The 144,179-nt window shown below is 36.7% G+C and overlaps 2 protein-coding genes and 1 non-coding gene across 7 annotated transcripts; all 3 read left to right on the forward strand.

Moving 5' to 3' along the window:
• The first annotated feature begins 2,835 nt into the window (after nucleotides 1-2,835).
• On the forward strand, nucleotides 2,836-18,846 carry NDUFA5 (NADH:ubiquinone oxidoreductase subunit A5). Of its 2 annotated transcripts, XM_002752061.6 has the most exons (5): nucleotides 2,836-2,879; nucleotides 3,204-3,248; nucleotides 8,555-8,671; nucleotides 13,406-13,471; nucleotides 16,893-18,061. In XM_002752061.6, exons 1-5 carry the CDS (start codon nucleotides 2,859-2,861, stop codon nucleotides 16,992-16,994), a joined length of 351 nt encoding a protein of 116 aa, XP_002752107.1. In that variant the 5' UTR covers nucleotides 2,836-2,858; the 3' UTR covers nucleotides 16,995-18,061. The 2 variants fall into 2 exon arrangements, with proteins under 2 accessions (XP_002752107.1, XP_078200007.1); XM_078343881.1 differs by lacking the exon at nucleotides 8,555-8,671 and having other exon boundaries at nucleotides 16,893-18,846.
• Nucleotides 18,847-24,700: 5,854 nt separating this feature from the next.
• IQUB (IQ motif and ubiquitin domain containing) lies at nucleotides 24,701-89,109 on the forward strand. 4 transcript variants are annotated; one of them, XM_009003157.5, is made up of 13 exons: nucleotides 24,701-24,802; nucleotides 38,534-39,051; nucleotides 40,957-41,091; nucleotides 47,872-48,033; nucleotides 48,118-48,290; nucleotides 48,480-48,635; nucleotides 54,237-54,447; nucleotides 63,349-63,524; nucleotides 71,696-71,866; nucleotides 75,885-76,061; nucleotides 79,409-79,657; nucleotides 83,722-83,907; nucleotides 88,382-89,109. In XM_009003157.5, exons 2-13 carry the CDS (start codon nucleotides 38,538-38,540, stop codon nucleotides 88,562-88,564), a joined length of 2,493 nt encoding a protein of 830 aa, XP_009001405.4. In that variant the 5' UTR covers nucleotides 24,701-24,802; nucleotides 38,534-38,537; the 3' UTR covers nucleotides 88,565-89,109. The 4 variants fall into 4 exon arrangements, with proteins under 4 accessions (XP_009001405.4, XP_078200005.1, XP_035110752.3 ...); XM_078343879.1 differs by lacking the exon at nucleotides 71,696-71,866; XM_035254861.3 differs by lacking the exon at nucleotides 47,872-48,033.
• Nucleotides 83,170-83,276, forward strand: LOC118143925 (U6 spliceosomal RNA). Its single transcript, XR_004728410.1, has one exon. It is a non-coding gene; the product is annotated as a U6 spliceosomal RNA (small nuclear RNA).
• Nucleotides 89,110-144,179: the final 55,070 nt, after the last annotated feature.

Genomic DNA, 144,179 nt, shown 5'->3' on the forward strand with positions numbered 1-144,179 from the left:
TAACATATGGAATGGAATGTAGAAATGCAGTAAGTTCTTGTAGGGGGAACATAGCTCTGCTCTTTCCTCTGAGGTCCTGCTCTTTCATCTTTAGCCTGTCTCCTAAATGACACAGTAGAATAAAAGGCCTTGGCATCTTTCCTTTGCTAACCCCCATGTGGTATGAAGGGGATTAAATTTGCAGAGTTTCCTGAGGCTCTTCCTCATGTTACCTGTTCAGTATTCTCTCCAAATTAGAAGGCATTAATGAGACATCTCAGCATTTCATTAACTCACTCTTTCTTCAGTGCTAGGTGCTCAGTCTTCCCTCCAAATTAGAAGGCATTAATGAGATATCTCAGCATTTTACCCAGGCTTGAGTGCAGTGGTGCAATAATAGCTTATTGCAACTATGATCTCATAGGCTCAAACTATCCTCCTGCCTCAGCCTCCTGAGTAACTAGAACTATAGGCACATGCCATTACACCTAGCTACTTTTTTAAATTTTGTAGTAGACATGAAATCTTGCTGTGTGGCCCACTTCAGCCTCCCAAGTAGCTGGAAACAGGTACAAGCCACCACACCTGGCTAATTGTTTAATTTTTATGTTTTGTAGAGATGGTGTGTTGCTAGCTTGTCCAGGCTGGTCTCAAACTCCTGAGCTCTAGCAAGCCTCCTACCTCTGCTTCTCAAAGTTCTGAGATTACAGGAATGAGCCATTGTTCCAGGTGAGTGGATTTCTACAAGGGGAGTTACTGGGTCAAAAGGTATGAACTTCTGTTTTTCAAGATTCTTGATACGAATGCCAATTTGCTTTTCATATTTGTTATATTTCAAAATATTCTTCTGAAAGTTCATGTCAGAATTCCCAAACTGAATTTATTGCAGTGGGTTTCAGAAGAAATGGAAACAAATCGGTCCAAGAAACACAGAATCGTTCATCTGAATATGTAAGCTACCAAGAATGGGAAGGATTTGGTGCCAAAATGGTATGAAGGTTGCACTCAGTGAGGTCTGAAGAGATCAGTTCTGAAACCTGATGAGAATAAGATGGGTCCTGAGACAGTTATGTGGTCTTCAGGAGCAGTCACCAAGAAGGAAATGTGAGGTATCACAAAGCATTCCAAGCTGACAACATGTTAACTGGGTCTATAAAAAGTGCTTCAAGATAGCACTCTTCATTTTTTTAAAATTCTTGTAAACTCTGTAAGAAGCAAGTCTATTAGCACCCTTTTTCCAACAGCCTGACTCACTTCATGCTTCTGTGTCCCCATTTTGCTAAATTCTCTCAATATTTCAAACTTCTTCCTTACCTACTATGGTGATCTGTAATTACCAATCTTTAATGTTAGTGTTGTGTCTTAGAGTTCAAAAAACCACACCCATATATGACTTAAATGTGTGTGTTTTTTGGTTGCTCCATCGAGTAGCTGTTCTGTCTCTCTCCCTCTCCTCTGGCCTCCCTATTTCCTGAGATACAACAATGTTGAAATTAGGCCAATTAATAATGCTACAAGGCCCTTTTGAGTGTTCATGTGAAAGGAAGAGTTGCAAACCTCTCACTTTAAAACAAAAGTTCACTAAAGGTTTGCCAATTTGTTGATCTTTTCAGAGAAACAACTCTTGGTTTCATTGATTTTCTTTATTGATATTCTGTCTACCTCTTTCCTAATCTTTATTATTTCTTTTCTTCTGTTTGCTTTTGGTTTAGTTTTCTTTTTTCTAGCTTCACACCTCTAATGAAAGACCTCACCTCTTCCAACTCATTCTCTTCAACTGTTGCTAAAGTTGTCTGTGTATCTGAAACACAAATTTGATGTTGTCATTTGGCAGCTTAAAAGTCTTATCATTGTTCCCATTCCTTACAAAGTAAAATTCAAATTTGTAGAATGGCAGACGACACCTTTCATGATCTTAACTAGTTTACCTTAACAATCAAATCCAACTTTCCACTCACATAAATTCACCTGGAATTTATAGATATATTTTTAACCTCTTTTCCTTTGTACTTGTGTTTTTCTCAATTTGTTCTTTTCTCCTACTGACTTCTTAGAAAATGCCTTCTTTAACTCCAGGCACTCACACTTTTTAGTTTTCCTTTTCCCTGCTACCATCACACTTTGCACCAACTTCTTTTAGAACAGTTACCAAATTAGTAATTAATACACACCTTCTTCGTTATTATGTGAATTGCAGGATGTGAAATCCCATTTTAGAAATTATGTCCCAGTAACTGACACATAGTGAGTGCTCAGTGTTTGTGGAGGTAGGAAAAAGTGGTAAGGTCTGATATTACTACAATTGGAAAAATGAGAAAATGGATGCTGTACTTCAGCCAGTGAAATCGAAAACAGCGATGGAAAATGACCTCACACTGCATACAGCTTTGGTTCGTAAGACACAGAGAATACTGATATCCCTGTGCGAAGAACTAACTTTTGCTGTTGAGAGATCAGTTCAGAGGATGCTCAAGCTCCGTTACCATCTTCGTTTTACTAAACTGAGAAAGGAAGATTGAGAAATAGATCCGCGGTTAAACAGAGTGCAGGTTCCTACGGCGACTGGAGTTTTTTTGTAGTTGGGGATGTTTCCCTCGATCTTTGGGCAAGCCGTAAGCATTGGCAGGGACAGGAGCAGACACCTGAAAACCCTTTCCCCAGTGGTCTTCAAGCTTAGCTTTTGGCTTGTGGGCCCATCGCGCGAGCGTCGATTGTTGTCTTTTAGGATGGGCGGAGCAGAGTCTTTGCTCCTTTGGAGATCCTGAGTGGGTAGAGCTAAGCTGTTTCCAGGGTGACAGAGCGGAGACCTCGGTAGTCGACTGAGCACGTCTGATCTTTGTTCCCAGAGGGCTGTGCGTCATCGACTCGTCGGCGCTGTCATGGCGGGTGTGCTGAAGAAGGTGAGCCGCATGGGGGTCACGGTGGGAATTTAGTTTGTGGGGGTAGACAGCACGGTAGCCCCACTTCCCGCGGGTGTTGACCCTCACTGTCGCAGGCTTGGCGGTCCTTTAAAGAGACATGTTCTGTATGCCCTACCCGATAGGACAGGTTAGTGGCTCCGCTCGGAGAGTCAGAGAAAAAGCTCCCAACAAGCGAGACTGAGAGACTAGTGGCTGGCTTTAGACCAGCTTTAGCCAGGGAATTCGTGGTTTTGTATTTCCTTAGCGTGCGGAACGTATGGAACCCGTAGTAAACAGCATGAATCGTGTTTTGTCTTTGAACAGACCACTGGCCTCGTGGGATTGGCTGTGTGCAACACTCCACACGAGGTATGTACCTTGGTTCTTTCTTCGTTCCCGAGTTCCCAAGGAAAACCAAATCCCCGTCACTTTGCTTATTGCAAGATTAATGGGATTCAGATATTTTAAGCCTTAAGTTACAACCCGCGTGAGCTCTTGAGACACAGATGCTATCCACCTACTTCGTTCATCCGATGCCACATTTTTGTTTATTTTTGCCATGACCTCTTTATTAAGCGAGTTTTCTTGTTGGCTTTTTCCTTGACATTCTCGTCGCTTCACTTATACGTGCTTTTATCAGCGACACCTTAAATTTTTGTTTCCATTTTCCACCTTTTCTCTCCGCCTCGCTGTTTCTTGCTTAGGTAAGTGGGATTACGTGTATTTGAGCTTAATGAAGGTACTGCTCCCCTTTTTCTTCTGTTAGGTCTTTTCCATCTGTATTCACAAATGCTTTTGTCAAAAAAAAAAAAAAAAAAAGAAACCAAAAACAACAAAAAAAAAACCCACAAAATTTTTTGATCCTTCTTGTTCCTTCTATAATCGCACCATTTCTCTCACTTCATAGATAAAGGAGTTATCTCTCTTTTCTCGAGTTTCTTATTCATCCTTGAATGCACTCAGTCCCTTTTGGCGAGAACTGCTCTTTTCAAGGTCACCAGTGATCTTCATGCTGCCAAATCTAATGGTCAGCTCATATTTCTCACCTTCATTGACCTAATAGCAGTGTTTTTTTGTTTTTTGTTTTTGACACATTTGACACTTTTTCCATCATGGGATTTTTTTTACTGGGCTTCAGGACACTCCCAGTCTTCTGGTTATTTCCCCTACTCTTTGGCTTTCTCTTTTACTGGTTATTTCTATTATGCCCACTTTAAAATTTGAGTCATTTGGGATTTAATTATTGGACCTTTTCTTTTGGACCTGTACTCAGTCACCAAGAGAGAGCAAATCCAGATAGAAAATGGTTTTAAATACCACCTATACACTGATAACAGATTTCCATGTTTAATATTTTCTGACTGAGGTTGACTATTAGTAACTGAAACCTTGAAAAATGAAACCACAGACGGGCAAGGGGGAGCTACTGTATTCTAACCAAATGCTGTCCAGTAAAAATCGAGCCTTAAATGTAAGCCATGTTTGTATGTAATTTAAAGTTATCTTGGACTAATTTTTTAACGAGGAAAAAGGTAAAATTTAATTATTTACCCTAATACATCTAAAATACTGCCATTTCGGTATATAATCAAAAAAATTAATGATATTTTATCGTGTTTTCTTCATACTAAATTTTCAAAGTCTGGTATCAGTTTGGACTAACCACATATCAAGTGCTCAATAGACATAATTAACTAGTAGCTAGTGTTTTGGACAGCACAGTTCAAGAAAATAGAACTATATGCCACTTCCCTTTATTTTCTGCCATTCAATTCTATGTATTCTGTATGTAATTGCCTTTTCCAACATGTTTAACTTTCTGTGATCTACCATCCCTCTGGTTCTATCTTAAATGCTACCTTTTTGAAATGTGAACCTTCTCTGGTCTCGGCTGAAGTGAATTCTTCTGTTACAGAAAAGTAATGCCAATACTTAGTGACACAATGTGTACCCGGTACTGTTCTAAGTTATATATACCCTATGAGGCAGTATTATTATTATTCCTGTCCTACAAATGAGGAATGAAGGTACAGAGAGGGAAGTAACTTGTCCAGTGCACTTAAGGAGTGGGGCCAGTATACACTCAAGCAGTTAGATTCCGGTTAGCACACCCTTAATTGCTGCTAAGTATTATAATATCTCTTTGCTCTCTGTATTTCCTCATCCCTGCCAAACGCAAACTTATTTTTTCTTTTTATCATTTTTATTATTTTTCTTCTTCTATATATTATCCTTTGATATGGTTTGGCTCTGTCCCCATCCAAATCTCATTTTGAATTGTAACTTCCATAATCTCCACATGTCATGGGAGGTAATTGAATTATGGGGAGGGTTTTTCTTGTGCTATTCTTGTGATAGTGATGAAATCTCATGAGATCTGGTGATTTTATAAAGGGCAGTTCCCCTGCACATGCTGTCTTGCTTGCTGCCATGTAAGATGTTCTTTTGCCTCTCTTTCACCTTCTGCCATGATTGTGAGGCCTCTTCAGCCATGTGGAACTGTGAGTTCATTAAACTTCTTTTTCTTTATAAATCACCCTGTCTTGGGTATGTCTCTGTTAGCAGCATGAGAACAGACAAATATACCCTATAGTACCTTAAATGTATTGGAGTGTGATCCATGTCCAGCCTATCTTTATATGCAAACAGTGTAGTATTGTGCATGGGAGTACTAAGTACATTTTGCCACTGGTAGTGACTGTCTGGGGCTGGTTGAGTGGTGGTAAAAATAATTTACCGAGATAGTTGAGGTAAGTAAAGGCAGATTTGTTAGAGAAAGTATGAAAATACGTTGCAAAAAAGCTACTGGCAAATCAGCAAAAGAGGAGCTGACTGCAAGTGACAAAGGTTTGCTGGGGTTCTTAAAAGATGGTGCTTGTGCTGTGTGCTGAAGAAGTCTTCATGCAGTACTGATAACACCTTGGTTGCAATGAGCTAACTTGCATTTTTCTATCAGGCGAGGGTCTGGTGATAGCTGGGCACAGGAAGATTGTGAGTTATTTGTGCAGGAGGACTGTGTCCTGGACCATGAAGAAAGGCAGACTTATACCTTATCTGCTTTTAATTTTTGCTTTCCCCTATTCTTTTATTAAGCCCGCACACATTTTTTTATTGAAAAAAAAAAAAAAGATTGCTCTTTAGGAGAAGCGTTTGTATACTTATAATTATTGAAAGACTTATACCTTGAAGGGATCTTGTCTTGTTGTTTTGACTGTTCTGGTTTATACCTGTATTTTAGCATAATGATTAATAGGTATTGTTTTAGTGACATAAGTGTCCAAGTTTGGATGATAAACTAAATGTTTACCCTGTTCATAACATTTTTTCTTTTATTTGTTCTATATTAAGCATTCCCTGTTTTCATCTGTATTTCTCTAGAAACTGATATATTTTTGTTAGGAAAAATGAATACGAAAATTAAAAACCTGAATTTTAGATCAGATTAAAACTTAATTAAAATGCTATATTAAAACCTAGTATATGCATTATATATTTAAATTGGAGAGGATAGAAAGTATTTATAAATTAACAGTTTAAATCAGAGTAAAACTTTTGCATTAAGATACTTTAAAAAAATTGTAATGCATTGTATATTTATAGTAGGAAGAAAGAATAAAATATATACTTACCAAACTTGAATTTGTAAATCCACTTTTTTTTTTTTGCTAAAATATTTTTTTCTTTTTCTTTTCTCTCTCTCTCCCCCCCCTTTTTTTTTTTTTTTGAGATCGGGTCTCATTCTATTGCTTAGGCCGGAGTGCAGTGTCGCAGTCTCTGCTCACTGTAACCTCTACCTCCCGACCTCAGGTGATCCTCCTGCCTTGGTTTCCTGTAAAACATTTTGTTAAAAATAGGATATTAAAAAGGTGTTTTAGGGAGTTGGGATTATGTGTGATGTACTTTCTTCTTTTTATCTGTGTGTACTGACTGCAGGGAACACATGATAAATGTGATGACCTGATGTTTATTATAGAACATAGTGAAAACAACATGCTGTAAAATAGAATGCACAAATGACTGTTAATAGGCTCCAGTAGTTATATCTGCACACAATGGTTGCAGAAATAGAAAAGGAATAAATACTTAGAACCCATGTCTTTTCACCAGGGCTTTCTACTGTTATATCCTTTCTAAAATTAAGAAGAAATGAGGTTAAAGGAACCCCACGTCAGTGGATAAAATGTTACGAGGAATAAGTTCTGGTGTTCTATTGCACAGTAGGATGACTGTAGTTAACAGAAATATGCTGTATTTCAAAATAGCTGGAAGAGAGGATTTCGAATGGTCACACCACAAAGAAAAACGTTTAAGGTGATGGATTTGCTTATTATACAACACATGCATATATTGAATCACTACATTGAAACCCATAAATACGTATCATTATTTTGTGTCAGTCAAAAATAAAACTTAAAAACCCATACAATTTTGATTATATGTTATCTGACAAGCTTTACATTAGTATAGTAAAGTACTCTATTATGGAACATCATATTAAATATATAAATAAATAATGGTTAAATATTCAGATTGCTTTTTAAGAAAAACAGTTCTTTGCCCCTTAAAAAGTGTGTGTGTGTATAAGTAAATTAAACTAGGTCTTAGCTTCTGTGACTGTCATACAATTTAAAATTAAATATTAAGAAAAAATAAAAATTCATTATATAGGTATTTACTACTTATGGGCTGTTGTAAGGGTCTGTCAAAACAATTTCTTACTAAGGGATTAACTTCTATACTGAAGTTAAAGTTCATTGTGCTTCAATACATTCTATGCATTAACTCAATTCTCTTGCCACTTTTCTGTTGAACCTTTTATGCGGACTTTATGTTGTAACACATTCATAATCAGAAGCAAGAACACTGAAGTATTATGACTATATTTACTTAAATTCGGTCATACTGATGTAATGCTTATATGTAAATGTTTATTTGTACAGAAATTTAAATAAGAAAAATTGAAAAAAAAAGAGAATTTTCAGTACTTAGGGCCTCACTTTGAAAAATACTGGTTCGGGCTGGGTGTAGTGTCTCACACCTGTAATCCCAGCATTTTGAGAGGCTGAGGTGGGCGGATCACCTGACGTCGAGAGTTTGAGACCAGCCTGGCCAATATGGTGAAACCCCATCTCTACTAAAAATACAAAAATTAGCCAGGCATGGTGGTGGGCGCCTATAGCCTATAATCGCAGCTACTTGGGAGGCTGAGGCAGGGGAATTGCTTGAACCCGGGAGGTGGAGGTTGCAGTGAGCTGAGATCACACCATTGTGCTCCAGCCTGGGTGACAAGAGTGAAACTCTGTCTCAAAAAAAAAAAAAAAAAAAAGGAAAGAAAGAAAGAGAAAGAAAGATAGATACTGATTTACTAAATGATTTGATTTCCAACAAGGTCATTAGCAATGAGTTCGTTTTGTTTATACTTGTTATCATACACTTGACTTATCTAGAACTTGTTATACATAGAAAATACAGAAAGTTCCCATATTTATATACAGGTTTTTCCTAAGTTGTAAAGGATGTAGATAGGGCACAGACATAAAGAAGTCACAGCAAAGACGAGTTAATTAAAAAAAAAAAACAGAAGAAAGTTTTATTTGTTTTGCCTATGAGTCTTATTCCATTAAATCTTTGGTAATATTTTAGCCTATGGATATTTGTATGGTTTGTCTTTTCAGAGGCTGAGAATATTGTACACAAAGATTCTTGATGTTCTTGAGGATATCCCTAAAAATGCAGCTTATAGAAAATATACAGAACAGATTATAAATGAGAAGCTGGCTATGGTTAAAACGGTAAGTAGCTAAATCAGTTTTCTTGGATTTGTGGTATCCAGTGTAACATTTAACCAAAAAATTTGGTTCCTAATTTTTTGAATATTCAACACACTTTTCTTCTACTCTTCTTCCTTCAGTGCTCTTTTCCCATCTTTGCTCCCTTTTATTCAGCAAACTCTTGTTTAGTGAGTGTTTTCTATATGCAGGGCTGTAGAATATATTGTAGTTTGACACTAGGATAGGGCCCTTCCTTGAAGTAACATTGTAGCTGTTGCTTTTACCTTTCTTCTCTATTTAGTCCTTTTGCTACTTATCTGTGGTTATATCAATCTTGATCTCCTTTTTCTAATCTTAGAGAACAATAAAAACAAAAAAAGGGCATTTTTTTTCAATGAAAACTGTCCAAAGACTAGACTGTTACTAAGTAGCAGTTAATAAAAGACTAGACTGTGATTCATACCAAACTATATTGCACTATTGTTAAAATTTCACACAAGCAATCATTTCATGGACTTTTAGTAATTATCTAAAATAGCGTTAAGAAATCCTGAAGGTGTAAGTGACTCTAGTCACATATATTTCTTTTTATTAGATTACCAGACTATATAGTTCAAAGAGAATTCCTGTCTCCTCTTAGATACACAACAAAACAATGCCGTTTGTATTATATTGTATTTTGTATTGTGTTATATGATGGATCTCTGTCTGTTACCCAGCCTAGAGTGCAGTGGCATGATCACAGCCAGTCTCAAGCAGTCCTCCTACCTCAGCCTCCCAAGTAGCTGGGACCGCAGGCACTCATCACCATGCCCAGCTAATATTTAAAATTTTTTGTAGAGGCAGAGTTTTCACTGATCTCGAACTCCTGGCTTCAGTGATCTTCTTACCTTAGCCTTCCAAAGTGCTGGGATCACAGGCATGAGCTACCTGCACCGGGTGCCTCTCCCATTTTATCATCATCTTTCAAATAGCCTCAAATGTTTTTAGCTTGTTGCTATCTTAAAAGAAAAAACTATATGCTTATATTTTCCTTTACTTATTCCCCTATTTTTCTGTTTTCTCCCATAGCCAGTTTCAACCAAAGAAGAGTTTACCCTCTTACTTCTTTACTTACTGGTTCTAAAATGCTTTTCTCTGTTGTTTATACCGCCTTATAACTAATTGTTCTGTTTGTAATTTAATTATACTTCATTACATGCTCCACCACACAGACAATAATCAAGTGATTTTTTTCAATATGTAAATCTTATGATGGTACAGTTGTCACTTGGTATCTATGAGGGATTAGTTCTAGGACTCCCATGGATATCAAAATACAGGGATGCTCAACTTCTTTATATAAAATGGCATGGTATTTGCATATAACCTGTGCACATCCTCTTGTATACTTTAAATCATCTCTATGTTACTTATAATACGTACAATGTAATGCTTTGTAAGTAGTTATGGTGTATTTTAAAAATTGCTGTATTGTTGTTTTTATTGTGTTTTTAAAAAATATTTTCCACCTGGAGTTGGTTGAATCCATTCTTGGTTGAATACACAGATGCAGATCTTGAGGGCCAGCTGTACTGTCTAGCATAAAATCTTAATGTGATTTTCTGTTCAGTATTTCTCAAAGGCTGAGTTTAAGGATTTTTGTTGAGCTGCTTGTATGAAACTTACTTAGCTACCTTTATGTGTATGATTTTGATGTAGGATGGCCATGTTTGGGAACCATTGTCTTAAAGGGATAACGTCCTTAGCATGGTATAGAAAGCCCTCCAAGTTCTGGCTCTTAGTTATTTTCTCAATCCTATCCTGTTGCTTCCTGTATACTAACTGTATACTGTATACTTAAGCAGTACTAAACTGCTGGCAGTTCTGTGGTTTCCATGCATATTTTTTCTGTTCATTTGTATTTTCTCATTTCCAGGAATGCCTTTATCTTGTCTGGTAGTTCTTGTTTTTTCCTCATAAGCCATCACTTCCTCTGTGAAATCTTTTCTTACTTTCTTAAGTAGAGTTCTACAACTTCCTTACTCCTTTCCATTGTACCTATCATACTGTATTATGCCTCCACCAACCATAAGCTACTTGTGAATGATGCTGGATTCAACTTTGTACCCTAAGAATCTAGCATAGTATCTGGCACGTAAGATTCCTTAGAAATGTTTCTTTATCCAAAAGGCTAGATACAACCCCAAACACTTGATAATAGTTGTATCGCTGATTCCTGTTTTTGGTAAAATTGTCACAGACTTTTAACCCTGCATAGAGTCACACACAAAATCTTCAGTGAATATTGCCATGATTATAAAATATCTATTTACTAAGCCTAAAGTGGAAATAAAAGTACCTTTTTTTTTTTTTTCAGATTATGACTAGGGAGATCAGTAATATCATTTTTGGTGAAAATATTGGTTTGCGTCCCTGTCCAAGATTTTCATCTTAGTTCTAATACTTAATTTGTGGAGTGACTTGGCATATTGCTCATTTTCTCTGTCTCAATTTCATCATCTAATACTTGGATATAATATTACCCACCTTCAACACTTTTTGTTAGAACTGAATGACGTAATGTATGTAAAAAGCTTAGTATAGTCACAAATATATAGTGAGCATTCAGTACATGGTACCATCTCAATCTTAATGGCATATGCCATTGGTGACTAAAAATCACATTATTCACTATCAGTAAGACAAATTTTGAATTGTTCGCCTAACACAGGCTTTTTCTAAATTGAAAGTGTTGTTGATACCTTCTTTACTTTCACTCTCCTGAGTCTTTTGTTTTTGATTTTTGGTCTTATATCTGAGTTAATTCCCTGTTAAATAATCTGTCTTAAACATGCTCATTTACTTTTTCCCCTCTTTTCCCTCTTTGAACTGTGTTTTAGTTATTCACTTATTTAGCCAAGAAACATTTATTGAATGACTGTTAAATGCCACGTGTGGTTCTAGGCATGGAGGCTTGTGCCTAGTTGGCAGTGAACAAAACAGATAAAAATCCTTGCCTTCTTGGAGATTACATGTTAATGATGGGAGACCGAAAGAAAAAAAAAAAGTAAAAATTGAGTAAAGAAGTACCTAGTGTGTTACAAAATAGTAAGTGCAGTGAAGAAAAATGAAACAAGGAAAATATGTGCCATGGGGGGGGATGGGGGATGTTATAATATGTACTAATTTCCTATGGCTGCTGTAATATTTCCACAAACTTGGTGGCTTAAAAAAATATAAGTTTATTCTATTAGATTTCTGGAGGCCAGAAGTTGGAAATCAATATCAGGGACCCAAATCAAGGTGGTGGTGTTAGGGCTGTGCTTCCTTTGGAGGATATGGGGTAGAATCTGTTCTTGCCTCTTTCAGCTTCTGGTGGCTTTTGACATTCATTGGCTTGTGGTCTCATCACTGCAATTTCTGCCTTTGTGGTTACATTACCTTTCCTTTTCCGTATGTAATATCCCTCTGCCTCTCTCTTATAAGGACACTTAAAATTGCAGTTAGGGACTATATGGATAATTCAGGAAAATTGCCCCATATCAGCATCCTTAACTTGATCATATTTGTGAAGTCTTTGCTGTATAAAGTTAACAACCACAGTTTCCAGAAATTAATACATGTATATCTTTTGTGGTATTATTTATCCTATCACAATATAAATTAGTAGTTATTAATAAGAAGGTGTTATTTGAGCAAAGATTTGAAAGGTAGTGAAGGAACCAGCTATGCAAATACCCTGGGCCATCCAGCAGATACTCTGAGGCAGTAACATATCAATCTTGTGTTGAAAAACAAAATGTATTTATTTTTCTCCCTCTTTATTCCACTTATGGGCCAGAAAAATGGCCTGAAATGGCAAAGATTTATTTATGTACGTGGGTTTATTTACAGAGCATAATTTCTGGCTCAAAAAGCTCAGTTAGAAAATAATTCAATATCTTCGAATGTTCTAGGTGCTATACTTACTAAAATTTTGTTTTTAAAAACTTTTATTAAAGAATGATGTACATTAAAAATGTGTAGAAAAAAATGACTTTTCCAGAACAATAAAACTCTTGCTTCTTCCCCTTCAATTTACTACGTGTAAAGTTAATCACTATGTGGACTTCTTTTTGAATTTTATAGAAATGGAATCATTAGTATGTACTGTCTTGTATGTACTGTATTCTGGCTTTTGCTTAATACCGTGGTTAAGAGAATCATCTATGTTATTGCATACAGTTTATTTATTTTTATTACTATATAGTATTATATCCAAATATTATAATTAATCCATTATATTACAGATGGTCATTTCGGTTGTTTCTAGTTTGGGGCAGTAATTTGTGCTGCCATGAATATTCTCAAACATGTTTTTTAAAAAATATATTATGCATTTCTGTTCGATGTTATGCCTAGGAGTCTACTTTCTAGGTCATAGGATAGCATTTATTTTTAATTCTAATGCTCTCAGAGGAAATACAGGAAACAGTAAGAAAGCAAAGTGGTATTTTAACATTTGTTTTAGAAAAGACTGAATTTGACATCGTATTTCTGTCCCTTGATCAGCATGTCAATAAACATTTAGCACTTTTCAATATTAAGACAAAAAAAGCAATAAAATAGCAGAGATGAAATGAATTTTCACCAAATATTTAGTAAAAAGTAAGAATATGATGAAAGAAAAATTAAATTTTTTAAGCATATTTTTATATGGAATTTTAAAATATAGGATATCAAAACATTCAGATAGTATGTTTGTTTAATTTTTTTTTCCCCTTGAAATTATAGGAACCAGATGTTCAAAAATTAGAAGACCAGCTTCAAGGTGGTCAATTAGAAGAGGTGATTCTTCAGGTAAAGAAATAATTGACTATTTTGGTGTTTGGTTTCAGATTTTCATTTTTAGAAAGAGGCATATAACTGACATTCTCAGAATGAAAGGAAAACTAAATTTCCTTATTTATATCAAATCATCAAATATGTAAGACTAATCACATATAGAAAATGTGTTGTTTTTAATGTGTATGTTGATTAAGTATTGTTGATGATAGCACGAATTTATGAGCCTTCTGTTAGAAGCCTGGAGTTTGACACTGCTTTTTTGTTTTTGTTTTTTTGAGATGGAGTCTTGCTGTGTATCCCAGGCTGGAGTGCAGTGGCGCGATCTTGGCTCACTGCAACCTCTGCCTCCCAGGTCCCGGTTCAAGCAATTCTCCTGTCTCAGCCTCCCAAGTAGCTGGGATTACAGGCATGAGCCACCATGCGCAGCTAATTTTTGTATTTTTTAGTAGAGACGGGGTTTCACCATGTTGGCCAGTCTGATGATCTTGAACTCCTGACCTCATGATCCGCCTGCCTTGGCTTCCCAAAGTGCTGGGATTACAGGCATGAGCCACCGTGCCCGGGCTGACACTCCTTTAATTTAATCATCATGTTCTCCTTGGCCTACCCTTAGTTTAAATTGGTAGCACAAGATTATTGTTGTTTTAATGAAAGAAAAACTGTATTTTTGTATCTTAGTTTAAAATTATATAGTTGTATCTTATTTTAAGAGTGTGGCATATTTTTAGTAGGGTAAAATACAGACATTTTGAATTGTAAAATTAAAATGTACTTTTATTTTTAGTTTTGGTTTTTGGAGCATTTGACCAAGTTAAAAAACAATTGCATAGTATATTTGAGAGCTTAATTCTATATTATTTCCCAAACACTAACCCTGACAAAAAATATTGAGTAGTAAAATATAAGCATGATTATGAAGAGACTGAGATTAGAAAAATTATTAACATTATTAATTACATTTAGAATAGTTAAATCTTAAATTACTCTGTTGGGAAATTTTCTTCACCTCTCACTGTACCTGCTACTTATACAAGAGAACAAACCCTGCAGCTTAGTTTTGTTTAACCTGAATTTCAGTTCTTTTCCTTTGATCATAGGTAGCTTATAGAAACAGGTAGGTTACTGATGTAAACAAGCTGGATATATACTATTTTGAGTATTCCATAGTTGATTTTTAAAGCATCTATGGGAAAATAATGATGCCTTTTTAATTAAGTTTTGTGTCTTTTTCCAATTGCTAGTAAGGTTAAACTTTATATTTTATAAATTATATCATTAATATTTTTACTCTGTCATTTAGTCTTTGTGTTATTTATATATATGTTCTTTATATAAGATATTAGCCTTTAACTTTTATGACACTAGCCTGTTTTTGCCTCTCAAATGGGTTTCTTTTTTCCCCCCGTATGTAGAGGTTTTCAGATTTTTTTTATTTGGTGAAATTTTGTTGTTCCACATCCCCACCACCCCCATATTTTAGGTTTAGAATGTCTTTGTCTTATAAGCAACTGATAAATATTCAATTGTTTTATTTAGTTTTTATTTCTTGTATCTTTTTTCAAATATAACCCTTTCTAATGTTTTCTTACTGTTGATTGAAGGACAGATAAAAGGAAATATTGGGTAATATTGAAGATTAGGGAGGTATATCAACAACAGACATGATACACCAAATCAAAAGAATTGTTAGATGGCTCTGGAAAAAGAGGAATATAGTATTCAGACAGCTTTTTATCAATGCAGACTGTTTCAGTTATTCAAAGGCCTGTTTACCTAGCCTTTATATTCATTTATCAGGTTGACTATGGTACTAGATACAGTATTATGGGAACTTGCTGCAAACCTTATACTGTTGTCCTATACCTACCTATTTCTCTTTTCTGTACCCCTGATTTCACTTTGATCATGACTTTTATTTAGTTGACATATTAATTTATTATGGAATTAAGTTTTAAGGCATATAAAGTATTTTTAAGTCAGCTGCGCAGTTCCCCACATTCTCATGGCCACTATTAAGGGTAAATTAATTTTAGTAATTTTTTTTAACCCACTGTATCTATGTTATTTAAAAATATAATCATAAAAATATTGAGATATTATACATTTTTTAATGTGAAGTCATCAAAATCTGGTATGTATTTTACACTTTGCAGCACATCTGAATTTGGACTAGCTGCATTTCAAGTCCTCAGTAGCCATTTATGGGTAGTGGCTAACATACTAGACAGTCCCATTTCTAGATGGATAGTATGACATTGTGTCAGAAGCCAGAGAATAAGGAGGAAATAGGCATCAGGGGCCAGGTGCAGCTGGGTCCAGTTTCCTGAAATATAGCTGATTCTCAATGATGAATGAGGGCTAGATCCCCTCCTCAAGCCCCCCAATCCCTGAAGGAGATTGAGAAAGCACTGGATGTTCAAGAGACCCAGGGCCGAAGGTGGTCAGGGAAGCAGCCATCCTTAGGAAATATTTTATCAGTATTTAAATTATTTTCTCCTTTTGACATTAGTAATATTTCTACCCTGATTTCCAGTCATCTCCCCTTTAACTGATTGTTTTTCTTATAGTTGCTCGTAAACAGATTAACTTTTGGGACCGCTGGCATAAATGGGACATTATCTTTTAACCGTAGAATAATAATAACCTCTAATATAATCTGAGCACCTATTCTGTGTTTGAATTTCTTCTCTAACATCTTAACAGGTGTTTAATAATTCATCTTATAGGTTGGCTAGAGTTGGCATAGGTCTTTATTGTTGTAGAAAAAATATGAAATAAAAAGGTATTTAAAATGTGTTTGTTTATAAGTTGTGTTTGAAAGGAAAAATTAAATGAAATATAATTTGATTAAGGATTTTATTCAGTTAGTAAATATTTATTATACATTTATTGTGTTCTGCGTTCCACAGATCACTGTTTTATAAACTCTGGATCTCAAGTGACTGTGAGTCATGGAATCAATTAGATGGATAGTGATTAGCATTAAAAATATACAATAGAAAAAAAAAGAGTATATCGTTGCTTGTAAAGATAATGATTTAAAAAATTTTAGTTATATATTTGTATTGTGGAATCCATAATAAAACATGTTTTCCTTACTGTGGGTAAAGTTTGAAAGCCAGTAACATAGATGAAGAGACGTATTTCTGATTCTCAAAAACCTTGTGAAACATTAAGAAAAAAACTCACCAACTAAACTTTTAAACACTGTAGCTGATTTCAAATAGAAGACATCAAAAGATATCCTTTCTTACTCCTGATTGTGTAGCTGTGAGAATGAAGGTAATTTAACTACTTAACATTCAACTTATGATGATGGAATAGATTGAGGTATTAATATGAAATAGTAACTGATAATTAAGATGCGGTTGTTCTGATAAATACCTGTTGAAGAGTAAAATCCAGTGATCTTTTAAAAAATTTGTATTAACAGGCTGAACATGAACTAAGTCTGGCAAGAAAAATGGTGCAGTGGAAAACATGGGAGCCATTAGTGGAAGAACCTCCTGCCGATCAGTGGAAATGGCCAATATAATTATTAAGTGATTTTGGTGGGTTGATGGGAAACTGATGTAATTAAATATTCTGTTCTATTAAGAGCATGTTCATTGACATAATCAAGAAAACTGATATAGAAAATATCTAGGAAACTTAAAATTAGTGATTATGGTAATTCGGTCATGTGAATCCATTTTTGATTTGTAAAGTAGTCACACAAATTATTTCAAAGATATTTCTATGAACAGAGACGTCATGGGAAGATTTGAGAATTAATCAGAAAAATTCCTACAGATCTTCAGTATAGAGGCCATAATCAAAAAGTAAAGTTTCTTTAGTAGTATGTTCAATATATCATTCATTTTAAAAAATTATCCTGAAGAAGAAAAGAAAAGGTCCTTAATTATTATGGTCTAAACAAATTTATAGATCACTGTTTGAGGTAAAAAATGAGTGATATTTTCAAATGTGATAAAATGGCACAAATGACTTAATAAAATTTGAAATTATGGTTAACCTTAACTGTGATCTTACGGACGTAAAGTAAAATTTAAATATATAGTTATATATTGATTACAAAATCCATAATGCCATTTTGTTTTAGTCATTATTTGAATTATACCATTTACTCTGTTTTCTTAGTCTTAATTTTATTACATTTTGTTGTTACTATATTTGAAAACCATCAAATTAGAATACGTTGTACAGTTGAAGAAATTGACTTGGTACTTGAAAGAAATATTTTCCACTGCATAGAGGTACTTGGAAAAACTTTTCCTTTTGTTGTATTTGTGTAAGTTAGCTTTCTGGCCCATAGCCTTTTAATTTTTTAATCAACCTAATTACATCAGGATAGAGGTAGAATTTCTGTAAAAGAAGAGACATTAAGAGTTCCTGAAATTTATATCTGGCATATGGGTAGGCTTATATTCAAAACATCTTAGTCATATGACTATAAATTCAAAGTGGAATCACTAAGTAGTTTGCAGTGCGTTTCTAATATAAGTGTAGGTGGGTATCAAAACAAGACAAATGCTGTTCAGGGAAAGAAGTTGGCAAGGTTAAATTTAAACAAAAATAAAATTACATGTGTTTTTGCCTTTTCTTCCTAGCTCTTTGTCATTTCTAAATACTTGGTTAAATTTAAATTGATATCTCTTTCCTTCATAGATAATATACTTTTGTGTGTGTGTTTAACCACATTTGCTTAGAATGAGGAAAAAATGGTATTTTTCTTCTTTCCAGTATACTTCTCCCCTCATAGAGCTGTAACATGAATACTAAATAAATATTAAATAAGGTAGATTCTTAAGAGGTTAGAGTGCAAGAAGTCTCCTTCTGGTGGGGAAATGTTAGAGTGGGAGTTAGAAGCCCGGGGGTTCTCATTCTCATGGTTCTAGTATCGTTAACTCAGTGACTAAATTGAGACAAGTTTCTCAGAATGGCCTATATCTAATGCTGTAAAAGAAGTAGAATATGATTTATAACAACATTTTCATTTCTAAACATTTCTTGAATATGTATTTATTAAAACATGATCCTAAAGTGTGTTTGCATAGATACTTTCAAGGTAATTTTCTAGCCAACCATTTATTTTCAGATCCTTTGGGAAACACAGAAACAAAGAGGGCTTGCTGTGTTTTTGTCATACTGTCAGTCCCATTTCTGCCATGATTCTTGGGCATCTTTTATGTTTCACCAACAGTGTTACTAAACTTTGTTGCAAAATGGGATCTTACTGGTGTTTGCATTAGAAATGAATAAGTCATTGTAAAAATAATACTATAAAAATAATAGCTAATGTTTGTTGAGACTATAATATGAATGCCAGGCACCATTATATGAATGCCAGACAAATTTCACTCATTAAATGTGCACTGCAACTCTAAGAGTGATACTGCAAATTATCTTCATTTTCCAGATAAGAAACCAGAACCCCATGTAGTGTTCCCCTGCAGTTATGCAAGTTGGGGCTTTAGGGATGCTGAAACCAAGAGATGATTTAATAACAAATCCAAGGTCACATATCTAGTAAGATGTGAAGCTAGAGTTTGAACCCAGGCAGCCTGGTTCTAGAACTGATACTCCTGTTATGTTATTATTTATGACTGTGCTTGGGATGTTACTCCTGCCGGTGCTGTATGGACGGAACCAAATGAACCTAGATTCTGCTTGACTTTTTCCATCAAATATCTGTAAAGAACAAATACGAGCAGACGTAGTGAACTGGATTTCATTTTGTGCAAAGAGCTGCATATTGGTAATAGGCAGATTATATTAATGGGATAGGTATCTAAAAGGTATTATTGCAATTTGGTCCTTGATTCTTCCTCCTGTCTCAGTTGCTCACACGACCTTATACCTGATCGTTTTTCCTCCTTCAGTGTTTTCCCAGTTGCTTCCTATAAATGTCCAGGTTAAGTCTCTAGCAAATGAATCTTTTAATCAGGGATCTTCAGTGTTTTGAGTGGCTACTAAACTAATTTTAATAATTATCAGAATGGTCTACTTCAGTTCTCCTCATGGGTTTCATTTTAGTTAGTCACCATACTCCAGATACTTCAGAAGAAAGAGAAGCTAATCAGTCTTGAGCTTTGCTAAGAAAGAAGAAATGGCAACAAAGTTGATGTCCCCTCTCTCCCACCCTGGGACTTAGTGCCGACAATTCCAATTTCTTGACATTCTTTCCCGTGGGATGAAAATGACTTATATTTAGGATAACTAAATATAGCATAATTTATCATTCCACTTGGAATGATTTTGAGTGAAAATAGTTACATAAGGATAACAGATATACACCATGACTGTCCTGGGCTAATAGGATATGGCACCCTACTGGAGTAAGACTCAGGTCTCAAGGTTGCCCTCTTTCTTACACCAGTAGGATCAAGTAGTCTGTCATTGGAATAGAATGAATTGATGCCAGCAGTAGCAGTTATGTGCAGTCAGACCTCAAGTTTCATTGTGTTCTTTCACTCTCCCTCATTCTCCCCTCTCCTTCCCTTTCCCTCAGAATTGGGGGATGGAAAAAAAGGGAGCTTATATTTTACTGTCGATTTTCTAATCCCAGTCAGAGGAAGGAAGCTAATTAAACCAGTAACAATATTTATTAATGTATCTTTTTAAAGAAGGAGGTAACTATATAGGAAAATTCCTACACCTAGGCTGTCAGCTTTTTCTTCCCATCCTCTATGATTACATAAACCAACAGAAGTTGACACCCTATGCAAGTATGTTGTGGGGTATAGGATTAAATGCCAAATTGCTAAACGTAACGCGAGTATTTTGGATTTGCTGAATGCTGTCTTCCCATTAAAGCTAAGTGTTCAAGGGCAGGCGCAGTCACTCATGCCTGTAATCCCAGCACTTTGGGAGGCTGAGATGAGCAGATCACTTGAGGTCAGAAGTTCGAGACCAGCTTGGCCAATATGGTGAAAGCCAGTCTCTACTAAAAGCAAAAACAAAAAACGAAAAACTTAAGTGTACAATGAGATTGTAGCCTATGCTTCATCAATAGTTTAGTAGTGCCAATTATTTTAGAGAAAAGTAAACGAGAGGCTACCAGTTGGGTTTAGAGGAGATTGATGTTTTGTTTTAGACAAAATTCACAGGAAATCACAGTGGGAATATGATAAGGGGTTTGAATGATTGATGGGGACAGGAAGAATTTATTTGAGAGATCCTAGAGATGAACCAGTATTCTAGACAGTGAAGTAAAGTAGTGAGGAATGTAGTGATTTAGCATGGGTTATCATTAAATCCCAGTGTCTTGACATAAGTGTATTTTGTATTCATACTGCATGTCTAAGAACGTTTGGCAAGGAGTGCTCATGGATATACAAGGAATCCAGGCTGAGCATGGGACCATCAACACATATTTCCATGAACATCATGGTGCTGGGGAAATGGAACATGACAAATTACAAGTAGAAACGAAAGAAAACCAAGGTTAAAAAAATTTTTTGATTGCCACAAAATTTATGAATTGAACTTGCCAGTCATAGCTAATAATTTTCAAATTAATCTTCAGGTTTACATTAGCTATTTTTTTGTGGTACAATTAAATGTAATTTATGATAGATTGCCTTCTGAATTTGATTAAATGAAAAGCATTGCAGAGATTTCTATTTTGGTATTTCTCATGATCCTCAAGTGCTTTTATTTAGGTGAATCTTTTAGTTTTTCTAAAGAGTATTTTTTATTACAAAATATTGGCATTTTAATCTCTCTGTAACTAGAGGGTGAATTATTTTTCACCAGAGTAAAACAGGTCCACAATCCCTCATCTAAATTCCTAACTTCATAAATCTCTGAAAATAAAGCTTTTTCATAACTCACTTGGCAACCAACCTCATCTGAATTACGTGAGGTTATTTGTGGTATTTATCCCACTTTAATGTGAATATGAATATATTTTACCACAGATGTATCAATGTATTTGATTCTAAATTGCTTCCTCAGACCCTCTGAATGTGTTACATAATGTAAAATATACGCCCATATTTCCTTTCAGAAATCTGAAAAATTCTGAATATCAAACACATCTGTCCCAAAGGTTTCAGAAAAGGGAGTATGGACTTATATTTCCAGACTCTTAACAAGTTCACAAGGCAGTATTATGATCCAAATTTAATCCACATAGGCAGTTTTCAAAACGAAAATGTTCAGGTCCTTAGTTTTCTAAATTTTAATATTTAAAATTTCATTATTCATTTTAGCTTGGAGTAACAACGGGAAATATTTTGACATGCTTGATTTTATCAAGCCACTAGGTGGCATCTTTGTAAAAATAAAAGCACATCAAAAGAAATGTTTATAACATAAATAAATGCTGAAATGAATGAAAGTTGATGTTTCATGAGAAATACAAAGGCATTTGGTGCAATAAATCCTGAGAAAATGCATAATTTTATCGTGAAAAGGAAAATGGTATTGTAAAATTACTCTTCCACTTTTGGAGCTGAGAAGGTTTTTCCTATTGGTTGTTGTCATTCAGTTTAAACATACATTTATTATGTAACCAAACTGCATTTGTGTGTATGTGTGTGTATGTGCGTGTGGGCAGGAGTTTGATATGCTAGTAACCTTCCCATGTTCCACAGACTACCCAAGGAAGAATAACTATTAAGTTAGGTTCCTATTTAAGATTGAATTGTATAAAGTCATGCTCACAGCAAACTACAAACAAAAACAAAAACGAATAGTGAATATCAAGTCACATTTAACACTGCGAGACACTGGAAGTGGAAACACTGCTACCAGTTTTTCTTTCCCCATCTCCTGACTGGAATAAACTTACTGTTTGCATACAGTCTCTAACATGGAGAACAGTGAATGATAAATTTTAAAGAGGAGACCCAGAAAAGCGAATGTTTAAAATAAGTGGAATTTTAATTAGTAGCAGAATGTAAGATAAATTATGATTTTGGAGGTGGGAGTGGATGCCTGTTCATAAAATCTTACCTGCACACCTTTACACCTGACCTAGCCAACCAAGAAAGGCTAATGCTAGTGGTTACCTCAATGCGCAACTTTCCCCTTTCCTTTTCATGAATGTGTGGAAATGATTAAAATGCACTTACTTTTACTTAACATCATTATTAAAACAAAGCCAATTTTATCAGAAAATATGTATTTCACTATTCTAGTAAAAATATATTTTAAAACGAGATGACTAAAAAAATGGACACGACAAAGCTACTGGAGAGATGAGAGTGCAATTTCAGCAGAACAGTATAAATAAATAGAGGAAGACAATGAACATTTATGAATAAGGGAATGGACCTGTACTAATTTTATTAATCCTTTAAAAATATCAAAGCATATTAAACAGTAGCGTAATAGTGGTTAAAAATCTCGGACCTGGAGTTAAATTGCTTGGGCTTAATCCTGGTTCCTTCGTTAAACTTTGTATGCCTTAGTTTTCTCATTTACAAAATGTATCTAAAAGCAGTTTCTCCCTAATAAAATCGTTGTAAGGATTAAATTAGCAATCTATGTAAGGTGCTTCGTGACAATACCTAATAAATGTTAGGTGCTATTATGACATAGCAACGTGTAGTTTGTTACTAAATTTCCAAAAGAAACATAGTTGACCTGATCTTCAGTACTATCCTGTGCTTCTTTAAACATTTTCTTAAAGAATTTATTGATAGGCTGTGCGCGGTGGCTCACTCCTGTAATCTCCAACACTTTTCGAGGTGGATTGCTTGAGACTACGAGTTTCAGATCACCCTGGCCAACATGGTGAAACCCCGTCTCTATAAAAAATACAAAAAATTAGCCTGGGGTGGTGGCGGGCGCCTGTAATCTCAGCTACTCAGGAGATTGAGGCAGGAGGTTGAAGCTGGAATTCGGGAGGTGGAGGTTGTAGTGAGCCAAGATCACACCACTGCGCTCCAGCCTGGGCGACAGCGAGACTTTGTCCAAAAACAAAAAAACAAAACGACAACAACAAAAACAATTTATTGATGTATTGATGTACAAAATTTAGTTTATTAATTAATTTAGCGATTAACAAAAGTTCTGCTTCTAAGGAGAATTATTTGATAGCTACTGTCTCCCATGTCTCTGGCTGACGGGATGCTGAGATCCAAATTGTTAATTTAACAAAAGCAAGTAGGCACCTGCTGTTATACACTTGAGTTCTCCTTTTGACAGTTTTTCGCCTCTGACTTCATACTGATGTTTTCTCTCTGATTTTTTATATGTGTAAAATTAAATTGCTGTCTGTTTGGTTTAGAAAGCTGTGCGCTTTCACAAGTGTTAAAGATCTTGGGGAGAGGTTACTGTCCTGATTCACTTTGGCATCTAGGTAACACGTTGGTAACCGCCTCCGCCTCTGGCTCCTCTCCTTCCCCCATCGCATCTCTACTTCCCGCCCGCTTAGCCTTTGGCTCCCCGCCCCCTCGCCTCTGGCCCCGCCCCTTCTCCTTGCCGGGTCCCTCCTCTCCCCACCCGCCTCTGGTCCCTCCCCTTCTCCCTGCCGAGTCCATTCTCCCTGCGAGTCCATTCTCCCGCCCCCTCGCCTTTAGCCCCGCCCCTTCCCCTGCGGCGGCCTTCCTCCCTCCCTTTGCCTGTGGCTCCTCCTCTTCTCCCTGTCGCGTCCCTCTTCCCCGTCCCTTTACCTCCGGCTCCTCCCCAAATCCTGGCTTCTGGGTCCTCCCCTTTGTTCTGCCGCGTTCCTCCTCCCCATACCGTCACCCTCAGTTCTTCCCCTTTTCCCTTCTGCGTCTCCATCAGTCTCCTTTACTTCTGACTCCTTATCCTTGCCTCTAGCTCCTCCTCGCCCTGCCCCCTCACCTCTGGCCCCACTCCCTTTCCTCTGCCGCGTTCCTCCGTTACAGGCCCCCCACCTGCCTCTTCTGGCTCCTCCTCTTCTTCCCTACCGCGAGCCTCCTTCCCGATCCCGCCCCCTCATCTGGCTCCTCCCCTTCTTTCCTGCCACACTCCTTCTTCCCGATCCCGCCCCCTCATCTGGCTCCTCCCCTTCTTTCCTGCCACACTCCTCCTTCCGACCCGCCCCCCTCCTCTTGCTCCTCCCCTTCCCCCAAGCCGCGCTCCTCCTTCCCGATCCCGCCCCCTCATCTGGCTCCTCCCCTTCTTTCCTGCCACACTCCTCCTTCCGACCCGCCCCCCTCATCTGGCTCCTCCCCTTCCCCCAAGCCGCGCTCCTCCTTCCCGACCCCGCCCCCCGGCCGCCCCTGTCGTGCCCTGGCCGGAAGAGGTGGTGCTAGGGCCGTTGCTATGATAACAACCAACAACTGAGAAAGCGGCGAGTTTGGAAGCTGCTTCTTAGGAGGCTGGCCAAGCACTTCAGCGAGAAGAGTTACGTTTCTTACGCAGGTAGGAGGACAGGTTCTGATTGCGGCCTCCTGGCCGGACGCTTAGACCCAGCCTAGAGCCGGTGATAGCCGCGCTGGACTCTGGGTTCTGTGTGCCGGGCAGCGATTCCCGCCTGGGCTCCTGGAGCTGCCTGGTCGGTGAGGAATGTTCCGCTTTTACTTTTAAAAACTGTGCGAAGCAATCGAGCGCGGTGTCTCACGCCTGTAGTCCCAGCACTTTGGGAGGCCGACGCGGGCAGATCACGAGGTTAGGAGCTCGAGACCAGCCTGGCCAACATAGTGAAACCCCGTCTCTACTAAAAAATAAAAATACAAAAAATTAGCCTGGTGTAGTGGCGGGCGCCTGTAATCCCAGCTACTCGGGAGGCAGAAGAAGAGAAATGTTTGAACCCGGGAGGCGGAGGTTGCAGTGAGCCGAGATTCGTGCCATTTCACTCCAGCCTGGGCTACAGTGGGAGACTGTGTCTCAAACACACACACACACACACACACACACACTCGGTGTGAAGCATCTCATCTTTCTCTGCTCCTATTCTGGCCCCGCCCATCTGATTTGGGACTGGAAGCAGCAGCATCAAGCTAGAAGGTACACCTCATCCTACACCCCGAGTGCTTATCACAGTAATTGAATAGAAGATGTGTGTATAACCCAAATCTGGCACTAGAAGACTTTTAGCCTTCCGTGGCGACCATTCTCATAATAAGTCGAGAGATTTTAGAGTTTCCTCACCTGGCACTCTCACTCCTTCCTCTCCACCCATGGTCTTTGCCTCTTAACAAACTTAAAAATTCAACAGACCTATTTGGTAGAAGGCAAGACGGGATCCCCGCCTTACTAATTATACTAACACTCTAAATATATTAAGCTGTAAATGGTAGGGCACGAAATGTATTGTAGGTGAAAGAGGGACTTTTTTGGTGGGGGGACGGAGTCTCGCTCTGTCGCCCAGGCTGGATGCAGTGGCACGATCTCAGCTCACTGCAACCTCCGCGCCCCCGGGTTCAAGCAATTCTCCTGCCTCAGCCTCCTGAGTAGCTGGGATTACAGGTACGCGCCGCCACGCCTAATTTTTGTATTTTTAATAGAGACGGGGTTTCACCATGTCGGTCAGGCTGGTCTCAAACTCCTGACCTTGCGATTCGCCCACCTCAGCCTCCCAAAGTTCTGAAATAACAGGCGTGAGCCACTGTGCCCTGGCCAAAGGGGACTTTTTGTATGCAAACATGACAGAGGTTGCTCTTTTATTTTTAAACAGTAAGACTAAAACATTTACATTTGAATAGATAATACCTTTTTAAAAGTTCAAATAGTAAAAAGAATGAAGAATAATCTGCCATCTACTCACCCCATCTCCAGGCCACCTTCCAGGGGTGTTCTAGACATAACGCAAATATGTAGATGTACCTACAGCATTGTGCATACTCATCTGTGATTGGCTTTTACACTTAGGACTGTGTGTCCAATTGTTTCCTATCAACAGTTACAGATCTGTCTCATTTATGCATTTATGGATGAATTTATGTATTGCTGTTTCATGTGAGAGGTGTTTCGAAGCATATCAGGAAAGTTGGAAACTCCCATAGACAAAAAGATCGATAAATGTCACTACCTAACAATCTAAAACCTCTATATAGTAAAAGAAAACATAAACAATATCAAACCTATAATGAGAAATATAAGTAAAACACACAACAAAGGGATATTTAATAATTAAGAGTCATAAAACAATATGAGGATGTAAGGAAACAGTCAAGGGACAGTTCTTGGGGCTGTAATAGAAAGCAGTTTGATGGAATTTAACAAAATTAAGATCTGTATGCCCTTTGACTTATCCATTCTAATTCTGGGAACTCATTTTCAGTATATTTGCACATATATACGGAGATAGATATATAAGATATTTGTTGTAGCACTATTTTTAACAGTAAAAAACTGAGACAGCTTAAATGTCCATTAATAGAGCAACAGTTGCCCACAATGTGGCTTAGCCTTGCAAAGAAATTGCTGTGAAGTTGTTGAAAAGAATGTGGCAGAATCATATTTTACATCAAAATAAATGTTAAGCACATATATAGAAACAAGTCATAATATAGTATTAAAGTTTAAAAATAAGCAGAAATATAGTTTATGAAAGACATCAATATAATCGTAGACAAATTTAAATGTATGTATATTATATAATTGTAGCTTTATAGACAATTCCTGGAAAGGTAAACTGCCTAACAATGAGAAATAAAATTAGAGTGTCTGGAATATTTTACTTCTTATTTTATCCCCTTCTGTTCTGTTAGATTTTTTTTCTAGTAAGCACATATTACTCTCTTAAAAACAACAACAAAATGAACAATAACAATAATGAAAAAACAATTTTGAAAAGTCTTTTCAAACTGTAGCTTTCCAAACTGGGTTGGAATTTTACATTTTACATTTCACACTTTAATATGTGTGCTTTGTTTTTTACATTTAATATTTATTGCAATGAGAGTTTATACATATTTATGTATGCAAGTAGAGCGTATTAATATATACATATGAGAGGATATTAGGAAATGACAAAATTAGCTCCTTATTCTAGGTGGGTGAAGAAAAAAAATTGCTGAATATTTTCTACTCTATTTTAAATCATAGTCATGTTTCTCACTTAAGAACAATAGACATTCTCTGTTAATGTATCTGAGGACAAAGTTGTTAAATTCTGGATTTGACCACCACTAACTTACCATGAGGCATTCCTGGGTATGCTTTCTCATCTGCAGGGAGATCAGTTTCTAGACTTTGTCTTAAACACCAGGACCCCTTTTCTTTTCTCACCCCAAATCCCCGTGGACTCCTACACTAAGATATAGCACAAGTTAGTGGTTAAGGGCATGGGTTCTGGATCCAGACTGCCTGGATTTGGATCCCAGATCTACTGCTTACTAGCTCTGTGTTCTTGAAAATATTACTTAACCTCTCTGTGCTATTTTCTTTATTTGTAAAAGGGGCATAACAATACCATCTGTGAAGATTAAATACTTTAGTATAAGTATTTGCTAATATCATGCTTTATTTTAAAAGTATTTTTTCTCCTACTATGTAAAAAATGAGTAATTATGTAATACCTAGGAGACATCATTAATACGTAATTATCACTAGCTATTTGGAAATTTTAGAAATAGTCCATTACTAATTAGCTAACATTTATTTTGTGCTTATTATATGCCAGGCACTGTTTGCTGAGTACTTTATATACACTATTTTATTTAATTCTTGCAAGAACCTTTAATGTTGAAACTACTAATATCCTATTTCCCAAGTGAGGAAAGTGAAACTTAGGTTAAGAAACCTCTGTGTCTCAAAGTCATACAGTTGCTAAGCATCAGGAACTGTGAGGAGTCTGGTAATTTACTTTACGCACAAACTAATAAGTTAGTCACTGTTTCTTGGATGCTGGGTCAAAGGACACATAGCAAAAGAAGTAGCCAGTGCTTCACGTTTGTGCCAGTTTCCCAAGCCCCCCATTTCATGCAGGCGAAACACAAGTGAGTCTACATGGATGCCTGGACATGGGGAATTTACTGCTTCTATAGTAAACCAAAGAAAGCCTGCTCTTTGTTTCAGTGAGAAGACATTATCTCAACCTTTGCAGTTTCTTGGTGCAAACACAACCCTGAGAAATGGCCTGGATAAACAGTGATTCTGGCCTTGAATTTTTGTCACACTCCACAAGAACATGTAGGGACACTCAGGATCCATGGCTGATTGCTTCTCTCAACATGAAGTTGTTAAGTCTGGATTCAAACTCAGGTGGGCTGGCTCCACAGTCAACCCTCCTGAAATGCCACTTCAGGAAACCAAAGCTGAGAATCACTGTACTGTATGACATTGAAGTCATGACTTAGAAACCTTGAACTTTCTTATTTTTAATAAGAAAATAAATGCCTGTTGAATTTGTTTGAATAAATGCTTATGACTCCTAACCATTATAAACACAGTTGCTAATTACCCTTTATAAACAACTAACAGCATGAAAACATCTAAGTATTTGGGTTATATATCCATATCATTATTTACCTTCATATGTACTACTGTACATACAATTGACAGGTTACAGAGAACTATGATCTGTGTGTGTGTGTGTGTGTGTAATTTAGACAGGGTCTCAGTCTGTTGCTCAGGCTGGAGTGCGATGGTGAGATCTTGGCTCACTACAACCTCCTCCTCCCTGGCTGAAGCGATCCTCCCACCTCAGCCTTCCAAGTAATTGGGACTACAGGTGCATGCAACAATACAATGCCCAGCTAAGTTTTGTATTTTTTTGTTGAGATTGGGTCTCACTATGTTGCCCAGCCTGGTATTGAACTCCTGAGCTCAAGGGATCTGACTACCTCAGCCTCCCAAAGTGCTGGGATTACAGGTGTGAGTTACTGCCCCTGGCCCTCATCTTGTTTATAAGGAGGTAGATTGCTTGGAGGAGAACAATCTAGGATACCTCACATACCAAAACTAGAGTGAGATGAATATAAGCATTAGAAACCATAGCAACAAGGAAATGGAGGCAGGTGCATTGAGGAGGAAGGTGGAAGGTATGGATTTATCCAGTACCTATCAAAGGAACTTTAAGATATGTGGCTTTAAATACCATAGACTTCTGACTCTCCCGATTTCCAGGCCAACATCTCAAACCTTCAAACTACCAACCCAGTGTCCAATGGGCACTTCAAACTCAGCATACCCCAAACCAGACTGATCTAACTTCCATGTATACCTCCATGCATACCTCAGGCCTCCTTTAGTTGAAGTTTTCCTTATTTCTGCAAATGTAGCTCTATCCTTCTGGTTACTCAGGCTAAAAATATTAGCAGCATCCTTGATTCCTCTCTTTATCTCACAGCCCACATCTAGTTCATCACTAAATCTTTTCAGCTCTATTTTAAAAATATATCCAGAATCCAGTCAGCACTTCTCACCATCTCTTCTACTATCAGCCAGGTCCATCTCACCTCATGTCAATGTTACTACTATGGATTCCGTAGACCCCTGATGTCCTACCAGCTTCCCACTCCTCTGCCTTCCACAATCTAATGCTGTCTCCCCACAACTTCCTCTCTGGCTTCATCTTCTACTGTTCTTAACTCACTGCTCTCTAGCCACATGAGGTGACTAACTAGTTGTTCTTCAGATATGTGATGCTTCTCATGTCTGCATTTGTCCTCATGCCTTGCTTATTTTCTCAGTTCAGCCTCCTGCTCAAATGTCATCTTAACCAGAGAGGCGTTCCTTCCCCACTGTATATATTTAGTAAAACTTGCCGCTCTAGTCTGTCATACTCTCTCCTGATAATCTCATATTTCCTAGCCATCTTCTTTGCTTTATTATTTTGCTAGCTCTTATCTTTATCTGATCCAATGTAAATTTTACTAATTTAGTTATTACTTGTCCATTTTTCTCACTAGAATGTGAGCTTTTTTTACTGCAAATCAAAATCCCTGCAGTAAAACCTTCAAACTACCAACCAGATCAAAAGCCCTGCAGTAGGTGGGGCGTGGTGGCTCACGCCTGTAATCTCAGTACTTTGGGACGCTGACGTAGGCGGATCATGAAGTCAGGAGTTCAAGAACAGTCTGGCCAAATAGTGAAACCCTGTCTCTATTAAAAATACAAAAAATTAGCCGGGTGTGGTGGTGTGTTCCTGTAATCCCAGCTACTCAGGAGGCTGAGGCAGGAGAATTGCATGAACCCGCGAGGCAGAGGTTTTAGTGAATCCAGGGGGCAAAGGTTTCAGTGAGCCGAGGTCACGCCATTGCACTCCAGTCCAGGCCACAGTGCGAGACTCTATCTAAAAAAAAAATCCCTGCAGTAAAAAAAGCTTATATTCTAGTGAATTCTAGTGAGGAAACTGGGTGAGTAACAACGAAATTAGTAAAATATATACTGGGTCAGGTAAAGATATGTATCAAAAATAACAACTGTTCAATAAATATGTGTAATGATTATGTATCAACAAAAATTTAAAAATTTTTGAAAAGCCTTGTCTATGGCTGTGTGTAGAAACATAGAAGTGTCTCTACACACAGCTATAAGGGGGACTGGTAATGAGCAGGTACCCAATAAAAATTTGCTGACAACATGAATGAATTCAGCTATGGTCAAGGTTTTTAAAAGTTTTAACATTTTTGTTGATACATAATTATTATATATATTGATTATGATATTTGATGCATGCATGCAATTTGTAATAATCAAATCATGGTGATCAGGATCTCCATTACTTTATCATTTCTTTGTTCTGAGAATATTCTAAAACTTTTCTTCTAGCTACTTTGAAATGTAAACTAAAGTATTAACTGTAGTCACCGTACGGTGCTGTCAAACATTAGAACTTACTCCTGTGTAAATGTATTTTTGAACTCCTTAACCAACCTTACTTCATCCCCCACCGCCACTTTCCTGCCCTTCTCTGCTTCTGGTAACCATTCTCTACCTCCATGAGATCAACTTTTTAAGCTCCTACTTATGAGTGAGAACATGTGATATTTGTGTTTCTGTGCCTGGCTTATTTTACTTAACATAATGTCCCCCAGTTTTACCCATGTTGTTGCAAATAACAGAATTTCATTCTTTTTTATGGCAGAATAATATTTCATTGTGTGTATATGCCGTATTTAGTCGGCGGTAGACACGATGATTGGCTATTGCGGAGAGTGCTGCAGTCAACAGTCCCATATTTACTGCATATATCTCTTCAGTCTGCTGATTTTCTTTCTTTTGGATATATACCCAGCAGTGGAATTGCTGGATTATATGGTAGAACTACTTTTAGTATTTTGAGGAAACTTCATACTGTTTTCTGCAATAGCTGTAGTAATTTACATTTTCCACTGACAGTGTAGTACCATTTCTTTTTCTTTGTATTCTTGCCAGCATCTGTTATTTTCTTTTTGACAATAGTGATTTTAACTGGGGTGAGATGATGTCTTATTGCGGTTTCGATTTGCATTTCTCTGATTATTAGTGATGTGGAGTATTTTTTCATATGCCTGTTGGCTATTTTTATGTCTTCTTTTGAGAAATATACAGTGATTATATCAATGGAAAAAATAAATTAGGGGGTAGTTGAGGTATGATTAGGAAGGCCACCCTGGAGAAATTTTATTTGAACTGAGACATGGAAGATGAGGGATTAGTGATAAAGATTTGTAGTAACAAGCCAGGCCTGGTGGCTCACACCTGTAATCCCAGCACTTTGAGAGGCTGAGTCAAGCAGATCACCTGAGGAAAGGAGTTTGAGACTAGCCTGGCCAACATGATGAAACCCTGTCTCTACTAAAAATACAATAATTAACTGGGCATGGGGGTGGGCACCTGTAATCTCAGCTATTTGAGAGGCTGAGGCAGGAGAATTGTTTGAACCAGGAGGCAGAGGTTGCAGTGAGCTGAGACCACAACAGTGCACTCTAGCCTGGGCGACAGAGCCAGAATCTATCTCAAAAAAAAAAAAAAAAAAAAAAGGATTTATAGACAGAGGAAGCATAAAATACAAAAGCCTCAAGAGGGAGATCAACCCAAGATATGGTAAAAGATATGGTAAAAGGTGGGGTTGATTAGAAGATGAGGTCAGAGAGGCAAGGGCTAGGTAAATTTAGGACCTTGTAGGCCATGGTGAGTAGTTTGGGTTTTATTCTAGAAAGCATTTTATTTCAGAGGTGTTTTAAGTAAGGACGAGAGGGGCATGGTATGAGTTTCCTTAAAAAATATTTCTCTGACTATTGCAGTAGTACTGTCGAAATATGACAGGATGACAGACAAGAGTAGACTGAGACTAAATTATCAGGTCAGTAATGACAGTGCTTTTTGAGTGGCTGGATAATAGGTGAGCAAAAGGAAAAAAAAAATAAAGGATGACTAAAAGTAGACCTTCCTTGGTTGTGTTATATTATTGTTTTATTATACTGTTAGATATAATTTACTCATGTTACAGTTATGAAATTTATTACCTTAGGCCCATTAGATCAACTTTCATGCCTTGCTGGGCATTCAAGCTGGTTTAATCTTTTTCCACCTTATTAGTTAGATATAGGCATGGCTTCCCCTTTAGGTGTCTATACCTTGGGGGTGCTTTTAAATGTTGTGTCTATTAAATGGGGCCTTATTCATACTGGTTAGTGTCAGATGGAACCTGTCAAAGTTTCAGAGCATAGGTGAGCAAGCATTGTTCTTGCCGGCTGTAGGAAAGACAATGCAGTTTCTTTTGTGAAATGGTCATTCTTACTAGATTGGTATGAGAATAATCACTAGATGCTGACTCTCAGAGGCTTTTTTGGGGTTGATCTATGGATGATTCTTATTCTTCATGGAGGGCAGTTCCCCATGGTTCTCTAGCATTTCTACTTAAGAGACACTGACAGCTTTGTTTTGAATTTTCTTTTCAAGGATATTTGTATAGTGAACAGTCTTAAAAGATAAAGAGTCTCTTTCTAAAACAGAGGTCAGGTTTATCTGTCTAGTATAATAACAACATAAGACTGTCTAGTATAACGTCTTCCTCCCAGGCAAAGGTTGGGCACATTTGCTTGCAGTCCATTATAAAGGATTGGAGTTTCTAAGCTTGGGGTTCCTTAGCTGTGATGCAAACCCACTGTGTGTATAGCATCTCATTGGGCCATTCCACACTTTCCTTCTGGGATTTGGGAGCACAGGGATCCTGTGTGACTATAAAGCTCATGCTATCTGCTGTGCCATGAGTAATAAAGTCCTTTGTCTCTGATCCAGGAGTCTTATGTATTCTGACAGCATTCATGAAACTATGGCAGGCTAAAGTGTTAGCTTGTCGGTAGGCTAAAATCTCAGATCTGTCATAATTCTTCGTTCCTATTCCTAAAGAGGCTTTAGCACTCTTGATCACATACTCTCCCAGCCTTCTTGTGTTTTTCCTACTCTACTAGCCTATGATGTCTTAGTATATAATTTCTAAAACAGGTAATATGTTTACATTGTTTAAACATGAAAATATTACAAATAATACATTGAGAATTCTGGAGCCCACCCTTCTTCTGGCTACTTTCTATGCTCTTTGCCCCTCATCAGGTAACTCGCTTTCTTAGTTTCTTTCATGCTTTTCTGAATATTTCTTTCTCCAGATGCAAACACAAATATATATTCTTATTTCTCACTTTCTTTCTTTTTCTCACTTAATGTATCTTGGGGTGTGACTTTTGTCGACATATAGAGTACTTCATCCTCCTCTTCTTTTTTGTTTAGCTTCTTTATTGTTAAGTATAGCACAAGGCCAGAAAGCCACATAAAACACGTATCCAGATTCAGGAATTATGATAAGGTAGATGCCCTTTTCATCATTTTCATCCCTCACAACAGATATGCCATATGATTATTTTGTATTTCTCTGTGTGTATGACTTTGTGACATTATTATTATTTTTTTTCCTTTTTCCCATTTTTTTTTTGAGACGGAGTTTCGCTCTTGTTACCCAGGCTGGAGTGCAATGGCGTGATCTCGGCTCACCGCAACCTCCGCCTCCTGGGTTCAGGCAATTCTCCTGCCTCAGCCTCCTGAGTAGCTGGGATTACAGGCACGCGCCACCGTGCCCAGCTAATTTTTTGTATTTTTAGTAGAGACGGGGTTTCACCATGTTGACCAGGATGGTCTCGATCTCTTGACCTCGTGATCCACCCGCCTCGGCCTCCCAAAGTGCTGGGATTACAGGCTTGAGCCACCGCGCCCGGTCTTTTTCCCATTTTTTTAAAATTGCATTTTAGGTTTTGGGGTACGTGACGTTATTTTTATACAGCCAAAGTACATTTATGTTTACCCATATATTTTCACTTTCTTTGCTATTTATCATTTCCTGTACCTCTCACCTTACATCTGGGATCAGTTCTTTTCTGCCTCATCAGTTTTCAATAATTGTTATTGTTATTGAAATTCCTTTAGTCTTAGTCTTAAGAGTACACTTTTTTTTTCCTACTGAAAGGAACATTAGTTGCTTTTACTTTTTGTTACAACTTTCTAGTAAGTGATAATCTAGAAACAATGAAATTTACACTCTTTAGTCTGGAGTGTTAATGCGTTTTAATAAACACATAGTTTGTGTAATCACTACCACAATTGAGATTTTGAATATTTCCATTACATAAAAAATCCCCACATCCTTCTGTAGTCAACTCTTACCTTTGCCCTCAGGCTTCTGGTGTATCTTCTAACCCTAGGATTTGTCATATAGAGTCAATAGTACACAGCCTTAGTAGAGTTTGCTTCTTCATAATTTGAGCATGATTTGAGTTTCATCCATGTTGTTGTGTGTACCACTTGCCTTTAGGCTTACTCACTCGCACTTGCTATTAGAGAGCTTTAATCATTATTTTAATTATTCTAATAGGTAGATAGTAATATCTCATTGTGATTTGAAGTTCCATTTTTAAAATGACTAATGATACTGAGCTTCTTTTTAGGTGTTTGTTCTCAGGACTGAGACCGGGGTGAAGCAAATGACACACCTAGGCCCAAAATTTTAGGAGGCATTCATTTTCAGACACGAGTATGAGTGTAGAGCAGCGCAGGCACTTCACTTGCCTCAACCTCAGCCTGGCCCTGCTTAATTGCCTTCTATATGTGTTCTTTGCTGAAGTGTCTGTTTAAATATTTTACCCTATTTAAATATGATTTTTTCTTCATATTCTCTATATAGCCTGGATATAAGTCCTTTAACAGATATACATTTTGTGAAAAGTATCTTCCAGTCTATGATTTGTCTTTTTATTCTCCCGGTTGTGTTTTCTGAAGAGCAGAAGTTCTTGATTTTGTTGCTATTGCTGTTTTTAGAAGATACCATTTTGGCCAGTTTGGGGTGAGGATGACTCCTCAGATAGAAACAAAAGCATTACCTCAGACTCTCCAAAGAGGGTAGATGAGTATGTTGCCAGGAGTTAGGGCTTCATTATGATATTCTCTTTCTAATCAGATCACTAAGCTCTGTTACAGGATAAAATCATCAAAATGCAGTTGTGTTTGTGTGTGTGTGTGTGTGTGTGTGTGTGTGTGTGCGGGTGAGAGCCCAAAGAAGTTTCTTGACCTTTTCTAAAATTGAGCTGTTGTTCAGTTTTTCTGATTTCACTTTTTTCCCCTCTTATTTGCTTTGGGATTTAAAAACTGTGTTTTTGTTTTTTGATTGTTTGTAGTTGAGATTTAACTATGCATATATAAGTAACAAAGTCTAGGGTTAGGAATATATCCCCCTTGGAATGGGAGGCCATTATTTTACGTGAAATAACTCAGAAACAGAAAATCAAATACTGTATGTTCTCACTTATAAGTGGGAGTGAGATAACATCTACATATGAACATAGAGAGTGGAATAATAGACATTGGAGAGATGAAAGAATGGGAGCATGGGAAGGGCATGAGGGATGAGAATTTACTCACTGGTTACCATTTATACCATTTGGGTGATGGTCACAATGAAAGCCAAGACTTCATCACTATACAATAGATTAACATAACAAAACTGCACTGTACTTGTACTCCCAAAATATAAAAACAAACAAACAAAAAACGGAATAAGGATTTGAGACAGGTTAGTTTTTCCCTTCCCAATTACATATTACTGTCTAATATTTCAATTTACTATCATTTTGTATTGACAGTATTTGTTTGGATTTACCCATGTGTTTATGGTTTTATACATTTACCTTGCCGAGTTGCACTTCAGACATTTTTGAAATCATTTTCCTCCTTTGAGTATTTTCTTTAGAAGTTCCTTTAGAGCAAACATTTTAGTGGTAACTTAGTAACTAACTTGTAAATGCTTCTGTTTTCTTTCTTGAGAGCAAATTTTGCGGGGTGCACAATTCTAGGTTGATAGTTATCATCTTTCAGTTAACCTATTATTACATTGGCTCCTATTTTTCTGATAAGTCTGCAGTGATTTTACTTTTCTTTGTATTTATGTCAGTAAATTAATATGATACAAAACAGTAGATGTATGTTCTTTATCACTGTACTTTCAGGACCTTTTCTTTGTCTTTGATATTCTGTAATTTCATAACAATGTGTATGGCTACTAATTTTTATTTAACCTGTTTGGTATATATTTATATTTTGCTTCCTGGATCTGGGGATCCATATTATTTTATCAGTTTTGAAAATCTCTCAGCTATTACCTTTTAAAATATTTTTCCTGGCTGGGCATCATGACTTACACCTGTAATCCCAGAACTTTGGGAGGCTGAGGCAGACAAATCACTTGAGGCTAGGACTTTGAGACAAGCCTGGCCAACATGGCAAAACCCTGCCTCTACTAAAAATACAAAAATAAGCTGGGTGTGGTGGCACATACCTGTAGTCCCAGTTACTCAGGAGGCTAAGGCAGGAATATCACTTGAAACTGGGAGGCAGAGGTTGCAGTGAGCTGAGATTGGACCACTGTACTCCAGCCTGGGTGACAGAACAAGACTCTGTCTCAAAAAGAATAAATAATACATAACAAATATTTTTTCTCCTCTATCTTTCTATTATTTGCTTTTGGGACTCCATTTTGACACATGTTAGTTTAGGAGCTGGCAAACACTTTATGAAAATGACTTTTCACAGGTCATTTTTAGGCTACAAAGACCACATATAGTCTCTGATGCATCTTCTTAGTTGTTTTTTGGTTTTACAGTACAAAATCACAACAAAATATATGCTTAGCAAAAACATGCTAGGCTTTCTTTTCCCTGGCTTTTAGTCTCATATTTTTTATATCCTATCTCTTTGCATCATTGTATATAAAATAGTTTTATTTATCTTCCAGTTTACTAATTTTTTCTTCAACTCTCTCTAATCTTAAATAGCTTATTCACTGATATCAACAATTATATATTTTTATTGCAGATGTTTCCATTTTTAAAAATATATAATCTAGTAGCCAGACAATTCCACTGGCTATGGGTGAATTTATTTTCTCCATAAAGATTTGTGCTCAAAGTAGAAGCCCAGAGAGAGCTTTTCCACCTCACTACTGTTCCAAGGTTTCATATTGCCCTTGCCTTTGTCATAGAAATCTTGTCTTGTGGCTATCTTCCCTATTTTCTCTTCCTGACTTCTATAGATGGGCTCCCTGCTATATTGGCCATTTGCTTCTGTGATTTAGCTCCTGCTTCTGCAGCCTGGCTCTGGGATGCCCTGGACTATCCTGGCCCAAGCTTTTAGATGCTGTCGTCTTGTCCTCCAAACCCAAGTTCTTGGTTGCTATAGCTGTAGGTGTAGTCAACTCCAAGATTAACCTATATTAGTTGTAATAGGTATATTTGGGGGAGCAGATGTCATTGCACACCTCTGCTACAATTTATAAGAGCAGAGCTACTACAAAAAGTGTATTTTGTTTAGGGTTCACTTGCTATAGAGCTGGCTGGTTCCTTGGAGTTTCTAATCATTTGTAATCCTAGAAGCATCTATTTATCAATTTTGTATTCAGAAAAAAAAGATAATTCAAAAAGTCTTTTCACATGACATTCTTCATTAAATAAGGAAGAAATGATGAGATTTTAAAATGTTTTTCCATATATTTGCAGAGTATTCCTGTCGAATTTATTCTTTTAAGCTTTATTTAAATCTGATGCCATTACTGAGATAATAAACATTTTTTAAATGAACAATATTTTACTTGAATATTATGAATATTACTCTGTGCTAGCAAAAAATTTGATTTTTGGTGTAGAAACTTTATGTAGTAAACGTTTATTTTTCTTAATTCAGGAAAATGTCTAGTCAGGAGGATAAATATGAAGCTCAGAATATAGATGATTCAACAGAAGAAACTGATGATGCTTTTGACACTGTCACTATTCCGGTTCCCTCAGAAGAGCCTGAAGAGTCAGATCAAACTGAAGAGCATGAATCTGGACTAGAACAATTCAATGAGAGCCGTGCACATGAATCTGGACTAGAACGATTCAATGAGAGCCGTGCACATGAATCTGGACTAGAACAAATCAATGAGAGCCGTGCACATGAATCTGGACTAGAACAATTCAATGAGAGCCGTGCAATGCACGTTGAGGAGCAGAGTGCCCAAAGCTTTTCAAGCATGGAACCAGACAATGAACAACTCATGGAAGAGGTTATATCACCAAGACAAGCTTCATGTACTCCACTATATCATGAAAGGCAATTTGCAATGCAGAGTCCAAATCATGATAGTTTGGCATTTCTGGATAAAATAAAGGCTATAAAGGAGTCTTTACACGAATCAAAGGAAGATTCTCTAGCAACAGGTACTACCTAAGGAAGATAGGCTATTTCATTTTCTTGTTTTGAAAAATGATTGCTTTTCCTTGTTGGCTTATTTTTGCTTGTATATTTGTTTTATATTTTATATTCCTTTCCCTTATCCACCAAACTTCCAGAGTTACATCGCTTGAATATCTTAACTATTTGTAAAAGCCTCTCTATTTTGCAGTATCTATTTTCCATCAATGATGGCCAACATTAAAGTTAAAAATGGATATTTATTTATTTTTTTCAAAGAAAGTAGGTTTTAAAAATGTTTAGGGACCTTGGAAAATGATGGAGAAATTGTTGACTAAAATGGGAATTATTTTGCATGCCAATTTGGAATTAATTGTTGTACCTAAATAGCAAGAGGTGGATGGGAACTAGACAACAGATTTTCTAGTTTCGTATCCAGTGGTCAATCATTCCGTATATCATGTTGCTTTTACGTATTTCTATAGTCAGTTTAGTGTTAACTTATATTTTCCTTTAGAAAAGTCATGATTGTTCACTGTAGGTTAATTTTAAAGACATAAAATAATGTCGATGGCATATAGTAGCTTTTATTACATTCTCAACAACAGCACAGTGGCAGCAGCAATAATGTGGTTACACAGAGAACTCTCCTACTTGCTTTAACTGACTGCTCCTTTTCCTCCTTGTAAATGAGTTTTGAGAGTGTTTCTGCCTACAGAATGGAGAACATGAACTATGATTTAACAACATCAATAACAGCAGCTTAGTTTGGCTGGCAAAATGTAGCTTTTGAATCTAGTGGGGTAGTTTACCCTTGTGTAATGTGTACATATAAGTAAAGAATGAAAAGAAGGGAGAGAAAACTACCTAAGGCTAATTATACCTAACTGAAGCAGGTATCTCTCAATTTTAGTATTTAACGTAAATTTAGGTTTCATTTTTGGGTATTTCTGTCATTCCCTGATATTGTAACTTATAACAAACACATGGTGATTTAAAAAAAAACTGTTGTCTTGGTTCTGTACCTCCTTAGCTTCACAAATCCCTTAACACATTTCTGTTTCCAAAAGCTTAAGAAGTAACTACTATTAAAAATTTGGAATTTATTATAGTTTTTTACACAAATAAGACAATTACAATAGCCTTCTTATAGTTTACCATCTGTGATAATATTCTCTTTGTTGAAAGAGAACTGTGAGAACAAATTTTAACAAGCTTAGAGAACCTTAGCATTACCAGTGTCTACTTAAATTTTGCCATGCCTGAAAACTATAATTTCAGGCATCTAGAAATACATAGTACTTTTTTGGTATGTAGTCTGCATTTTATACTTCATCTTCTCACACCTTCTCCATTAAAATTTGAAGTATATAGATGTAAAATAAAATAATTTACTCATATTAATTACTTTTTACATACTGTATTTCTCTCCTATATTTGTGAACAGATAATCATTTTATAATAACTTTTTAAATTTTTTAATATGTAAATGTCTTGATTCTTTCTTTTCTAGAGGGGATTGAGCCATATAATGTCCTTCTCTGTGAAAAGTAGTTATATTGCATTTCTAAATTCTGGGACACCCTCTGTGTCTCAGGTCTCTCTTTCCTAAATTCACTATGCAAAAGTGCCTGATTTTATGAGATGTTTCCTATGCTTATATCTGAACAATACATGCCAGGTATTGAATATTAGAGCTAATTTCTGAGTTTATGGATTGATTTTTCAGAGCAACTAAATGTTGGTCACTTTTCCCTGTAGAAAATTAAAAACATACTGTTATCATTGGGGCACAGCAGGGAAACACTAGCAAGAACAACTTGCATTTTATGTAATTATTAACACGTAATTCTGTATCTGTTTGTGGACCATAGTTTGCTGACCTTTGCTATATTTGACTATAATTCTTTCTTTTCTCTTTTAATTTACAGTAAAAGTTGTACTTACTCCAGTGGGCCAGGAAATTGTAATGCCTTTTAAGGTTGATATCATTCTTAAACATCTCAAGGACCATTTTTCACACTTATTAGGAATCCCACATTCTATACTACAGATAAGATACTCAGGTAAGTTTGGAGGCTAATAAGACATTTCAAGCCTTTTCTAGTTTTAGCATGTAAACAATCAAGATCTTTGATTTTAAAAACTAAGTATCTTGATACTCATTGAGCATTATATTGTGATTATGCATTCACTCATTCAACACACATTTTGTAAGGGCTTACTTTATTCTAGATACTTTGCTAAGAAATGAAGATATAAGGCCCGGCGTGGTGGCTCAAGCCTGTAATCCCAGCACTTTGGGAGGCCGAGGCGGGTAGATCACAAGGTCAAGAGATTGAGACCATCCTGGTCAACATGGTGAAACCCCGTCTCTACTAAAAATATAAAAAAAAATTAGCTGGGCATGGTGGCGCGCGTCTGTAATCCCAGCTACTCGGGAGGCCGAGGCAGGAGAATTGCCTGAACCCAGGAGGCAGAGGTTGCGGTGAGCCGAGATCGCGCCATTGCACTCCAGCCTGGGTAACAAGAGCGAAACTCCATCTCAAAAAGAAAAAAAAGAAGATACAGAGAAACATGAAATAAGATTCCTGTTTTGAAATTATTTAGACTAGTAAGGAAAAGGATGCATGCAGTAGCTGCCACCTAACGTGTAAACACTTTCATAGAAATATGCACAAAAAGCTGTGGGAACAAGGGAAGGAACTTAGTAGATTCAAGAAAGTTTCATTTAATTAAAGTGATAACACTTGTGCCAAGTCACAAAGAGGTGAGAAAATGTGGAAGTTTTGAGAAGTGGTAAGAAGTGTTGAGAGGCTGGAAGTAGATTTTATATGGGTAGTGGGTGGAGATGCGATTGAAAAAATGGATGATCAAAGAGATTGTGTAGAACAGGAAGAGGACTGGAAAGGATGTATGAGTATTCTGTGCATTAAGGTCAATTCACATTTCCATGATGATAGGTATATTTATATTTTGTGGATGACATTGAACAGCCCACTGAAGTTATATTAGTCTCGTGTCATGAGAGGATATAACTTAATTAACTGTTACAGTTTACCGGACTAACACACCTAAATATGTGCTTCTATAGAATATGCCTGAACGGATCCTAATATTTTAAACAGTTTTGATATTGACTTATAAAGATGCCACAAAAAGTTTCCAGAGAAAAGCAATTGAATTTCCAAATTATTTTTAAAAATCTATTATAGTAAATGTACTCCAAAAGTAAGCTGTACATGTGTTCAGATAAGTGATTGTTAAAACTTGATTCAATACCCAAAAGCTAAAATTTAAATAATTGTTAGTAATAATGATTATGACCATACTGTTGGTGTTGGCGATTAATTTATTGAGCACATACTGTGTGCTAGTACTTCCAAAAATATTTGGCCTACATTGTAATTTAATCCACACAACAGCCTTTTGATGTAGGAATTACTAGTAACTTTTATTTTGGGAGAAGGAAACTGAAACTCAAGAAACTTGTGCAGACTTGCAAAACTGGTAAGTGGCAGAGTGTGAACTTCCACATAGGTGTGACTCCGGAGGGCATCTGCAACTGCTGGGCATTAACGGTAAGGTGAAGTGCAAATCTGGATGAGAGAGCGCTTTGAGGTTGTAGTAGCCAGCTAATGGTACTTAAGGGGTTCTCTGTTCTCTCTGTACTTCATGACCTTTCTTTAAGTACCAGGCATCACCACTGGGTAACCGGCTTATGCCAGCAGCAGTTACAAAAGAGCTTGATTCTATGCCAGCCATCCTCTAAAGTGCTTTTTGCTAGTACTAGAACTTGAGCTCCAGTGTGGTGAGATTAAGCCCATTACAGAAATAAGTATAGAAATGAAGAGGGCTCTGGGAACCGGTATTGCTTTCCTATGGCTGTTCTAACAGTCACAAACTTAGTGGCTTAAAGCTACACATATATTTTGCTTATGGTTCTGGAGGCAAAAAATCCAAAATTAATTTCGTTGAGATAAAATCAAGGTGGTGTCTACAGGGCTGCTGTCCCTCTGGAGGCTCTGAAAGAATCTACTTCCTTGCCCCTCCAGCTTCTAGAGCTGCATTCCCTGTTTTTCTTGCCTTATTAGCTCCTTCCTCCATTAAAAAACCCAGAACTGTAGCATTTTCAAATCTCTTTCTGCTTCTTTCATATGGCCTTCTCCCCTGTCAATAAATTTTCCTCTTCCTTCCTCTTATAAGGGGACTTGTGATTACATTTAAGGCCCAGCCAGATAATCCAGGAAAATCTTTCCAGCTCAAAATTCTCAATTAAATCTGCAAAGCCACTTTTTCCATATTCATAGGCCCTAGAGATTAGGATGTAGACATACTTGGGGCCATTATTCAACCTATTTTAAGGTCCATATGACATTCATGTTAATGTTTTTTGAGATGGAGTCTCGCTCTGTCACCTAGCCTGGAATCAGTGGCGTGATGTTGGCTCACTGCAACCTCCGCCTCCCAGGTTCAAGTGATTCTCCTGCCTCAGCCTCCTGAGTAGCTGGGACTACAGGCATGCACCACCATGCCCGGCTAATTTTTGTATTTTTGATAGAGACAAAGTTTCATTTTATTGGCCAGGCTGATCTCAAACTCCTGACCCTGTGATCTGCCCACCTTGGCCTCCCAAAGTGCTGGGATTACAGGCGTGAGCCTCACGGCTGGCCCAAATGTTAATTTTTTAACTGAAGAATTTAGAGTGTGAAATAGAAACTCAGATATCTTAGAATGTGCTTTCTTGAACATAGCCAAAATAGACTACAGATGCTCCTCATATTGGGTTATGTCTCAGTAAACCCATCATAAATTAAAAGCATCATATGTAACAACTGCATTTAGTAAGCCTAACCTACCCTAAATGTACTCAGAACAGTTACATTAGCCTATGGTTGGGCAAAATTATTTAATGCAAGGACTATTTTATAAGTGTTGAATATCTTACATAACTTATTGCATACTGCACTGAAAATGAAAACAGAATGATTGTATAGGTACTCAAAGCCTAGTTTCTACTAAATGTGTGTGGCTTTTGCATCATTGTAAAGCCATAAAATTGTAAGTTGAGCCATTATCATTGTAAGTTGGAGACTGTAGTGGTGTCTGATAAATTTGAATGAGTAAAGCTTTTGATGCGTTCACATTCCTAACTGAAATTTAGAAGGGCCACAAATTTGAAGATTAATATAGAGTCCATCAATAAAGTTTCCATAACACAAAATAGCAGTCAGTCACATAATTACTTTTTTGTATGCCTTAAAATAGAGAAAGAAAATTAGTCAGTTTACTGAATACAGTAGTGACTGGGCAGATGGGGGAGGAGTGAGTAGAAGTTAAAACAATAGCATGATAAAAATTAAGCAATGTACACTTTTTCTAGCACAAAACTGAGGCTTACCTTCATCATGGCATGAATTAATTTATGTGAGTTTCTGGTTATGAAAAGAGAGAAAGTAAGGGATTCTGCATATATGCTTCTCTGTGCTGGAGGTGATATGGTTTGGATTTGTGTCCCCACGCAAATCTCATGTTGAATTGCCTTCCCCAGTGTTGAATTGTATTCCCCAATTGTATTCTATCTTGTGTGAGGTGATTGGATCGTGGGGGCAGATTTCCCCCTTGCTGTTCTTGTAATAGTGAGTTATTATGAGATCTGGTTTTTGAAAGGTGTTTAGCACCTCCTCTTTTGCTCTTTTCCCCCTGTTCCAGCCATGTAAGACATGCCTCCTTCTTCACCTTCTGCTATGATTGTGTTTCCGGAGGCCTCCACAACCACGCTTTCTGTACATCCCATAGAACTTTGAGCCAGTTAACCCTCTTTTCTTCATAAAGTACCTAGTCTTAAGTAGTTCTTTATAGCAATGCGAGAACAGACTAATACAGAAAGTTTTAGTCTGCTCTAAAGATTGCTCTAAAGATATCTGAATATATGGAAGCAGCTTTGGAACTGGGTAATGGGCAGAAGTTGGAGCAGTTTGGAGGCCTTTGAAGAAGACAGGAAGATGAGGGAAAGTTTGGAATTTAGTAGAGACTTGTTAATTGTTGTGACCAAAATGCTGATAGCGATATGGACAATGGAGTCCAGGCTGCGGTAGTCTCAGATGGAAATGAAGAACTCATTGAGAGCTGGAGTAAAGGACACATGTGCTATGCTTTAGCAAAGAGACTGGCAGCATTGCATCCTTGCTTTAGGGATCTGTGGAACTTTGAATTTCAAAGTGATGATTTAGGGTATCTGGTGGAAGAAATTTCTAAGCAACAGTGTGTTCAAAATGTGGCCTACCTGGTTCTAAGAGTATATGATCATACATGTGAGCAGAGATGATCTGTAACTGGAACTTACATTTAAAAGTGAAGCTGAGCATAAAAGTCAAGAAAATGTGTAACCTGACCATGTGGCAGAAAAGAAAAACCCTATTTCAAGGGAGGAATTAAAGCAGGCTGTAAAATTTGCATGAATAAAGGGGAGCCAAATGTTAGTGGCCAAGACAGTGGGGAAAATGCCTCAAAGCCATTTTAGAAACCTTCATGGCAGCCCTTCTTGTCACAGGCCTAGAGGGCTAGGAGGGAAAAGTGGTTTTGTGGGCCAGGCCCATTGCCACTCAGGACACTTCTGCCTATGTCCCAGCCACTCCAGCTCCTGCTGTGGCTAAAAGACATATCCCAGATATGTCTTAGGCTGTTGCTCCAGAGGGTGGAAACCATAAGCCTTGGTGGCTTCCATGTGATATTAAGCCTATGGGTACACAGAGGGCAAGAGTTGAGGCTTGGGAGCCGCAGCCTAGTTTTCAGAGGATGTATGGAAATGTCTGGATGTCCAGGCAGAAGTTGACTTCAGGAGCAGAGTCCTCATAGAAAACCTCTGCTAGGGCAGTGCAGAGGGGAAATATATGATTGGATCCCCCACACAGAGTCCTCACTGTGGCACTGCCCAGTGGAGTTATGAGAAGAGGGCCACCATCTTCCAGACTCCAGAATGGTAGATCCATTAGCAGCTGGTACTGTGCATCTGACAAAGCCACAGGGACTCAGTGCCAGCTCTTGAGAGCAGCCATGTGAGCTGAGCCTTGCAGAGCCACAGGTGCAGAGCTTCCCAAGGCCTTGTGAGCCCACCCCTTGCATCAGTCTTGCCTGGATGTGAGACATGGAATCAAAGGAGATTATTTGGAGCCTTAAGATTCAGTAATTGCTCTGCTGGGTTTTGAACTTACATGGGACCTGTAGCCCCTTTGTTTTGGCTGATTTCTCCATTTTGGAATGGGTATGTTTACCCAACACCTATGCTCCCATTGTATCTTGGAAGTATCTAACTTCTTTTTCATTTTATAGGATCATAGGTAGAAGGGCCTTGCCTTGCCTCTGATGAGACTTTGGTCTGTGAACTTTTAAGTTAATGCTGAAATGAGTTAAGACTTGGGAGACTGTTGAGAAGGGATGATTGTATTTTGCAATGTGAGAAGCACATGAGATGTGGGAGGGGCTGGGGCAGAATGATATGGTTTGGATTTGTGTCCCTGCCCAAATCTCATGCTGAATTGTAATCCCCAGTGTTGGAGGAGGGGTCCATGAGGTGATTGAATCATAGGGATGGATTTCCCCCTTGCTCTCTTCTTGATAGTGAGTGAGTTCTCATGAGATCTGATTGTTCAAAAGTATGTAGCACCACCTCCTTCATACTCTTTCTCCTTCTCCAGCTATGTAAGATGGTTCCTCCTTTCTCTTCACCTTCTGCCACATTTTCCGGAGGCCTCCCCAGCCATGCTTCCTGTACAGTTTGTGGAATGGTGAGCCAGTTGAACCTCTTTTTATTCATTTTTTGAGACAGAGTCTTGCTCCGTTACTCAAGCTTGAGTTCAGTGGTGTGATTTTGGCTCACTGGAACCCCTTCCTCCCTGGTTTAAGTAATTCTCTCTTGCCTCAGCCTCCTGAGTAGCTAGCATTACAGGCATGTACCACCTTGGCCTGACTCAGTTTTGTATTTTTAGCAGAGATGGGGTTTCCCCATGTTGGCCAGGCTGGTTATGAACTCCTGGCCACAGTGATCTGCTCATCTCTGCCTCCCAAAATGTTGGTATTACAGGTATGAACCACCATACATGGCCTAAATGCCTTTTCTTTATAAATTATGCAGTCTAAGGTAGTTTTTATAGCAATGTGAGAACAAACTAATATGGGGGATAGCGTGGGTATTTAATTATCCTTCCTCTTGATATGGGTATGTCCTGTACTTACATTTAACACTTTCCATGTTTTTTTTTTAAATAGAGTGAATGTTTAGCATATTATTCTGCTCATACCATAGAATGTTTTTATTTCTTAAATGTTTATGGAGTTTCATGGTTATTATATATTTATATTCCTGATGAATTTAGAGTTATTTATAATGTAGCATTATTTATAATGATGAATCCTTGCTCAAAAATGCCATGAAAACTCTATTATGGAGTTTTCTGTACTAACATCAGAGCAAGAGGTAGAAACTACTAATACTATATTTAATAATTAAATGATATGTGTTCCTATGAGCACCTTTGATATTTTCCATCTCCTTAAAATGAGACTGTATAATTAGCCTTTTCTAGAAATGGTGACTATAATTAATAATAATTATTACATATTTGAAATGCTAAGAAAATAGATATTAAGTGTTCTGACCCCAAAATGATAAGTATATGAGGTAATGGACAATTTAATGGCTTTATTTAGCCACTTCACAATGTATATATAGTCAAAACACGTTGTACACAATATACAATTTTTATTTGTCAATTACAAAACAAAAAATAAAATCAATAGCCATTTCTTTGTCCTAAAACTTTTAAAATTTTTATTTCATATTTTAGGAAAAATTCTTAAGAATAATGAGACTCTAATACAACATGGAGTTAAGCCACAGGAAATTGCACAAGTGGAAATCTTTTCTGCAAATCCAGATCAGTATCCAGTCAAAAGAATAGTTGGATTAACTGATGTCTGTCAAATCATAACTGTCACTGTCCAAACTGGTTAGTTATTTGATGTCTTTTAGAGAAAGTATTTTTGAGTCCCTTCTTAGCTGAACTTTCATTACTCTTGGTTTTCTCTCTCAGGCATTGATCAATACCAGCAGGTACCTGTTGAGATTGTCAGATCTGACTTTCACAAACCATTTCTTGGTGGATTCAGACATAAAATAACAGGAGTAGAGTATCACAATGCTGGAACACAAACCATACCTAGAAAGATTCCTGAAAGACCCAATGTATTTTGTAGGGATACACAGGTAGTATTTTAATTTTTTTCTTTAGGTTTTTGAATCTATAGACTCAATGATTGTTGTACTGTATGACTCTCTCAAATTTCTCTTAAGTAATTATATGGCAATTAATAAAGAAAATTAAATATGTAGAAAACCCCCTTATGTGTGTAATATAAGGGCTACTTATTTAAATTTTTAATGTTTTTCTTTTAGACAGTTTTCGAGAAAAAAAAGCTCCAACAAACTACAAATACAGCATCTACACAGATGACTAACATTGGTGTCTATGTATCAAATATGACTGACAAACTGGTAACTCCAGGAAAGTATTTTCCAGCAGCAGAATACCATGCTCAAAGACTAAAGGCGGTGAGATAACCTTTATTGTGGATGAATACTAAAGATTTGATATATAAGCCAGTTGTTCTGAGTGTGTCTGTTTCTCTAAGCCGCATTTGCTTGAGAAAGAATGCTCATGAGTCTGGGTCATGTTTCACTGCTAACAAAAGCAGGCTTTATCTCCGGTGTTCCCCCATGTAAAGGATCAGAATCCTAAATGCTCCTAATCCTGCCTTTTCTCTTAGGGAAACTCAGCTGATTTGTGTCTTTGTGTATTGTGTTTGGCCATTATTAGCCTTCTCAACACTGCTGTCTCTTGGCCTTAACTCTTGTCACAGTAGAATCACCAAAGGAAGTTCCAGACTAATTGAAAGCAAATGGGACAGTAGTTGATTTCCTCTAATATTAGCATAGCCACTCCAACTCTATTTTATTTTTTTGCATGGTCTATCCTTTTTCATTCTTTTACTTTCAACCTATTTGATCTACCTTCTTCCGTCATTTTACCGTGAGTAAAAATGACCCGAAAGCGGTGACTTTAAGAGATTTTGCTTTTCACATGTCAAGAAATCTGGAGATAGGCTATTCAGCCCAAGACCTTTAGACACAAACTTGCAGTGAAAAAAAGTTAAGTCTGTTGACTTAATTGCCCTGAAGGAGAGAGTATACCAGGGGAACCATGGGGCTAACTTTGTAGCAGGCTTTATCAGTGCCAGTTACTCCAGCCTGATACATTTACCTTTCAGTCCAAACGAATTTTCACCAAATAAGGGAATATATGGAGTTATTATATAATTTGGGGAAGAGTGAAGTTTGGGGGGGATTTAAGTGGAACAGTATCGTAATAGTCTCAAGCAAAACAAGGGTGTGTATGAATGGGTCAATATTAGGTCTGGACTATGAAGTGGATCAAGGTCATGTTCCCTTGGAAATGAAGTTAAAACAGATGGGAAATATTTCTTTGAAGTTCTCTGAAGTTCAGGGCCTTGGTTGTAAATTGAGGCTGCTTCTCTCTGTCAAAGTGATGTAGAACCTCTAGGCAAGAGTGGAATATTTCTTTCTTACTGATCTAATTTCAAACATCAAAGTTACTGATAGTTTATGAATTTAGAGAACAAAGGTTCTCAGTGAGTAAGAAAATAGTTGTCACTCAAAGAATAGGATTGTTAAGACATTTCATAGTTGTAGAGTGTCCTTGAGAGAAATACTGTTTTTTGTTAATTTTGTGGCTGACCTTATTCGTGCCTGTTATTCCAGCCTGATGATTTTTTACTTTCTCAGTCTTAATTAATTTTTACTGTCTTGCTATACTGGGAATGGGTGGAGGCTCTATGATGTTATCAGGATCATAAACTCCTTTCATCTTTCTAATCCGTTAAGCTCACCATGAGCTTGTTACTGTATGAAGATAAAATGGTTGACTAATTTTCATCATGTCTACATTCCATGTGAGAAGAAGGGAAAAGTCAAGGCAGCATGTTCCATGAAGCCACCTTCAAGGATTTCCCCGGAAAGCCCCACCCAGTGACTTCTCGTTGCATCTCATTGGCTTGAACTATGTCATATGACTATCCCCACTACAAAAGTGTGTGATAAAAGTATTTTTAAAGTAGCATAATGTTGCTCCTCAGTGAGATCATATCTTCTTAGTAAGAGGAAGTAAGAGAGGATGGGTATTAGGTAAGGAATTGGAAATTTCTGTCATTTTCCAAACTCTAAAAAATGATATTAAAAGTATAAATATACAAGGACAAAGAATACATGAGAAGAGTAAATGTCAGTTTTTTTTTTTTGAAGCAGATGGAGAAGTGTTAACTTGACTTACTAGAGCAGAGGAAGTGAAAATCTAAATGCCTGCCAAGGAGGATGGCATCAAGAACCAAATAGATTTGCCCCATAGTCTTGCAAGGTGAATTGGCGATTTTGTGGGAGGTAGAAGTGAGGTGTGACCTGTAAACAGAGGGATTTGTTAAAAGCCTGTATAGGGAGTACGTTTCCATTTAATAAGTTCTTTTAACTTTGATTCCTTTCTACTTGGGTCATGTTTATTTTGTTTTTTAATAGGTTTTGAATTCACTGCTTACTATTTTAAATCTTGTTTCAAGAAAGATAATATGTTTGACCACTTATATTTCTGGACCCATTCTTGCCATTTCATCTTGTTTTATTTACTAATTATTCTTACCTATTTTCTTTAGCCTTTTCTTTTTGTTGATTAAATGTTTCTTTTTTTGTTCTTTCACAGTTCAGAAATAAGTATTTTATTTTCTAGTGGTTATATTAGAGAAAAGGGTCCTGATCCAGACCCAAGAGAGGTTTCTTGGATCTGGCACAAGAACTAATTCAGGGCAAGTCCATAGAGTAAAAGCAAGTTTATTAAGAAAGTAAAGGAACGAAAGAATAGGGCTACTCCATAGACAGAGCAGACCTGAGGGCTGCTGGTTGCCCATTTTTATGGTTATTTCTTGGTTATATGCTAAACAAGGGTTGGATTATTCATGCCTCCACTTTTTAGACCATATAGGTTAACTTCCTGTTGTTCCCATGGCATTTGTAAACTGTCTTGGTGCTGGTGGGAGTGTAGCAGTGAGGACAACCAGTGATCACTCTCATCACCATCTTGGTTTTGATGGGATTTAGCCGGCTTCTTTACTGCAACCTGTTTTATCAGTGAGGTTTTTATGACCTGTATCTTGTGCTGACCTCCTATCCTAAGGCTTACAATGCCTTAACTGTCTGGGAATGCAGCCCAGTAAGTTTCAGCCTCATTTTACTAGCTCCTATTCAAGATGGAGTTGCTCTGGTACCTCGGACAGTTACTCATACACATTTTTTAACATAACTAAATTTGTATACCAAGTGCATATCTAATCAGGCTATATATCTTCTCCATGAATAAGTCAAGAACCTTACTAAGCTTTTCTTCATTTTCTGCCCCCTCTTTTGTTTGTTTCCTCTTTCTAGAAGCTGTCAGGATTTTCACTTTATCCTTGGGATTTGGTAATCTTATTTTAATATGCTTGAGACTTGGTGATGGACCCTTTCTGAGAGTTCATGTCTTGCTGTGGGAGATATTCCTCTATTATGTTTTGATGAATTTCTATCATCAACTTTCCTCATTTTGTCTGGAACTTATTTCAGAAATATTTTGGAATGAGGCCAGACACGGTGGCTCATACTTGTAATCCCAGTACTTTGGGAGGCTGAGGTGGACAGATCACTTGAGGCCAGGAGTTGGAGACCAAGCTCGGCAACAGGGTAAAACCCTGTCTCTAATAAAAATGCAAGGATTAGCCAGGCATAGTGGCACATGCCTGTGGTCCCAGCTACTCAGGAGGCCGAGGCATGAGAATCACCTGAACCCAGGAGGCAGAGGCTACAGAGAGCTGAGATCGTGCCACTGCACTCTAGCCTGGGCGACAGAGTGACACTATGTCTAGAAAAAAAAAAAGAAACATTTTACAATGCTTGGATTAATCTTTCATGTCTCTTATTTTTCATACATTCATTTACATTTTATGACTTTTTGTCCTAAAAAAATTTTCTCACCTAATTTTCTTGCCTGCTGATTACTTTTTAGGATCTGCACGTTCTGCAGATCAGCTTACAAGAAACTGCGAGTTCTGCCATTACCCATTTTTCCCTTCTGTTGTAGCAAAGCTTTATCTGAGCACATGGCTGCCTCACTGATGACCACATTTCATCACCTCCCTTGTGTATCAGTGAGGCCACGTAACTAAGATCTGGACGATGAGATGTTAGGGACAATCGTTCTAAAACTGCTCCTTGTTCCTTTTCCCTCTGTTTACTGGTTGGAAGATGGTAAGTGGACCAGCCGTCTGGGACATGGAAGTAGGAAGCCATTCGTTGAATATGACAGAGTTTTCCCACCAGCCCGAAACTGCTTTGCTAATCCCTGGATTGCCACGTGAAAGGGAAAAATCTTCTGTGTTGTTGAAACAACGGTATTTTGGTGTTTTAAATAAGTTTAACAAGTTTAATAGCACACAGGCTAATAACATATTCTATTAATTTTTTAAATTTCAAAAGTAAAAATGTTGCCAGTCTTTTTTCTTGGTTCATTATATTATTTTATACTGACAGCCTTTCCTTTCTCTATGAAAATATTAACTATATCTAGTCTGCTTTTGTATTTTGTTCTGATTTACTCTAGTAGTACTTCTAGTAAAGTTAACTACTAAAGTAGTTGAACTTTGGTATAAGCATCATCTAGAGGGCGTCTGAATATTTAGAATGCTCTGCTTCCCCAGGAGTTTCTGATCAATAGCTCTGGGGTGGGGCCTGAACATTTGCATTGCTAATAATTTTCTAGATGCTGCTGATGTGTTTGAGATTCTTAATGTCCAATGTGCCAGCAGCGTATTTGTTTACCCAGTCTGACCCCAGTGATTTTAGGGGATGTGTAAAGCTTGATTATGGAAGAAAGCTAGTTTTCTGTTTAGGAGGCTTTTTTTTCCCTCCTGGGTGTCATCTTCTGGGACATTCACCACTCTTGCCTAGGGACAGATATCTCTGTTGATCCTTGCCTAATTATTTTAGAGGAACCTATCCCTTTTGCATTTTTTACGCAGTCACCTGGTTAGTTGCCATCAGACCATCCATCAGCTTTGGGCTTAGAGCAGCCCTGAAGTCCCTTCTGTATTTTCTGACTTGCTTCTCCAGTGTATGATTAGATTATAGACTGTTTCTTCAATTAATTCTACCAGCCTCTTTTGTTGAAGGGATTCTTTAAAGTTTCTTATTCCTTTAGGGGATCCCTTCAGTTTGATCCAGTGTCTTTGTCAATATCTACTTTGCATAGTTTTTCTATAATTATTAGGCATTAGGATGAGAGTAAGGGATGCATCAGCATATGCTCTATCATCAGTCTTGATCTGGCTTTTTCACATTTTATTTATGATTTTAATAAATAAAATTAGAGACTCTCAAAAAGTGCTAAACTCTCTCAGGTATATCACAGACTTTTTGAGATTTTAGTACTATGCTCTACTTTCAAATGTATTCATATTTCATACAATTTAATAAATACTTGTTTGCTTTAGTCTCCATTTTATCTAACCTGCCTTTGGTGGTTTCCACACATACTTATCTGATGTATATTTAGGAAATACAGTTTTGTTATAAACATGAACTAGTGGCATTTAAGATAAGATGGTGATAATTAATATTTATAACAATAATAGTATTTATTGAGGACTCATGATGTACCAGGCTTGGGTTAAGCACTTTATATGTATACTCTTATTATCACTGTTTTACACATGAGGGTACTAAAGCATAGAGATGGCAGCTAACTTATCCCAAATCAAACAACTAGTGAGCAGCAGTAGGAAGATTCAAACTAAGTTTTACTCCAGAGTCTATTCTATCAAGGACTGTATGAACATCCTTCTATGAAGGTGTATTTGTGAGATTTCAAAGCCAAATAGCAGTGACATGCATTATCCGTGTTTTTTATGTTACTGTATGTGAAAAGATCTATTTAGTCTAGAGCTAAAACTAGACTCAGTATTTTGTTGTTATGGAATTGGAATTGAAATAATCATAATTGCCTTTATATCTGATCAAAAAGTTGATGATAGACACTTTCTATTTCCTTTTAATTTGTAGGCGATAGTGATACAGACTTACTTCAGGCAATGGCATGCTAAAACCTTCGTAGAGAACGTAAGAAGACAGAAAAGCTTAAGGTTGGAATGGGAAAGACAGGAAGAAGTAAGGAAGATAAGAGAAAAAGAAGAATGGATAAAATTGGACTATGATCGGAGGCATAATCCTAAAACAAATGAAGACTTTGAATTTCTTTATAATGCATTAGAATGTAAGTCTGACACAGGCTTTGCAAAAAATGTTTTTAAATTTTTCATTAGTAGGAAAAGCAGATTTACTGCAGACAAAAGAAGGTGTTATTTTGGGGAGATGTCTTGGAAATCTGGACTAGAGAATTTTGAAAGATGAATACTACTTTATATTTATACTTAACAATTAAGACTGAAATGAAATTAGAAATGCTTTTATATTAACAATTAGCAAAATGTTCATACTGCTTTGTGAATTACGCAGTTTTAGTGTATTATTTCATTTGATCCTCATCCATGTGAGATAAAGAGAGAAAGTACTGTCTCATCTGGTTTTCTTGTGTTTTGGGGAATTTGTGAACTCAGAGTTGAGCTGTTCTTTAATCCCGTAATCCAGTATCCTGTCTGATTTTGCTCTTTAGAGAAGGGACTTGGCCATATTTTTAAAATTTCCCCTTACTAATAACAATATATAAATGTATATTCATACATCTTGACGTTCATACCTTATTTCTTCCGCAGTATGTGTGCTAGTCATGGATAAATTAAAAGTTTCAGATATTTGAACAAGCCAGGCCCTCTTTACTCAGGCAGTAGATTCACCATTCCCCTTCTTGGAATAATATTCCAAATTCATATGTGAGTAAAGGATACCATTGTTATTTTTGTTTGGTTAACAGACAGCTGTGTAAAATAATAGAAAATATATTGAATGAGCTTCTGCCTTTTCTACTTATTAGTGGTATTAATTAGGACAAGTTACTCATGTCTCCTAAACCTCACTTTCTTCATCCATAAAAAGAAGTTAATAATTTCTGGCATGTCTACTTCAGAGGGCTTAATAGAATAAAAAGTATAAAATATAGGAGGCTGAGGCAGGAGAATTGCCTGAACCCAGGAGGCAGAGGTTGCAGTGAGCTGAGATCGCGCCATTGCACTCCAGCCTGGGTAACAAGAGCGAAACTCCGTCTCAAAAAAAAATAAAAATAAAAAAAGTATAAAATATTACATTTATGAAAATATTTTAGAAAGTATACAGACCTACACATATTTGAGCTATTGTTCTATGGCAAATGATTTTATACAGAATTTTCATAGTAAAGTAGAATGGTTATAGTTAAGTCCACATGTGATTTATACATAGAGGACAATGAAATACATGAAGTTTCTTACATAAAAGGGACATCTTTTGGGGTTTTCTAGTCCTAAAATTCTAAATTAAAAGCCTTGGAATAATAATTTTTAAGTTCTGTTAAAAAAATCTGTGGTTCACAAGCTCAGTAATTTTTATTGCTCTTACATAATTTTCTTCACTTCATATTCATAACTCCATTCCTTGGAACTGCTGCCCTCTTATGGCTGATAATGATACTTGTATCCATAATATGAAACTTAACTTTTCTTCAAGGTAACCTGCTCTTCAGTAATAAAAGCAAAATGATATCAATTTAAGAAAACAAATTTAACTGTATAAGGTAATATGTCAAAGATGAGGCTGTCTCAAGGCAAAAATATATGATTGTTATGTCTTTTTATAGCAGTATGTCGAAGGTGATCTCTTTCTTTGTTCTGAATTGTCTTTAGGGCCATTAGTTGGAAAAAAAAAGATGCTAAGTATCCCATATTCTAAATAGAGCCTGCAATAATTGGAGTTGTTTTATCTATTTAAACATTTTATATGGGTAGAATTATGCAGAATAGAAATTTTTGTGTCTGTTTTTCAAAATTCAGTATTATGTCATGAGACCGATCCGTGCTATTGTGTGTAGTGCCATTTGTTCTCGTTTCTGTGTAGTATGTTACTGCATGGGTGTGCCACAACTCATGTATCCATTTTACCGTGGATTTGGTTCTTCCTGCACCACCCCTCACCCCCCAACCAGTTTTTGGCAAATATAAGTAGTACACTTTGGTGAATTATATATATATATATATATATATATATATATGTATGTATTAAATATATATAATACAAAAAATAAAATAAAAAATAAATATTAAAATATATAAACTATAAAATAAAAGTATAATCTAAATATTTTAATAAATTATAAATATGAACAAATGTTATATTTAATATAAATATAAATAAAAGTATAATATATATGTATTTATAAATATAAGTACATATATATTATATATAAGTAATATATTTCACCAAATGATGTTTGTAGCAGTACTACTTGTAGACACACACACACACACACACACACTTCTCTCAGGGTGTAAACCTAGCAGTGGAATTGGTGGTTCATAGGATATACATAATTCAGCTTTAGTGAATCCTGCCAGATAGTTTTTTAGAGGTTGCACCATTTTAAACTTCTGCAGAAGGGTGTGAGAATTCTAATTGCTCTGTCATCCACTCCAACACTAGACACTTCTGTCTTTTTCATTGTAGCCATACTGGAGGGTGCTGTCACCCTGCCTTATTTTCGACTGAGGCTCCAATAGGTGAGATATCAAGCTACCAGATTCAATGAGAGACAGTCTGTCTCTCCCTGATAAAGAGTTTACAAAGGAAGTAAAATAGGACCTATTTCTTGGCTCATGCATCACATAGCAAGATAAAAGATATAAGAAGGGCTAGGAGAGATTTGCAGAGGTCGGGAAAGTGGTTTTCTTTTTTTTGGAGAGAGCCATTGTTATGCTTTGCTTTTGGTGCCTGAATCTTGACCAGGATGGTATATTGGGGCCTGACTCCAACCTAGGAAACCTAGAGAACTAGAGGAGGGCTTTTAGACTTCTTTGATATTGGAGAGTGCTGCTGCATTCTTTACTCCCAGGATTTTAAAAACAGAGGTATATCTTTGTTTTCTATCAAAAGGGGACTATACAGTAGAGAAAACAAGAGAGAGTAAGCATGCAACAGGGTAATTTGAGGTGCTCTTGGCCATGTTTAATAGGGCCAGCTATAGAAATGAAGGGATCTTGTCAGAAAGAAGCTTGAAGTGAACAGCTGGATTACTCCTAAGTGGCTACCTGGAGTGCAAATACATCTCTCGGGTCAGGGGAGTTGCAGGAGGAGGGGTTCAGCTCAAGAGCCTCAGGATGGTGAGTTTGAATCATCTGACAGGCCTGGAGAGGGGGTTTATCCAGCCAAGTAAGAACTGCTCTTTCCATTTACTCATCTCCCAAAGAAGTGCAGAGGAGAAACAGCCCCTAGTGGTGAGGAGAAGAACTGAGAGGTGAGAGTATGTTCACAGGATATACCCTTCCCCACAGTCTTCAGGCAGTTTTACATTCTTTCAATCTTTGGTGTGTCTTTTTATTCTTTTAACAGTGTCTTTGTTAGAACAAAAGTTTTTAATTTTAGTAAGTCCTGTTTGTTTCTTCTTGTGTGAATTGTGCCTTTGTTGTTATATCTGAAAACTCATCCCCAAACTTAAGGTCACACACTTTTCTCCTATGTGTTCTGGAAGTTTTATAGTATTATATTTTGAACTTAGATGTATCATCCAGTTTGAAATGAATTTTGTATGAGATGTGAGATATGTGTTAAAGTGAATTTTTAAACTTTTTCTTTTGAACATCCAGTTGTTCCTACAGCATTTGTCGAAAACACTGTCACTTCTCCATTGTATTGCCTTTGCATCGTTCGTTAAGACTGCAATCTATTCAGGATAATGTAACAAAATGCCATAGACATAAATAACAGAAAGGTATTTTTTAGAGTTTTGGAGTCCAGGAAGTCCAAGGTCAGGGCACCAACAGACTCAGTGTCTGGAGATGGTTAATAAATGATGCTTTCTCACTGTGATCTCAAATAGCAGAAGGGATGAACAGCTTTCTTGGGTCTATTTAATAAGGGCAATAATCCCAGTTCCACCCTCATTACCTAATCACATCCTTAGATTGATTAGGTAATGAGGACCTGGGGGCCTAATCACATGGCCCCCACATCCTGTTATTGCCTTATCATTATATGTTGTCAAACTTGATTTGCCAAAATTTGTTTTAGAATTTTTACGTCTGTATTCATAAGGGATATTGGTCTGTGATTTTTTTTCTTTGTTATGTTACTGTCTGGTTTTGGTATTAGGATAATGCTAGTCTCTTCTGTACTCTTCAATTTTCTAAAACAGTTTGTGTAGAATTAGTAGCGTGTCTTTATAAAATGTTTGGAATTCAATGGTGACACCAACTAGGTCTGGAATTTTCTTTGTGGGAAGGTTTAAACTGTAAGTTCAATTGCTTTAATAATAATGTGACTTATTTATCATTGGGGATAGGCTTTGATAGTTAATGTCTTTAAAGGAATTTATTAATTTTACCTGAGTTATTGAATTTATTGGCATAAAGATGTTAATAATGTTCCATGTTATCCTTTTAATACCTGTAGGATCTATAGTGTTATTACCTCAATTACTGATATTGGTAATTTTGTGTTTCTTCCTTTTTTTCTGATCAGTCTGCCTAGGGATTTATCAGTTTTATTGCTCTTCCCCTGATTTTTCCCAATTTTTTTTTCTGTTCCATTTTGTTGATTTCTATTGTTATATATTTCCTTCATTATGCTTATCTTCAGTCAGTTTACTCCTCTTGTAGTCCTGTGGTGGAAGCTGAGGTCATTTGACCTATAAAACTAGATGTATGAAAGGCAGTCACCAGATACAATACTTAACAGCCCCAGATATTTATCATCTAATGCACAGAGACTGGATTTAAACTTGAAATTTTATTAGAAGAAGTCAAATATAGTTTCTAATTATATTAATGTCCCTAAAACATGGTGAGAAAAATGATCATGTCTGGAATATAGCAATGCCAGAGTATATTTTACTTGATTGAGTTGTATATAATGGAGGACAAGGGTAAGTAATCTTCTGTCAAGAAGGGGTCTACACAAAGGATGTCTTTAAGCCTAATGGTGAAAATGTTGTGCTTTTAGGTGAAGATAAATGAAAAGAGAAGTAGAAATTCTGTGCTTGTGGAAGGATTTTATAGTCTGTCCAGCCAGGGAGAGGCAGGGAAACATATTAGTTCCTCTGAGAAAGAACTGTGTCACTCTTGCTTTTGAATGCACCATAGAACCAGTGTTTTTTCACATAATAATTTCCACAAAATTATTGAGTGTTTTGAATTGGCAATGAAGTGATAGAGTTTGGGCAATTATAATGATCATGTCTGAAAACAGGCTTCTTAAATTTCAGAGAAAAATTAGATTTGATTCTATGGCCAGGATGTAGTTCATGAGACTGTAAAACTTCATTATTCTGATAATATAATAATCTCCATCTGAAAGGAAAGATTTAGATGACTTATTAATTAAACGTAGCCCTCCAGTGGTAAACCAGCTGGTAAGTCCACACTGAAAAGGACCGTGTATAAGTGAGAGGATGACATGGTTTGTGAGAAGTGGGAGAGTATGTTGAATGAAGCTAAAGCAATGTAAACCTCTATGAATGGAAGACAAGATCCCTGAGCATCCTGTTTGTGGAAGTGCAAAGACAGAATTTATTCTGCAAATTCAAAACCAGGGTTGCTGCATATGAGAGGCACAATAAATAAGAAGAATCGTACAATGTGGCACATAAGGATTTTTAGGAATAGTTCTGGAAATCCAAAAAAACCTGGAATGAACTGAAACTTACGATACATGCCAGAGACCAAGGTGACTTTGGGAATATTTGTTCAGAATAACGAACAGTGATTCGCAGTTTCAACCTGTTTTACTTTCATGCAGAGCATAGCACAAACATGGCTTAAGTGAGTTTGGGTTCCCAGTCCAGATGTATATTCCAAGGTACCAGAGTAATGATCAAAACTGTTCTCAGTAATCTTTAGTCTTGAAGAATGAATGAAGTGCCGAGAAGACATGATTTTCCAGAGAAGAATTGTGGTTGATTATTGCAAACATTACAGCTTTTTACAAATCCCTCCTACTTTTGACAGGTACATGATTGACTGTACCTCATAAATTTGAGGATTATTTATGCCAAATTTCCCCAAGTTTACCTTGCTGAAATTTTTGTTGGATCCTATGCATTTTGACATGTAGTGTTTTCCCTTAATAGTGTTATACTTTTTCTTTGATTAAATTGTTATTTTTGATGAGATTTCTTCAATTAACAAGCAGTTAGAATATTTCTATTTAAACTTTTGTTATTAGTTCTAGTTTAATTGTTCTGTGGTAAAAATGTAGTTTGTAACATTTCTGCTTTCTACTTCTCCAAATATGATATATCTATATAAACGGTTTACTGAACTTGGAAAATAAGTTTACATTTTCAGCTTTTGGTGTTCAGAGCTTAATGTATGACAATTTAATTTTTTTATTATTTATTTATTTTTTGAGACAGAGTTTCGCTCTTGTTACCCAGGCTGGAGTGAGTGCAATGGCACGATCTTGGCTCACCGCAACCTCCGCCTCCTGGGTTCAGGCAATTCTCCTGCCTCAGCCTCCTGAGTAGCTGGGATTATAGGCATGCGCCACCGTGCCCAGCTAATTTTTTGTGTTTTTAGTAAAGACGGGGTTTCACCATGTTGACCAGGATGGTCTTGATCTCTTGACCTCATGATCCACCCGCCAGGCCTCCCAAAGTGCTGGGATTACAGGCGTGAGCCACCACGCCTGGCGACAATTTAATTTTTAAAAGCACTGTTCAAATATTTTATGCTTTTAATTTTTTACTTGGCTCCGTCATAGATTAATACATTTGTATTTTATCTGTTTTTTAATAATATAAAATATACTCCCCAACATTGTGTTTATAACTGATAGAAGTTTTTAAAAACATATTTGATGACATATGATTTCCTATATAAACATTCATAACAGACATTTCATCATAAAATTACCTTCTACCTAAAAGACCTGAATTTTGAGGTTCTCCCCCCAGTTTTTATGTTTTAATATTGCTACTTCTGCTTTCTTTTTTGTTCGTATCTGCTAACCTTTTATATTTCAACTTTGGTGTCACATTGTTTCAAGTGTGCCCCCTGAAAACATCATGTCACTAGAATTTTACAAAATTGTCTTCTTTTCAACAAAAATATCTGTAGAATTATTTCATATGTTAAGCATAACTATTATGCTATGTTTTGCTTTTCTCATCTTGCTTTCTGCACTATTCAATTTTTTTTTGCATAAACTCAGTTGTTATTAACTTCTGCAGTGATTTGAAATGTTAGGCATTCTTCTGAAAGTTTTTTGAAGACTTTCTTAAAGCGTGGTACACTATCAAATAGCTTGATATGCTACCCTTTTCTCTAGTCCTGAGTTGCGTAGTTGGGGTTTCCCATCATCTGCTATGATGTTGACTTTCTGAGATGAGAAAGCAGAAGTTTGGGTAACAACATTTGTGTGCCTTTTTGACAGTCTTTTATTTATTTGGTAGTATCTGCACTGTATCTTTTAGAAATTCCCCAGGGGTTCTACCACAGGGATAAATTCCTTTCAGATTTTTAGTACTGATTCAGGTCTCTCTCTTTTCTCCCATCTTTCGTATTTCTTTTATCCTTTTAGCAGTGACACAGGAGAGGGGAGGTAGCAGTTTGTACGGAAGCTCCTATCTTGACAGAAATTTTGTATGTCATGTTTTAAGAGGTACTGTGCTAAATCAGAGGAGCTTGACTTAGATGGATAGAAAATGAATAAAATGATAGACAATTGAAGAAATAGAAATATTTATGCCTAGAGAAGATAAAACACCAGTGGGATGTGATTGCTCCCTTCACATACCCAAAGGAATACCATGTGACCAAGAAACAGAACGACACCATGTTGCCTCAAAGGCTAGTACTAGAACCAGGATGGGCAAATTAAACCTGTTCAAGCTTCTGAGAGACGGATACTTTCTTAAACGTGGGGTTAAACGATTTAATTTCTTCAGTTCTTTCCAACCCTATTCTTTTGTTAATGTAAATAAGGTTGACATTTTTGAAATGTGGGATACAAAAGATTTTTCTTCTCCAAATTTAGTACATGTAAAAATTAAATGGAACAATTGGTAAAATGCTTGTATCTGAGCTCAGAAATTTTGGTTTATTTAAGTTTGGGCAGCATATTTTTTATTGATAGTTACCAGTGCTTTAAAATGTCATAAATATTATTATAACATAATGCAGTAGTTTGAGTAAACAGTAAATGCAATTACTTTATAACATTTATGACTATAATTTAGAGTTTTGTAAATAAATGGAAAATGGCACCTAAGTGAATGAAAGACATGACTGAAATCAACAATTGTACGTAAAACTATGTCAATTTGTGTCATTGAGGGAGGAGACACCAGGGTGTAATTGGAAGTGAAGATAAAGGGGAAAGGGAGCAGAGGAAGGCAAAGGAAGTCTTCAGATTGAGGTGAGATTTGACACCTCATTAGTTGAGAGAGGGAAGGAAAGAAGATGGGGTATGGACAGTCTTAGCTCTAAGGAAGTCTAAGCCAGCCTGGCAGTTGGCTCTGATATGACGGACCACAGAAAAGTCCACTGGGCAGATTCAGGCTCTGACTCCTGCATGGTGCCTGGTCATTATTGAGTGCTTTGTAGGCAGTGCAACCTTGGCTTCAGCAAGGCAGCAGCTCTGAAATGCTGTCGTTGGAACTGTGAATTACCTTTACCCCTTGTGACAGGTACTCTCTTGAAGGGAGATGTGAACAGTGCACACTCATGGCTGCCACAAAGTCCACGTTATATTTTTGTCAGTGCTAGGCAGTGCGAATGCTCACTTGGAGACATACTTTGACATCATCTGTACTGTTTTCCTTTGGCTTCTGTTTGTTTGACTTTACTTTTGTTGTTTTAAGTCTCTCAGCTTCTATTTTGTCATTTTTTTCACACGTCAGGTGTACAATATAAATGATTCTATCTGTGTATACTTTCATTTAAATCGATGTAAAAATAAGATACTCCTTGTCAGGATGTGATCATAAAAAAATGAGATTTTAAAAACTCAAGAGTCCATTGTGTTTTTCCTCTAGTCTGGCGTCAAGAAGAACTTAAACGGATTAACCAATCTTTCACTGGAGCTGAAAGGAAAGCTGCCCTATGTGAACTTCTGGAAAAAGAGGCTCAGATAATTGCTTCCATTGGGAGACACAGAGACATTGCTTATATGGCGACTCAGGAAGCAGCAATACAAGCTTTTTTGGATAAGGTTAGTGATGCAAGTACTATAAATATGAATATAGTCTAAGTTTCAAAATGTAGAATAATGTACCAGACAAGAGACTTACATTGCAAGAATTTGCATGAATTTTGTTTAGGATTTTGATGACATATTTCTTAAAAATGAGATATATATTTTTTTCTGATATAACTTTAGATTTTAATGGCAGCCTAGAGAAAGAAATTGATAAGTAACATGAAATCCATACATTCTTCATTAAGGGGATTGGCCATGAAGGAAAAGACAGAGATATTTCTTGTGACTCTTTTCATTTAGATTTAGACTGGCTATATAAAATAGATAAGTTGTATACAGCGATAAAATGCAGAGTATTAAAGTCAGGAAATGTCTAGGTCTGGGGTGCTCCGATAGGAAGCAACCTGGGAGGAATAGCTATAAACTACTGTTACTGCTATGGCTCACCGCATCATTAACTGACTTCAAATTTCTGACTGAAAGAATATATGCTTATTGAAAACCATGAAAACATATAATTAAAGAAAAAACTTGAGTAATTACCACTTTTGTGGTCAAACTGCCTGTTTGATATTGAATAGCCTGTTTCCATAGTGACCAATTTTCTTTTATGAACCTAGTCTTTCCAAACAATTTAAAGCCAATTCAGCTACAGAAGAAAAGGGGTGCATTTCTCTAAGATGTTAGCCTGTAGTGCTTCTGTTTCTATGATTCTTATTATTTGAGGGTATTTGTTCTTAAAAACCGTATTTTTGATATTTGAAATGTCCTCCTCTCATGCTATTCACTCCCATATTTGATCTCAGTTTATCTGTGGCCTTGACCTGAGTTCTGGCCTGCATCCCAGAACTCCCTGTAGTTCCATGCCAGATCTCTAACGAGCATCCAAATCATATATCCAATTGCCTACTGTCACTGCTCTTTGGATATACCAAGATTACACTTCAAGGACTGATCTTGTTCTGCAGCATATAACCTATCTGTATGAAAATTTCATCATCTACCCAGTTGCTGCAGGCAGAAACTTGGGTGTTATTTTTGACATCTCCATCTAGCCACCAACCTGTTTATTCTACTGTTTAATACCTCCTGCCTCCTTAATTCTTTACTGCTTCCTTTCCAAACCCACTACCATTGCCTGCAGGGAAAAGGCTCTGCCATGGTGCCCTGATGACCTTGCCTGTATCAAATAGGTCTTCTTATTTCCTCTGGGAGGGTGTTATGAGAAAAGTCTTACCTTATCTTGTATGCGTGAGTTTGACTCTGACTTAATTGAATACGGGTTTTGGGATGACTTTACATTTCCAAATTGGGCTGCTGCCTCCAGTTTCACTTCTCAATTCTCTCCTCCATTATCTATATCACTGCCAGCGTGGCCTCACTAACCACAATGCTGACCATAATCACTCCTCGCTACCCTCAGGAAACAAGGATTTTCATGTTTGCAAACCTTACTTATCTCACTGTGGTATCACTGCCATCTCTCCCTGCATACTCTACCCACACTGCTTCAGCGATGCTCAATTATTTGCATATCCTCAGAAAGACCATGTGCTTTTAATGCTTTTGCGTTGGGTGCCTTTACATGGAACACCCTTTTCTTCCTTCCTTAGTAGCTAGCTACTGACCCTGTAAGACAGGTTCAGATGCCTCTTCTTTCAGAAAGCAAAGGCTGGTCTGCCTAGCTGTAGTATATGCTCTCATGAGATTCTGTCTCATCTCTTTGTACAAAGTGTGCAGTCTTTATTGTGTCTACATGCCTGAATCCTTTTTAGATTTTGAACTTTTAAAGGAAAGAGTTATCATTTATCTCTTTATCCTCATATCATAGCACAATTCTTATTACCGTGTCAATAAATGTTTGTGGAAGAAGGTAGGGAGGGAGAATAGGGACAGAAATAGTGGTTGTATAATTTTGTTTTCCAAGTATCATTAAGAAATTATGTAATGTAGATACTGTCATTTTAAATTCTTAAATATCTTAATTCTAGGAAAGGTGAATTTACTGTAGGCAAACTATAATCATTCTTCTCCAGAGTCATCTTTTGAAATAAACTTATTCATTTAGCAAGTTGCTTTATCTTGCACCCAGCTTGGTCACTGGGATACCTAATTGTTAACCTCACCAGAGATGACAGTATGGGCCCAGGGCAACACGAATGCTCGAAGGAGCTGGAAGCCTATGAGTGTCCATGGACAGGAAAAATGGGTGTCACCTTTCTTTCTGTTTCGCTGAGCCTTCTGCAGAATTTCCCCACTCATGCCATCATATTGTTTTCTATTTCCTGCAAACTATTTAAAATTCAGTTGTAAATACTTACACAATGTCTATTCTTCTTTATGCCCAGAACATTCCCTACCCCAGGCCCCATGTCTAGCATTGTCTGTAAACATTTAACTACACTTTTTGAAATTATGGAGTGTCCATAAAAGGATCAAGGCTCAACATATGGAAGTGATTCCAGAGTCAGTTGATGACCACTACCCTTTCTCATGAGGTATGGCACTCTAAGAAGGTCCTCAGGGAAATCTCCCCCCCCACCCCCGACACACACAAAAAGTGAAATGGAGAAATTTTAAAATTTTGTTTATCAGAATTCCTAGGAGGAAGGAAGATCTATTTTTTTGTTTTTGTAAATACTTGGATAAGCTGTTGGGGTGGAATCTGAGACCCTGAAGGATCCTGAGTACAGGCTGAATTGTTCTATTCCAGGAAAATGGAGGTTTTCAAGAGTTGTCCTAGAGGGAAATAGATAAGGTAAAGTGAGGAGGCAGTTGGAAGGCAGTGGGTGTGCAATGTGACTTTTTGTGACTTCTTTAGTTATATGACAAAATAAAGGAAATATTAAATGCAACATGATTTTATTTTTGGAAAGGGAGTAGAAACTAGATAAATAAGCTGGGCTCGATGTCCAGACTGATACAGGGTAACACACCAAGATGAAAGGCAGAGAATTGAGGGAAGGATGAACTTAGCCACAAGAATTTGTAGAAATCAAAGGGAAGGTGTTTTGTGGGTCATATGTTTTAGAATTGGAGTTCTAAACCCAGTTACCCAGCTGATAAACCAGTTAGTCTCATCAGTCTCCAGGCTAAGTTTAAAGGAAGTGGACATTTTAGTTGATACAGGGTGATTTTCCTTCAGTTTTGACCAAGACTTATATTAGGACAGGAAGAACACACTACAGTATGGATCAGCTACACTTGAGGACAACTCCCCATCTGTTCACATGGCCTAGTTATCATTAGATCAGCATTTAAAAATATTGACTAACAATGACTTCTGGCCTGCTGCTGGCCTGTTATAGTAAGTTGAAAACTCACTGCTACTCTAATTCAGAATCATTTAAATCACCTTTTAATATATGTTGCCATACTAAGAAGATGATTAAGATAAATTTTAGTCTTTTGATGTGAATCCTTATAAGATGTCTTGTCATCCTCTCCGACTCCCAAGCCTAGTATTATTTCCAATATTCAGGAGGGGTCAATGTTGATTTCATAAAACTTGAATGATTGAAGTAACTTATTATTCTAACGTTTTTTTGATTTTTAAGAAAAAATAGCTTACAATAAATCCCTGAAACTAGACAAGGTCAGAGTTTTTTCAGATGTCAAAATTAACAACCAACCAGTGCCATATGTAAATTTTTTTTTTGAGACTCCATCTCAAAAAAAAAATGTGCAGAGTGCAGTGCTGCATTCTTGGCTCACTGCAACCTCCGCTTCCCCAGTTCAAGCTATTCTCCTGCCTCAGACCCCCAAGTAGCTGGGATCACGGGCGCACGCCAGCATGGCCTGGCTAATTTTTGTATTTTTAGTAGAGATGGGGTTTCACTCAGTTGGCCAGGCTGGTCTTGAACTCCTGACCTCGTGATTCACATGCCTCAGCCTCCCAAAGTGCTGGGATTACAGGTGTGAGCCACCACACCTGGCTGTGAATTTTAAGATCTATATTTAACACCACAATGTACAGATACATTCTAAGAAACACTTACTTTCCTTTAATTTGGAAATAACGTTGGAGAACACAGTTTTATATTTTGGTTTCAGTTTTACTTTTTTGAGTCTGAATACTGCATGATTTATTGAACCAATATTTTGTTTTCAATCTTTTTGTCCTGAACATAGAATGTCTCTGAATAATGAATGATACAATCTTAAATTTGTCCAGTCAAAGCATTGAACTAGTGGATTATAATGGACTCTATAGGAAGTCCTCATTCTTAATAAAAGGCTGACTCTAAGATTTTTTAAAGCATTAGATAGTTTGTCATTTTAACCCACCAAACATTGACTTCCACAGGTTATCTAATATTAAAAACTCACACAGAGGTATGAGTTTTTCACCTTCTTGACAGAGGTGAAGAAATTCAGGTCAAGAAGTTTGAATGAAAAATCATCAGCTGGTTTCTAATATAGCTTAGGGTATTATTTACCCAGAGACCTTTTGAATTTCTGTAAGATATTTTTCCTTGAGCCAAGGCCATTTGTTTATTTGATGACTGTTGATTTGTACACTACTCACAATCACAGGCTTAGAAAACTGCAATCTATGTTAGCTGTGTCTTTTAAATGCTTTTTCTTCATACTCAGGTTGGGGCAGGAAAATACCACTGCCTCTTTCTGAGCGCTGCATGAGATAAGGGTGCTGCTATGGCTGAGCAAAACCCCTGTACTGTGTAAAAGAAAAGGTGATTACTATACAGTGGCTTCTGGGGGAGTTAGGGCTATTCTTAATTTGTGTCCTTAGGGACTTGAGAATTAATTCAGCAGGAAGAAAATATCTACTGTCCTAGTACAGTCATTTCTTCTCTTCTGTGGAAGCCTGCTGCTCTCAAGGTTCTTGTCATTTCTCCACCTTCCTTTCTCTGAAATGTGTCTTCCTGCTGTTCTTCTGTTTCTCTCTTCCAGGGCCTGTGCTGTCTCATTTGTTGGCAGCTAAATGGAATTTATTATGCTTCTATTTTCTGACGCTATTTAAGTACATGATTGTTGTATATCTCTTATCACAGCCAAAGCTTTCAAAGAAAAAAGGAAATAGGGAGGAGAAATAAGCAAAGTTGACATTTTTCCTGTGTCAGAGTAAAAAACACCTTAAGCCCTGAAAAAAAAAAAAAAGCCTAGGCTTGAAGATCAAGTTATCTATGTTGGCAGAAATACATCTAAGTATAAAAACAGCTTTGCTGAACAGATTTTTAAATATCTTTTCAGTGCCAGCTCTAGGGAACTTGAACTTCAAATCTGGGATTCTTTGATTGTATCACTCAGTTTTCTTTAATCTGGCTAACTCCTAGTTATTCTTCAGGTTTCGTCTTAGATAATGTCTTTTTACCAGTTAAGTGCTTTATAGCAACCCATAGTTTCCTATTTATGTACAGTCATGAAGCATACTCACCTTTTTTTCTAATTACTTATTTTCTTACCCTTCCATCCCATGAGATTTGAGAGTTCTTGAAACCAGGATAGTATTTTATCTACTCAGTGCCTAATACGTTGATTAATGTATAGTGAACACAGCACTTGTTGAATGAATGAAAGAGTCTGGTAGACACTGTGAGAGCTATAGAGCTACATGAGAAATTCCTTCCTCCCTTCCTCCCTTCCTCTCTGTCTCTCTCTCCTCCCTCTTTTTCTTTCTCTTTCTCTCTCTCTCTCTTTCTTTTGAGGTGGAGGCTCACTCTGTTGCCCAGGATGGAGTACAGTGGCATAATCTCAGCTCACTGCAACCTCTGCCTCCTGGATTGAAGCAGTTCTCCTGCCTCAGCCTCACAAGTAGCTGGAATTACAGGCGCACACCACTGAACCCAGCTAATTTTTGTATTTTTAGTAGAGATGGTGTATTACCATGTTGGCCAGGCTGGTCTTGAACTCCTGACCTCAAGTGATCTGCTCGCCTCAGCCTCCCAAAGTGCTGAAATTACAGGTGTGAGCCACCACCCCCAGCCGAGAAATTTATTTCTTATACTCTTTTGAGAGAAATGATATTAGCAAACAAAACAATTATAAAGCAATTTGGATTCAAATTTCATTGCCTCTAGTCACTGAAACAGAGACACTGTGTACTTGTGTGTGTTTGGGTGTTTTTACAAGTACAATAAGATTTCAGATACAAGTGATACAATCGTTTCAAATCAAAGAGGAATCTTTATAGAAGACGTAGAGTTTGAGTTCAAAATTGAAAGGTGGAAAGGACTTAGTTGTAGAATATATTTAGAAACCAAGATCTAACCACATTACGCAATATTTGTTAGGGCTAAAAACTTGAGGGGGAAGATAGAGTTGAATCAGTCTATCAGCTGAAAAATACAACGAGGTAGGGAAAGTAGGGGTTTCATAAAAAGGTCATTATATTGAATTATTACAAATAAAATAGTTTACCACCCTGCAGAGCAAAAGATGTTGTCCAAGTTACTCATAGAAAAGGAATTGCATTTAATAGTGCAACGCTGAGGAAAATTGCATGCAGAGATTAAGACATTGGTTAGACTTGAGAATATTACAATATGAAACTTAGCCTTAGCCTTTAAAAACTTTTAAAAGGGAACTTTGAAACAAGCATTAAACTTCAATAACACTTTAAGGCCTACCCAAAATAAGGCTGTATGCATTTAAAAATTATTTTATTTCTAAGTGATAATAATTAAATGATAAAATAGTTTATTATAGAGCTATTTTCCTTATAAGCTTTTAATCAATCTTAATTATATCATCTGATAATAATACATTATTTAATATTAAATTTATGCTGTAACAGTATAAATTAATTACAGGGCTACAGCTTCGTATGTACTGGATTAAAACTGGAGCTGAGAATCTAAAGTTTCTGATGAAGATTCCTACCTCTGAGTAGCATTCATTTGGCTTTGATCTGAATTATGATGCCATTACTTTGAGAATATATCAAATATAGTTGTTTTTAAGGGGTAGCTTTGCAGTTCTCAATGTAATTTAGCTAATGTGAAATATGAAAAAGTAGATGTAAATTGGTGTTACAACTAAAATTTCCTCATGATACTGTCATTCTGAATATAGTTTTATATAATGTCTCTATTTGGTTAGTCCACATTCCTGATGATCTGTTCCAATACATAGAGCTTCCATTTAAACCTGACATTAGATCACTTCTAAGATTTAAGTGGTTGCAAGAATGGCATAAATTGGGCTACAAGGACACCAGAGCAATTACAATTAACCTAGAAAAACATCCAACATTTGAAGAGTTGTCATGATCAACATAGTCTTGTTTACGAACAATTATCATTAGGGAAAGAAACTGAGCCTTTGTACCCTGAAGTAGAGGAGCAAATAGTAAGTGTTCACTGTGAAATTTTTGGGTGAATGCATCTCCTCTAAAAGTCTGTGTCGGAAGGAACAGAAGCAGTGGCAAACACAGAGGGACTACCATTAAAGATTATCTGGTGTTTCCTGAATCAGTAGAGGACTAATATCACCTCCTGGCTTGAATCTCTACATTCTTAGCCTGGGAGTCGTCAGATGAGCTTCAGCACAAGTGAACTTCATTTTTGTCCCTTTGTTTAAGAGGTGGGCTAGGTTGAGAGGCACCAAGCAAGATTTGGAAATAGGAAGTGAGAATCTTAGCCAGCATCAGGCAGGCAGGAACCACAGCCCAGCACTGCTAAGATAGCAATATAGCTCTTTCACTATGGACATCTGCTTTGTGAAGAATTTTGAACTTGTTATAGATGTATTTTTATAGGACATTAAGCCATAATTCACAGAGTCCCTTTTTGGTATATCTTTAGGTCTAAATATATTGAGAGTGTCATAATTGCTCCAAAAAAGTTACCTTCAATTGGCAAGGCAGGATCAAGACATACTTAAATACACTCAATATAATTGAACCAAACAGATAATTGTCCTCATGTGGTTAATGAGTAATTCCATACATCTCTCAAATAATTCAACATAAGAACTAGTGGCAAATCCTAAATATTGTAAAGGTGTATGAACTTCTACAGACTGAAGAACTATATCTCATATTTGTTTTTTTCTAAAATATTTTACTTTTGCCTTATCTGCAAATTCTTAAATAATTTTTTTAAGCTTTAGTGATATTTTAGTCATAAAGCACATGATATTAGAGTTCTAGTAGGGGGAACAAAATTGTTATTTGTAGCCTCTAATTAACTGATAATTATGAACATAATATTGTTTTTAAGTGTTCAGCTCCAAAAATATGGAGGGCACCTAATGGCAAAACAATTGAGATGGATACACAGTTCACCATCAGAGCCAGAGAGCTGCAAAATATCTATACGTGCATTATGCTGAAAAATATCTCTCAGGATGAGAGGCTGGATGTGCTCTTAACTCTTAAACACACTGTAAAGGTATGTTAACTTTCTCTTAGTTTGGGGGTAGAGTTCACTATCAATAAAAAAATTAATGAAATACTAAAACAAAGTGTTTTACATTAAGAATTATTTTGATATAATTTGGGAAGGATATAGTTAATGCATTAATATTTACCTAAAAGTTCTCAAAATATGTTGTAATACATAATAAATATGTAAATATAGCATAATGAATGTAAACATACCTTTATGCAGTGAATGCAAATATATGCAGTATAGTATGAGATTAATACTTAATTATATAAAATAGCAGTTATAATCTACATATTTTGACAGTTTTCAATGAAAAAATTATTTTTAGCAGTTTTAAAGCAGCACCATTTTATTTTTATCTTTTTTTCTCATCACTTATTGATTTTCTGTGTTTTTAATCCTACTTTTAATGAAAACAAAGTTAGGGGCTGTCATAGATCAAATTTTCTCAAGAAAGAAACTCAGAGATGGGGTTTATGTTCAGGAAGTTTATTGGAGAGTGCTATCAGGATATTTCCTGTGAAGCAGTAAAGAAAGCAGAATTGGACAGATAGACAAATGAAATTGGGGTAGAGTCTCACAATGACTTCACCCAATGTCATGGGGAATTCTGAAACTGGAAAGGCCATCCAGAGTTGTCCCGAATGAGCCAAGGGGCCAGGACGTTTTACTCCCACATTGAGCATTTATTGGATGGGCTACCTCCAGAAGGGCATGACTTTGAATGAGATAACTCTCTTTATTTTTCTGAGCAATTCTCAGAAAGAGTATAATTTGAGAGTTGTCAGCCAACAATCTACCAGGATGGGGAGAATATACATACTGCTGCCTGGATCCAGTTTCACGTTGTAGGTTTTAGGAGTAGCTCCTCCGGATTTAGATAGGCCCCAAAGCAAGGTTAATAGGAAAAACTGCAGCCCCCAGTGTAGTCATTGGCTTTAAGGCCACAAGAAATACTCATGGTTTCCTTCTTCTGTCTGTTTTAGATTTCCTTCTCCCTCAACTAGCACCTTGACTGGTCTAGGAGGCCTACTTTTTGGACTGACTTGCACCTTGAGAGGTCTGAACCTGGTCGCTCTGCTTCTCTCAGGCTGAGGCTACCAGGCGTCCATTTACTGTCAAAATCAGGCAAAGATATGCTGAGAAATGCCTATTATCTGGGTCCCAAACATTTTCTTCCCTGTCCCTAATAGGTAATAACTGCACCATTGCCTTTTGAAGATCAGAGTCAGTTACCTCTATAAGCAAGGAAAGACTTGCCCTGCCCACAGTTCTTTTGGCCTACAGAGTCTAGGCATTAGTTGCAGCTCAGAGTTAATAGGCCTTGCACTGTGTCGTACATTACAGACATTTTTCCACCAGGAATGAAGATCTCTAAATTTGCAGAGTCCAGAGTTGCAGGGGCAGGAAGCAAAAATTTCCCAAGTAGTAAGTGGGACCATTTTTCCTTTCACCTCCTCTGTTCCCAAGCTAGGGCAGTTTCAGGGGCTTCTGCTTGCTCTTCCTCATCATGATAGCTGTTACCCCACAGGTCAAGAAATCAGAGGTAGGGAGGCTGTTCCAGCTATCCAGTATTCTATTCCATCTGTATATTCAAGGACCGGGGAAATGAATGCTGGGTGGCTCTGTGAACCCAATAGATCCATTATGAGCTGGACCTGGGCCAGGACTCGATTTATTTTTTGTTCTCACATACCCCAGACTCTTACAGGATCCTGGATCTTTATACTGCCACAGCGATTAGTCATTTGATTCAGGATGTCCCTGAGAAGAAACACCTTGGATGAGGCAGTTTTTTTTTAGCTGATGGTAGCTATCTTTAGGCAAGATGGCTGTCTTCAGCACAGGGAATTCTGAGAGAGAGGTTCAGTGGAGAGCTGTCAGTTGCCACAACCTGTAGCTGAGAGGCTGCTTTGGTGCTGAAGTAGGGCTAATCTGAGCAGCATACTTGAACATTCATTACAATGAATATGTTTTCTATATTCCTAATGAAAGGGGAAAACCCTGCCATTATTAGGACCATTGGTATAGCTCTTGCATTTTGGAGCGCAAATTAAAGGAAATATTAAGCTTATGTTATGTAAATAATGTAAATAAATTAAAATTATGTATACTGATCATATTATAAGCTCAATAATGTAAGCTTATATAATAAGCAGCCAGTATAGATAAACAATATTTGGGTTCTGAATTGTGCTTTTGTGTTCTTAGTGAGACACTTGGCAGATGCTCCTTCAGTAAGGCATAGAAATACAGGTTGTTTCTGAGTGACAATATGTATGAACTAATTAAAGGTTATACATAAGCAGTGGATTAGATAACTGCATGGGCAGTCTGTTTTGGTCATCAATATGACCAAATTGCCAGAATGTGTAGATAGAGAGGGAGGGAGAAGCAGTAGGTTCAGAGGTAGGAAATAAACATGATATTTATAGAGGGCAGTAAAAAGACCAGCTTGGCAAAAAGAGAGTGCACACAGGGAGTACAATAGAAATCCTGACATAACTTTTACCAGTAATAAAAAGGCCAAATCATATGTGTCTTAATATGTTTAATATGAAATATTCATATGTAAATTTACTTGAAAATATTTTGATGGAAGATTGAAGTCTTTAAGCACAACTCAAATTCTGACTCTATTTATGGCTGCACAACCTTAAAATAAGTTAAAATATCTATGAAAATTAGTTTTGTCATTTGTAAAATTAGTTGCTTTGAGAATATATATGTGCGTATATATATCTACATACATGTGTAAACATATGCATATATAAAAAATATATATATAAATTCAGTGCCTTACGAAAAGGGGGCTCTCAATAAATAATTGGTGTTAGTTTGATGACAGTTACTAATACAGACCAGTGAATTTTAAACCGCAGTACACATTAGAATCACCTGGAAAGCTAGAGAGAGGGAGAGAATGAATAAATATGAGAATAAATGAGTAGAATACCTTGGTCCCACTTCAGAGCAGTTAAATTAGCTCCTCAGGTGTGAGGACAATATTAAAATTTTTTAAAATCTCCCTCTAATTTTTAAGGTCCTTCTAAAATGCCACCAGGGTAAAGGACCACTGATGCAGACCCTCATATTAGCTTCACCAACTGTGTAGTACAAACTACAGAAGAGCATTATTTTAAAATTAATGACTTTATCTTCTGACGCCTTCATTCAAACTGTGTATCTCCTAGTTTTCCCTTGGGCAGTTGGAGGACCTTATAAATACTTCTATATTAATCACTTAATTCGTACTTGTGGCTTTTTCAAAACCACACTCACTTCTATTACTTTACAAAAAATATTGTGACCTTTAAAAAATATACAGAAAAGTGAAGCAAATATGTATGTACAGTGTAACATATATGAAACAGGATGTTGCCAGTGTTTCCAGTGTTCCCTTTTCCCTTCGAATTGTAACTCCTCTTGTCATCTCCTAGAAGTGACTACCATACTGACTTTCATGGTAGCCATTTTCTTGATTTTTCTTCATAGTTCTACCACCTCTGTATAAATTTTTAAATAATATGGTTTAGTGTTACTTATTCTTGAATTTTATTTAACAAAATTTTACTATATCTATTGTTTTGTGCCTTGAGTATTTTGCTTAAAATTAATTTGTAAGATTTAAGCTTTTGTTGTATATAGCTATAGCTCATTTATTTCCATATATTAGATAATATTTTATTGTATGAATAAGCCATAATTTATTAATGCAGTCAATTTATTTATGGACAATTAGCTGTTTCTAATTTTCAGCTAATGTGAACAATGGAGATCTATGTGCAGATTTCTTTAAAGCACCTAAGAGTAGAATTCCTGGGTCATAGATTGTGCATGTCTTTAGCTCCAGTATGTTGAATAATGCCAATTTTTTTCCAAATTAGTTGTACCACTTTATACTATTAGCAATGTTTCATTTCTTTTGGAATGTAGATTTTGGTTTGTTTGGGTGGTAATTTTGCAAATGCACTTAGTGATTTGTAAGATTTTGTACTATATATTTTTGTGTTTTGTACAGGAACATGAATGTAAACTAACTCAGGAAATTCTAGAATTGATTGACAGAGAGGTTGACCTTATGATGAGAGGAGTCAAACATCATAACCTCGAAGGACTCAGAAAAAGAATTGCGACACTCTTTTTTCATTATATCAAAACACCTCTGTTTAATCCTCAAGTTGCAAAATACCTTAAGGTATTCTACCTTTTTCTCTGTATTCCTTTTTCAACATCCTAAGATATGGTATAGCAAATTTTTTAAGTATATTCAAATTTTGCTTTAACACTTTACTTGGAGTTCATGTGGAATACCATTTTACTGGTGGTATCTCCTTGGTATGGTTATTTTGTCTATTAGTAAACCAAATTTACTCATTTGACGTCTGTGTATTTCCAACCTTGAATTCTTTTCTAATCTCTTAGCCAGCTTTCCAACTGGATATTGTATCATGTTGACTGCATCATGATTTCTCACGCCTCCATGGCTTTGTACATACTGTTGGTTTCCCTGGAATGCTCTTCACTATTTACCCAGCCAATTCCTGTTCATTTTCTGGGACTTAACTCTCATCTCTCCTCCTTCATAAGGCGTCACACGGAGTTAAATTCGTTTGTGAGAGTCTACGTTATACCTTGTTTGTGTTCCTTATAACTCTTATCACATAGTTATAATATTACTCAACAGATCCATATGGGTGTCCTGAGAGAATGTCAAATGTAACGTATTTGAATTAAACTGTCTTCTCCAACTCCAACGTCATTAGGCTTCTGTGGAAATTTTGCTCTCGAAAGCCAAGATACATGCTTAATTGCCTTCTTACTGTGCAGAACTTTCTAAAACACTATTAGTAAAACTCTTGGGACAGAGAATGTTGTCAGAGAATTATAGTGTTTTATTTCGATGATTATTTTCAGTTAAAATTTACTTAAAAAGCTGACTAAACATCTTTAGGTTTTTTGAAAAAAAAAAACAACAAAATCTCAATACTTAGTCAAAACTAGAAGAATAGAAATTGTTTAATTTTATATGTTTTTAAATCGATTTTTTAAAAACCTGATTGTATTGAAAAAAGAGTATTAAAGTGTAGCAAAAGTCCAGGAGAAAAGGTTCCCACTATGTTATTTCTTATTCAAACCACTGTTTCACCCTCTTTTTCTGTAGACTTATTCAGTTTATATTTGGAGTAAATACAATTGATAGAGTTTTATGTTCTACACTTTTACATAATGCTATCATTTTATTTATTTTGAAATTTACCTTTAGTAAAATTTATTCTTTCTGGTGAGTTCCAAAAAATGTATGGAGGCATGAGACCAATAGCACAGTCAGAATAAGAAATGGTCCTATCACCCCCTAGAATTCCCTCATGCTGCCACTTGGTCAGTCCTTCCCCCAACTTCTTAATCCTTGGCAAACACTGATATGTATTTTATTTTCATAGTTTTATCTATTTCAGAACGTCATATAAATGGAATCATACTATATGTAATCTTTTGGGACTGACGTCTCTCACTTAGCATATTGCATTTGAGATTCACTTGTTTTTGAGTGTGTCATTGGTTTGTTTTTATAACTGAAATACACAAGAGAGTTTTAAAACTCCATTCACAGTTGTATGACATTTGGATTGTTTAGAGTTTTGATCTTTTATGAATAAAGTCATTATAAGCATTAGATATGAGTTTTTGGGTAAATTAATTGTAATGGGGTAAATTCCTAGAAAGTGGCTTGTTGAATCACATGGTACATGCATGTTTACTTTGAAAAGAGACTATTAAACATTTTTTTTTTCCAAACTGAAAATGCACCATGTTGCATTTCTACCTGCAGCATATGAGAAATATATTAATTAAGATAAAGGATTTAAAGTTTTTTTTTGAATTTAGGACAAATCTGTGGATTATCCTGTACTTGCTTTTTTGGGGTGATATACTCTTTAATATCTCAAACTACAGGATTTAAAAGAAAAGTTACTGGCTCTAAAAAGGAATAGCTCATTCGCACATTTTTAATATGCATAGTGGGAGAAGAATTTGAAGGAACACCACTACCCCCACAACCACTTTTTGGGAGTAGGCCAGGATGAAGCACCCAGTGTACTCTGGAGAATTCTTAGAGTTAAATTCGTAGCTTAAATGGAGCTCTCTGTCATCATACTCATAATGAGAATGAGTTATCTTACTTCTTGCACAATTTCAGATTGGTAGAGAATATTTTCCATGGCATTATGATAAATGGCCTATCTGTCTGAAATGAAGAGGTGTGCTAACTCATTTTCATGAGGTTGACTGATATATTTGCTAAATTAATGCCTAGGAGGCAAGAAAATAAAATAATTATTCAAGATAAACAAAATGTGTAAATCTCAAAATAAGAAAACCCAGATAAGTTGTCTTTTGGATCTTTGGTCATACACTTAGATCACTCTTCTTTTCTCCGAAATAACTGCTACCTTTTAAATTTGCATATTGTCTTATTTCCCAAAATTGTAAGACATGGGGCAAAGAAGCTTTCAAAGAATGTTACCCTTTGGGAAGATGGAGCATTTAGGAAAAGTAAGGCCCAGTAGAAGGGAAGGTTCAGAAACGTAACAGATGTTCAGAACAAAGTAAAACATTGGAAGGGATTATAATGGTAAATGTGTGTGTGTGTGTGTGTGTGTACTTAGGAGAGGAGGTTTAATAGGCAAAAGAAAGAGAAAAAGAGAATAGCTCTGTCTCGTGCAGAGAGAGAGGGGCACCTGAATGGGTCTTCCCTATAACAGTAAATATTTTAAATCCACATTGAGTAAGAGAAAAAATGCTATAGAACATTGATGCCCATGTCCTTCTTTATAAAAATGTTTTTGAAAGTATTATATATCACATGCAAATGCTGTTGCTGCTTGATCTTTACTTTCATGGAAGCCAGAGGTACTGATATACCATAAATTAGGAAAGACTGTTTTATATATGTCTTGATTCAGTTTGTGTTGAAATGATCACCATTCACTCATTCATTCACGATACTTTAGCCCATAATGAAGGACTGGATTGATTATTTTATGGTAGAATTACTTTCTGTCTACTGCTTTAGACATAGAATTTCAAACTTTGAATATTAATAATTTGAACTAATCTGAATTTATTTTGAAGATAAATGGAATGAGAAGAACAATTGGTTTAGTGGGTTTTTACTTCTATGTGAATCTAGCTATTGCCTTATAGGCATAATGAATGCAATGTAGCACTGAAAAAAATATAAACTCTTCTTAAAATAAAAACCTCTTCCTATTTTCAGTCAATTAATTTTCTAAGTGATTTTACCACAAATATCTAAGAATTGATGAATAACAGATTTTCAGTATTTTGGCAGGATGAATAAATGCTGCTTGAAATTTAGATTTTGTATAGAATAGGAAGTTAATGGAAAAATATAATTTTGTAAATTAGCTAACCATTCTTTTATCTCATTCTAAGATAAGTTAGCCCTTGGTACTTCTATTGGTTGGGATCATATTTGACCCTGCCTGGCTTTTAGATATTTTTTTTTTCACTCTGTAGGTCCCTCAAGACCCATTGAAATTTTATAAGAAGATTTACTTTTGCCACAGTTGCCAGCTTTATTTGCCTTCTACAGAGTTTTCTGTATCATCCACCTCACGCCGCATATACCGGTGTCGTAACTGCATTAGCCTTGAGAATGAGGCTCAAAAACGAGAATCATTTTTGAAGTACAAATGTTTACTTCAGCAGCTCTACTATACAGAAGCTGATTATGAAGATGATTCTAAAATTGCTTTCTTGATGCAGGTATGGTCAATCGGGTGCGAATTATAGCTGAAGCTTGTCAAGGAGGCTATCTTGCAATCTTATGATTGTGTGTGTGTGTGTGTGTGTGTGTGTGTGTGTGATTGTTTAATGAGTGTTCCACTAGACGGTAAGCTCTGTGAGGGCAGGAGTATGCTTTTTCCCCACTCTTGCTCACCATTATACCTCTATAACCTAATACAGTACCAAGTTTTATTTAAGGCCCTTAATATTTGTTGCATGAATGATTGACTTTTACAGAAACTGGTGTTACATATACACATACTAGTGTTTATGAATAACAGTAATAATTAGTGTAAACTGAGTGTGACCATAATGGTAAATAACACCAAAAGTGAAAGCTAAGTCTTATAAAAAGTAAAAGAAAAATAAAACCTTAGGGAAGGGCTTTAAGTGGATACTTGTCTATGTGAATGGTTGGTATGATACCACACAACTGGAAAGTTTCTGGCCAGAGTTCTTTTGGATGGATCATTGCATTGGATCATTGACTGTATCAGTAATTTGCCTCTCATAAGAACTTCTCCTAGTTCTGTGAGAGGGTGGAGCCTGTGAGAACAGGAAGTCTGACCTGAATTCCTAACTTAACTACTACTTTGGTATTCCCTGTATATCTTTTTGATTATTCCATAACTTCTATTGGGTTGTTTAGGCCAGCAGATAGTCTGTGTCTCTACAAAATAAAAACAAATTCCTGACACTGGTTGGACTTACGTAAGGGAGTGAGAAAAGAGAAGGACTTACCTATTGTTGATATGCTACCAACATTAGCAATTTATTAATAAAAGTATGTTATAGAGCACTGTTTATCTCATTAATATTTGTGTTCACAGTCAAATGGTCAAATTTTCTGTAAATTAAAGTTATTAATTAACCAAATTGTATTTAATACTAAATAGGAAAATAGGCACTAATATGAATAGAAAACTTTATAGAGATAAAAAAATAGATTCCAAATGTGATGTGCTTTGTTAAAAAATTCTAAATTCTTCTAAATCAGTAGTAAAAGTATATTTTTATGACAGACTGATATAGGCATGCATGAAAATTCTCAATACTCAATTAGTACCTATATGGCTTTACACACTTTATTGAGTTAATCGGCACAAAAATCCTATCAAAATAGGCATTATTTCTATCCTGCAGATGAGGAAAGTGAAGCACTGAGAGGTTAACTAACTTGTCCAAATTTATGCTACTAAGTACCAGCACCAGGATTGAAAACTAGGCAGTCTGGTTCCCAGTGTCCATACATATAAATGCATGCTGTTCTGCCTCAGAAATAAGAGTTTCCAAAATAATGTTTATCTTTACCCGTTTGGATGCACTCTGATATTTTCTATTCAATCCCAATCTACTTATTCTAATTTCCATTTGGAAAATTTTATATCACCTAAGAGGTAGCAACCCACCGTTTGAAAAACACAAATTAAAATGATTGCATATTTTGTCCAGTAGAATGAATATGTTATGAACAAATATGTTTATTTCAGCTTAAATTCTTATTTGGTACTTTTCTCCAGGAATTGTTGGCATGACAGATACATATTTCCTTTTAAAGAATCTTAGATTTACTTTGGCTTTAATATAAGTTATCTACAAGTGCTACCTCAATTTTCCATATTGTATTAGCCAGAGTTCTCCTGAGAAACACAACCAATAGGAAATTTTATACATATATGCTATATATATACATATAAGGAGATTTGTTACTAGGAATTTGCTCGCATAATTATGGAGACTGGTAAGTCTAAAACCTAAACAGCTGATGGCCCAGTTCAAGTCTGAAGACCACCAGGCTCTTATAGAACCAGGAGGAGCCAATGTCTCAGTTCAAAGGCCATTAGGCAGGAACATTCTTCCTTACTCAGGGACAGGGTCAAATTTTTGTTCTACAGAAAATGAAACACCGCATATTCTCACTCATAGGCGGGTGATGAAAAATGAGAACACATGGACACAGAAAGGGGAGTACTAAACACTGGGGTCTATTGGGGGGAAAAGGGGTGGGCCAGTGGGAGGGGGAGGTGGGGAGGGATAGCCTGGGGAGAAATGCCAAATGTGGGTGAAGGGGAGAAGCAAAGCAAAGCACACTGCCATGTGCGTACCTACGCAACTGTCTTGCATGCTCTGCTCATGTACCCCAAAACCTAAAATCCAATAAAAAATTAAAAAAAAAAAAAATTTTTGTTCTATTCAGGCTTTCAACTGATTGGATAAAGCCCACTCACATTATGGAAGCCAATCTGCTTTACTCGGTCTACTGACTTAAATGTTAATCTCATCCAAAACTACCCTCACATAATCACCAGAACACTGTTTGACCCAATATCTGGGTATCCTGTGGCCTCGTCAAGGTGATGCAAAATCAACCATTACACATATTGAATGAAAGAATTTTAGGGGAGCATTGTAACCTTTCAGATAAGGATAATCTCCATTAGATGTTATTTAATTTAAATACTGTACCTGTGTAGGGTTTTGGTCTCCTATCCTACTTTTACAATGTCTAGGATTAGTAGACAAATATTAGTGCCAATAGCTTCCCTCTTGTAATGGGTATAATTATGATTAATATTTATTTCAGTAGTAGTAGTATTTGAGGCATAATTTGAATGTGTGAACATTCGCATAAAGCAGTAAATCTTGTGGACAACAGGAAAGATTAGCATATATTAAATGTGAAGATGATATCATGTAAAATGAAAAGGAGAAAGCTAAGATATATAAAAAGTAAACATTCTGCTTAGACAAGAGATTTGAGTGTTGTACTAGTTACCTTGTTTATCTGTAGTGCATGCAGATACTGTCTAATATAATAGGCAATAGTATTGCTCTATTATTGCAAAAATTTCAAGTACAATGACTTCTTGTAGAAAACTCTTAGAGACTGCCAACCACACTTATAATGTGCACATTTGACATTCACATGCAAATAAACACTGTATTTTCTATGATACAGTTTCAAAATTATTAGTACAGTTGAGCAACTAAATTAAAAACAAAAGTATAAACAAGATGCATTTTGAATATAAGTACAATATATAAAACATTGAATTTTAAACTTCTATAAATTTTTCTCCTAGCAGCTGTGTACAGAGTATTGTCTTTTTTAGCATTAAGTAAAAGCTAGAATGCATTAGTTGAGCTTAATATATTGAATTACCAGTTTATGAAATACTGTCATAGCTGATGATGACAGGTTCTTTTTGTTTTTTACTTTGGTAAGTTATTTAGGTTTTGTCTACTCATGTTGCAGAAAACGTTTCTGCTCTCACACTTTTTCACACAAACTTTTGAAAAAATTACTCTTTTTACATGCTTACACTTTGTTGAATTTGTCGCTCTCTGGCAATTCTAAATTTATAATGCTAATAGAGTTTACATTTTTAAAAAAGTTTTAAACAGCTATTTGACTACCTTTTTATTAAAAAAACTAAGTCTTTTAATTAACACTAAGTAAATTACTTATCTTTATTAAATCTCGACTTCCTGTGCTCGCGTCAGCATCCCATATACTAAAATTGGAATGATACAGAGAAGATTAGCATGGCCCTTGCACAAGGGTGACATGCAAATTCATAAAGTGTTCCATATAAAAAAAACTCAGCTTCCTCATTTGTAAAATGGCAGTAAAAGATTTTAAAAGGTCCCTACAATGGCCCTGAAATTAAGATGCTACTTACTAATGAATTTTCAAAAATCATTAAATGCCATATATTTATTAAGGTAACATTACAGTACCATTAATATTATATTAAGGTAAAATTAGCATACTGAAAGAAATTTATACTGCTTACTCTAGTTTAAAGATGGGGACGAAACTGTGAGACTGATAATGTAGTTTAGGCAGAATGAACAGAAGTTTAGTGAAAACTAAGGGGTTATGTGCCATTGAAACCTAGTATTTTTCACTTCAAAAATATTTCACTTCAAAAATACCCTATAATTTAATTATTTCCTCATGTAATATAATAATCTTATAAAAAACAAATTTTATGGTTAGAAGAAAATCACATTTTTTAAAAACTTGCTTTGACATGCAGCTACAAGATATTCAGTACCTGACAGAGAACATCTGGGCGTCCCAGTCAGTCCTCAGTGCCTGGGACAATCTCAGTGATCTGGCCATGGTGAGATGGAATAAATCCCTGGAGTGGTCCCCCTGGAACTGTATTCTTCTTACCAAGGATGAAGCAGCTGCTCATCTCAAGCTAACAAGTATTGAAGAGGTAAGAAAGTTGAACTTTATTTGGGAAGCTAATCATTGGGATTATTAGAGATAACTTGACAGCCTTCTAGTATATTCCATGCTTAAGTACTTCCATCAGATTAAGAAACAGAATTTATGGATTAACAGCAAAAAAAAAATGGATGCTATATATGGCACAGATTAAATAAAAGGTATGTATATGTGTGCGTGTATATATATATATATATACACACACACACACACGCACACATATACATATGTGAGATTTGAACATATCACAAGTCCTAAATATGATACCAATCTCTCCTAATAGCAAGTTTAAGCACATTCCACAGTAAATTCCATGAAGACAGCGATTTTGTTCAGCTCATTTGCGCCTGTATCTCTAATACCTATAATAATGCCTGTCACAGAATGGAGTTAGTATTTGTTGAGTAAATAAATGAGCATTACCACCAGATAGGTATTATGGGACCCAGAATCTTTCTTTCTTTGATTAATTATCATGAGTCTGCTTAAAAACACCCAATTCCCAAATTTTGTTCATAATTTTGTGGTCTAAATGGCAATCATACTGATGGGGTATAGTTCTGATGCTTCATTTTTCATTCGCTTCCAACTTGCTGGGAGTGGAGCAAGTACTATAAACATTAAATGCTATTTACTGTAACTTTAGTAACTTAAAAGATGCAATCTGAAAAACATTTTGATGAGTAAATTGAGGGGTTCCTGATGAGTTCCTAGAGAGCTCCATTTACACTAAGCCCAGGATCCCAAGAGTTAATACTGATTCTCTATATTCTTTAATTCCACACAAGATGTCAGGGAAAGGAAAGTAGAGAAATGACAAAATATAATAGTCATTTAAAATAGTGTGATTCCCTGTTTGTTTGTTTTTTTTCCAATGGAACAAGGGGTGATGTATAAAGAAAGTAGGTAAATTTTTAGTTTTTAAATTTTGTTTTAAGAAACCAGGCTAAGAAAAATTTCACCCTAGGGATTGAAAGAAAAGGTAGCAATAAGTTGAAGCTGTATTAAATGTGATATTTAGTAAACTAAGCTGCCTCATAAATATTTAATCACAGGAAGCATAGCCAGTACTAGCAATATCATTTCATCTAGGACCCATGATGAGATTGAAGTTCATTCCCAAGGCTGATATTCAATTAATCCACACAACTCCCTTTGTGCATTTAATCAAATCACTGCAGTATCAAATTAAATGTTCTATTCAGATGCATTTCTAATTCCAGAATGCCAGTCTTATTGAATTTCTGTAAAGAGAGCCAAGGTTTGCAACCAGACAAACTGGAAGAACATTTGCCTTTTTTATGGTTTTGGGCTGATATAATTTTTTAACTATTAATTTTCAGCCTAGTTAAAGATTAGTTTATATCTTGCAGAAAGATGGAGCAGTTTCAGAATTTTCTTAATGTTCCAGAGATATTTGCTTTCTCAGGAAGTAAAAAAAAATACTTGAAAGTAAATATGACAGAGGTATAGGAAACATGGAAAAATACTTTCATTATGTGAACTTTAAGTGAAGCAGATTGATCTCTCCTTGTGTGCACATTGGCCAAAGTAGGAAGAATCATGGACTTAAATTCAGTAATCCTGACCCGGTTACTCCCCATCTCTGTCACTAACAACTTACAGGACATGAAAACCTGCCCTCTTTCCTTCATAAATTTTTAGAAAGATTAGCTAAATATGTGGAATCAATAAGGAGGACAAAAGCAGCCCTGGCTCTGAATTCTGGCTTTACCATTCATGAGCTGGGAGAAATTGGGTAAATTTGTGAATGTTTCAATGATCCTGTTTTCTCATCTATAAAAAAACGTTAATGGTATCTTATCATAGGGAAGCTTCGAGTAGACCATTATTTAAAACTTTCAGCATAGTTTTTGGCATGAATCAACTTACATAGTAACTATGAAAACACTTAAACAATTTTTAATGCATTTTATTTACTTTTTATTTTAATAAAAGCAATATATTATTGGCTTAGAATCTGAACAGAATAAAAGAATGTATCGTAGAAAGTAAAAATCTTGGAGGTTGGAGGAATAGGAAGAGATGTGTTAAGGACACAAAATTATAGGTAGATAGGAGGACTGAGTTCTAGTACCGTTCTATGGCACTGTAAGATGTCTATAGTTAACTGTAATAGTTTCAAATGGCTAGAAGAAACATACTGAATATTCCCAACTCTAATAAATGTTTGAAATTATGAATATGCTAATTACTCTGATCATGATGTATGTACCATACCATCACTATGTACCCCATAAATATGTACAATTATTATCAATTAAAAAATTTTTTTTACAAACAATTGAATGAATAAATAAAGTGAGGCAAATAGACAAATCTCCCATGTAGAATTCCAAATAATTTGCATAGATACTCTCTACTCTTAGGGAGATGGAGAATAACTCTCCACCATTTAAGTGTGGGCTGTGCATAATAACTTCTTTTCAAAGAGTATGTTATGGACAGAAGGGGAAGAACTTTGCAGCCTGACAAACACTACTTCAGCCGGGTAATTAATATTAACAGCAGCAGTGGTGTCATGTTCATGGTATGGTATGTACCCTTGATATGATGTGAGGAGAAGGATGCTTCACCTCTGTGGTCTTCCTCCCCAAAACCCATCCCTTCAGTCTAATAATGAAGAAAACATAGGATAAATCCAGATGGAGAAACATTCAGAAAAATTTGGGTGTGGGGTATATGGGACCTTTCTGTAATATTTTTAGAATTATTTGTACACCTAAAGAATTTATGGACATAGTTTGAAACCACCACATGGCTATTTCAAGAGAATGGACCTATTTCAATGGGGAAAAAAAGGTCTCCTGATGTTCACCCCTCCCTGTCTCCACATTGTAATGGTAATTACTGTTTCTTATGTATATAATAATCTATTGAAATCCTTCTGGAAATTTTCTGTATGTATATAAGTATATATACTCTTGTTGTAGCATGAATTTCATATTAAATGACTCTGGGAATTACTTTTTTTGCTTTACTTAACAATATAAATTATACAATATGGAAAATATTCAATTATTTAAGAGTTATCTATTAGTCCCTTGAACACATATATCATAATTTATCTCAAATTTAATAATTTATAGTTCTGTAAAGACACTTTGAAAACCTATAAGGTCCTGTACATATGTAAGTTAATATAGCATAATAAAGTGTATTAGTTTTTCTTGGATGAAGTATTGGCTAAGAAGTAGAAACAAAGTTAGATTAGTTCAAAAGATGACTATTTAAAACTAGTAAATTTTTCTGTTAAGAAGAAATTTTAAAATAAGCTCAGGATACTCCTATATAATGCTTTCTGCTCCTTTAGCCCTTTCAGTGAGGACTTTGTTTTATCTTTGATTTGACCCTCTGAGGAGACCTTTATTGAAGGAATGTCTTACTCTCAGAAAATAAATTTTAGGAAGAAGTAGAGGTAGTATTTGTGATTTGATTGAAAAGAGGGCCAATTAAGATTAATAGGTAATAGATTGTATTTATTAATTTAACCAGAATTTACTTTTGTATGTGCCACATACTGTACTAATTACAGAGAAACAAGGAAATTTAATGAATATAACATTTTTTGTTGTCTCAGCTGCATTTGGGTTCACCTACAAGAACAGAATAAGCAATTTATAATGACTTAATCAAATGGGGATCTAGTTTTCTTACATAACAAGAATTTCAAAGTTTGGCAGTTTGGGGCTAGTATGGTGGCTCCACCTTGTTCTCAGAAATACAGGTTGTCTTACCTTGTCCTCAGCCATATTTAATCTTCAGCTTTCACTCTCATGCTTGGTGGACTCTTAGTGATAGGATAGCTACGTCATCTTCATTACATATACCTCTCAGTAATGGCAAAAAGCTAAATGTGCTTGATAGGTGAGTCTTCCCACTCTTAAAAGTTCCTTTGAAAGGCTGTATTCAAATAAATAAATAGTTATATAAGGTTATATATATTGTATATAATTAAATAATTACAGAAGACATTTAGTTGTCTTGTCTCCTTAGGTTCTTCTCGGTGGTAACGGTTTCTCAGACTTTCCTTGTTATATTGTTATGTTTGTTTTTTCTAACCTCAATATATATAACATTCATAATATAATGGATTATATATATATACCCTAACTAGACACCTTCAGAATAAAGGCTAAGAAAGCTTGACACATCACACCCTATATAAAATCAGGCCTCCAGTACAAATGGAAGAGAGAATGAATATTGAGTTGGTAACTAGCAGTGCTTTAAACTTAGAGAAGTCAGAAGGAGAGTTGGGGAAAACTTCCAGATGTAAGTATCATAGGAGCTGAGTCATGAAAGATGATGTGCAACATGAGAAAAAGAGATGTAGTCTGGGATGAAAGAATTGACAAGCAAAGGCACTGAAGCATGACAGTATTTTTACCTGGCAAAATATATCTGTGATATTTACTAGAATTTGATTTTTTTCTTTGCAGGGATATGAACCCTCATTTATTCACAAGATCAAACACAAACATATCCTGGCTAAGAACTATTTTTCTCAGATTCCAGTGCTGGCTTCATTTATACTTGATGATGGTGAAATAGATGAGATCAGACAGAAATATCGCTCAGACACGACACCTAAGATTATAGAATCCCAGAGGCCTCCTCCTTAGATGATCCAGGAGTATTGGTTTGATGATCGGTATTTTGTTCACTGCTAATAGGGTAATACAGAGGTCACAGAGTGTGGAAATGAAATTTAATCTGTTTATTGATTTTGTTTTTTGTTTTTTATGTTATTTTGAGTTCTATAAAGAGAAAACATTTCTATATATGTGTTTTGTTGTTAGGACGTCAGTGCTAAATTGAAATACAATTTTGTTACTGAAATTAATATTTTGCATTACAGAAAACATTTTAAAATGTATTTTCACATTAAATTTTTAAAAATTTCAAGTATATTATAGTTAAAATCTAACAGCCAAATAAAAACTAGACTTAACTTTCACGTTATTTATTTTAGATAAAATGTAGTTATAGGAAGCTAATCAGTATAGGGATGGGAGGAAACATAAAATGCTCTTTCTTGAAAACTTCTATAAGTAGGATAAAAGAATGTATATTTTAGTATATACATTTGAATTTTTGCAGTTTATTGTGTGCTTTCATCTTCCATCTTTCTCATAATCCCAATAAAACAATTGAAACTATTTGTAAATTAACATAAAACTTTCATTCTAGAGCTATTAGCATATGCAAGAAAAACTCCCTGTGGGCAATGGTGAAACTCTGTAAGAAGAATAAACTTGATTAAATAAGCCATAAGAACCCACTTCTCCAATAAACTAAAGGAGTGACCTTGACCACATAGAGGTTAGGGACCTAGTGATGAACAATGGTTTGCCAGTCAGTCTTAACAAGAAATGAATGGCACACTCAATATAGCTTAAGCCAAGGAGAGTTTATTTACAAAGGGCCTTATTACAAGGTGTGGGTAGTGTGTAGGGAAACTTAAGGAATAATAGTGCAGGAACCCAGGGCCAGTATCAGACAGGCCATCTCTCTCTAGTCTCAAATGAACTTAGGGAGAAAGTCTGAGAACCCAGAGAGAATGTAAAGAAGATAATAGAGGCTCAGTGACTAGCTGTGAAGGGAACAGCCAGCCAGGCATAGGAGAATCTCATGAACTAGAGAAATACTCAATTTCATACTTCTCCCTTCCTCCAGTCTCCTGCTTGGGTTTCTCACTGGCCAAACCCAAAAGGAAAGCAGAAGGGGTAGGAGTTAGTGGACATAATTTTTACGGCTTCAAGGCAAAGAGCAAGGGAAGAGTATGTAAGGGGGAAGAGTAGATTTGGAGGGCTAAATAGACAGTATCCAGGTGGAGAAAAAATTAAAAGTGAAAATCCTTAATTCAAATAGCAGTATTTTACCCACTATCACACACAACATAATTATATATACATAAAGACATATGAATTTTGTTGTAATTTCAGTCAACAATTAATGAGGCTGTTCTCTTAAGTTTAGTGAATTTTAGAAGTTAAATATTTGTTCTATCTCAATATTTGACAACATTTTAGCAACACATTTTGTAGGATATCTAAAATTTTTCCTTGCTTGGCCAAAGCACAGCACATGGCACTTGTTAAGAAAGTAACATCCAGGAGGAAATTGCCATAATGTAGTCCTTGTTAAGATCTCATAGACAAATCTGGTACCTCTCTAAACAATAAATTACAGGTGGGACTAGATTGGGGACCATTTTGATCACTAATAAACTGGCAGCAATTTAGCACAGACAAATGCAGGTTTCCACTGGAATGTCAATGGCTAGATATTTTATAAGACGCTTCAGGAGAATCCCATAGCTCAGAGAAGGAAGGGCTGGGGAGGAAGCAGGGCGGGTTGGGGTGGCAGGCAGTGAGAAGAAAATAGCCAGAGATGGGGAAATAAAGGATTTTAGAATTCCCCTGTTGACCCAAGGGTGAAACAGCTGGAATGGAAGACTTACTGAGTAAAACGGAGAGGCGAGGACAGGAAATTTGAAGTCTGAAAGAGGTGAGGGTATGTATTCCCTCGGTTTCTCCTATCTGCTTTTTGGTCTTATGCTGGTCACTGTTACAACTCCACACGAGATGGTCATGGGGGCAGTGATAAAGATAATTCTATCAGAAGGAAAAAAATTCTATCAGAAGGAAAAGGTGGTACATTTTTTGTGGGATGAGAGATGGCTGCTAGTATAAATTTAAACAGATCTATGGGAAGCAGCTAAAAGGTTGTTCAACAGAAGAGACCTGGGAAGAATTATGCTGGAAACTTGGTGATAAGGAGTTCTGGGGGAGATGCATGTGGATAGGCGTGACCAAGGTGAGAGTGCTCCGGGTGGCATTCGCTGCAGAAGAAGCTGTCAGTATTCAAATGGACAAGGCAATTCCTCCTGCGGATGCCAGTCAGCTTCTTTTGCTATCCTTTCTGGTGGTTACTCCATGGGTCCATTTACAAAGTGACTATGATGGTAGAGATGGAGCTTATTCATGGGCTTAACCACAGAGATTTTTTTCACAAAGGTTGATTTGGCTACTGCCACTGCTAGGTGTCTAACCTACCAACAACACAGGCCAATAAAAGGCCACAAAGGGGCATTATTCCCCAGGAAAACTATCTGGCCATCTGGTGACTGGTTGATTATGTTGGATCCTTTCTGTTATGGAATGGGCAAACATTTTTTTTTCTCATGAATATAGATTTTTATTAGACATATGGATTTTCTTCTATGTTTACATTATTTCTGTCTATACAATCATTCAGGTTTGTACAGAAAGCCTTACTCATCACTATGGTATCACAAATTACATTGCCTTCAACGAAGGAACTCATTTTACAGAGAAGGAAGTGAGACAATGGATTCATGCTCACTGAATTCATTGGTTTTACCATGTCTTTATCACCTACCTATATGTGCCTTTATAAAATCAAATGAACTAGCCTACTAAATGGTGAGTTTGGGCACTGTCTGGGTGACAATACCCTACGAGGTTAGAGTGCTTTCTGACAGGATGCAATGAATGCCTAAAATAATTGGCTATATTTGGTGCTGTCTACTTCACAGCCAGAATTCACAGGTTGGGAAATCATGGGTAGAGCTGGCTAATAGATACTACTGTCTCTCCTATTTTTAGAATGCATGGAACTGGAGACAAAAGAATAAAGCAGAGGGTGACCTCTTTCACTATTATACCACATAACCTACATAAAGAATTATCATTTCCCATCCCTTTGGCCTTGGACTCAATGGACTTGGAGGTCTTAATGTCCAAGGAAGGAGTTTCTCCAGGGAACACAGTAATATTTCCATTGAATCAGAATTTGAGACTCACAAAGCAATTCTTTAGAGTCCAAATAGTTAAGTGTGTCTTCCTAAATCAACAGGCTAAAATTTCTACTTTCCATAAGTTGAAAGCTACCAATAGCTAGTTGAAAACAGCATTTTCATATTTTTTTATTATAAGATTATTTTATTCTCACCAATTTTCTAAGTTATAGTCTCTGGCAACTCTAAATGATATTCCAGGAGTGTATCCAGCAAAGCAATATGGTGTATCACATCTAATGGCGCCCTCGCTGTGATAATAGGGCGCCATTAGATGTGATACACCATATTGCTTTCTGGATCCAAGAGCTGCCTATAGGGATAATAATATATGATTACATAATGAACATCATAAAACATCATTTTGGATTCCAAAAACTAACACACACTGTATTTCGTAGAACAGTAATATATATTTCAAAGTGAGACTCTTTCAGAGGGAGACCTGAAAAAGAATTGAATCAAGAAAATAGTATGTTAGGTGCTCTTGGTTAGGAGAGTTCTGATAATCCTTTTAATGCATGGCAGATTAAAATTAAACAATTCTTATGTACCTCTAACACACATAGAAGACAGATTAAACTATTATTAATGATTTTAAAATTTAAAAACATACCTATACTAAATTTTGCTCCTGATAATTCAGAAGGAAATATTTATGTAAAATTATACATTTATGGAATCAGGAAAGGAAAATACATACTAAACTATGAACCTTTCAGATATGAGTAACTGGCAGTAATGACAGAGTCAATGTCTGCTTTTCATAGCAACTTGTCAACAGTTATGTTTGTGAAACATAAACGGAATTTGAATTTCTTCACTTTGACGCACAATGCTGAATAAATTCCAACATAGGCATGCTGTAAGTGATGCTCTCAGATTCTAGAGAGTTGACATTTTTACATCATTCAAAACAAATTAAGAACATATCAAAACTGAGTTCAGAAATGTCTAATTATTGCTGACTCAAGTCACTTAGTGTGAAGATGACCATGAGGGATACAGAAACAAATAGATCTTGAGCGGAATATGAAAGTTTTTGCACCAGTCAGAAGTCTATATTTTTCTGACTCTGACAAAGTAATTTACTGGCATTGGGTTTTTCATATCAGTATTAGATTTGTGAAGTGAATTAGGTACAAGCACAAGTTATGAAAGAAGGAGATTGGATTATTTTTTCCTAATAGCTTTTATGTTGCCATCTATGCTTATAAGCCTATCTCTCTTTGGTAATATGCATTTCCACATGCTGGGTTCCCCTCCCTGCCACCCCCACCGTGGTATTTTTTCTACCTTCACTTCCCTGTTTCTGCTTATTCCAATTTTATGCATTTTTCAAGATCAGCCTAATTGTATCTTATTCATTCATTTACTCATTTATTCCAAAACTTATTTATTTATTGAGTTTAATGTGGGCTGGTTGTTATGCCTTGGGGCCGCAGTGTAAAGTAACATATTATCCATACCCTCAAGGAACCCATGTAGACAGGCTGATAGTTTCTGTGTCTATGTCTGTTAAGTGAGGTGGGAAACACTTCAGCAGCACGGGTGTTAAGAATTAGAATGTCTTTGTGAAAGCATACGGAACACAGGAATTGTGTAATGTCTGTTAAATGAATAACATTTGCTTGTTTATATTGTTTTGGAAGACAGCATGATTTTTTTGTTGTTTATTTTATATGCAGAATGTGGGATGAAAACAGGCAGAATTAGACTTCCCTTCTAATGACTGACCATTTCTTGTAGTAGCATATGTAGTTGTGAACCCTAGAACAGTGACAGGACATGGTGGAAATTTGCCCTACAGCCCTTGTAGCCTAATTCCAGTTTAGTGTCGTTTTTAGTGTCGTTCTTTATCTTTACTGTTTCCTTTTGATGTATATGAAAACTATTGAAAATAAAGCAATATTTCCATTTACTCTCCCTCTTTCTTTTCCTCTTTCTTCCTCTCCTTTACTTTTTTTTTTTTCTTTCCTTCTCTCAAAAAAAAGGAAATCAACTTGTAAACCTCTAGATCCAGGTCGGCAATGTCTCTTTCATTGCTTGATTTCCTTTCTTTCCTTCCCTCCCTCCCTCCCCGCTTCCTCCCTTCCTTCCTTCCTTCCTTCCTTCCTTCCTCCCTACCGTCCTTATTCCCTTCCTTCCTGCCTTCCTCCCCCCCACCCAAAAAAAAAAAAAAGAAAAGAGACAGACCTCTGCTTTATAAAGGTGAAGGTTCCAGGTGTATGAAGAGGGAACAGCTACTGCTGATACTTTGCAGCTATGAATTTAAAGAGTTTATTACAAACTTTCTGTGGCACTTCCTCAGAAAATACTTCTTCCCCTTCACAAGAGCTTGATCTGTAAATGGATTGTTCAGTTTCTCTCCTCCCACTCAGCTTGGCTTCTGTTTGGCAGTTTCCAGTGATCTTCCTAACCTGCATTTATCTTTCCCAAATTAGAGGCAGCTGGGCAATTTTAGGGAGGCAACAATTCAGTAATTCTCTCTCTTCTAATTTGTAAAGCCAGTAATTCTCTCAAACTTCAGGAGACTGATTGGCTTGGAAACAAAAGAACTGTAATGTGGTCTTAAACTTTTCAGGCTTAATTGTTTTACAAATATTCTATAACGATGTGAAAGTTTAAAGAATATCTGTTATTAGAATAAATAAACATTATGTATTGTGATAGCACTATTCTCCTTACCTGTTTTTAACTTGGTATGAATAGAACTGGAATTTATTTCCCACTGTAAGTAAGAAACTAGTATTTAATTTCTATTATGCACATCAAGTAGCTAGGAATGGGACTGTTGAATTGAAATTTTTAAAAAAGTTTCTTTAGAATAAAGAATAAGAAATTATCACCTGCTAAACAAAATTCCAGTTCTGTATTTGTATTACAAAGTATATTTTTGTAATTGTTTTCTTTGAAGAAAATTCCAGAGATTATTTTTAGAAAAAATTTGATGTCTGCTATTTTTCCTCTGCTTTTAAATTACATTATTATTTTACCTACCACATCTTGATCTACCTTTTTAACCATCTTTTCTACACTCCTGTGCAATAATTCTTAGAGGTAAATTTCATTGTGTAAACAACAATGTCACATATTGGCTAGGCTTTCTCCATGAAGTGTAGCATGTGAAGGAAAGCAGCCTTAGGTATTTGATAACTCATAACAATACTTTGTTTTAAAAACATTAATACACAGTATAAAGGCTATGAAAAAATTAAATAATAAAGCATTATTCTTTTATTAAAAGCAATATTTTTGAGGACATAAATCTGACAACCTATAATGGCACTCATAAAGAAGATTCCAAATTCTTAAAGGAATGTTTTATTTTCAAGTCTTTGGCTCTTTCTTTATTTGGGTTGTTTGTCTTGTTGTTGAGGTATAAATGATCTTTATATATTCTGGATACAGGTATTTCATCAGGTCCATGAATTATAGATACTGTCTCTTGCAATCTGTGGCTTTTGGTTTAACTTTGTCATGTTTTTCACAGGTAACAGTTTTCAATTTGTTACACCCCAGTTGATAAATTGTTTCTTTCATAGTCAATGCATCTTATGTCCTCTTTACAAAAATTTTGCCTTCTCCAGGGTTAAGCAGACACTGTGTATATACAGAATTTCTACCAATATAACCTCCTTTATTTCTGACATTGATAATTTGTGATTTTTCTCTTTTATTGAGCAAGAGTTTATCTTGCTGGGGGTTTATCTATTATTATTTTACTTCACAAAAAACAAACTTCTGATTCAAGTTTTTTCTGTTATTGTCTATCTCATTGATTATTTTCTTATTTTTACTGATTCCTTGCTTCTACTTTCTTTGATTAATTTGCTTATCTTTTCCTCGTTTCTTCAAGTCCAAAACTTATATAATTGATTTGAAACCTTTTTTTTTCTCATATAAACATTCCATGCTATAAATTTTCTTAGAAGCAGTGATTTAGCTATATTCAACAAACCTATGTATTGTATTGTGTATTCAATGTAATTTTATTTTATAAAAATGCAAAGTAGTCAAGTGCTATTATTTTAGTAAAAGCAATATTTTCCAAAAAAAATTTAGTCACATTTTTTTTTGTTTATTTTGACTCTGCATATTATGTTCCCAGAATCACATATAAACTTAAAGGCATAGTTTTTTGAGAATGAAAGTGTGAGGCAGGCTTTTATTTATATGTAATTATATATGTAATGCAAATTTAACTTTGGGCATAAAAATGACTTTCTCTAAAATAAGTTATAAAGTCAGCACATCAGCTGAATTCACTAGATTTTAAAAACTAATCTAAGAAATGAGAGTGTTCACTCAGTGTAAATTTATTTTATTCATAGTAATTTGCTCATCTATAAAATCCAGATGATAAATGCTTTTAAGTTTTAATATTAAAGCATCCTAAGATTGGTGTCTTCTCCCTCCTACCCTCACTATTCTCTGAATTGTTCTGATGCTTCATTGTGGGAGAGGCTAAATATGTCTTAGAAAACTCTATAGTCTTACCTGTTGGAAAATATCAACTCTGTGCCTGGACAGGTAGTTCTAACCAGGAAACAAAATAACACCCTCTGTGCAATGATTTGTGTTTTCACTTTCCAGCATTACTCAGGAGGGCAAATGCAGTCATACTTCACTTGTCCCCAGAAGGAATGCCAATTAGCATTACTGACTTCAGTGTACATTACCCACTATATGTTCGTCACATATACAAATACATTGTCTAATGTGACTAACTTCACAGGTGGCACAGGAAATCAAACATACGATTCTATAGTGTTCTTATACATGTTTAGGCAGGAATATATATGCACACCATAAGCTAAAATTCAGAAGGTGTTACTGAAAAATACCGAGGTACCTTGAGGAGACTTGAGTTTTAATCCTCGTGTTGTGATTTTGGATAAGTAACTTAATGTCTTCAAGCATACAATGGAACTGTTTGACCCAGATAATCTCTATGGTGCTTTGCATCTCTAGAACTTAAGGTCTACAGTAACCATGAACCAGATAGGAATTTCAATAGGCTCAGGAGGATAACATTGGAAACATTTTATCATGCTCTTCAATTTGATTCAATTTAGCAAACCACAGCTGATCGCTGATCATGTGCCTAGCACACCTTGTACCACTGGGCTCTAGGAGCAAAATATTTCTGATTTACATATATCTTTAAAATGATAATGAGCAACTTAATTTTTTATTGGTTTCTTTCCACCTTCTGCTGTCAAGTTTTCCAGAATTATATAAATACCATTAATTTTATAGTGTAAGTGAATAGTGTTTTAATAATTTTGTTGATATTCATACAAGAGATAAAATGTCATAGACTCTCAGTGCATGGATATTTTTTCTCTCCTTAAGCAAAGGAAAGTCTTTTCTTTTACTAAACTTTGTCTTGGACCTGACGGTTTCTATGATTGCCAGCCTCTCAGCTATCATTTACCTTTTTGAACGCTGTAAGAAACTGACTTTGGTCTCTCAGCCTTTGGCAGTTGTAATTCCTGTCCCTCCATCATCTCTGGCCATGACCCTGTTCTGGGGCTTTACATAATAAGATTTGTCAATTAAAAAATCTATATTTAGATACCAGATTAAAAGGAATAATTTTTCAACAGATCAGTTTTCTCTTTTAATTTTAAGAAGTGTTTCAGAGTAAAATTGTTTAATATTGTACATTTGGTTCTAAGTATAACCATAGACTTAGGTAATAATGAAACAACAAAGCCATCTATAAATGAATTCAGATATATACCTTATAGTTCATATTTCTCTTTGTCCTGGAAAAATTAAGTTCTTGAGTTTTTCCTAATAGTGATATGCATAGCCATTGATTTACTGTACACTGGAAGCTACACACCCACAATAAAAAGAGTTTGTGTTCTGTGATTTACGAATAATGAGCACTTGAATAGGATCCTCCTGATGGATTTGGTTTCATATGTTACTAAAATCATAAGAATTCTGAAAATAAAATGAACCGGTACAGTATGTTATTGTACTGAGTTTTGTAGGCAATTATAACACAATGGTATTTGTATATCTAAACATACCTAAACATAGAAAAGGTACAGTAATTTTAAAGAGGGTACAAGGGGACTTGTGGGCTGGAAAATACTCTTCAGGATATTATCTAGGAAAATTTCCCCAACCTAGCAAGGCAGGCCAACACTCAAATCCAGGAAATACAGAGAACACCACAAAGATACTCTGCAAGAAGAGGAACCCCAAGGCACATAATCGTCAGATTCACCAGGGTTGAAATGAAGGAGAAAATACTAAGGGCAGCCAGAGAGAAAGGTTGGGTCACCCACAAAGGGAAGCCCATCAGACTCACAGCAGATCTCTCGGCAGAAACTCTACAAGCAAGAAGAGAGTGGGGGCCAATATTCAACATCCTTAAAGAAAAGAACTTTCAACCCAGAATTTCATATCCAACCAAACTGAGCTTCATAAGTGAAGGAAAAATAAAATCCTTTGCAAACAAGCAAGTACTCAGAGATTTTGTCACCACCAGGCCTGCTTTACAAGAGCTTCTGAAAGAGGCACTACACATAGAAAGGAACAACCAGTACCAGCCATTCCAAAAACACACTAAATGCTAAAGAGCATCAACAAAATGAAGAATCTTCATCAACTAATGAACAAAACAGCCAGCTAGCATCAAAATGGCAGTATCAAATTCACACAAAACAATATTAACCCTAAATGTAAATGGGCTAAATGCACCAATCAAAAGCCATAGACTGGCAAGTTGGATAAAAAATCAAAACCCATCAGTGTGCTGTATCCAGGAAACCCATCTCACATGCAAGGATACACAAAGGCTCAAAATAAAGGGATGGAGGAAGATTTACCAAGCAAATGGAGAGCAAAAAAAAAAAAGCAGGAGTTGCAATTCTCATCTCTGATAAAACAGACTTTAAAGCAACAAAAATCAAAAGAGACAAAGAAGGTTATTACATAATGGTAAAAGGATTGATACAACAAGAAGAGCTAACAATCCTAAATATATATGGACCCAATACAGGAGCACCCAGATACATAAGGCAAGTTCTTAATGACTTACAAAGAGACTTAGACTCCCACACAATAATAGTGGGAGACTTTAACATGCCACTGTCAATATTAGACAGATCAACCAGACAGAAAATCAACAAGGATATCCAGGGCTTGAACTCAGACCTGGAGCAAGCAAACCTGATAGACATTTACAGAACTCTCCACCCCAAATCCACAGAATATACATTCTTCTCAGCACCACATCACACCTACTCTAAAATTGATACATAATTGGAAGTAAAGCACTCCTCAGCAAATGCAAAACAACGGAAATCATAACAGTCTCTCAGACCATAGTGCAATCAAGTTAGAACTCAGAATTCAGAAACTAACCCAGAATTGCACAGCTTCATGGAAACTGAACAACTGGCTCTTGAATGTCGACTGGATAAACAATGAAATGAAGGCAGAAATAAAGAAGTTCTTCAAAACCAACGAGAACAAAGACAGAACATACCAGAATCTCTGGGACACATTTAAAGCAGTCTCCAGAGGAAAATATATAGCAATAAGTTCCCATATGAGAAGAGTGGAGAAATCCAAAATTGACATCCTATCATCAAAATTGAAAGAGCTAGAGGAGCAAGATCAAAAAAACTCAAGACCTAGCAGAAGACAAGAAATAACTAAGATCAGAGCAGAACTGAAGGAGATAGAGACACGAAAAACTCTTCAAAAAAATCAATAAATCCAAGAGCTGGTTTTTTGAAAAGTTCAACAAAATAGACAGACCACTACCCAGACTGATAAAAAAGAAAAGAGAGAACAACCAAATAGATGCAATAAAAAGATGATAAAGGGGAAATCACCACAGATTCCACAGAAATTCAAACCATCATCAGAGAATATCACAAACAACTCTATGCACATAAACTAGTAAACCTGGAAGAGATGGATAAATTCCTGGATACCTGTGTCCTCCCAAGCCTAAATCAGGAGGAAGCCAAAACTATGAATAGACCAATAACAAGGTCAGAAGTCGAGGCAGCAATTAAGAACCTACCACACAAAAAGTCCAGGTCCAGATGGGTTCACAGCCGAATTCTACCAGACACACAAAGAGGAGCTGGTACCATTCCTTCTAAAACTATTCCAAATAATCCAAAAAGAGGGAATCCTTCCCAAATTATTTTATGAGACCAACATCATCCTATTACCAAAACCCAGCAGAGAGTCAACAAGAAAAGAAAACTTCAGGCCAATATCCATGATGAACATAGATGCAAAGATCTTCAATAAAATACTGGCAAGCTGATTGCAACAGCACATCAAAAAACATATCCATCATGATCAGGTAGGATTCATCCCAGGGATGCAAGGCTGGTTCAACATATGCAAGTCTATAAACATAATTCACCACATAAACAGAACCAAAAACAAAAACCACATGATTATCTCAATTGACGCAGAGAAGGCATTTGACAAAATAAAACAGCCCTTTATGCTAAAAACCCTCAATAAACTCGGTATCGATGGAACGTATCTCAAAGTAATAAAAGCTATTTACAACAAACCAACAGCCGATATCATACTGAATGGGCAAAAACTGGAAGCATTTCATTTGAAATCTGGCAATAGACAAGGATGCCCTCTTTCACCACTTCTATTCAATATAGTACTGGAAGTTCTAGCCAGAGCAATCAGGCAAGAAAAAGAAATAAAGAGTATTCAAATAGGAAAGGTGGAAGCCAAATTGTCACTATTTGCAGATGACATGGTAGTATACCTAGAAGACCCCATCGCCTTGGCCCACGAACTCCTGAAACTGATAAGCAACTTCAGCAAAGTCTCAGGATACAAAATCAATGTGCAAAAATCACAAGCATTCCTATACACCAATAACAGACTTAAAGAAAGCCAAATCAAGAATGAACTGCCATTCACAATTGCTACAAAAAGAATAAAATACCTCGGAATACAACTCACAAGGAACGTAAGAGACCTCTTCAAGGAAAACTACATACCACTGCTCAATGAAATAAGAGAGGACACAAACAGATGGAGAAACATTCCATGTTCATGGTTAGGAAGAATTAATATCGTGAAAATGGCTATACTGCCCAAAGTAATTTACAGAATCAATGCTATCCCCATCATGCTACCATTGACTTTCTTCACAGAACTGGAAAAAACCACCATGAACTTCATATGGAACCAAAAGAGAGCCCGCATAGCCAAGTCAATTCTATGCAAAAAGAACACAGCGGGGGGCATCACACTACTAGATTTCAAACTATACTGCAAGGCTACAGTAATCAAAACAGCATGGTACTGGTACCAAAACAGAGATATAGACCAATGGAACAGAACAGAGGCATCGGAGGCAACACAACATATCTACAACCATACAATCTTTGATAAACCTGACAAAAACTAGCAATGGGGAAAGGATTCCCTGTTCAATAAATGGTGTTGGGAAAACTGGCTAGCCATGGGCAGAAAGCAGAAACTGGACCCCTTCCTGACCCCTTACACTAAAATTAACTCCAGATGGATTAAAGACTTAAACATAAGACTTGGCACCATAAAAACCCTAGAAGAAAATCTAGGCAAAACCATTCAGGACATAGGAGTAGGCAAGGACTTCATAAACAAAACACCAAAAGCATTGGCAACAAAAGCCAAAATAGACAAATGGGACCTAATCAAACTCCACAGCTTCTGCATGGCAAAAGAAACAGTCACTAGAGTGAATCGGCAACCAACAGAATGGGAAAAAATTTTTGCAGTTTACCCATCTGACAAAGGGCTGATATCCAGAATTTACAAAGAACTCAAACAGATTTACAGGAAAAAAACAAGCCCATTCAAAATTGGGCAAAGGATAGGAACAGACACTTTACAAAAGAAGACATACATGAGGCCAACAAACATATGAAAAAATGCTCATCATTACTGGTCATTAGAGAGATGCAAATCAAAACCACACTAAGATACCATCTCACGCCAGTTAGAATGGAGATCATTAAAAAATCTGGAGACAACAGATGCTGGAGAGGATGTGGAGAAAAAGGAACACTTTTACACTTTTGGGAGTGTAAACTAGTTCAACCATTGTGGAAGACAGTGTGGCGATTCCTCAAGGCCTCAGAAATAGAAATTCCATTTGACCCAGCAATCCCATTACTGGGTATATATCCAAAAGACTATAAATCGTTCTACTATAAGGACACATGTACACGAATGTTCATTGCAGCACTGTTTACATTAGCAAGGACCTGGAATCAACCCAAATGCCCATTGATAATAGACTGGATTGGAAAAATGTGGCACATATACACCATGGAATATTATGCAGCAATCAGAAATGATGAGTTTGTGTCATTTGTAGGGACATGGATGGATCTGGAGAACATCATCCTCAGCAAACTGACGCAAGAACAGAAAATGAAATACCGCATATTCTCACTCATAGGTGGGTGATGAAAAATGAGAACACATTGGCACAGGGAAGGGAGTACCAAATGCTGGGGTCTATTTGGGGGAAGAGGGGAGGGACAGTGGGGATGGGGAGCTGGGGAGGGATAGCCTGGGGAGAAATGCCAAATGTGGGTGAACGGGAGGAAGGCAGCAAAACACACTGCCATGTTTGTACATATGCAAATGTCTTGCACATGTACCCCAAAACCTAAAATGAAATAACCCCCTCACAAAAAAAGAAAAGGTGCAGTAAAAATTCGGTATGAAAGATAAAAAATGGCACACCTGTATAGGGTAATTCCCATGAATGGAGCTTGCAGGACTGGAAGTTGCTCTGGGTGAGTCAATGAGTGAGTGATGAGCAAATGAGAAGGTGTAAGATATCACTACACACTGCTGTCAACTTTATATATACTGTACACTTAGGCTAAGCTAAATTTATATAAAATGTATTTCTTCAGTAACGAATTAATCTTAGCTTGCTGTAACTTTTTTATTTTATAAACTTAATTTTTTAAAGCTTTTGGACTCACAATAACCTTTAGCTTAAAACACAAACACATCGTATAGCTGTACAAAAATGTTTTCTTTATATCTTTGTTTTATAAGTTTTTTTCTACTTTAAATATTTTTATTTTTTACTTTAAAAGTTTTTAGTTAAAACCTAAGAAACAAACACACACATTAGCCTAGGCCTACACAGGGTTGAGAATTCAGTATCATTCTTCTACTTCCACATTTTGTCTGGCTATCTATCTATCTGTCTGTCTATCTTCTATCTCTAATCTATGTATCGGTCTACACACACACACATACACACACACACAGAGACTAATCCAAATTTTGGTAACAGGAGTAGGGTGCTGTTTCTTGCCTATATCTAATTTAAATGAGACTTAGACTTCAGAGTTGATGCTGGAATGAGTTAAGACCTTTGGGACTGATGGAATGGAATGAATGTAGTTTGCATGTAATAAAGACATGAATTTTGAGGGGTCAGGGGTGGAATGCTACAGACTGATTTGTGCACATACCTACTAAATTGTTATATTGAGTCCCCAACACCGAATGTGACCATACTTGGAGGAAAGGCCTGTGAGGAGGTAATTAAGGTTAAGTACGATCATAAGCATGGAGCCCTAATATAATAGTGCTGATGCCGTTAGAAGAAGAGGAAGAGACACAGGAACTTTTTCTCTTCACCATGGAAGTACACAGGGAAAAGGTGGCTGTCTAAAAGCTGGGAGGATAATCTTCACCAGGAATTGAATTAGCTGGAACCTGATCTTAAACCTCTCAGTCTCTAGATCTGTGAGCTGTGAGAAAATAAATTTCTGTTATTTAAGCCACCTAATCTATGGTTTTTTTCTGCAGTAGCCCTAGCAACATATATATATATATATGTGTGTGTGTGTGTATATATATGAGAATATGTGTGTATGTATATATGCATATATAATTTACATACACATACATGCACATATATATGCTTATATATGTATGTGTATATAATATACTATAACATTATATTACATGTATATATATATGCCAAATACTTAAATGAGTGTGTGTATATGTATATATATGTATATATTGCTAAAATCATAAGAATTCTGAAAATAAACCTGTACAGTATGTTATTGTGAGTACTGTAGGCAAATATGTGTATATATCCACACACACAAGTATTTTTTTATTTTGTTTTAAAATTCTGTATTTTCTGAGATTCTTAGATTTGTGGTTTGATATCTGTCATTCATTTTGGAAAAGTTTAAAAATATTTTTGTTCATTTTTTATTCTTATTTGTCTTTGTTGGATTGGTTTAATTTGAAAGCCTTGTATTAGAGCTCTGAAGTTCTTTCTTCTACTTGTTTGATAATATTGCTGAGATTTTCCAATGCATTTTGCATTGCTCTCTCTCCTTCATTTCCAGAAGTTGTGATTGTTTTTTATTTATGCTGTTTATTTAACTGGAGACATTTCTATTTATATCCTGTATCATTTTTTAAAAAAAATTCTTTAAGTTGGATTTCAGCTTTCTCTGGTGCCTCCTTGATGAGCTTAATAATCAACCTTCTGAATTGTTTTCCTGGCAATTTAGAGATTTTGTCTTGTATGGATCCATTGCTGGTGAGCTAGTGTCATCTTTTGGGGATGTTAAAGAACGTTGTTCACTTTGGGAGGCCGAGGCGGGTGGATCACGAGGTCAACAGATCGAGACCATCCTGGTCAACATGGTGAAACCCCGTCTCTACTAAAAATTACAAAAAATTAGCTGGGCATGGTGGCACGTGCCTGTAATCCCAGCTACTCAGGAGGCTGAGGCAGGAGAATTGCCTGAACCCAGGGGGTGGAGGTTGCGGTGAGCCGAGATCACGCCACTGCACTCCGGCCTGGGTAACAAGAGCGAAACTCTGTCTCAAAAAAAAAAAAAACGTTGTTTCATCATATTATCATAATTGTTTTTCTGCTCCCTTCTTATTTGGGTAGACTATGTCAGAAGGTCCTGAGCTGCTGGGCTCTGGGCTGGTACTGGGGAGTGTTCTCAGAGTCCTGTGGTGTGAAGCGTTTTCAAGTCTTTCAGCTGTGGATACCAGCATCTGCTCTGGTGAAGGTAACAGGAGTGAAGTGGAATCTGCCAGGGTCCTTGGTTGTATTTTTGTTTAGTGTGCTGGTTTCCAGGGGGTGGAACCTTCAAAAGCACATCAGCTGTGGTTGTATAGGAAGTATTGCTCTTGGGTTGCCTTTGGATAAGTATTCAGGTTTCTGAGGCAGTGGGGAGAGCCATAGAGCTCCCAGGAGATTATGTTCTTTGTCTTCGGGTACCAGGAGGGGTAGAGAAAAACCACCAGGTGGGAACAGGGATAGGCTGTCTGAGCTTGGACTCAGCCATGTTGTCTAGGCTGGTCTCAAACTCTTGTGTTCAAGCAATCCGTATTCCTCAGCCCCTCAAACTGTTGGAATTTACAGGTGTGAGCTACTTTGCCTGGCTGAAGGTATTTGTTATATCTGTTACTGTGTTTTTTTATTTCTAGCGTTTCCATTTGATTCTTAAAGTTTTGATTTCCCTTCTCAAATTACATATCCGATCTTGCATATTGTCTACCTTTTAATTAGTGCCTTTAACATATCGATCATAGTTATTTTAAATTCCTTGTTTGATAGTTCCAACATCTGTGCCTTATTCTGATTATAATTATTGCCTCTTCTTTTGAGGGTGTGTTTTGACTTTTCATTTGCCTCAAAATATTTTGTTGAATGCTGGACATCTTATTTAGGATAAATACTGAGGTAAATATCATCACACTTAGAAATGAGGGTGTGTTTTCTTCTGCTAGACCTTTGGTTTGGTGGGTTTTGTTAATCTAATCAGGAATTGGCCTGTGTTTGGGATCTGTTGTCATGGTTACCTTTAGTGTACCATGTGCTTGAAGTTCCTCTAGTGGTTAATTGCTCAGAGGCCATTCTCTCAATATCTGCTTCTCCTAGGCTTTGGGTCTTCCCTTTTCTTTGCACCTGTGATACAGTATATCTCTTACAACTATCCTAGTTTTATGCAGCTGTAACAAGAAAAATCTTAAGAATAAAATGTCAAATGAACAATTTCCTTTAAGCAATCAGAAAACAGAGGGCGGGTTAACACTTGTTAACCTGGTGGTAGGGTATGAGAAGGGCATGTTCTGATTAAGCATCAATTTCTGGTAATGACTGTGGCTTTTGTTTTCAGGAATGTGACTTTCCAAAATATTCCTGCCCCTCCTCCAGCTCTCATGCTGAGTCTCTCGGGTTTTCCTGTCCCTACCACAAAGATGGAACTATCTCCTTCATGTTCCATTCCTCCACCTACAATGAGTTTTCCTATATGCTCTAAGGTAACATTTTTGTTTTTTTGTTGCTTTTCTTTTTCCTGTAGATTATGGGACAACAGGGAGATAGGTCTGGGTGGCATTTCAGCAGTGGCCAAACAGCAACCCAAACAGCACCTCTGGGGAGGTTTTTCTGGATTCATGTCAGTCATTTCTGTGGGCATCTGTAGAATTTATGGGAAAAGAGCCTGCAAGAGATTAGGAAACCTCATATATCTGTGACCCTCAGGAACTTCACATTGTTATACTAGGCTACACTCATCCCTTTGTGATTCATTAAACATTTTTAGCTGAGCCTTTTACTGGCCCTGTGGTATCTTATAGTACCTGATCTAGATAAGCAAATGCTTCTCCCTTCAGGCACCTGTCTCATCTTAAGATTTTAGGTTTGTTCTTTGCCCTGTGCCATCAATTGTTTGACTGGTTAAAGGAAACTTGTTAATTTTACATTTTTGTTTTAGATTTCTCTTTTTGCAAGAGTGAAATTAATGCTCCTTCCAGTTCTCTACATATCCAAGTAAAAACTGACAGTGATTTAATATTGCTTTAATATAAATAGTGATTTAATATTTAATTAAATATTGATTTAATATTTAATTTAAAATAGTGATTTAATATTCTTCATCGTCAGCTTAACCAAATACTTTTTCAGTAGTATAATATACACATCATGTACTTTCTCAAGTCTACTTTATTCACAGAATTTTATCCTATATAGTATACATTTATGCTTGAAAGTATTTTATTGATCATGTATCATATTTCTCTGCAACAAAACATTCATATAAACCGGAATTTCAAGTTTTTGGCTCGGTCACTTAATTCCTTAAACTCTTGAACTGTATGCCAAAATCAGATAGTGTTCTGGTCTCCAAGAATTAATTTAAACATCAGCTGATGACTCAATTAGGTTTTTTTTTTTCATTTTCTTCAAGGCAAAGAATGGAAAGCCACCTGACTCACAACAGGATTCATTATTCAGTCATTCTGATGACTGCTTTTGGGTATGATTAAAGTGGTGTTCTGCTTTTCGGAATGATTAAAAAAGAATTGTGTATGAAAAGTCAGAACTAACTCCATGATATGGTTTGGCTCTGTGCCGACCCAAACCTCACCTTGAAGTGTATTATAATAATCCCCACCTGTCAAGGACGGGACCAGGTATAGATAGTTGAATCACGGGGGCCGTTTCCCCCATGCTGGTCTTGTGATAGGAAGTTCTCACGAGAGCTGGTGGTTTTTGTAAGGTACCCTTTGCTCGGCACTCATTCTCTCTCCTGTGGCTCTATGAAGAAGTTCCTTCTGCTATGACTGTGAGTTTCCTGAGGCTTCCCTGGCAAAGTAGAACTGTGAGTCAATTAAATCTCTTTCCTTATAAATTACCCAGTCTCAGCTATTTCCTTATTAGCAGCATAAGAACAAAATAATAGGGTAAATTGGTACTGGTAGAGTCGGGTGCTGCTATAAGTATACCCAAAAAGTGGAAGCGACCATAGAACTGGGTAACAGGCAGAGATTGGAACAGTTTGGAGGGCTCAGAAGGAGACAGGAAAATGTGGGAAAGTTTGCAGCTTCCTGGAGACTTGTTGAATGGCTTTGACCAAAATGCTGATAGTGTTATGAACAATGAAGTTCAGCCTGAGGTGGTTGCAGACAGAGATGAGGAGCTTGTTGGAAACTGGCGTAAAGGTAACTTTGTTATGCTTTAGCAAAGAGACTGTTGCCATTTTGCCCTGCCCTAGAGAGCTGTGAAACTTTACACTTGAGAGAGTTGATTTTGGGTATCTGGTGGAAGAAATTTCTAAGTAGCAAACCATTCAAGAAGTGACAGAGCATAAAAATTTGGAAAATTTGCAGCCTGATGATGTGGTAGAAAAGAAAACCCCATTTTTTGGGAGAGAAATTCAAGCTGGCTGCAGAAATTTGTGTAAATAACATGGAGCCAAATGCTAATCACTAAGGCAATAAGCCTTCATTATATACACATCATATATATAAAATGTAAATTTCATAATCTGTCTTATATAATAGGTTAATTGTATTTCCTTATATGCCTTAATTATAGAAAATTTAAATGATTTCACATTAAATTTGCATCTGCAGGTTTTATTTGTTTTAGTTAGAATGTTGTGGTACTTCTCGTTCTTCGGTTGTTTGGAGGTGCTTTTCATTCTAGCTAATTACTCTTTCTGTTGATGAATACTAGAAAAATGGAAAATAAAATGCTCACATTAAGTAAAAAAAATTCATTTCAGTCTATATATTTTACACATTACCTACTTGCTTTGCTTACACCTTCCAGAGCAATTACTTCTTTGCTAATAGTTTTAAGGATTGAGGGTTTAAAATTATAAAGGTAAAATGACCATGGGTCTACAATCCTTCTGATTTTCAGCCATCCTAAGAAGCTCCCAAAAAAACCAAATTCTTCATGCTTACCTCAAACTGATACAACATCAAAGGCAGTCGGTTTTAATTAAATGGGGTTAAACTGCTGTTACTACTCAATAAGGAAGGTTTCCCAATAACAGCATTTGTAATTTCCCCTTAGCTATTTACCTTGGAAGTTGTGACCCTCTGGAGAAATGTACTGTAGTGAACTCATGGCTAAAGGTATGACTTTTGTTAGAGAATGATACTGTGTAAAGGGAGATGGATTATAGAATCTACTCGATGCTAGAAAAGAGGACAAAAGAATGTTGCGAGTATGGAAGACTGATTCTCTTAAAAGTGTTAGTATCCTTGCATTTCTTGAAAGTCCTTCCATGCCCACTGTACCCATGCCTTCTGCAGGTTGAAGATTGCTGACTTTTCTGTCTCTGCCCATACTATTGCTGCCCTTTAGCTCCTCTTGTATAAAAGTTCTGGAGTCAACATGGGCCTAACTTTTGTAGATATTTGTGCTTGTAAATCCATAGTACCATCAGAGGAGGCAGGAGAGAAAGAAGAAGGAGATAAAGACAGGGGAAAAAAGAAAGTATAAGATCATATCATCCGCAAACAGAGATAGTGTGACTTCCTCTTTTTCAATTTGGATTCCCTTTATTTTTTTCTCTTGTCTGATTGCTATGGGTAGGACTTCCTCTTTTCCATTTTGATATGAATGTTAGGATGAGTTACAACTTCCATTTGAAATTACCAATTGAACTAGTTGTTCCCAAGTAGGAGATTCATTAGAATCACCAAAAGAACTTTAAAAAATGTAGAGTCAAGCCATTTTTTAGATCTACTGAATTAAAATTGCTGGGTGTAGAATTCTGGAATATCTAGAGTTACTTGAAAACCTATTTTTTTGTGCACGTTATTGCACCCTTATCAGATACCTTCAAGGTCCCGAAAATGGGAATACAATGTAGTGACAATGGGAGAGAATGACAGAGGAAGGAAGAAATAAAAAATTGTCAGGAGTTTAAAAATGAACAGATTATGATAAGACTTAGTTTCATGGGCATATGTGAGTAAGACAACCAACAAAATACCAATATGAATGTAGACCTCCCGTAATTTATGAGTTTTGAGGGATTTAGATGAGAGAGACTTAAATAGGGGTGCAAGGGTGCCAGGGGCTTGGGGCCTGCCTGACCAGGGATCAGTGCACAGCAGCCTGAAAACATAGCAATCAGAATGAGAGAGGAAACTTGGAGGTGAGCTGAGCTACCAGCAAACTTTGTTTAAACATGCCCAGACCTGGAAAATCCTTCAGATTCTGCTTCTCATCTCTTCCAAGCCTCATCCTGGAGAAGTGGGGCACCCAGATCCAGCCCTCCTGTTTCCCTCCAAGCTCTTACTTCTAGGATCTTTCTTTCTTCTGTCCACTGTCTGTCATCTCACAGTCTTTCTCCTGTCCTTTCAGGTTTCTGCCCAAAACATTCACCCACTGTGACTGCACAAGTTTGTTTGTTTTTGAGACAAAGTCTTGCTCTGTTGTCCAGGCTGGAGTGCAGCGGTACGATCTTGGCTCACTGCAGCCTCCGCCTCCTGGTTCAATCAATTCCCCTGCCTCAGCCTCCTGAGTAGCTGGGACTACAGGTGAAAGCCACCACGCCGGGCTAATTTTTTGTATTCTTTTTTTAGTAGAGACAGGGTTTCACCATGTTGGCCAGGATGGTCTCAACCCCCTGACCTCCCAAAGTGCTGGGATTACAGGTGTGAGACAGCATGCCCAGCACAGCTTTCTATTTCTACAGCGAGCCTTGTTTTTCTCACAAATGATGGAGGTGAATCTTCTCACCTGTCTCTTAATTGGGAAATGAGGTGGTTCCTGGAAAGAACATTGCAGATAGCCACTAGCTATCTGCAAATACTACTATTCTGTGGGTGAATATAGATTCCAAAATGCTTTCACTAATAGAACCCAAATACCTTCGCTGGTTAAGCCTGTCCACTGCCCCCTCCCTATTAGAAAGTTTCTGAAATTTAACTCACCATTCCCTTGTTACAGACCAGGCCTATGTCTGATTTTTCAATGAAGATGGAGACCCATTTTATTTGTACTTTTTTTGTACAATCTCTCATTTCATGTGTAGAAATTTCCATTAATTTTTTTTTACCAGACATATATTTCTCATTTCCACAGATGTTATTAGAACACATTTGAAAGTTCCTTATATAAGAACATGCCACAGAAATCTTGTTTCACCTTACTCCCTTTAACTCCAGCTTTATTGTGTGGGAGGTGCCACAGGAAAGGTTTTCCCAATGCCATGCCTGAAGGTGACAAAACACAGGCCGCTTGCTATAGGCATATGACTTATGCCTCCTATTCCTTGAGCCCAAGTCAAAATCAGTTCCTCTGTAAATCTCCCTCTCTGAAGCTAGATGTTCAGAAAGGATATCTAAACTAATGTGAGGCTGAATTTTTTTCAGCGCAAGTAATTTCTTAAACCTCTTTTTCACTATTCTTCATTCCAGCTATTAAAATTCATAGCAGCAAAATCTATGAACACTGGATCTATGTGGGCTGGAGGTAAATTTAGGCCTTAATGGAGGATGTCATTCACAAGGGAAGATAATTTAGGGATGGTCTCTTTGCATTTGAATTTTAAAGCACTACACAGGAAGAAATGTTGCCAGTGTAAATTTATGTATGGATATGGCTTTCGAAATGTATCTTTAGAATCAACATATGGATCGCCAAGCTCCTATAATAAGCTTGGATAATGAAAGATAGCTTATTTTTATTTCAGTTTATTTTTAAAGGTAAATTTATACATCTTAATATCCAAAAGAGCTAAAGTTATATTTTCATGGGAGAAAGACATGTATGATAATCCAAAAGCTTGAAGCCAGTTATCTGTTGCCAAACTTGAAGTTACAGGACAATCTCAGTTGACCCTCTGGGAATACAATATTAAATAGATAAATTCTAAACAGCGGTCTTGATCTGCAAAGCTCTACTTGTATGCTGTCTCCCAGAAAGGATGACGACAGTACTGAAAAGTTAATTTTGACATATTTTGGCATAAAGAAAAATGTTAACAAACATAACAAAATGTTAAGGTCATTTATCTTTAGTAATGTGACCAAAGATATATTCCAGATTCTCCCCCATCCATCTTCCATGAGTATGTATTAGGTTGAATTCCAAGGAATTTTCAATAACTTTTCATTTTGGACCTACCAGGTAACAATGGCATATGATTCAAAAAAATACTATTTAAAATGTCAACTGGTCTAATAATTATCATTAGATTTTGCTATGATTAATAGACAAATAATAAAATAAAATATAGTGGCCTAAATAAGACAGATGCTTATTTTTCCTTCATCTAACAATTCAGGTAGGCAGTCTAGGATTGAAATGTTGGGTTAGCTTCAGAAAACCATTTTGAACATGGACTCTGTCCTGTGGCTCTTGTCCCAGTGGCCTAGGATGGTAGGTAGAGAGTTAACCATCATGTCCCAGTTTCAGCTAGGGCAATAGAGATAGGCATAAAGAAGAAAGGGGCAAAGGGTGGGCAGTAGTTACCCTGTAAGTAAGGTCTGCGTATATTGCCGCTAATATTTCCACTTCTGCTTTGTGGTCAGAGCTTAGCCCCAGTGGCCGAAGCTAGATGAAAAGGAGCCTGAAAAGTACAAACTTTAATATCAGTGATCAAGTGACCCACTAAAAATTGGGGGTTCTAAACTGTAGAAGAAGGGGCAGATGGTTATTGGAAGACAATTGGCACTGCCTGCCATAAGGCTTTATTTTATTCTACAGTCTAATTTCTGTACTACACTGCTTTTCAAGTAGCTCTACTCTGTGTAGGAATCTTGAATATTAAAAAGCATTAGTACAAAGGGCATCTTTAGGGAGTTGAGAGATGATGGAACTGTTCTGCTGTAGGGATGATGGAATTTGTACTGGATACATAACTATGGGAAAAGCTACAGAGCTGCGCACCACAGAGAGAATTTTCCTGTATGTAAATAAGAGAATTTAATCAGATTATGGAGGAAATTCAAGATGGAAGGTAGACTGTGACATTTTGCTAAAAATAATATTGTTTCAACTGTTTAAACATGATACAAGATTTTAGATTTCAACATAAAAATGTGCAAGAAGTACAGAGTTTTCACATTTTTTTGGGAAGTATTTAAGTATAAATATTTGAAGTCTTGGCCTAGGCAACTTGTCTTAAGTGTCGTTAGCTCAGTAAAAGCACTAATTATTTCTTTAGTTAGACTATATGTTTATTTGAGTGGCTTATGGTTGCTGTTAGAGATTATTTGAAGGGTCAAAACAATCTGAAACCACACCCGATCCCCAAATGTTGTACCAGGCAGGTAAAATGAATGAGTGAAGTTGAGCAAATGTAAGTGTATTGGTTAACGGTGAGTGGCACTGGGCCTGTGTCTGGGGGACAGTATGAGCTAACCTGAAATGCACATATTGGACCTAAAGAGGGCAACTGCTACCCAAGACTTGGGGTGGGGGTTGCGATGGGGGACAAAGATCTGATTTGTCAAGAGAAGCCAGAATTCTGTATAACTATGTGAACTCTTACAGTTTTAAGTGTCAGAAAATGAAAACTCTTAAAATACTGTATAGGTCAAATGAAACACATATGCTTGTCTTTTTCTTCTTTCTTTTATCGAGTTTGTGTTTTTCTCTCTTATTCCTTTTCCTTTTCCATACATCCCTATATAGCCAATGTAGAAGTGAAGTGTAGATATTTTATGTATTTATGTAATAATTTTATATGCTTTTTGTTTTTACTTTCAAGAGCAATTCCTAAAGTTTAAAATATTAAACAAACCCATATCATGGACATTGGTTAAATTTTACTGGCAAATAAATCTAATCAATCAAATGCATTGATTTAAAAATTCACCATTCCTTTAGCAATAACTAATTGAATACTTTCTATGTGTGAAACATCACTCTGTATAGTATTATATAAATTAAATCATTTAATTCTGAAAACAGTCCTATGAGGCAGGCTTTATTATTAACTCATTCTGTAAATGAGGAAACTGAGGCTTAAGGACATTCTTTACTAAGGTTACAGAGCTGTCGCTAGAGCCATGTACTTAATGATGTCCTGTAAGCAAGAGCCCTATGGGACAGAGTTGCCAATAAGCAAACCAGAATTCCCAGTTAAATTTGAATATTCATTTGCTGTATTTTTATTTACCAAACCTGGAAACTTTAAGGATAATGCTTTGGCTTTTTTGTCCCAATTCATTTGGCAAAAGGTTGAGAATTGAAGAGAACTTTCACTAGATTAGAACCAGAAAAACTTTTTACATTATGCACATACTTTTTTATGCTTGATTTGGGACAAGATCTTGCTATTCTTCCCAGGCTGGTCTCAAACCCCTGGCCTCAAGCGGTCCTCCCATGTTGGTCTCCCAAAGAGTTGGAATTATAGGCATAAGCCACCACCATGCCCGGCCTATTGTGCATATGTGTTAATAAGCTTTCTTACCAGCTTTCCCTTTTCTTTTCACTCTCAAAAGCTTTAAAGTGTAGTAGAACAAAACCATACAGTACGTGATAAAATTCATTAATGGTGTTTTAATTTGACTTGTCTAATGTCCTCTGTTAAATGTCTTGTGCTTTGAATAAATTTGTAAAACATGTGCGAGTCCTATTAACTAAACAGCCCAACTCTTAAAGGAAGGCTCATTGTCAGGGGCAACTTCAGAAACATGTTTCCATTTGTGCGGAATTTATATCTTGTTCTTGGCAACTCACCAAGGAAAACAAGCTCAGGCTCCTAGGTCAGGGCGGCAGGAGGAGAGAATGAGAGAGAGGGTATGAGATGAGAGGTGAGGTCATCTAGGAGAAGTTATTTCAGAAGAAAAACCTCCTTAGCACTTGCCGGGAGCAGCTGTTTGAGGCATGCTGTTGCTCGTGCTGGCCAGGCTGACTTGGATTCCCAGCTCTTTTCTTTTTCTGATGTTAATGTTACTTGCCATGTCATCATTCTAATTTTTATCCTCTCCCCCACTTTTTTTCCTTTGGTACTGATCACTTGTTCACTATATGTATCTCCAGGAGACTTCCCTGCAGTTATTGTGGGTGACAGTGATTGGGAAGGGAGGATGGGCAGGGGATTTCACAGTTAGTCATTGAACCACAGTTCTGTGATATTTCTATCTTTAGCATATTTTATTTTTGCTACAGTATTTGGAAGCACTTCTTTTTTAAAATTTTAGGCTCAAGTTTGATGTGAGTCTATGTAGTTTCCTCCTTGCAAACCTCCTTTGTAAGTATATCAAAAGCATTTCCTGTTTGATCTAAAACCCAAAATGATTTGCCCAAGGGCTAATTCCAGGCAAATCAGAACCTGGGAAAGTGATCAAGCTCCTCTTTACCTTCTCTTTGTATCTTTCCTCTGCCATTCCCCTGGCACTTCTCTGACCTCAAATACCAGAGCCTGATATCCTAATACTGCATTCTGTTTTCCCACCAGGGCACCCTATCTAGGTCTTTACCATTTCTCCTACCCATTTTTGATTTATCTGTTCATTCAATTATTTATTGGTTCATTTTGCCAGTAATTACTGAGTATGTGCCATGTACCAGCTTCATCTAGGTGCTGAGTTACAGCAGCAAGTAAAGCAAAGTGCTTGCCTCCTCATGTGTATGTGTCAGATATGAGACAATGTATAGGTATGTAATATCAATGGATGGGTATGTAATGTATAAGTATATAAAAATAGTCAGCTGGTGATAGATACCATTAAGAAAAGGCAAGGTAAGAAGAGAGGAGCTCAATTAGTTACAGTGATCAGGAAAGATCTTTTTGATGGGGTCAGATTTGTGCAGCAAACCAGCTGAAGTAGAGAAGCAAGCCAGACAGATACCTGGGGGTGGAGAGTTCTGGGCAGAGGGAACAGCAAGAGTTGAAACCTTGAAGTTGGAACAGCAACAAAGCCAGTATGGGAGGAGATGAGGTCCAAATGGTAGCCAGGGGCCAGATCACATAGGGCCTTGTAGGGACTTTGGGATTCCTTTTGGTGTGAAGGGGGGCCATTGAGGAGGTTTGGATGCAGGAAGTAACAAGGTGAAATTGATACTGTGAAAAACCTTTCAGTAGTATTTCCCACAGAGAGTAGAATGGTGGTTGCCAGAGGCTGGGGGCAGGAAAGTGTGTGGCAGAAAATGGGGAGACACTTATCAAAGGGTACAAAGTTTCAGACGGAATCACTAAGTTCTGGAGACCTAGGAATCTATTGTACATCATGGTGACGGTAATTAATAATAATGTATATATGAAATTTGCTGAGAAATCTTACATGTTTTCAACACAAAAAATGATTGTGTGGGTGATATATTAACTAGCTTGATGTAATTGAACAGTGTACATATATCAAAACATCACATTGTATACTGTAAATACATAAATATATACAATTAAAATACAGAAATAACATTGAAAATAATTAGCTTTCCCTACTATTTGCATTAAAAACTAAAGATAATTGTGTAAAAAAAGAGAAATACCAGTCACTCCAGAGTCTTTCACACTGAAAGAAAATAGTATTTCCCAAACCTGTCATATTTTTTCTGTGCATCTGTAGCTTTGCACATACTATTTATTCTGCCCTCTATTGTCCTCCCTCATTTCATCCTCATGCCCCATTGGATTTTGTATATACAGTATATCTGTTATACCACATTATAGTATGACCTGAAGTTGCAGATGAGGCCATGATGTCCTCAGGCATTATCCACCGAAGTTAGAACAATGCATGTAGCCCATCCCTTATCAAACTGCTGAATGGATAAATAAATGACTTCTTTCAGCTTCCTGTTTCACTAAGAAAAAGTTCCACATTAGAAAATTCCTTCAACTCTGAGGATTAGCTCAATTGCAAACCGCATGAATTTTTCTAGTAAACGGGGTTTAAAAGCTAGATGGAGTTAACTGCCTGTTTTATTATGTATCTTTTTCATTAACAAGCTTTATTTTACAGCAATATTAATTTCACAGAGAAATTGAGGAGGAAGTACAGTGTGTTCTCATATATCTTCTCTGCCCATACATACACAGTTTATCCTGTTAACAACTGGCTTTATGTGGTACATTTGTTACAATATTAATGTACAATTAACTAAAGCCCATAGTATACATTATAGTTAACTCTCCCTGTTGAACAGTTCTGTGGATCTTGACAATTGCATAATGTCATGTACCCACTATTGTATCATACAGAATAGTTTTACTACCCTAAGAATCTCCTGTGCTCCATGTAGTCCCTTCCTTCCTTCAACACCTCACAACCACTGATCTTTTTACTGTCTCTGTAGTTTTGCCTTTCTAAATGTCATATAGTTGGAATCATACAGTATTTAGCCTATTCAGACAGGCTTCTTTCACTTTGCAGCATGGATTTAATGTTCTTCCATCTCTTTTCATAGCTCAATAGCTCATTTCTTCCTATTACTGCATCATATTCCATTGCATAGATATACCACAGTTGGTTTATTTATTCACTTTTTGAAGGACATTTTGGTTTATAATTCTAATTGGGGCAATTATGATTACTTGAGCTAACCTTGATTTTAAAATAATATCTATTATTCTTCAAGAAAAATTTTTTTCTTGAAACAATGTAGAGTTCTTCTAATGAGCCTTTTTTACTTACATTAACCCAGAACCATGAAGATGTAAGCCTGTTTTAGTGACATTACTTTTACCTCATTATTTTCTTCTTAAAATCGGTACATCTGCCAGGTACTGTCCGCTAGCACTCAGACACAGTATGTTCCATGCTGTCTTTGTTTCCAGAAAGATTGAAACCACTTTCCTGAATGTCTTGTCTATTGGCTTTCAGATAGGTGCCACCCGTGGGAGGTACTGAAGCAAAATTAGAAGGCAGGAGGAAGTGAGACACTTCTGCTTCTGGCTCTGGTAGTGGCAGGGAACTTCAGGTTTCTCAGTGGTAGCCTTGGCTCCAGCATTCTCAGTGATAGTTGAGGATATCATAGAGTAAGCACAGGGGTCTCTAGTAAAAAAAATCAAGGGCAGCTTCTTCTCAGCTGCAGTGGCTGAATCAACAGCAGAGTCAGTGATGAATCTAGTCTCGTGGCTCTGTTTCAGCAGTGGTAGCAGCTTCCTGATCTTGGGTGGTATCCTCTCTTTTACTCAGCCAACCTTTGTAACACATTTGTTACCAATTCCCTGTGTTAAATCTCTCTGTTAGAAATACCTAGAATGGTTTATGTTTTCCTCATTGGTTACTGATGAGAAAAGGAGTCGACTATGTTTCTGCATTCACAAGCATTCACCAAAACCTAGCCTTGCAGTCACATTCTTTGCTTACCTTTTGTTTCTAAGTACAATACTTCTGTCCTGTCATTCAAAATGATGCATTTTCAAACTGAGCAACATTCCTGCTGTTTCCAGATTTTTTTTTTTTACTTATAAGCATATACAATCCTATATTTACTTCTGTTACCCCACAGAGGCTAGCATGGTGCTGAGTTAGAATTACATATTTAAAAAGTTCTTGTTGAATCGAAAGTGGATTAAAATACAAATGAAACTATAAACCACAAAGCTAATAAAAGTTAAGAATGAATAATCTGAAGTGTGTCCTCTTAATCGATACAGAAACTTGAGGGTCTAAGAAAGAACAGAGGTAACTTTGACCATCTTTGCTTTAGCCTTATCTGTTGTCTGTGGAAAGAAGCAAAATGGTTTGCAGATTTTTCCTGTTTTATTCATATAAATGGTCAACTTCAGTATGTGAATGAGTGCTTAGCCAGCTTCAAACCGGAGAGCCTGGGTTTGTTAAAGAAGGTGGAATTTATGGAGTTATAAGGTTGTAGGAGGAAGATTTAGACTAAGTGCCTTAAATGCCTTTATATTTCACAAGCTCTTGATAAATATTTAACAATTCTCTATTTAATAACAGAATAATCTGCTATTGGATTGGTTAGTCATTATTTTCTATGTTTTATTCAAGCTCACCCTTTTTCATTTACTATTAAGTGTTTATTGCACACAGTTTTAAGGTTTTCCACCTGTAAAAAGAAAGCTCAAAGCGAGGACAATAGATGTTATAAAATTCAGAAAAGATATAGTAAGGAGTATTTATTTTGGAAAGAGTAGAAAAGTCTGCCACAATGCAGAAGAATTTTTCTTTAGTGTGAGAATTATCTATGCTCTCTAATATCCACCTATTCTAATGCTACCCAATTGCAGTTTCAAGTAAGGAGACAACAGCAGGCTTATATGAGAGTAAAAAATTTGATTTTAACATGAAGGCATTACTAGTAATGACAAGATGAGCACTGAAATGTTTAAACATGAATCTTTTGATGTGAGTGTCAAAAGAGCTGGTATTTAAACTAAAGAGTTTCTGCACAGCAAAAGGAAGAGTCAGCAGAGTAAACAGACGACCCACAGGGTGAGAAAAAAATCTTTACAATCTATGCATCTGACCGAGGACTAGTATCCAGAATCTACAACAAACTCAAACAAATTATCAAGAAAAAAAAACTGAAAGTTTCATCAAAAAGTGGGCTAAGGACATGAATAGACAATTTTCAAGAGGAGATACAAATGGCCAATAAACATATGAAGAAATTCTCAACATCACTCAAGATTAGGGAAATGCAAATCAAAACTACAATGTGGTACCACCTTACTCCTGGCAGAATGGCCATAATCAAAAAATAAAAAAATAATAGATGTTGGCATGGATGCTGTGAACAAGGAACACTTCTGCACTGCTGGTGGAAATGTAAATTAGTACAACCGCTGTAGAAAATAGTGTGAATATTCCTTAAATAACTAAAAGTAGAACTCCCATTTGATCCAGCAGTCCCACTACCAGATAGCTATCCAGAGGAAAAGAAGTCATTATATAAAAAAGATACTTGCACACACATGTTTATTTATAGCACCACAGTTCACAATTGCAAAAACATGGAACCAATCCAAATACCCATTGATCAATAAGTGGATAAAGAAACTGATGTACACACACACACACACACACACACACACACACAGGAATGCTAATCAGTCATAAGAAGGAATGAATTAATAGCATTTGCAGCAACCTGAATGAGATTAGAGATTATTATTCTAAGTGAACTCAGGAATGGAAAACCAAACATCGCATGTTCTCACAAATGGGAGCTAAGCTATGGGGATGCAAAGGCATAAGAATGATGCAATGGACTTTAAGGACTCAGGGGGAAAGTGTGGAAAGGGGGTGAAAAATAAGACTATAAACTGAGTTTAATGTATACTGCTCAGGTGATGAGTGCAATAAAATCTCATAAATTACCACTAAAGAACTTATGTAACCAAACCCCACCTGTTCCCCAGTAACGTATGGAAATAAAAAAATAAAATAAAAATAATAAACTATGTGATGTGCATCAAAAAAACCTCAATAAACAAATGAATGATTGCTTGCTATGTATTTCTGTTGACACAGAAAAATGCATATTTGCATTTTATCTAGATCAAATTATTGGAGAATTTTCCAAATTATTGGAAAAAGTGGCCTTATCCTTTTTCACCTCTTTGGGTACTGTGGCTTCAGTGGGTCTTATTTGGTTTAGATCATTGCAGGATTCTATTTGTATTTTTTTTAAAGCTCCTAAAATCTCCTTTGGAGCACTGTGGCCAATCACTGCCTCTAAGATACTTTTGAATTAAATTGAGGGCTTAAGTTATAGGAAAGTGATTATTAAAACCTGTGATTTGTTTTCAACAGTAGTAGAATTTATAAAATACCAGTTACAGGAATTGACTTTCTGAAATAAAAAGCAAAAAAAAAAAAAGTTCATTCTGAAATAATAGAATCTTAATTGTAGAATATGTTTTCAATATGTAATGATATTTGCCTCTAAATATTTAAAAGAGAGTTCCTTTCAAATTTTCACTAATTAATAGTTGGCAATGATTTGCAGCTTTGATTTATTACAGTTGTTTGTGTAGACTATCATTTGTACAGAGTACTAGAGCTATGTTTGTATGTAAGCAATAGCATCTAATATGCTTGAAAATGTTTTTTCTGATAGGTGAATTGCTGATTTATTACATCATTAAAGTATTAATTTGCAGTGTCCTATGACTAGCTTTTGGAAAAGCATTCCGTATATCTAGTTATTGTCAAGTAAGCACAATGACAAGTTTGCATCCTTCACCTCACCATGCATTTTTTGAGTGTTCATTGTTTAAAACTGTTAATTAGTAACACTTTCTTTACTCTACTGTATAATCAAACATCACAAAAGGTGGTGAATTTCATTCCTGTAGTGGTTCATTTGCTTCACCAATTCCCTTACCAAAGTAGTTGTCAGTGAAATCTTGAAATATGTACACATATATTATACACATGCATTAGAACTGTTATTAAAATTTAGATATCTGATCCTTTTGCAATTTATCCTTATGGGTAGTATGAATAATGGATTCAATTTTATCTTTTTCGATTTAGTTATTCATTTGTTTCATAATTAAAGTTCTTTCCCCACCCATTTCAGATGATGCTTTTATCATATACTGTGACTTCATATGTATTTTGGTCTATATTCAGATACATTAAATTGGGTCATTGGTTTGTCTGTTTATGCACTAATCCCACACTATTTTATTTATAGAGACTTTATAGCACATTTTAAAATGTGGTCTTGTCATCCTTCCTCTCACTGCTTTTCTTTCATAAAACTTTTCATTTTATCTATTTTTATGAATAAGCCAACTAATCAGCTTGTAACTTAAGACAAATATGGTATTTTATTAGAATTAATTTAGGTTTATAAATTTCCTGAGTGAGAATGGACATCTTTATGATGTTGCATATTTTAAGGTATGATCCTGATGTGTATTTCTGTTTACACAGATCTACTTTTGTGTGTGTGTGTGTTTCAGGAATGTTTTATAGTTTTACTCACGCAAGTTTTACACTTCTGACCTTAAGTTTATGTTTAGATATTTTGTTTTTTGCAAAGTTGTAAATGTATCCTGTTTTTCTATCTTATTAAATTTTGTTTGTGCACATAAAGGCTATGGATGTTTAGGTATTTTGTTTTTTGGAGAATTTTAGTAGTTTTTCCAATGGATTCTTTTGGATTTTAACTGACATTTAACTGTATTATCTGTAACTAGATGTTTTTTCTTTCTCCTTTCTAATTTCGTGTTTTTGTTATCTCTAATTTAATTAAATGAACTATTGTTTCCGATCAAAAGTTAAATTGTAGTGAAAATTGTAGATCCTTGTCTGATTTAAAATTGTATTAGGAAAACTTATAGTAATTTTCCATTATATAAAGATTCTGGCCTTGAGGCTGAGATATATACACATTTGCATGTGGTATGAGTATGTGTGTGTGTGTCTGTATTTTTAAAAGAAGTACCCATAATTCCTACTTCTTGGGTTTAAAATAATTTAAGCAGATTTAGCATTATTTGATCTTAAAAATCTCATAAAACTCCCTTGTGAAGATATATGGGCCTGGTACTTTTTAACCTGAGAGTTATTTGGTAATGTTTCTAATTCTTTTATGGAAAATTATTTACTTAGATTTTTATCTTGTTTGGGAATTTTGCTAACTGTTTTTTTCCTTAGAAAATTACCCATTTCTACTAGAATTTCAATTTTAGTTGCATAGAATTATGGAAAGCTACCTAGTCCATTTGTTAGCCTTTTGTTTCTTGATCATACTTTCAGTGTGTCTTTACTCTTAAAATTCATCTGAACTCACATTTTATATTCAGTATGTCTGTCTAATATGGTGCCTAATGTTTTATCTTTTCTTCTGATTCTTTTGCTAGCTTATTTGCTTACATTTGATAATTTAATATTTTGAACTCATACCTTGCTGAGCTTAATTGAAAAGGCAAAAATTAAAGAAATATTTCCTCTAGAAAATATTTTCTATTGCGAGGCCCCAGAGCACCATCAGTCTGAGTCTATGTGGTTTACATGGAGAGGCTGCATACAGATCCCCCTTCAAGACAGAGCTTGCTGCCTAGCTGTGTGGAGTATGCTAAACCAAGGGGCCCCAAACCCTGGAGCATAGACTGGTTGGCCTGTGGCCTGTTGGGAACTGGGCCACACAGCAGGAGGTGAGCAGGCAGGCAAGTGAGAAGTGAGCGAAGCTTCCTATGTATTTACAGCTGCCCCCCATTGCTCCTGTTACCTCCTGAGCCCCATCTCCTATCACATCAGCAGCAGCATTAGATTCTCATAGGAAGCAAGAACCCTATCGTGAACTGCACATGTGAGGGATGTAAGTTATGAGCTCCTTATGAGAATCTAATGCCTGATTATCTGTCACCATCTCTCATCACCTCCACATGAGACCATCTCAATTGCAGGAAAACAAGCTCAGGGCTTCTAGTGATTCTACATTATGATGACTTATATAATTATTTCATTATATATTACAATGTAATAATAATAGAAATAAAGTTCAAAATTAATGTAATGTGCTTAAGTCATCCCAACCATTCCCCTCTACCCCCTGGTGCATAGAAAAACTGTCTTCCCTGAAACCAGTCCCAAAAAGCTGGTAGCTGGGGTCTCCCTCCGCTGCAAAGAGCCACTGCATTTGTGGTCATGAAACAGGTATAATGGCTTGACTATCATGGCCCACTTCCAACACCCTGATTAGCAATACTTGCTCCATATTTCTGTATCTCTCTGCTTTTTAGGCTGGGGCTTTGTTGGGCCTGCATCATCATTCATCTTTTCCTTCTGCCTAGTCCTGCTCCCTCTTGCTTCTTTTTACAGGGTTCGATCATTAATAAACAACTGTGCCTCAATTTCTTACCTCAGTCCTGCTGAAGAGCCCAACCTGTAATACACCACTTGAAAACAATTTATCGGCAAAAGTCTTTCATAACCTTGTAATTAACTTACTTTCGGATCCTGGCCTAAATGTGGGCTAGTCTATGGTTAGAAATTCCAAGAGGAGACTATTATTATTTCATTTTTTTCCCACTCGGAACTATGGAGAACATAGAAAAGTTTCATTTTAAATTCCCTTTGAGGTTTTTCCTTAAGTAGGCAGACTTTCCTCTAGCATTTACTTTCTCTGTGAGGTTGGAGGTGGGGGTCTCAGATTGCTTTCTTACTGCTGTGCAAAAACCCAAGGCCTAGTCACTGGCTCCTACACAGACTGACATTTAAACCCCTAAACAGTGGGATCTTGGCAAATTTCTATTTAGCTGAATTTAATGTTAGGAATTTTAAGTAGGCTAAAGTGAAAATGCTTCTCTCTTTAGATAACTTACCTTTGCTTCTGCCAGATGCCTGGAGGAACTCCTAATCAAGAGTACCATAAACTGGATTTTCACCTTGGGATATTGAAAACATGAATTCCAGCCTCAAGTCCACCCAAGTGTGAGCTTATGATTATGAATTCTTAGGATGCAGTCCCTCTCAGCCGACCTCTATAACTGTCTTAGTCCACTTGCATTGCTCTAAAGGAATACATGAGACTGGATAATGTATAAAGAGGCCAGGTGTGGTGGCTCATGCCTGTAATCCCAGCACTTTGGGAGGCTGAGATGTGGGGATCACCTAAGGTTAGGACTTTGAGATCAGCCTGGGCAACATGGTGAAACCCTGTCTCTACTAAAAATGCCAAAAATTAGCCAGGCATAGTGGCTGGTGCCTATAAGCCCAGCTACTCAGGAGGCTGAGACAGGAGAATCACTTGAACCGAGGAGGTGAGGTTGCAATGAGATTCCGTCTCAAAAAAAGAACAAAAAAAGGTTTATTTGGCTCATGATTCTGCAGGCTGTACAAGCGTGGCACCAGCATCTGTTCCTGGTGAAGCTTCAGAAAGCTTCCAATCATGGCAGAAGGCAAAGGGAAGGCTTGTGTATCACTTGGCAAGAGAGGGAGAGCAAAAGAGAGGGAGGAGGTGCCAAGTTCTTCTAAACAACCAGATCTCACATGAACTCATAGAGTGAGAACTCATTACTGCGAGGATGGCACCGTCATTTATGATGGATACATCCCCATGATCCAACAGCTCCTACCAGGCTTCATCTCCAACACTGGGAATTACATTTGAACATGAGACTTGGAGGGGTCAAACATCCAAACTATATCACTAACCGAGGCTGAGATACATTTTCTTGCCTGCTTCCTCTGGTGTTTATGTTGCCTTGATTTTTACCTTTATGTATCGTGCATGTTGACTTTTGGAGGCATCATACTTGTCTAGGTCTTTGGTCTATCTTTACCAAAGTTAAATCAAACTTGTTGACTTTTGGAGGCATCAGACTTATCTAGGTGTTTGGTCTATCTTTGGCCCTTTGATGGAAGGCCTTGATTTTGTCTTTTAACATAATTATGGTTCATTAAACCAAAGGCTCCTAAGACTGACTGACCCAAGTCCGCAAAGAAATTGCCAGCATCAGTGCATGCTCAGCTTTCTAGATTTGTGTTCTTTTACGTGGTCTGTAGACTTTGAATTTTCTTAACTTTCACACTGGCAAGGCTTTGACTTAAAAAGAGTATTTGTTATTTTTTCTAGCATTTCCATTTGTTTTGAACTGGAGGGGTTTTTGCCCTGTGGATATTCAGTCTTCCTTATTCTGGAAAATAGAAATGAATATCTCTATTTTCAGCTAATTTGGATTGAGTCATGAGCTCTGAGGAGAAGGCATTAAAGGGAGTATGTTCTAAGATGCTGATAGATATTTGAAAATATATTGACATAAGTACCATCTCTTTTTATTGGAGCAGTCTGTGGCTGATCAGCTATGCCAAAGGACATGCAAGGAGGAAAGCATTGGCCTGGATCCAAAAGGAGAGTTAAATGCAAATGAAGTTCTGAGAAAATGCTCAGAATTTTCTCAGAGGAAAAAAATTGAATCACTCACACTTTGGGAGGTAGTTTATCTTCAGGGACTCCTGCCTCTACCACCTGTGGCATCATCACACTGACATTGATGGTGAGGGAAGGTAAATGCCAAAGTTAGAAGATGGCTGATTAGGAAAGAAAATTTTTCTTTCAGATGACACATCAGTATCTCAGAGCAAGACTCAATAGTTAGCACCAATCACAAAAGATAAAAAAATATTGTGGTGATATTTTGTGGCTACTTCAACAAGAAACCTAGGAATAAAACAAGTTAAATTAAACCAGCTTTTTTTTTCAGTGCATTAAAAAATTGTTTTTAAAAACAATAGGCTCAGTAGGCTTAAAATATAAATTATTAACATGAAAGGCTTAATAGTTAAAGGCAAATTCTAACTATACATAGGGCTTGGAGTGGAGCTGTTACTGTGTGTAAGATAATGAGTAGTTTATTTAGTATATGCTGTACTGATTTATATGATCTTCAAACACAGGTAATGGCAGCAGTGGACAGAGTGTACTTTAAGAATTTTACATTATAAAAACAACAAACATTTCTTATGTTTCACAAACATTCTCACTCCTAGGACTCCGTTCTGAGTGGGCTCTGGGTTAACTGATGAGAACTGATCTTGGTCTGCTCTTTTTTTCCTTTTTCCCATGATATCTGCTCCTCGTTCCTCTTCCCATATGTCTCAGCAAATGCTGTAAGAGGCTTGATGGGCGATGTGTGTGTGATATCTTGCCTAAAATGAAAGTGTAACATATATTTTGAGAAAAGCAACAGTAACCACACTTTGGGCAGTAGCAAAGGTGACAGATGTTGCAAGGAAGGAGGACTGTATTTTCTGTGGGTACAGAATGCCATTCCTTCAGGCCAACATTATGTTCCCTCCCAATGCACCATGTGTCAGTAACGCCAAATCCTCCCTCTGTGATGGAATAAAAGAAGCACTGATCCCTGCGGCTGTAATCACTCTGGCTGTAATTGCTCTTGTTATGATACACTCAGTGCCATCTACAGTGTTTATCTTCCTGGTGGGTAAGAGCTTTCACCGCCATGTAGAGTTTCTGCTCTCGGCTGCTTCCAGAGTCTTGTGTTTACACGCCAAGTCCCCAGTCTCCCACTCCAAGATCACTGGGTTGAACAGGGAACAGGACCGGGTGATGCAGGTCCTGACTTGGCCTTGATACAAAATTTTCTGGGTTGAATCAACATCCATTGTTGCTGCCTTTATGGTGGGGGAAGGGATATGGGCGCGGGGAAGACGTTGCTTATTCAGAAGCATTTTTTCCACTGATTTTCTTGGAAGCATTTAAATTCTGTCCTATTTTTCTCTTTTCATTTCCCATATACTTCTATTTTTTAATAAAAGCTAATCTATATTGTATTTTGGACTTCATCCATCTGGCCACACTCCCCTGGTCTGTCTTTGAAATGCTACTTAGATCTACCTTCCAGAGAAGGCTTGCTGCCCTCAAGATCAGCTCCCTCCTTTTCTCCTGGCCACCATACCAGTAACGAGGCCCACCAAGTGAAGGACAGCCCTCCAAGCCCTCTTATGCAACACAGTCAGTGGTGGGTTTTAGGGACTTACATAAAGGTACATTCTGGCAAGCCCGCTTCCCTGAGCCTTTAGTCCTTTTCCATGCTCTGCCAGTGCAGTTCTAGTATTGCTGTTCTTTTAATGGGAGCGAACACTTTTCCAAGCTGTTGTGAGCCTTCCCAGCAGCACATCAGAGTTCTTGCCAGGGCACATGATTCCGTCTCACAGGAGAGGGCCCCAGTGTCGATAAACTCTGTTTTATTCTAAACACTTGCCCCAGCACCCAAGCATCACTCTCAGGCACAATTTCCTGGTTCCAGCCAGGGTACCTGGGGCTTGTACCTCCTTCAGAGTGAAATCTGAATAAGGGAAACAGTACAAAGAGGAAGGAAGGGGGCGCTATGGCACAACGTGGTTTCAGAAACAGACCAGTGTCAGCATGATCCACTGGGGAATGTAAATTGCACCCCAGACATGATCCCACCTTAGACAAAGAAATGGGGCTTTTCTACCCCTGTCAAATCAATGATTGACTTTTGACAATGAGGTAAGTGGAGACAAGACAGCTTCAGTTGTCCATGGGTATTCCTCCAGAGAAGGCTAATCATGCAAACTGTCTGCTGACGCACCCCACAGCAACGAGGGTTAAGGATCATCAAGCAAGCCAGTAAAAAGAATGGCAGGGTATCAGAGCATACCAGCAAGATAGTCTGTTGAACCATTTATCAAAATGTTTCTTCTAGGGTTTTAATGCTCAGCTGAAATTATAATTTCCAAATCTTCACTAATATTTCAATCAGAATGTGTTACTACTTTCTTCCCATGCTTCTAATGTGTTACTTATACCCTATTTTAAATAGATTTAAAGATTTTTAGTTACAGTTAGTTGTTAGTATAGCTCTATCCCATCCTAATTATAAATTCTCTATGACCATGCAATGAGAGTCACACATGGTATTTACTAATTAAAAAAAAAAGTTTTTGATGACATGCAGCAGAGTTAGGAAAAATCATGTAGCAAATCATTTTATAAAGAAAAAAGTTACCAATATGTCTTTATGTAAATCTGAATCTCCATATGTTGTATTTGTGGCTGTGTGTCTCAGCAAAGGTCCTTGGAATAAAATGGTTACATACGTATACAACTGGGACAGACTCAAAAGGGTATGCTTTCTACCTGAGAGACAGTTGATGATAATGTCTTCAGGGAGACCTGTGGTCATGTTCTAGAGGAAATCTTGGAAGAGGGATTAATAAAAATAAACATGGAAATAAATCATACTAAGGTAAACTTTAGTTTTTGTTTTCTCAATCCTTATTAACAGATGCCCCAAACTTGGCCTTCACTGAAAAACAAATGTGTGAGCCCATAAAGATCTTTTCAAATATATTCAGCTAAATCAAAGCATCTTTAAGCTAGTTTGGTAAAACAAACAAACAAACAAACAAACAAAAACATTTGCCACCAAATAATAGCAGTCGAGTAGAAAATGAACAAGCCAAAACAATGCTTTGGCAAGAAAACTATCAAAAGGGGAAAGAAGCCATTTCAGGTGTTAAAAGGCAGATGGGATGGCACATGAATTAAACCAATTAAACTGGTAATATAAACCTTCCTTAAGGCATGGATTAAACACTTTTAGTAGTTCCTTTTGTAAAATAGTTGGTTGCCTTTGCAATCTAGTTTAAAATTATTTCTCATACACATGTCCTACCTTGGATGCTCAATTTATTATTCAGACTGAGACACTGAGGTAGAGTTAGTAGGTAACTTACCAAAAAACCCTGAAGAGTGGAACAATGATCAGGGCCCAAGGCTCTAAGGGACAGTTTGTTTTTTGTGTGCTGCACCAGACTGTCTCCCTGATGTGACTCCATCACCTACCACAATTTTACAGTCAGTCTCTGAGTCTTGAACAATGTAGTTTGGAATTGGGTCATCTCCTTCAGCATCAAAGAAAAACCAAAAGAAGGGCCTCTGGGCTATATTTCCTGTGCCAAGTACAGTGTACTTGTTAGGCAAGCAATCAATAGTCATCGAATAAATATATACAAGTGCTTCTTGCTTTTATGATAATATGCATTTTAAGCATGGTTGCCATACTGATAAACATTTTGATTTACTACGTTTTTAAAATTTCTAATTTAGGTTATTTAAATTAGATAAATATTAGGAGACAGGGATTATCAGAGATTGGAATACTAGCTTAAGATGCTTTGAGTTAGTTGAGTGCATGTGAAAAGACCTTTGCAGGCTCATAAATAGTGTTTTCAGGGAAGGCTAAGTTTGGGATATCTGTTAAAAAGGGATTAGGAGAATAAAAATTAAATTTTTAGATAGACTTCACATTTTATCATATTTAGATCTTTAAGCTAAAGCTAGATATAATTTCAGATCTGCTATAACCTGAGAACTCTCAGGCTAACTCCTTGAGGCTTATCATTCCAAGTCCACAAACACCAGCTTTTTGCTCTTTCAGGAGAATCCACTTTCCCCATATTGTTCACATTTAAACAGAACTAAACTCCCACATACCATGAACATTTGGAGGAAAAAAACTATACATCGAGGCAAGCTTCATGTATTTCTCATTTCCTGGCATAGGGTTAAATCATGTCATAAACATTTTCACTCCCTCCCTATCATTAGTCCCATTTTATAAAAAGACATTTTTTTCCATCTTCCATTGTTACCCACAGTTTAGTGAATACATAAGGTGCTACCAGTACATTTACAAGTAAGTCCTTCACTTGGCTGGGCATGGTGAGTCACACCTATAATTCCAGCACTTTAGGAGGCTAAGGCAGGCAGATCACTTGAGGCGCGGAGTTCGAGACCAGCCTGGCCAACATGGCGAAACCCCCATCTCCACCAAAAAGTACAAAAGTAACTGGGCATGGTGGTGCGTGCCTGTAATCCCAGCTACTTGAGCAGGTAAGGCATGAGAATCACTTGAACCCAGGAGGTGGAGGTTGCAGTGAGTTGAGATTGTGTCACTGCATTCCAGCCTGGGCAACAGACCAAGACTCTCTTTCAAAAACAAAAAAGAAAAAAATAAAGAAATCCTTCACAATATCCTGTAAATTTGATGTTAATACCCAATTTTGTAGATGAAAAGGATCAGATTTAAAGAAGTTTACAAGCAAGTGGCAAAGGTAGAAAACAGGAATCTTTATTTTACTATACAACCATATTCTTTCTAGTAATATTCCATGCAGATGTATTAGATCCTGAATTATAAGTTTATGCTTATTTTGATAGTCTAATTCTACCTTTCAGCTTCAGAACAGTCTTGTTTTTCTCTTTAGTCTCTGGGAGAAGGTTCTTTTCTGTATGACTGGAGTGCGGTGGTGCAATCTCGGCTCACCGCAACCTCTGCCTCCTGGGTCCCAGTTCAAGCAATTCTCCCGCCTCAACCTCCCAAGTAGCTGGGATCACAGGCACACGCCACCATGCCCAGCTAATTTTTCTATTTTCAGTAGAGATGGGGTTTCACCATGTTGGCCAGTCTGGTCTTGAACTCCTGATCTCGTGATCTGTCCGCCTCAGCCTCCCAAAGTGCTGGGATTACAGGCATGAGCCACTGTGCCTGGCCTCATAATTGACTCTTAATTGACACATATATTCTAGAATAGAGTTAAGTGCTGATTTTCAAATTCTCTGCAGCAACTCCTTCCCCCAACTCTTACATGGAATTTGACATTTGTAAGACATGTGAGTGTCCAATTTTGATTTCAAGAATTAGGCAGACTTACCTACCGTTTCCCTAGCAGTAGTTGGGCAGACTTCTCCCCTTCTTCCTCCTCCCAACACAAGGCTAGCATTCCATATGTCCTCTACAGCACGGAGGACAGAAGAGAACATGTGTGCTCTGAGAGGGGGTGTATATCAGTAAACCAGTAGAGTGAATTAAGGCTAAAGAAGGGCCAGTATTTGAGCTTGTTTTTCACATCAGGCGAGGGGAAGAAGCTTTCCTCCAATTATAATGCTAATGTAAGAACTGCAATGCAATTGTCTATATCTCTATTTCAAGCATTTCTCTCTGAGACTATCACTTCCTCTCTGGCCAGTTCGCTCCCTTTGGTATTTTCACTTTAACAATCTTTTGAACCCATCAGGACCTAGAATCCACTGATACTATGACCTTATCACTATGTCTCTTTGCCTTCTTCTCTACTCCTATTGTCTCAACTGAAATTCCATAGTCAATCATATTTAGATAATCTCTCAAATCCCTTGCTTCTGTCTCACTTTATCGTGCTGATTGTCTTAAAAAGAAAATGTCATAAAAATGTATTCCAAGTCATCTCAGTGAGAAAGTAGTAAAATAAATCCATAAGTAATGTGTGCAAGCAAATACTTATAAAATGTATGACCAATTACTCACAAAAATGGAGGAAACGTCACCTGGTGGGTGACTTTGCCACCTAAAAATCTTTGGGTCCCTCTCTTTCTAAAATGTGCCAGAATACCTTAGAGTGATGCCATGGTTTTAATGTCTTCTCCAAAACTCACAGTGAAATTTAATTTCCACTGTGACTATATCGGGAAGAAGAGACCTTTAAGAGGTATTTAGGTTGCAAGAGCTCCATCCTCAAGAATAGACATGCCATTATCTCAGGAGTGGGTTAGTAGTTGAAGGAGTGGGTTAGTAGTTGAAGGAGTGGGTTTGCCCTGTCTTGCACTCTGTCTATTTCTCTTTCTCCTTCCCTCCCTCTCTTTCTTTTTCTCTTCTGCTCTTCAGCCATGTGATACTTTTCACTGTGTTATGGTGCAGCAAAGAAAGCCCTTTCCAGATGCCACTGTTTTGATACTGAACTTCCCAGCCTTCAGAACTACAGGCCAGCACATTGTGGTTTGTTCTAAATTACCCAGTCTTAGGTATTCCATTATAGTAGCACAAAACAGACTAACAATGATATAGGAGACTGTTCTGATATAGCTCCTGTCTTCCACTGGCCTCTGCCTGGCCATTCTTTCTTCTCCCTATAGTCCAGCCACACTGACCTAAGCTCACTTCCTGTAATGGTCTCCTTTCCCGGGTGTATCTTTTTGCCTGGAATGGTTCTTGTCACCTGTTTTGCCTGATTAACTTCTACTCATCTTTCTGGCTTAGTTTGGAAATCATCTGATACATGGAGCTTTCCTTGACCTCCCTCTCTCCTTACGCCATGTCTGGGCCCTTAGGTGTCATTTTCATGGGACTCCATAGCATCCTTATTATTTCTCTCAGAGCTGTCCTTACATTGTAATATAATTGTCTCAATTGTTTGTTTCTTCAACCTTTTTAAGGGCAGGGACTGAATTTTATTCATTTACAAATTCTTTTTTTGTATATCTTATGTGCCTAGTAAAATGCTTGGCGTCCAGAATATATTTAATGTCCTTTGAATAAGTAAATTAATTGATAAATAAAAACATGAATTCTTTTGCTAAAAATAATGTATCTGTTTTGGGCTGAAGAGAGTGGAATCAAGAAGTGCACATGATACTTCTGTTTTTGTTGGAAATTTTAGTCTTCATCGTCTCCCTGTCACAAACTGATATGAGAGGATAGATAAATTAATGTCTTAAAGGACTCAGGGCTTTTAAAATACAAGTCCTGCTTATGTCTTTATTACTCACTAAAAACTAATCTGTTAAGCCTGAGTTATTGATGAAAGCACACGTTCTAGAATGATGCTTCTCAGGAAGGCTTAACCAAGCCAAAGACCATAGTCATGGCATTTCCCAGAGCATCTAAGAAGTTTAAAATATTCACTTAACTTTGACGTTCAGGCACGGAGACATAATCAAGAGAATACCAAGCCCTTTTGAAACATTAGTGGTTTGGTGGGCAAAATTGTTGATTGTAGTTTCTAGATTGACATACATTTGTCATCAGATCACTTTAGGATTGCCAGCCCAACTGTATCTGTGCGCCCTAAAGGCTGTGGACCACAATAGTGAAGGTCTATGAAGATGGTCTTCATTATCTTCTTAACATTCTAGTTCAATTGTGATTAGTACTAATTCTGCCTTTTGTCTGTCATTGTTGCTATTAATAGCAATATTTTGATGACAAAAAGTTTGATATTTTTGTTAAGGATTTTAACTAGATGTAGATACATTGATTTCAACACTAAATCTATTCTCGTCTCTAAACTATCAGCATTTTGATAAATCTGTAGATATATATCCATATATAGCCTTAATAAGTTTAAAATATGTTCCTAATCTCTAACAATACTTAATGCAAACCAAATTAATCGGTGAGCCAATATACAGAGGAGCATTTTAAATCTCACTTACCTTGGTGACATTATTATTATTATATGGAAACATTTAGACATTTTAGAATACGCTTTTATTCCTTCCACTTTTTAAATAGGATTTCCATGGAGTTAAGTTAGTTTTAAATCTAGTCTCCATCATTTCAAAAAGGATGACTAAACAAAATGGTGTAAAATTGTCTTTTCAATTTAATGACATTTAAAAATCATTCTGTCCATAAATGCAGCTCTATAAAAATTTAAATAAAATGTTTTCTCAAAAAGTTTAAAGAATATTGAATAAAAAGAAGGCATTATAAGTACAAAAAATATATTGTGAGATGATTAACACTTGAATGTAGTACTTTCTTTTTACTGAACATTTTCATAAAAGTGGTTTTGGCTAATTATGGTGTTTGTACATATAACTTCTTAGAACCATGGTACAGCACTGTTAGTGTTTTAGTCTCAAATACAGTCGTTGAATTGATGTTTGCAGTTTTCCTTTGTTTAAAAAATTTGGCAGGCTGCAGTGGCTCCCGCCTGTAATCCCAACACTTTGGGAGGCTGAGGTGGGCGGATGACCTGAGGCTGGGAGTTTGAGACCAGCCTGGCCAACATGGTGAAATCCTGTCTCTACTAAAAATACAAAAATTAGTCAGGCGTGGTGGCACATGCCTGTAATCCCAGCTACTCAGGAGACTGAGGTAGGAGAATCGCTTGGACCCTGGAGGCAGAGGTTGCGGTGAGCCAAGATGGTACCACTGTTCTCCAGCCTGGGCAACAAGAGTGAAACTCCTTCTCAAAAAAATAAAAAAGAAAAAGAAAAAGAAAAAGAAATTTACCCTAGATGTATATGTATCAACTTTGGTAATAACTAACTGAGCACAATTGCTAGTTTATTTGCAGCTCATTATGGAAGCATTAGCCTTCATTTAAGAGCGGGCATAAGGCAAAGCAACAGTGGAACGCGTCTCTATGACTACCTTTAATGCAGAATTCTCACACATTCTTAGTTCACTGCCACTTGGCACTTTGTTTTTCACTCATTTTTTTAGGTTTGGAAGACCGTTCTTTTTAGTGATCAGAGATATCCTTCTGAACTGTGATGTTTTGTCTTTTTGTTTTGTTTTGTTTTTTAAGGTATTGAAAGTTTATGCAGCAAAGCAAAGAGATTTCATAAGGCATCCCGCATTATTTTAATCAATTATTTCTCTTCCCATTCCAATGGGTTTAAAAAAAATAATTTTAGAGTTGAATTGTCAAAATTATGCGTGACTGACAAATGAAATCTCATGTAATGAGCTTGTGGCTGAGGGAAAATAAGTATTAAAATTTCATTCTGAGATTTTTTTTTTTGTAATTTATATCCAAACTCATCTCCCAGGATATTTCTTACACACAACACAAACTATAAAAATGACATATTGAATATTTCCAGAAGACACATCATACCAAATATTCATGAGTTCACTAAAATTTTTATGCATTTCATTCTTACCAAAGCTAGGACTTAATCTTAAGGCTTGACAAAAGAAGACAAGTCTTACTTCTGGGTGAATGAAGGCAAAAACATTAATTCTGAAAGTTGAAGAATATATTGTGACTTAAAATAATAAACTCTTATTGTTGACATCTTCACATAAATCTAATGGATCACATACTCAGAAGACTGTCTATATTAACGAAAATGGATACTGGCTTGGTAGATCCCATCTTGGATTGTTGACACACGAACTGTCATTTCAAGGGAGGCACCCAGAATATTCCTTTGTGTTGGTTTGTGCTTAAATAAAGCATTTGCTATAACTGCAATTCAGTGCACTCTTTTAGGCTTAGTGGTTGGGGGACCAGTAGATTTCCTGAGACTTTTGGCTCTTCGGCCAATAAGCACCAGTGTTTTGGCAAAGAGGATGTTTATGTTGCCACCAACTCCCCAGATGTTTATCTGTTGGTAAGCAGACATGAAGGCTCCCACATCTGTTGTGTCTCTGACTCGGTCCCCCTCATTCACGTTATTACTCCTCTAGATCACTGACGCAGCATCAATGCAGAGCTCTGAATGTCTCTCACTGCTTGTTGGAAATTGAAAGCTAGATCTCTGTTTGCTTCACTAAGACAACAGCTCTCCTCTATGGAGGGCATATCACCTCATAACTGGAGCTTTACCTGTTTAAGTCGTATAAATAAGATAGATGACAATGTCAGGACGTGGGGTGGGGAACATATGTGTGAATATAGTTGTAGAAGAGAAACTCAGAGGATGTTTAAGGTTTTTCTCACTTTCCATATCCTAAACATATATATTAATAATATATACATGCTATGTTGAATTTCTTCCCACTATGTGCTGGTTACTTACATTCTTTTTTTTTTTTTTTTTTGAGACGGAGTTTCAGTCTTGTTACCCAGGCTGGAGTGCAATGGCGCAATCTCGGCTCACCGCAACCTCCGCCTCCTGGGTTCAGGCAATTCTCCTGCCTCAGCCTCCCGAGTAGCTGGGATTACAGGCACGTGCCACCATGCCCAGCTAATTTTTTTTGTATTTTTAGTAGAGACGGGGTTTCACCATGTTGACCAGGATGGTCTTGATCTCTTGACCTCGTGATCCACCCGCCTCGGCCTCCCAAAGTACATTCGTTCCTTCACAACCCTATGAAACAGATGATATTACTATCCTGTTCAATGGATAAGGAAGCCAAGGCTTAGGAATTTAAGTAACTTGCCAAGGTGACGTGGCTGTTAAGCAATAAAGCCACATTGGCTTCCATCCGGTCACTGCAGAGGTTGGCTCTGAACTGTTCTACAGAGAGGCTGCACATATAGACTGTGTGATTGAAAGTGCACCCCTGGGGCTGTGCAAGTGGTAGCCCTTCCACTCTGCTCTACTGCACTGGGCAAAGGGAAGAGCAGACTTAAACTTACGGCTCAGTTTGTTCTCTATTGAATGACTTTTGTCTCCAAATGGTATCCATTATTCATGCTGTAAGGTCCTTGAAGGAATGGCAGCACTGGGAAAGAGAAGATAATTTCACACCTTTGTTATTCCTGTTTAGTGGCGACAGTTTATTGCAAGTCTGGTTTTTACAGGGCAATGCCACATTGATCTATAGTCTTTTCTGCAATAGAAGGAAAGGAAGAGAAATTTTATTTAAAATGGAAAGATTCTTAAAGTCTATGGGAAGTGAATAGGGTTTTTAAAAAGGTTAAAAATTTTCTCCTTTGACGTCTTCTGCAGTGTTTGCTTGGGGGTGAGACCTTTTCTGTTTTGCTTTGTTAATGTTTGTGTCAAACAAATCAAGCCCTTTGTTTAAAAATATTTCTATTATTTTCTTTTCTTTTTCTCCCCAACTTTTGTTATAGTTTCAGGGGTAGATGTCCAGGTTTGTTAAAAGGGAATATTCTTTCCTATTTTTTAAGAGCATGTCTCCTAAGAAAATATCAAGTTGTTCTTTAAGGTTAAAATAGAGTTATTGGAATGATGTTTGCAGTTTTTCCTTGTTTAAAAAATTTATCCTAGACATATATGTATCCCAGAAGAGAAATGAAGGTTTCTCTGTGTGGTTTTTTAGTTGTTTTCTTCCTGTTTTCATGTATTTTAAGTCCTTAGCTTCTGAAGGAAAACACAATTATATGAACACGGAAGCCATGTTTATGCAAGATATGCAATTTTGTCTTTATGCAAGACACTCAATTTTTGTATGCATAAGTGGATAATCTAGGCCAAAACTCTTCTTTGACTCAAGAAATATCAACATAGCATTTCACCAAGAAGCACAAATGAAGGCTCCAAAGCTGAGACTTCAAGGCTAATATTCTACATTCTGGTGGGTTTCTACATTAGTAGTCATGAGGACCCAATTGTGTGTATAATTGCCCGACTGCATAATTTTTTGGTTTAAGGGTCACAGAATTACAGAATTTCAATAATTGAACTATTAGCTGGTTTTAGCCTCCCTATGAAGTAAAGCCCACATATTTTGATATATTTTGTGTTCTTTTTTAAATGACATTTTACATATTACAATAAAGAAAATATCCTGTGCAATCTTCCCCTTTTGTATGTGCTCCTTAGCACCTGTTTTAGTTCCCTAGGGCTGTCAAAGTATTAAAGACAAGGTGGCTTCAAATAAAAAACATTTATTTTCTCACAGTTCAGAAGGCCAGAAGTCCATTGAAATGTTGTTTGGGTTGTTTCCTACTGGAAGCTTTCAGAGAGAACCTGTTCTTCTACCTCTCTTTTCGCTCCTGGTGGTTGCCAGCAATCCTTGATGTTTCTTGGCTTGTAGACCCATTGCTCCAATCTTTGCCCGTGTCTTCACATGGCTTTCTTTCCTGTGAGCGCCATTGTCCAGATTTCTCTCGTATGAGCACATCAATCAATCAGATTAGGGACCACCATAACCCAATATGACCTCGTTTTAACTCAATTATATCTGCAAATACCCTATTTCCAAACAAGGTCACATTCACAGGTACTGGGGTTAGGACAGCAACGTATCTTTTTAGATGACACACTGATACCCAAAGTGATACATTGGAAGTAAAGTTTTATATTAAGACAAAGCCCATGGTTGAATGGACAATCGATGAAATGCTATTTACGTATTAGTTCCATTACTGCAAACCTTAAACATCTATTCAAAATACTGTTTTCTCTAGAATACTGACTTGAATGATTCAGAGACAGATTGGCACATGAAAATCTCATGGATAATATAGTGATTTCATATTATTGATATTTGTTGTAATAAGACTTAAAAACTGGTGGTTTTAGTGGTCTAAGTAGCTGATAAACACTAAGAAAATGAGTCAGATGTACTCTGTGGCCAGAGGATTCTGAACTCAGAACTTCCCATTCCCCAAGTTTGCTTGAGGAAATTTAAGGCTGGTTCACGAAGCTACAGCAGAGGAAACAGACTGAAGTAGGGGTAGGGCCTGAGGGTTGGCATTGAGGACACCAGTGACATTACTCTTAGGTAAGGGCAGCTCTGCTCTGCTATCTTATCCAGCTGCTGATGTGCTGAAATGCTTGGGTGAGGACTTCTATATATCCTCAGCCAACATCCAAGTGCCCTGAGGAGTATGGGGATCTACATGAGAAATAGAAGCCTACATGTTAGGGTCTGTCTCTTGGCAGCAGATAAAGTAGAACAGAGGGGAGGATTCCATTGCTGTAAAGGCTCTGCCAGTCAAGTGTGGACGATGCCCTGCAAACAGCTCACTAAGGAAGGATGAAGAGTTCTCCAACCAGGACCCCCGTGTTATTGGCAAATACTCACGGTCATATATTGAGAAGCTGTTGAGAAACCATAACTTGCTTAATGAAGGGAAACATCTATGAATTTTTCAACACAATCAATTAAGACTTTCTTATGATCTGCACTGGCTCATATACCTATACATTAAGGAATTGAGAGAGATTTGCCAAGCTTTCCAGCGGAGGAATTTTCCCCAGGTGTCCCAGGGGAGTATTGAGCAAAGGAGTATTTCACTTAAATGAAGTGGGCCAGGTCTTTTGTGCCAAGGACAAATCACCTGAGTGTTATTCTATGGTATGCAAAATTTCACATACAATTTTAATATATACTTTTTTGTGGGGGGATAAAAGTCCCTAAGTTTTCTTTGATATTTAAAGATCTTCATGGCATAAAAACATAGACATAAAAGTATCTGATTCATGAGAATTCATGGTCTGACCCTTACCTACCCTACTTTTCTGACCCCTCTTTTCAGTCTCCTCTGAGTTCAGTGAACTCTTATTCCTCATGGGCTCCTTCTCATACTTCAAACCTTAAACTTCATTTTTTTTTAACTTTCTAATCCAAAACACATTCTCTCCTTCCTGATTATTCTCTGCTCAGTTCTCCATTAGTTTCTTTTAAAACATTTATCAAAGCATATACATAGTTGATTTTTATTCTATCTCCCAAAGGCAAGAGTCTTTGTCTATTTTATTTCCTTCCAAATTTCACAGGCCTAGCACAGTCCCCATACATAAAAGTTATTCAGGAAATGCTTGTTGTATACCAATTACATGGATAAACACGTTGTAATATGCAGTAGATTTATGGAATCATAATCCTAAAAAACATTTTCAGATACTCAGTTTTTTAGCAACATTAGCAATTATTTATCCTGATGAAATCAGTGACTGTACCTATAATTTCAGCTTAATTTACCTTTGCAAAAGACAAGGTTTCTGAAATTTTTTTCCAATCCAGATATTAGCAAGCAGTGAAGCAAACTCTAAACTTAAATGAAAATTAGGGAATATTTTCTTCAACATAATATAACTTGCAAAACATAAGTGAGCCCCAAAATATTGTTATTAATATCTGCACTTCCAAGCATGTTGAAACATGATGTATTCTGTTACTGCTTTAAGTAATAATGTCAAATCTAATGGGATTGCTTCACAAAACGGTACACTCAGAAAAAGGCAGTCAAGAAAGACTGACCTCATGCTCAATTCATTTGGTGGCTAAATCTTTCTGTGCCTTTCTTCCTTCTTTCTTTCCTTTCCTCCTCTCTTTCTAAACCTACAGACATTAGCCTGACTTTAAACACTTTTGAATTTCCAGTTAGTCAGATAAGATATATGAATCTGTGTCTTTGTACTTACCTGACTTCATTGTTTTTCTTCTACTTCTTTAGCAGCTTTCTTCAGGAAAATAACCATGAAAGAATTGCCCATTCATCCAGGGCAATTCTGATACTCAAGACAGCTGTCACTGATGATGTAATGGCATTTTAATTGAAGCAACAGAAAGCTTGCTTTAGACAGATTATTGTTCCTTCATATAAGAATAAATTGCAATTGCACATCAGAAAAGACTGTTAAAGCTTGATTACCCAGGAAATATTTCACAGAAAGTATTTTTTCTCCAGTCAGTTGCTTTAGGAAATGTCCTAATTTTTTCAGTCAAAGATGCCTCAATTGATTGCACAATTTGCTCAGATTATAGCTATACCTGTAGACATCTGAGTTTAATAAATTATTATTTTAAGCTGGGCACAGTAGCTGTGTTAGTCTGTTCCCACACTGCTATGAAGAACTGCCCAAGACTGGATGATTTATGAAAGAAGGAGGTTTAATTGACTCACAGTTCCACATGGCTGAGGAGGCCTCAGGAAACTTAGAATCATGGTAGACTGAGAAGCAAACACATACTTCTTCACATATCAGTAGGAGAGAGAAGTGCCAAGCAAAGAGTGTCAAGCCCCTTTAAAGACCATCAGAACTCATGAAAAGTCACTCAATACTACAGCAGCATGGGAGTAACCATTCCCCTGAGTCAATTAACTCTCACCAGGTCTCTCCCATGACACTTTGGGATTATGGGAACTACAATTCAAGATGAGATTTGGGTAGAGACACAACCAAACCATATCATTCTGTCCCTGGCCCCTCCCAAATCTTACATCTTCACATTTTAAAACACAATCATGCCTTCCCAACAGTCCCCCAAGGCTTAACTCATTTCAGCATTAACCCAAAAGTCCAAATCCAAAGTCTTACCTGAGACAAAGCAAGTCTCTTCCATCTATGAGCCTGTAAAATTAAAAGCAAGTTAGTTACTTCATAGATAACAATGGATGTACAGCATTGTATAAATTTTTCCATTCCAAATGGGAGAAATCAGCTAAAATGAAGGGGCTATAGGCCCTATGCAAGTCTGAAATACAGTGAGGCAGTCAAATCTTAAAGCTCCAAAATGATCTCTTTTGACTTCATGTTTCACATTCAGATCACACTGAGTCAAGGGGTGGGCTCCTACAGCCTTGGGAAGCTTTTCCCCTGTGGCTTTGCAGGGTGAAGCCTCCTCCTGGTTGCCTTCACTGGATGGCATTGAGTGTCTGTGACTTTTCCAAGTGCATGGTGCAAGCTGACAGTGGATCTACTGTTCTGGAGTCTGGAGGATGGTGGCCATCTTCTCTAGGCAGTGCCAGTGGAGACTCTGTGTTGGGGCTCTGACTCCACATTTTCCTTCCATACTGCCCTAGCATAGGTTCTTCATGAGGGCTCTGCCCCTGCAGAAAACTTCTGCCCTGACATACAGGCATGTCCATACATCCTCTGAGATCTAGGCAGAGATTCCCAAACGTCAATTCTTGACTACTGTGCTGCTGCAAACCCAACACCACATGTAAACTACCAAGGCTTGGGGCTTGAACCCTCTGAAGCAATGGCCTGAGCTATAAGTTGGCTCCTTTTAGCCACAGCTAGGACACAGGGCACCAAATCTTGAGATTGCACAGAGTAGCAAGGCCTTGGGCCGAGCCTGTAAAATCATTTTTTTTTTCCCTAGGCCACCAGGCCTGTGATAGGAGGGGCTGCTGTGAAGACCTCTAACATGTCCTGAAGACATTTTCCCCATTGCCTTTGTGAGTAACATTTGGCTCCTCATTACTTATGTAAATTTCTGTAGCCAGCTTGAATTTCTCCTCAGAAAATGGGTTTTTCTTTTCTATCACATCATCAGGCTGCAAATTTTCTGAACTTTTATGCTCTGCTTCCCTTTTACACATAAATTTAAATTCCAAACTATATATTTGTGAATATATAAAACTGAATGCTCTTAGGAGCACCCAAGTTATACATTAAACACTTTGTGGGTTAGAAATTTCTTCCACCAGATACCCTAAATCATCTCTCTCAAGTTCCACAGCTCTCTAGGGCGGGGGCAAAATGCTGCCAATCTCTTTGCTAAGACTTAGCAAGAGTGACCTTTACTTCAGTTGCCAAGAAGTTTCTCATCTCCATCTGAGACCACTTCAACCTAGACATCATTGTCCATATCACTATTTTGGTCAAAGCCATTTACCAGGTCTCTAGGAAGTTCCAAACTTTCCCACATCTTCCTGTCTTCTTCTGAGTCATCCACACTGTTCCAAACTCTGCTTGTTACCCAGTTCCAAAGCCACTTCCACATTTTTAGGTATTCTTATAGCAGCACCTTGCTCTCTGCAGTGTTAATTTACTGTATTAGTTTGTTCTAACACTGCTGTGAAGAACCGCCCAAGACTGGGTAATTTATAGAGGAAAGAGGTTTAATTGACTCACAGTTCCACATGACTGGGGAGGCCTCAGGAACTTACAATCATGGCAGAAGAGGAAGCAAACATGTCCTTCTTTACATGGCAACAGGAGAAAAAGGTGCCAAGCAAAGGGGGAAAAATTCCTTTTAAAACCATCAAATCTCATGAGAATTCAGTATCACTAGAACAGCAGCATGGGGTAACCATTTCCAAGATTCAATTACCCCTCACTGGATTCCTCCCATGACATGTGGGGATTATGGGAACTACAATTCAAGATGAGATTTGGGTGGGGACACAGCCAAACCATATCTGTGGCTTGCACTTGTAATCCCAGCACTTTGGGAGGCCACGGTGGGAGGTTCAGTTAAGCCCAGGACGTCAAGGCTGCATTGAGCCATGATTATTTCTGCAGTGCAGGCTGGGTGATGGAACAAGTCTTGTCGGTCTCTCTTGTCTTTGTGTATCTGTCTCTATAAATGTGTGTGTGTGTGTGTGTGTGTGTGTGTGTGTGTGTATAACATATATACATAAATGTATTATTTCAGAGCTAAGTTTATATTTATCTCTGACTGATTTTTCTATAGACAATACAAAGAACTACGTTTTGAAAATTAAAAATAACATTCTTTTTCTGAAAAAAGCACTACATGATCATTGTAGAAAATACTAAATATGAGGATAAACAAAACCAAAGAATTAAAGTGTGCACTAATAAAACTGTGATGAACATCCTTTCAATGAAATACATTTATCCATTTTGAATTTTCTTTTTAAATTTTTTAAATTGACAAAAGTTACATATATTTATGGTATACAACATGTTTTGCTATTTGTATACATTGTGGAATGGCTGAATAAAATTATTCAATATATGCATTACCTCACATATTTATCATTTTGTTGTTGTGAGAACACTTAGTCTACTCTCTTAGCAATTGTTAGGTATACAATGTGCTGTTATTAACTGTGTTCCCCATAATGTACAGTAGATTTCTTGAAATTATTTCTTCTGTGTTACTGAAATTTTGTATCCTTTGACCACCTCCACAATCCACCCACTCCCTAGCTTTGGTAGCCACCATTCTACTCTCTGTTTCTATGAGTTGCATTATTTCTTTAGAATAAATTTCTAGTGTGTAGAGATTTTCATATTATACATGTTTAAAACTATGTATTGATAGTTGCTTATTATGAATGAACCAAATGTAATTTTTCTTTAATAGTCTAAGCTATTAGGATAAAGAATAAAGCCAAACCAACTGAAAGAGATACAAAGGGTAACTTATTCCAAAGTATATTAACCAGGGAAACAAGTCCAACTCAGTCCTTTAAATCATGTTAACTTAATTACAATAATGTTCAAGCTCCATGATGACAAAGATTTCTGTTTACTACTTAACTATCTGTTCCCAGAGCAGAACTTGTCATATAATAATACTGAAAAATCATTTGTTGAATGTTGGATGAAGTAATTAAGAAAAGTATAATAAAACTATGGTTTATATGCAGTTTAGAGCTCATTTTGGCACTATAATCTAAATAATTAGAACTTTTTCATTAGTATCTTTTATGTTTGAAACCCACAGACACTTTTGGTTAACATGTGTGGAAACCAGGGCCCATATGTATTAATCTCTCTGGTTTTTCTTGCACTAATAGTCCAGCAAAATTAAGAATAGAACTGAACCACACAAATGAGAGATAAGTCATAAATCAACTGACATTTATTAGCTAAAGAGATCTAAAATTGAGATCTATATTTTATATTTGACTTACTAGGAAATGATTGTTGAAACAAAGTAATTTTAAAAGGTGGAAAAAACGCACTGAAACTCTATGTGTAGCATTGCATCTGGGCCTGATTATTGTGTACTCTGAGTTATGTTGCCAATTTAACTTCATTCTCATTTAGATTCTTCATCTAGTAGCCTCTGGGCTTATTTATATTT

The sequence above is a fragment of the Callithrix jacchus genome, chromosome 11 (genome assembly GCF_049354715.1).
Source record: "Callithrix jacchus isolate 240 chromosome 11, calJac240_pri, whole genome shotgun sequence".
In the NCBI taxonomy this organism is placed as follows: Eukaryota; Metazoa; Chordata; class Mammalia; order Primates; family Cebidae; genus Callithrix; species Callithrix jacchus.

Bases quoted from the DNA above. Each gene is read 5' to 3' on its own strand.
- IQUB (XM_009003157.5), top strand. From the start codon at position 38,538: ATGTCTAGTCAGGAGGATAAATATGAAGCTCAGAATATAGATGATTCA. The intron at 54,448-63,348 runs GTAAGTCTGACA...TTTTTCCTCTAG, and splicing joins TCTTTATAATGCATTAGAAT to TCTGGCGTCAAGAAGAACTT. The intron at 79,658-83,721 runs GTATGGTCAATC...TTTGACATGCAG, and splicing joins AAATTGCTTTCTTGATGCAG to CTACAAGATATTCAGTACCT.
- NDUFA5 (XM_002752061.6), top strand. From the start codon at position 2,859: ATGGCGGGTGTGCTGAAGAAG. The intron at 2,880-3,203 runs GTGAGCCGCATG...GTCTTTGAACAG, and splicing joins TGGCGGGTGTGCTGAAGAAG to ACCACTGGCCTCGTGGGATT. The intron at 3,249-8,554 runs GTATGTACCTTG...TTGTCTTTTCAG, and splicing joins TGTGCAACACTCCACACGAG to AGGCTGAGAATATTGTACAC.